The 144,179-nt window shown below is 44.5% G+C and overlaps 1 protein-coding gene across 5 annotated transcripts; it reads left to right on the forward strand.

The window, feature by feature from the left end:
- Positions 1-1,369: 1,369 nt before the first annotated feature.
- LOC116951827 (tetratricopeptide repeat protein 39B-like) lies at positions 1,370-114,684 on the forward strand. 5 transcript variants are annotated; one of them, XM_032970587.2, is made up of 19 exons: positions 1,370-2,357; positions 34,314-34,351; positions 53,678-53,782; positions 54,849-54,980; positions 55,521-55,597; positions 73,175-73,242; positions 73,333-73,397; positions 75,148-75,250; positions 76,919-76,984; positions 91,237-91,345; positions 91,547-91,614; positions 92,347-92,406; positions 93,163-93,324; positions 94,080-94,171; positions 94,871-94,991; positions 98,239-98,347; positions 98,547-98,664; positions 99,091-99,207; positions 111,973-114,684. In XM_032970587.2, exons 1-19 carry the CDS (start codon positions 2,304-2,306, stop codon positions 112,100-112,102), a joined length of 1,794 nt encoding a protein of 597 aa, XP_032826478.1. In that variant the 5' UTR covers positions 1,370-2,303; the 3' UTR covers positions 112,103-114,684. The 5 variants fall into 5 exon arrangements, with proteins under 5 accessions (XP_032826478.1, XP_032826481.1, XP_032826480.2 ...); XM_032970590.2 differs by lacking the exon at positions 34,314-34,351 and having other exon boundaries at positions 2,229-2,357; XM_032970589.2 differs by lacking the exons at positions 1,370-2,357; positions 34,314-34,351 and adding an exon at positions 51,508-51,789.
- The last annotated feature ends 29,495 nt before the right edge of the window (positions 114,685-144,179 follow it).

The raw sequence follows: 144,179 nt of genomic DNA on the forward strand, positions 1-144,179 counted from the left end.
GCTTCTGCACCCAACCCAATTTGTCGTCGTCGCTCTGCGCGTCCCTGCCATGGTTGTTTTCATCACTCGAGCGCTCTCCCTCCTATCAAACCGCACACCTCCTTGTTGGTGTGCGTGTTTACAGTATTTCGTCAATATTGTTTTTTTGTTATTACTTACACAATGTTTTCCTGTTACTCTGTACGATTCACTTAGATGTTTGTTTTGTGTGCTGGCGAATCAAAGTTATCGTGATTCCTTGCAAACTAGCTGGGTGACTGGATAAACTGGACTTTTCCTGCAACACATAACTATTGCGTGAATGATGACAGTGCAGGATAGTGGCTTTCAGGCCACGCCAGTCTCGCATGCACGACCTCCCCTGGGCTGATGTGGGTGCGTTGATGAGGTACCTGCTCATCCCATCTGCACTGTTTTATCTTGGGATGGGGTTTCTCGTCATTTCGAGGTTTGAATAATCCTTTCCGCCTGCCGGTCACATTGACGATTGTTTATTTTTTCTGCGATCTCATTTGTTTTTTTGTCCCCCTCTATCCCTTGGCCTGACCCTTCTGAACATTGCGCGACCTCTCCTACCGCGTCCAGGAACCTTCAACGCTGCCGCCACCTCCTGTCGCTGTCCTTGGGCCTCGCCTGCAGCTTGCTCTGCCCAGGAGCTCGTTGTTGGATGGCAGTGGGCGCCCTTCCACCCCTGAGATTCAACTCATTGATAGTAGTCATGGAATTACGTCTTATTTTCCTCTTCAAAAAGATCAGTTACCATTATGACTACCCTGTGTAGACGACAAAGGCATTTGAAATCGATGCAGTCATCCAAGCAGCTATCATCATTAGCCATGATCAGTCCACAGCTGGATGAACGCCTTCCAACTGTTGTGGGGCGGTGACGTTGGCCTCGCGGTAGCTCGCGTTGCAGAGGTTTGTGGTTCTAATCCGACGGCCGTCCTAATTAATACTGCGAGAGGTTGGGGGGGGGGCATCAACCTGACTGATGCTACTCGCCGCCTGCTTCACGGCGAACGTTAAATATCCCGTGACGTCTTTCTTTCTAAACGAGCAAGCCACTGTGTGTCGGGCGTAACGGGCCAGATATTTGAAAGAAAAAAAAACGTACATACAGAGACATCGCCTCCTACTGCGACAAATTGCAGATTGAAAAAGCCCTCCTGGGTGAACGAGCGTCGTGATCAGAGAGGAATGATCACGGGGTGTTTTCTTTATGCAAATTTATTGCAATTGGTTTGCGACAAAAAAACGTGTTTCGTGACGTCTCCCGCGTGTCTGCAAAATTGACGTAACCGCGGGCGTGCCCGTAGAATGACGTCACTCGCCAACCATCGACGACGAGGTCGCAGGTAAACATTTGCATGACTTCACCGGCCCCCGCCACCGCGTGGCTCGTGACGTCACCGCGGGTGGGCGCGCATCACGTGGCCGGCGCGGGGGAGCGCGCGCACGAGAGACGCAGAGAGAGGGAGCAGCGGTGAAGTAGCCAGCAAGCAGTACGACAGCAAGCAGTACTACAGCGAGACGACACAGCGAGCGGTACTACACAGCGAGCAGTACTACAGCGAGACGACACAGCGAGCGGTACTACAGCGAGCAGTACTACAGCGAGACGACACAGCGAGCGGTACTACAGCGAGCAGTACTACAGCGAGACGACAGCAAGCAGTACTACAGCGAGCAGTACTACAGCGAGACGACACAGCGAGCGGTACTACAGCGAGCAGTACTACAGCGAGACGACAGCAAGGAGTACTACAGCGAGACGACACAGCGAGCGGTACTACAGCGAGCAGTACTACAGCGAGACGACAGCAAGGAGTACTACAGCGAGACGATACAGCGAGACGACAGCAAGCAGTACTACAGCGAGACGACAGCAAGCAGTACTACAGCGAGACGACACAGCAAGCGGTACTACAGCGAGACGACACAGCAAGTGGTACTACAGCGAGACGACACAGCAGCAGTACTATAGCGAGTATACACAGCAAACAGTACTACAGCGAGACGACACAGCAAGCGGTACTACAGCGAGACGACACAGCAGCAGTACTATAGCGAGACGACACAGCAAGCGGTACTACAGCGAGACGACACAGCAGTAGTACTATAGCGAGTGTACACAGCAAACAGTACTATAGCGAGAGTACACAGCAGTGCGGTAGAATAGCGGCAGTTCACAGGAGTGCAACAGTGGTCGTACACCAGCATAGCATAGAAGTAGACGACTACGATCGTACAGCAGCGCTGTTGCGGGCGAAGCAGACGCGGCAGCAGGAAGCGGGCGCAGGGAGATGGCCGAGCCGCCGCCGTCCACGCGCGGAGTCAACGACAGCGGCCTCCCCGAGGTGACTGCTGCCGCCGCTACTGCTGCCGCCGCTACTGCCGCTACTGCTGCCGCTACTCCCGCTACTGCTGCTGCTGCGGCGGCGCTCGTGTGGCGCACTCTGCGACATCCTCCACGAGCGGCGCTTGCCGCCCGCGCGATTGCGGCTCAGCGCTCACGCCATTGCTTCGCGTGCACACGCGTTCATATACAGTTCATATACAGTTCATGTACACCGGAGGGGTGTTTCGGCCCATCACAGTCTCTCCGGGTCGATAGAATTAGTCTCCGCCACAGGAATGTGGAATTTCCGCTCCTGGCTATAACACATACACGTCACGCACTGACATACGCGCTACCACTAACCGGAACTTAACGCGTAAGTGGTGTTACAGGTGAATTGTGGAGTGCTACAGGTGAGTGATGAGTTTACACGCAAGTCGGGATTGCTACATGCGAGTGTTCATGCGAGTGGGGAGTATTACGGGTGAAAGGGAGTACACGAATCCTGGCAAGGCAACTTGTTTGTTCCGGCAACCCCCAGTTTAACACGTATTAGTAGGCTTTCGCGACCAATATCCGTAATAGAGGGGTTTTTTTGGGTTAGTGAAAATAGAAATGCGTTGTTAAACCCGCCGCCATCCGACACAGTCGGTTAGTAAGGTTTGTCACGTAAACAAAACGTGCCAATTAGTTACTACATTAGCACAGCCGTTGTCGCCTGCTGAGGCTCGTAATTACGTTGTGGGTTACTCTCCCAACATTGTAACAAATACATACATTCGAGTGTCGTTATTGTAGAACAACAAATATGAAAATACTTTTGATTTAAAAACAATGACTTTACCGAAAGACCCAAGAGAATGAAGTCATGTTTTGATGTGTCAGGCAGACCTCGCTTAGCGCTCAAGATGCGTTCCTGGAGAACTGAGCGCAAATCAAATTGGCGCTAAAAGGGGTCATTCTTTAATATATAAAAATCCAGAGCCTTGATGTCACGCTCACTCCGTAACGCTGTCATTAATAATCATGAGCGGTTGACGTCACCCCATATGGGGGGGGGGGGGGGGGCGCCACCCCACCGATAACTTAACCCTCATTAAAAAGCCAGAACCCTCATGCCACGCGAACCCTGTAACCCTATTGGGACGTAGAAGGAAAGAGGACATCATGATGAACATGGGATATTACAAATAGCACACCAATGGATGCACTGAATATGATTTTACTGTCTGTGTTTCGCTTGAATGTCAGATTTACTGCAATACACCCGTCCTTGGACGGGCTATAGGCTAGTTGTATATATGGGGATGCGTTCCCAACAGCGTAATTTCTTTCGTATGGGCAGTATATGAGGTGCTTCATTGGGGTATCAGTAATAGGACTGATAATACAGATGGTAAACATTTCACGAATAGAAAGAATACATTAAAATAACAGTGAGTGTTATCAACTGTAATCACGAGTACATTCTGCTGTGGTCCTACATGGCAGCGGTGGGAGACGAGGTTTGAGGGAGCACCCAATTGGGATCACTCAGAGAAGGGCTCCAGGACCTCCGTGTTCTTAGTGATGTACTCAGTATAAAGTTTTTTCGTGACGTTTATTTTAGCTACAGCATGATACGCAATCCTGGTCTATCGTGAATGTCACCTGGCTCAACAAATCTATTTTTTTTTTTACCAAATCGTGACCACAAAACATAATTGAATTGTGTTCTTGGTTCTTTCGGTAAAGTCACGTAGAAGGGAAATAATAAAATAATAAAAATAAACCATAATAAAATTATCAGCCGTCTTCAGGTGAAGAAACAACTGTCGGGAAGGCAGCGTTCCAATGGAAGCTTTAAATCAAAATTTAATTGAAATGTGGCCGGTGGGGTTCTGGCTGACTCAAGAGCATACGTCGCTTTTTGGCTGCGTGGGTACGTTTCCTTGGCTAACACTGGAACATGTTGTCACTCGTAAACACTTTGTAGATTCCTTTTGAATTTTATTTTTTGGAAACATTTTCTCCAGCATAAAGAGTGCAATAACGAATCGGCATTCTATGGGGTCGCGCGAAGCGAAGTCTACCTGTACTCACCAGGCCTAGTGAGACACATAGGCTTGTGACAGACAGCTCAAAATCTGGCCATGTAGTTGATATTGCACATTTGATCTCAGTTGTGATATCCAGTGAGACTTAATGCAAACAAGTGTACTGAAGGGTACCATTAGTTTCAAGGCATGTGTTAAGATTCCGGGGTAATCTTTACTCACAATGAACCAGAATTCTGGAAGAAGAGTTTGGGAACGTGTTCGGTGCAAAAGCCGTTAGCATGAAATTTCAATGAGCTGTTCGAATTCAACTGTGGGCAGATCCATTATTTCAGGCTTGCACTTTATCACGTCCACATCAGAAAAAAAGGTTAAGAATTGTGCATCCAGGTGGCTGAGGGGGTTCGTCATCACCCGAGTAGGGCACTGGTCAATATCGTTGTCAGACAAACTTTGAAAGTTGAGTGAAGAAACCGTACCCGAACTTCGACAGTTTCATCTTCCAGAGAGAAATCTTTCTCATAAATGCTGTTATTCGATAACTTATTTGAATGATATTTGTGTTGTTTCATTGCATACTCGCATTCAGTTAATTTAGTTCCACGATATCTCAGTGACATAAGCCAGGAGTCGCATCTTCTGCTGATCAGAGAAAATCAACAAATTCTGTTCTTTTGACATACATTGCAAATGCGAGCAGCTCATTCCACTATGAAAAAAACCCACTCTAACATCATTTCGCTCGACAGCCAGTGAGCCTCAGTGTGAAACAACAACACATGATCGGAACTCATGTCTTCACATGTGTTTGCAAGCAGATGTTCACAATTAACGTGAACTGCATTATCTCACTAAGTTCTGCACTCGGTTCTTTAGCTGTCGGTTGAATCATGCAGTCTATCCTAGCAGCACTCTTCACCAAGGTGGTGCAGTCCTGCTTTGTATCCTGCCATACAGTGAGGGAAAAAATATTTGATCCCCTGCTGATTTTGTACATTTGCCCACTGACAAATAAATGATCAGTCTATAATTTTAATGGTAGGTTTATTTGAAAAGTGAGAGACAGAATAACAAAAAAATCCAGAAAAACACATGTCAAAAATGTTATAAATTGATTTGCATTTTAATGAGGGAAATAAGTATTTGACCCCCTCTCAATCAGAAATATTTCTGGCTCCCAGGTATCTTTTATACAGGTAACGAGCTGAGATTAGGAGCACACTCTTAAAGGGAGTGCTCCTAATCTCAGCGTGTTACCTGTATAAAAGACACCTGTCCACAGAAACAATCAATCAATCAGATTCCAAACTCTCCACCATGGCCAAGACCAAAGAGCTCTCCAAGGATGTCAGGGACAAGATTGTAGACCTACACAAGGCTGGAATGGGCTACAAGACCATTGCCAAGCAGCTTGGTGAGAAGGTCACAACAGTTGGTGCGATTATTCGCAAATGGAAGAAACACAAAATAACTGTCAATCTCCCTCGGCCTGGGGCTCCATGCAAGATCTCACCTCGTGGAGTTGCAATGATCATGAGAACGGTGAGGAATCAGCCCAGAACTACACGGGAGGATCTTGTCAATGATCTCAAGGCAGCTGGGATCATAGTCATCAAGAAAACAATTGGTAACACACTATGCCGTGAAGGACTGAAATCCTGCAGCGCCCACAAGGTCCCCCTGCTCAAGAAAGCACATACATGCCCGTCTGAAGTTTGCCAATGAACATCTGAATGATTCAGAGGACAACTGGGTGAAAGTGTTGTGGTCAGATGAGACCAAAATGGAGCTCTTTGACATCAACTCAACTCGCCGTGTTTGGAGGAGGAGGAATGCTGCCTATGACCCCAAGAACACCATCCCCACCGTCAAACATGGAGGTGGAAACATGTTTTGGGGGTGTTTTTTTTGCTAAGGGGACAGGACAACTTCGCAAAGGGACGATGGACGGGGCCCATGTACCGTCAAATCTTGGGTGAGAACCTCCTTCCCTCAGCCAGGGCATTGAAAATGGGTCGTGGATGGGTATTCCAGCATGACAATGACCCAAAACACATGGCCAAGGCAACAAAGGAGTGGCTCAAGAAGAAGCACATTAAGGTCCTGGAGTGGCCTAGCCAGTCTCCAGACCTTAATCCCATAGAAAATCTGTGGAGGGAGCTGAAGGTTCGAGTTGCATACGTCAGCCTCGACACCTTAATGACTTGGAGAAGATCTGCAAAGAGGAGTGGGACAAAATCCCTCCTGAGATGTGTGCAAACCTGGTGGCTAACTACAAGAAACGTCTGATCTCTGTGATTGCCAAACGGGTTTTTGCCACCAAGTACTAAGTCATGTTTTGCAGAGGGGTCAAATACTTATTTCCCTCATTAAAATGCAAATCAATTTATAACATTTTTAACATGCGTTTTTCTGGATTTTTTTGTTGTTATTCTGTCTCTTACTGTTCAAATAAACCTACCATTAAAATAATAGACTGATCATTTCTTTGTCAGTGGGCAAACGTACAAACTCAGCAGGGGATCAAATACTTTTTTCCCTCACTGTAGATGGAACACCATATGTAGAGAAGACAACCATGATATCCCAAATAATGTTTTGCCCTCTATGTGGCCATGGGAAGTGGCAGACAAAACAGAATGCCCTAAAGTATAGCATCCTCTGAAATGTATCGCACAAAAGCCAATGAGTGTGCATCACTGCCCTCGGTGTTCACATTAATTTCAAGAGTTGAAGCAGCGGTGCATTTCAGGCATTCAACTCATGTTTGTTCCTGATCGTCTGCTATCGCCTCAATTCTTTGTTTCACAGTGTTATTGAACAGTGGTATAGATTTCAGTTTATTTGCCTATGCCTCCCCACACATTTTCACCATGTCAGTTGCAGCAGGTAAAACTAGACTTTCCACAATTTTATGCGGCATCTTAGCCTAAGCAATTCTGTAGCTCACCTCGAATTATACTATTTGACCTTTGTCAGAAACAGTCCCATTTTAAAACGCATCTGCTAATGCGACAGCTCTTTTCTGTGTTAAACAAGCAACTTGGGCTCTTCTGCGTATGCTCTGTGAACAGTGTCCAAGTGCTGTTTCCGTTTACAGTAGAACCTCGGAGATGGAACGCCCCAGAACTCGAACAATTCGGTGATCGAACAAAATTTTCGACCATTTTTTGCCCCTGACATAAAACAAAAATTCGGAAGTCGAACAACTGGAAAGAATCTGTTTGGGCTGAGACGCGTAGCCAGGGCGACCGAGACGAAGGCGGATGACCCAGTTTACGCGTAGCTCTCGTCCTTTTTCACTGTAAAATTCCTGCCTCCCAATACGACTCCTCTCATCCAGCCCATGGACCAACAGGTAATTTCCAACTTTAAAAGACTCTACACGAAAGCCCTTTTTCAAAGGTGGCAAAATGGGCTGAGTTACTCAATTTTGTAGAGAAATATCATACAGATAAGGCAGTAGCCAGCGGAGCAGGCGATTTTTATAATGATAATGCATTGAGTCATTTCAGAAACATCTTAAAACGGAGGCAGAAACAATCCTCTTTTGATCAGTTTTTAGTAAAAAGGCCCTCAAGTGAATCACAGTTAGTGCTAGAAAAAAGGCAAAGAAAAGAAAGAATCCCAGAAGGGCAGTTACCCAACATTTTTATGGAGGGGGACTCCCCTTCCAAGCAACACTGACACCTCCTCCCCTCACCACCTTCCACTCAAACTAGAATGAACACTCGCGAATACTTTTCTAATTCATATGGAACAAACTGCAATTCCCACAATGCTAAAATATCTCCACCAATCAGAAAACTGTATGAGCTGACTCAAATCAATATGCAGCTTTATGATTGGTGGAGATGTGTTGGGCTTACTCCCAACCGAAAACACAGTTTGAATGTTAGAAATGTTTGAGACGTCTCTCTATGCCTTCGTTTTGCTCTATATGACCAACACATAGTCATATTTCGATATACGAGGTAGATACGTTCATGGAGCTTTGTATGTTTTGAAACTTCGTACATTGAATTACGTGACAGTACGATGAGGATACGTTCCCCGCCTTCAGAACTTACCATTTCATACTATAAATACTTCATAACTTACCGTTCATATTGTAAACAAAGGCACTTTATTTTAGAAATAATGTTTTATCCTGTACAGTATTAAAATGAAAAACTGACAAATGAAAGAAACTGTGTAGAATCAATATTTTATATAGTACTGTAGATCAATACATGTATTATTTATACATTTCCATGTATGATCTTTTTCTTAGCTTCCTGTTTAAAATAATGGTAATAAATCCAAAGTTAATTATACTCAAACTTAATTTATCGAATATATGCATATTGAGGAATTATTGCATTTGTGGCCATGAGATTCGTGGGATTCACTGTTTCTCACGACCCCATACTCTGGTGAAATTATCTTATTGGGGTTCGCGACCCAAAGTTTTGTAACCGCTGCTTCAAGGCGTTCGAACACGACCCTTTTAGTTTAACACGTAGGCTTTCGCGACCAATATTTTTCATAAAAGGTTTTTGGGTTAGATCGCGTTATTTATAAATGTGTCGTAACCCTACACCACCCGACACAGCTAATCAGCAATAAAGTGTCACGTTGACAAAAGACAAATAGTTCACTACTTTAGCCCACTGGTGTGTTGAAGAGTGAATCCACAACATTTACATTTTGAGTACGACGTTTCGCTGGTAATTACATCCAGCATCATGGGGCAATTGTCCTCGCTTGCTCCCGGTCTTAAATAGAGCAGCAGGGTGATGTCATCATTTAACTAATTTCAGGTGCAGTGATTTGAGGCGGAGGGGGGGTATTCTAAATATATAATCGATTGGTAATCAGTCAATGGTTATGATTAGTAATGAGTTGTAGATTAGTAATTAGTTGTAATGTGTGTTATTGTGATTATATGCTATGTTAGTAATCTGTTAATTAGTATGTGTTTCCCCTATAAGGAATTGTAATATGTATTATTTAAATTTTGATTTAAAGCTTTCGTGACTGCAGTAATTCATATTCTTAGCTGACTTTACCGAAAGAGCTAAGATTATGTATTATTTAATAATACGCTTCCAAGCCGCACTAAGCCTGTAGCTGTCAGAGCAATTAAAGTTATTTCTATTCCTCTCAATTTCAATGTATTATCTAATTAGTCTTGCCAGTAATAATTAAAAATGATTCGTGGTCAAATGGCCATGGGTTATTTAAAAAAATATGCCTTTTTCCATCTTGAACCATTGACAGTCCTCAAGCTTGGAATTATTTCCTTACAACGCGCGCGTGCGTGTCACAACTCAGCATGAATACATTTTTAAGAAGAAAACAAAAATATTAAAAGGAGAGAGAAAAAAATTAAGGCAACACGTTACATCGGTTCTTATCAATTATTGTTACTTTGATTTTGTTTTTAGTTCCTGGAAAACGCTGGATAGCGGTTTCGAACACGGTGGCACTCTGTCTTTCTCATGTGACCTCTTTGCCACCTCTGTACCAAGTCATTGATAACCTCACTGACACTTTTAGTCAAGAGTGTATCATATCTCTCATGGCCAGGTATTTTAGAGTTACCTATGACCTTTCCATGCAACATCACATTATCATCCTGCCCTTTGGTTCTATTCGGTAAAGTCACGTGGGTAAAAAATAAAAAAATCACGACATTTCGGCCACAACACAAGTAGCCTTCTTCAGGTGAAGGAACAGAACTGTCGGGACGACAGAGCTTCAATGAACGCTGCTAAGATTCGTAGCGTCTTTTAAGCTGGGTGAGAGAAGTGAGGCACCTTGATAAAGGAGTTTACATATCAAAAAGGAGAATTTAGCATTGAAATAGCTGAGGAATTAGCTTGTGACTGGTCATAGAAATAGCTATGTTAAAGTCAAAGTTTACACATCCACAGAGGCACCTAGTACATGGACGCCAAAGGGGCTGCACTTCCCAACTATCATGCAGTAAACCGATGTGAAAAGACTAAGTCTAAATTACATCAATATAATAAATGTACTCAATATATTCTTCAATAAGCTGAGCTATTAACAGCAACTGGGTATACACTTCGATGGTGTGAAAAGGGAATTTTAAGAGCTGCGAAAGTTTGGGGTACCACTACTTGAAAAAATATACTGTATAATTGAAAATTAGTTTAATGTTTGGTTCGATTTAGAACATCTTTCCAATGATTGCTTAATTTGAAACCATCTTCACGGTTGAAATTGTGAACTCGCGAAATTAAAAGAGAGACATGATATAGTCATCCTCTCAGCCGACAAGGGCAATGCCACTGTAATTATGGATAAAAACTCATACAACAATAAAATTCAGGACCTACTCAATGATGGTTGTTACTCAAAAATTAAAAATGACCCTACTAATAGCCTGACTATAAAAACCAACAAGATCATCACAAGTTCGACCTCCCTAATCGAACCAACTTAACGTCCCTCCCTAAAAACTTCTGCTGCAAGACCCCCTAGATTCTATGGTCTTCCAAAGATTCATAAAGAAGGCACTCCACTACGACCCATCGTATCCACGATCAACTCCCCTACCTATAAGCTAGCACGTTTTCTGTCGGATACCTTGCTACCTTTCACTGGCAAGACCTCCTCAGCAGTACTTAACTCAGCCCAATTGGTTTATATGATCAAAGACGTTGTACTATCCCCTGACGATATCCTTGTCAGCTTCGATGTGGTCTCCTTGTTCACCAAGGTCCCGGTACCTGATACCATTGAAATAATTGAAAATTTGGTACAACATGGACTAAACCCCGAGGTACCTACGCTGGTCAGGCACTGCCTCACCAACACCTACTTTACTTGAAATGGTTCCTTCTACAAGCAAAATGAGGGTACTCCCATGGGTTCCCCCTTGTCACCAGTGATAGCCAATGTTTTCATGGAGAAATTTGAATCGGACGCCATCCAGACTTCCACCCTCAGACCTTCCCTATGGAAGAGATATGTGGATGACACTTTCGTCATTTGGCCACATGGCCTCCCACCTTTTCCTACACCACATCAATTCCAGACATCCCACCATCAAATTCACCATGGGAGTGGAGAAAGATGGCAAGCTACCATTCTTGGATGTTTTGTTTGAGAGGAGACCTGATGGCTCATTGGGGCATTCTGTCCACAGGAAACCCACCCACACAGATTCCTACTTGAAACCTGATTCCCACCACCACCCAGCTCAAAAGAAGTCTCTCATCAAAACTTTATACCATAGGGCTCATTGCGTTTCGGACCAACACCACCTGACCAGTGAATTAAAACATGTACACTTGGCCCTCAAAAGGAATGGATACTCTGACCGTATCATCCGCCAAGCTGTTTCTCCCTCCATACAGAAACAACCACTTGATACTCCGGTCAAAACCATCACACTACCATATATTGCAGGCGTTACTAAAAAGATATCCAAAATTCTAAACAAACACAAGATCCAGGTCCGGTTCAATACAGTACGCAAAATTCGTGATCTGATCCCATCTGTGAAGGATGTCATTCCTGACTTACAGTACCCCGGGGTTTACAAATTGAGTTGTACCTGCGGTGATTGCTATATCGGGGAGACGAAGCGACATGTCTCTGACCGAATTCGCGAGCACAAATCAGATTTGAAACACGGCAGAACGAATTCTTCTGCCGTAGCTGATCACTGTTGCAACGCTGTGGGTGATCACGATATAATTTTCTCTGATACCAAGGTTCATTGCAAACCCATGGGTTTTTATCAGAGATTTGTTCACGAGGCAATTCAGATTTACAAACACAGACACAATTTCAACCGAGAAGATGGTTTCAAATTAAGCAACCATTGTAAAGATGTTCTAAATTGAACCAAACATTAAACTCATTTTCAATGGTACAGTATATTTTTTCAAGTAGTGGTACCCCAAACTTTCGCAGCTCTTTAAATTCCCTTTTCACACCATCGAAGTGTATACCCAGTTGCTGTTAATAGCTCAGCTTATTGAAGAATATATTGAGTACATTTATTATATTGACGTAATTTAGACTTAGTTTTTTCACATCGGTTTACTGCATGATAGTTGGGAAGTGCAGCCCCTTTGGCGTCCATGTACTAGGTGCCTCTGTGGATGTGTAAACTTTGACTTTAACATAGCTATTTCTATGACCAGTCACAAGCTAATTCCTCAGCTATTTCAATGCTAAATTCTCCTTTTTGATATGTAAACTCCTTTATCAAGGTGCCTCACTTCTCTCACCCAGCTTAAAAGACACTACGAATCTTAGCAGCGTTCATTGAAGCTCTGTCGTCCCGACAGTTCTGTTCCTTCACCTGAAGAAGGCTACTTGTGTTGTGGCCAAAACGTCGTGATTTTTGTTGTTTTAATTTTTTACCTACGTGACTTTACCGAATAGAACCAAAGGGTATGGATCCTTGCAGTCACGAAAGCTTCAAATCTAGAATTATCATCCTGGTTCATCGTCGTCATGGCATTGGCCAAATGAGCACGGTTCCTGGTTCATATCCGTAACAAATTTGTTATCCTATCACTCTTTCCATGTGAGATTGTGTGGCGTGAAGTTATGCTGTGCGTAACCAGGATTAACATACACCACGAGTTTCCGTGCTCGATTGTAGGGGGCGATGTACGCATTCTCCACAGCTTTGTGCACCTCTACTCTTTGGTTCTATTGGGTAAAGTCACGTAGGTGAAAATAAAATAACAAAAAAATCACGACGTTTCGGCCACAACACAAGCGGCCTTCATCAGGTGAAGGGACGAGACTGTCTGGAGGACAGCGCTGGAGTGAGAGAAGCCACGCTTAGATCACGACCTTTAAGCTGTGTGAGAAGAAAACAAAGCGCCTTGACAAAGGAATTAGCATATAATTTAGCATTGAAATGGCTCATTGAAATAGCTAAGTTAAAGTATACACATCCACAGAGGTACCCCTTGACAAAGGAATTAGCATAGAATTGAAATAGCTGAGTGATTAGCTTGTAACTGGTCACAGAAATAGCTATGTTAAAGTCAGAGCATATACATTCACCGAGGCACCTAGTACTAATCAAACAGGAGAATTTAGCGAAACACAACCACGCTCAGACAGCGGACCTTTAAACTGTGTGCGAGCAAACAAGGTGTTCTGACAAAGAAATTAGCATAAAAATTAGCATTTGATTGGCCGATTTTAGGAAAGAGGTGGTGTACGTGCCGGTGGACTTGCCGTTTGGCGCGGGGGGGAGGGGGGGAGGGGGAGTTTACCTATTGATGGTGTGAAAAGGGAATTTATAAGAGCTGCGAAAGTTTGGGGTACCACTACTTGAAAAAATATACTGTACCATTGAAATTAGTTTAATGTTTAGTTCGATTTAGAACATCTTTCCAATGGTTGCTTAATTTGAAACCATCTTCTCGGTTGAAATTGTGTCTGTGTTTGTAGATCTGAATTGTTTCATGAACAAATCTCTGATTAAAGCCCGTGGGTTTGCAAAGAACCTTGGTATAGGAGAAAATTATATCGTGATCCCCCACAGCGTTGTAACAGTGATCAGCAACGGCAGAAGAATTCGTTTTGCCGTGTATCAAATCTGATTTGTGCTCGCGAATTCGGTCAGAGACATGTCGCTTTGTCTCCCCGATATAGCAATCACCGCAGGTACAACTCAATTTGTAAACCCCGGGGTACTGTAAGTCAGGAATGACATCCTTCACAGATGGGATCAGATCACGAATTTTGTGTACTGTATTGAACCGGACCTGGATCTTGTGTTTGTTTAGAATTTTGGAAATCTTTTTAGTAACGCCTGCTATATATGGAAGTGTGATGGTTTTGACCGGAGTATCAAGTGGTTTCTGTATGGAGGGAGAAACAGCTTGGTGGATGGTACGGTCAGAGTAACCATTCCTTTTGAGGGCCAGGTGTACATGTTTTAATTCACTGGTCAGGTGGTGTTGGTCCGAAATGCAATGAGCCCTATGGTATAAAGTTTTGATGAGATAATTATTTTGGGCTGGGTGGTGGTGGGAATCAGGTTTCAAGTAGGAATCTGTGTGGGTGGGTTTCCTGTAGACAGAATGCCCCAATGAGCCATCAGGTCTCCTCTCAAACAGAACATCTAAGAATGGTAGCTTGCCATCTTTCTCCACTTCCATGGTGCTATTTTATTTTCACCTACGTGTCTTTACCCAATAGAACCAAAGAGTATGGATCCTAGCAGTCACGAAAGCTTTAAATCTAGAATTGTGCACATCTGTTGAATGCGGAAGTCGATTCGATTCTGGGCCACGATTCTATTTCGTGCCACGATTCCCTTCCGTGCCACGATTCGATTCTGGACCACGATTCGATTCCGGGCCACAATTCGACTCTGGGCTTTTGAGTGTGCTGTGTTTCAACACAATTCCCGATCCGCCATGGATATTCATCTCCACTTCAACACTCTGATCTCCATCCCTCCTTAGTGTGCCAGAGCACAATTTTTCATCCAAAGGCTGATGTCTGCGTGGAATGTGTCTTTCTGGTGAGCTGTCTCTGTCATGTCGCTCGTCTCGCCCCAGCTCCGCCCTTTTTGGTACTATTCGTACTGAATATCCTGGTGACTTAGTGTTAATCTCTTGTCTCTCTATAACCTCGAGGTGGTCAGCCTCATGTTTTCCTGTTTTCATCTGTATCTCTCCCTCCCCTCTCTCGAGCCGCGAGGGGGAATCTCTGTCAAAACCGCTTTGATTGGTAGCCACACCTCCTGTGGGACCTGTCCCTGGGTTACGTCCACGTGGCTCGGAGTGTGGTAAACTGTTACTCCCGTATGTGTTGTGTATCAACGTCTGAGGGTTCTGCTGGTGCATTTAGCGCCGACTCTTTCTCTCTCACGAGGGCGTGCAGACGCTCTACCTCCTCTATTAGGGACAATTTCTCCTTTCCCTTTCCAATTTTTCCTCATTCCATAATCTCTGTCTGTCTGTCTGTGCGAGAAGATATGAGTCTGACCTTGCTATTTCTGCAATATTTACATCACGTTCGGCTTTGTTACATTTTATCACGTCCTTACGTAGTGTCTCCATGTCATCAATACGGCTCCCCTCCCATGTGTCTCCCTGATTTTATTGCTCTGTAGCAGATCGGCCTGCACGTTTTGACACAGGTTCCCAGTATCCCGCAATCCACTCAAAAATTCCTCTTAATACAAGCATCTCTGGTATTCCTTCAGAGTACATCTTTAAGCAGTTGTATCACAGAATGCATCAGTTCGACTTGTGTTACTCTGGTATTCCCTTCAGAGCACATATCAAAACATTTGTATCGCAGAATGCATCCGTTCGACTCGTGTTAATAATCTTACTCCAACTATCTTTGTTATACTCTGCTACTCTGGTATTTTCCTTCAGAGTGCGTTTTTTTGTTTGTTTTACACCCGTTTACAGTCACAGGGCAATGTTTGTTCACAATACATTGGTTAATACAACAGTGATTCGTTCCTTAATTTAAGCATAAACTATCTGCGAGAGATCCCGGACGAGAGCCCCCAATTTGTTGAAGTGCTACAGGTGAGTGGGGAGTGTTTCTGGGGAGGGGTAACTTTCAGGTGAGTGGTGAGTGCTTCACTTAAGTTGGGGGTGTATTACAAGCAAGTGGGGAGTGTTGTAGATGAGGGGTGGGTGTTAAATATGAGGGTGTGGTGTTATAGGCCCAAGAAGTTTGAACTTTGAAATATTTCCAAACATGTATTAAGATGATTATTGAAAGCGTAATGCAGCAAATACATTATGCATGGTGGAAACTGCTAAAATTACATAAGAAAAAAAACCATTTGAACTTTGAATTCAGCATGGAATTATTTAACATAGAGCCCAACTTTCTTGCCTGCCTAGTGTATTTTATACACCAACATATTCATCATTGCTCATGAAAACAGATAATGTGCAATAAACAGCCCTTTAACTATATTGTGGTCACATTGGTAAAGCAAAACATGACACAACCCCCATAATCCTTCTGTCACTGTTCATTCTAGTTATAGATACGTTCCATTTTCACTCCATGCAAAGAATTTCTAAAACTATATCTTGGCTGCCTTTCTCAGGACATGCTGTGGCCTCTGGTGGTCCCCACCTGCCTGTGTTGGTGCGGCACTGCCTCCGGCCTCATCTGCCCCACAGAAAGCCACGGGGCAGATGTGGCGGTGTTCCGTGGTGCCAGGCCGCCTGCTCTGGCCCTCGCTTAGATCCTCCGCAGCCGCCGTCGGCTTGCGCGTACATCTAGTGATGCTTTGCGGCCTGGGGCTGGTGACATCTTCCTCTCTGCCTCTCTGCCTAGCCTTCATGGCCTCAGGTTGCCTGTGCCTACCTGCCCCAGGGGGTACTTTACTTTTTTCGTCTGCCTGCATTAGCCTCGTCTGGGCTCTGGGTTATTCTGTGCTCTACCCTGTGGATTGTTGTCGCACCTGTTGGCCTGCAACCTTCACCGTTAGGTAGCTTCTGTAGGTGGACTGCTGCTACCCCTGGCAGCATGCCACAATCTCCAGTTGCTAGGGCTCATCAACCATGCCCCTTCATAATACAGGTTTTTTGGGTTAGATTGCTTAAATATATGAATGTGTCGTTAAACCCACCACCACCCGACACAGCGAATTAGTAAAGGTTTTTGATTTAAAGCTTTCGTGACTGCAGTAATTCATATTCTTAGCTCTTTCGGTAAAGTCACATTGAAGGGAAACAATAAAATAATAAAATATATAAAACAATAAAAATTCTCACGACGTTTCGACCATAACACAAACGGTCGTCATCAGGTGTGTCGGTTTGCATAAATTTATTTATTTTTAAACGGTGTATTTATTTATAAAAAACGTCAGCGCCACGCGCAGCGATTTGGCAGTTTATTTAGACGGACTAGTCCATCTATTTTTTTGATTTAAAGCTTTCGTGACTGCAGTAATTCATATTCTTAGTTTTTTCGGTAAAGTCACGTTGAAGAGAAACAACAAAATAACAAAATATATATAAAACAATAAAAAATTCTCACGACGTTTCGACCATAACTCAAACGGTCATCATCAGGTGTGTCGGTTTGCATAAATTTATAACTCAAACGGTCATCATCAGGTGTGTCGGTTTGCATAAATTTATGCAAACCGACACACCTGATGATGACCGTTTGAGTTATGGTCGAAACGTCGTGAGAATTTTTTATTGTTTTATATATATTTTGTTATTTTGTTGTTTCTCTTCAACGTGACTTTATAAATTTATTGCATAAATTTATGCAAACCGACACACCTGATGATGACCGTTTGAGTTATGGTCGAAACGTCGTGAGAATTTTTTATTGTTTTATATATATTTTGTTATTTTGTTGTTTCTCTTCAACGTGACTTTACCGAAAAAACTAAGAATATAGTCCATCTATGTTCTGAAAAGAGGAGGGGGGAGACGAAAAATTAATGTATGCTGTCTGAAAGCCACTGTAAGCGTGAACAATCAATTAAGACCTGAAATGGTTTATCAAATCTTTCCAATGAAGATGGATTCTGGCTTAGCAATCATTGGAAAGATTTGATAAACCATTTCAGGTCTTAATTGATTGTTCACGCTTACAGTGGCTTTCAGACAGCATACATTAATTTTTCGTCTCCCCCCTCCTCTTTTCAGAACGTAGATGGACTAGTCCTTCTAAATAAACTGCCAAATCGCTGCGCGTGGCGCTGGCGTTTTTTTTTTTATAAATAAATAAATAAATCGTTTAATGAATAAATAAATTTATGCGAACTAACACACCTGATGACGACCGTTTGTGTTATGGTCGAAACGTCGTGAGAATTTTTATTGTTTTATATATATATTATTTTATTGTTTCCCTTTAACGTGACTTTACCGAAAGAGCTAAGAATATGAATTACTGCAGTCACGAAAGCTTTAAATCAAAATTTAACCGCCTCTATGGGGAGGGTTTTCACATAACTTTAAGATCCTTCAACAAACTCCGGGATAAGAAGGCTCAGCTGATCGAGTCTCTCACCTTTCTGAAGAGATGCCGCGACTCTGGGGTAATACCAATCGCATTTACACTGACCTCTGCTGCTGTAACTTCTTCTAATGCGAAACGAATTCTTTTCAAAACTAGCTTAGCTCTTATCTCATAAAAAATCAGACTTATACGCACCGAACTAGATCAGTTAGACAAGACACTCTACAAATCACACTTATCATTGACGGCAACAATGTCCACATCGGATTGGGAACATGTAGACAATATGACTGCCTCTTCAGCTGCTACTATGTCGACCAAATGTAAGGACAACCTGATTTCCATATTTAACCTTCTCTTCAACAAAAGACCGAACCCACACCAAAAAGTTAGACGTTAACAAAGTCGTAATTAATCGCAGTAACAGTTCTATTTTCGATGGTCTGAAATCTGTTTTAGCTAAAGGTTTAAACTTTGCAGTCACACCTAAACACATACCAGTTAATGATATAATTGCCCAAGTAGACGTTGCTCTCAGGGGCCTGGGTCACATCGCTGCAGACGTAGCAAGATCTGAAATCGCTGCAACCCTCAAAAACGCTAAGATGCCAGCTAGCAACCTCAGCAAAGATGAGCGTTTTGAATTATATAAATTAAAAAAGAGGGATGATATTGTAGTCCTCTCAGCTGACAAGGGCAATGCTACTGTCATCATGGATAAAATAGAATACAACAACAAAATTAAAGAATTACTCGATGATGGTAGTTATACAAAAATAAAAAGAGATCCCACCAACAGCCTCGTCACACAAACTAACAAAATAATTTCTGATTCAACCGCATTAATTGATCAATCTAAACAGTTTTCGTTGAAACCTTCTGCTGCCAGGCCACCAAGATTATACGGCTTACCAAAAATACATAATGTATATACACCCCTTCGTCCCATCGTCTCTTCTATCAACTCCCCCACCTACAAACTGGCTCGTTTTTGTCTGAAATCCTGCGTCCTTTCACTGGACAAACCACCTCTGCGGTACAAATTTCTACTCACCTGGTATCGACAATCAAGGGTATTTCCCTGTCCCCAGACGACCTGCTTGTCAGTTTTGATGTAGTTTCCTTATTCACCAAGGTTCCTGTACCTGACACCATCACAATCATTGAAGACTTGGTTCATCAAGGACTAAACACTGAGGTACCCCCCCTGGTGAGACACTTTTTAACCAATACATACTTCACTTGGAATGGAACTTTCTACAAACAAACTGAGGGCTCCCCCCTATCTCCGGTTATAGCTAACATTTTCATGGAGAAATTTGAGACTGACGCCATCCAGACTGCCACTCTGCGCCCAACCTTATGGAAGAGGTACGTGGATGACACTTTTGTCATCTGGCCACATGGCCGGCCTGCTCTAGACCAATTCTTCGACCACATCAATTCCATACACCCAGCCATCAGATTTACCATGGAAGTCGAAAAAGATGGCAAGCTACCTTTTTTGGATGTCCTAATTAAAAAGAGACCTGATGGTTCAATGAGCCACTCTATCTACAGGAAAGCTACCCATACGGATGCTTATCTGAAATCGGATTCCCACCACCATCCATCACAGAAGAATTCTCTCATCAAGACTCTGTATCATAGAGCCCAATGCATATCCGACTAGGAACACATAGGCAGTGAATTCAAGCACGTACACCAAGCTCTTAAGGCTAATGGTTACTCCGACTATACAATCCGCAAAGCTATCACTCAAACCATGAAGAAGGACCCTCTTGAGGAGCCTTTCAAAACCATCTCTTTACCCTACATTGCGGGGATCACAAAAAATATCTCCAAAATCTTGAATAAACACAAGATCCAGGTCCGTTTCAACACATTACATAAAATCCGTGATCTGGTTCCGTCTGTAAAAGATGTGATTCCGGACATACAGTACCCTGGTGTCTACAAACTAAGTTGCCTCTGTGGTAGTAGTTACATTGGAGAAACCAAACGCCATGTCTCGGACCGCATTCGTGAACACAAAGCAGACCTTAAACATGGTAGGACCAACACCTCTGCCATGGCAGATCATTGTTATAATTCAGTAGGCTCACATGACATTGACTTTTCCAAGACAGAGGTTCTTTGTAAGCCATCTGGCTACCATGAGAGATTCGTTCACGAGGCTATCCACATATACAAGCACAGAGACAATTTCAACCGAGAAGATGAATTCTGGCTTAGCAATCATTGGAAAGATTTGATGAACCATTTCAGGTCTTAATTGATTGTTCACGCTTACAGTGGCTTTCAGACAGCATACATTAATTTTTCGTCTCCCCCCTCCTCTTTTCAGAACATAGATGGACTAGTCTTTCTAAATAAACTGCCAAATCGCTGCGTGTGGCGCTGACGTTTTTTTAATAAATAAATAAATACACCGTTTAAAAATAAATACATTTATGCAAACCGACACACCTGATGACGACCGTTTGTGTTATGGTCGAAACGTCGTGAGAATTTTTATTGTTTTATATATATTTTATTATTTTATTGTTTCCCTTCAACGTGACTTTGCCGAAAGAGCTAAGTATATAGTAAAGGTTTGTCACGTAAACGGAACGTGCCAATTCGTTACTAGTACAGCACACCGCTGTGTTCCGAGAGCAAAGCCACAACTTTAAAATCTGAGTACGACATTTTGCCAGTAATTACAACTAGGTTCATCGGGCAACAGCCAGATTTGTGGAGAAATTATCCTATTTCGTTCCTTAAATAGAGGGGTAGATGTGATGACACCACTTGAGCTCTTCTTGAGTGAAGTGGAGGTGCGAGTTGGTGCTTTGTGTTCTCAGGCTGCTGGTGCCTCCTCTGCTCGGGCTTCCGTGGCTTTAGCTTGTGTTTGCGCTCAGCAGTGCTCCTCGGGTTCTTTGTTCCAATGACTACCCCTGCTTTGCTAGCTTTTGTACCTGGCTTCTTTCCATCACCTATATGGCCCTCTATTGCCCTCACTAGTTGTAAGCAGCTGCCCATAATCCTTGGGAAGTATCCCGGAATTTTCAGCCTGGTGCTTTTTCCCCGCTTTGTTGGTCCTTGCTTTCAATGACATTTTGTGGCCACAGTTGCCTTTGGTCACTCACGCTGGCACCGAATGGCAACCCATTGTCTTCAGTGCCCGGGCATGGTTTTATCATCCTGCGTGCTCCAGGTGCATCTGGCTCCCTTGGCGGTGCCTTGGCCATAATTCACAATGTACGTCTTACCATGAAGTGTCATCAACTCGCTTAGGCCCACCTCTTGAATACCAATCTGCTCGTCAAGTCTCCAGTTGCAATTGTCTCTCACTACTGATTATGTACCATCCAGCAGACAGTAACATGAATAATATTTAGATTGAGCTTTCATACTTTTTAAACCTCCTCCTCTGCAGTGATTGTGGCTTCATCATCGCCGGTGATTCTAATTGCGCTCCCTCCTTGGGAGCTGTGGTTGAGCATTGCTTAGTGACATCCTTTCCTCATGGTCTAACTCGCTTGGCAAGCATGGGTATTGTTAACACATTGGACCAAATCGTTGTACTCAAATCTAAATGTAAACTTGAATCACTCAAATTATTCCCAGTTTCTAATTATGATCAGTACCTCGTAATTGTCCAGTCACCATCTGTCTACCATCCACCTTGGAAAACCATCCATCCCTCTTGCAACTTTATCTGCATGAACTACACCATGTGATGCATTGACTACTTTCCACCACCTCCAAGTTCTTCACCATGATCTCACGCCATAATCTGCGCCATTCGTATTGACCTCAACTTTATACATTGAATCGACACGTAAGAACCTGTTAAACGCTTAACCAGCCATTTCCCTTTGCATGAAAACCGGCTGCTCTCAGCAGCAACTTTTGCATCAAAGCACAGCATACTCCCTCTAGAAGCCATCTACTTGTGCTCCGGACTTGAAACTGACCGCATCACATATTGTCTTAGCTGTGTAGTGGGTACCAGTGGAGAACGAGGCTTTTCTGGAGGCAACACGTTTATTATAACAATACTCACTAACACAAAGGGGTAGCTGCCCCTTCCATCAGGTAACCTGGGGATGTAGTCCCTCCCGGCTAACTAGCCCTAACACAACTGGGGGAGGCCGTCAAGCCCGGACCCCGACTCGAGTCCTGGTCCTGACTTCGGGGCTTCTCCTCCTCCCCCCTCCTCCCTCCTCCTCCCCCCCTCTCCCCCCCCCTCCTCCTCCCTCCTCCTCCCTCCTTCTCCCTCCTCCCTCCTCCTCCCTCCTCCCTTCTCCTTCTTGAGGAAGGCTTCATATCTTCAGATGAACAACCGCAGCCGGACTCGTTCAGGGGTCCGGCTTATATTTCCAGCCCCTGGGCTTCCTCCGCCCCTAGGCACGCCTACCTTCTCGGCCCTTCCAGAGGCCCCTGGAACCGGTCCCGGGGTCCCCCAGCCCCCCTCTTTGGGGGCCCCACCCCGGTACCTCCGGCCACCAGCCCTCCGGGTTCATCCAGAGTTCCATAGTCCCCTGTCACCCCTGCGCCGCTCCAGGCGCTCTCGCCCCCTAGCCTTCAGAGGCTGACACTGCACACCGAGTGCAATGTCGCACAACTGCTGTGCTGTAGGTGGTGTGAGCAGTGTGTCTCCTGCTCCACACACAGGCCGGCCTTACGTGGCATGCAGTGGCATCCCCCGATACCACTACACCTGTAAAGCCACCAGCAAGCACACCACAATCATGAGACACTCTCTTTTTAATCATGAGACAATTTGGCGTGATCACATGGCAGAGTCAAACTTACTAGCATTGCCTCCACCATCAGTAAATATCTTGTGAAATGCTATGATAAACCCTTGGCTATTCCTCAATCTGCACTTTCCACCCTCCCATCAAGTTGCACCCCAAGAGGTTATCAATCTAATCCTAAATTCCACAATAAAACCCCTCTCTCCTGGGTCTCCTAACAGACAATGCCTTCAAGAATTGCACATATGAATTGGCAAAAATGGTTAGGCATGTTGCTAATGCCTATTTTCTGTCCGGTCTTTTACCAGTGTATGTATATTGAACTTCTTTCGCACTCTATGTAGCCAACCGTGGTAATCGGAGGTGTGGGGAAGGACAACAAACTAAACACAAAAAAAAATGTTCTAAAGAAATTAGTTTTCAATCTCGATTTAAAAGTGCATAGCTCCAGTAGCTTCCTAATATCAGAAGCAAGAGCATACCAGATGGCCGCAGAAGCCTATTGGAAAGCACGCAATGCAGTGATAGTCTTCGTTTGATGGTTAGCTAAAAGCCGCTGCGAGGATGATTGGAGTTTGCGTGATGATTTATGCTCGGCGATATCAGCAAAGTATCATGGTTCATTTGTGACAAGCACTTTGTGTGTAACTGTCACTTGAATCATGGCAAGTGACACCTCTGAGATAAACCTACAAACTACTGTCTAATCACTAACATATCAACCATCTCCTAACGCCTGGAGAACCTTGCCCTTGCCAGAATCAATAATCACTTAACATCATCTGCCTACCACCCATCCTACTCGACCGAGACTTCATATGTAAAGATTATTGACGATATCCTAGCCTCTGTTTACTCCGGTTCTATCGTTGCTCTAGTTGGCCTCGACATGTTTGTCACCTTTGACACTTTAAACCACAACAATTTGATTGAGTTTTACATCAGTGATATAGCTCTACTCTGGCTCACATCATACCTCTCTGACAGAAGATCCTATGTTAAACATGGAAAGTATTTAACCCCAATCAACAAATGCGTTGCAGGTGTCCCTCAGGGATCCGTACTGGGTCCTGTACGTTTTTCAATCTACATCTACCCAATTGGTGACCTCATTGATAACACTATGTAACACAATTTTTGTTCCTGGGTAGTAAGTGTTATTTCATAATTGCTTATGCCTAAAAAGTAGAGAAAATGACTTATTCCCCACAAACTTTGCTTTTGTGACCAGGACATTGATATTTTTACATTTACTTATTTTCAATGAGAAAATGGGCAAAAGTCAGAAAAAAACAACATATGAATCAAAATTAACGTTTATTTATACTAAAGTAATACAAAAATTACTACAAAAGATTTATAAGTGAGTAGTTTTTCGAGATTTACGATTATACTGTAAATCACTTTCACGAATCAGCCACCAAATGTAGTCTCCCATCGTGTTCTCATTATACTGTCCTTGGTAGCGACATTCAAAGTCCAGTATATGCTGGTGGAAGCGCTTGCCTTGCTCCTCCGAGTACGCTCCCATGTTCTTGAATTTATCAAGATGAGCATCAAGGATATGGAGTTTGAGGGACATCCTACAGCCCATTGTGCCATAGTTCTTCACCAGAGTCTCAACCAGCTCCACATAGTTTTAGACCATGTGATTGCCCAGGAAGCCACGAACCACTGCGATAAAGCTGTTCCATGCCACTTTCTCCTTACCAGTCAGCTTCTTGGAATTAATTGCACTCCAGGATCTTCTTTATCTGTGGTCAGACGAAGACACCGGCTTTGACCTTTGCCTCAGCTTAGGGAAGAAGTCTTGAAGGTACTTGAAGGCTGCCGACTCCTTATCTACAGCTCTGACAAATTGTTTCATAAGGCCCAATTTGATGTGCAGTGGTGGCATCAGCACCTTCCGGGGGTCCACCAGTGGCTCCCACTTGACGTTGTTCCTCCCCACAGAGAACTCGGTCCGCTGTGGCCAGTCCAGCCTGTGGTAGTGCGCCTTGGTGTCCCTGCTGTCCCACAGGCAAAGATAGCAGGAGAACTTGGAGAAACCGCCTTGGAGACCCATCAGGAATGCCACCCTTTTGAAGTCTCCGATGACCCCCAGCCATACTCATCATACTTCAAGGCGTCCAGCAAGGTCTTGATGCTGTTGTAATCCTCTTTGAGGTGCACTGAGTGAGCCAGGGGAAGAGGCGGGTACTTATTACCATTATAGAGCAGCACGGCTTTAAGCCTCCTGGATGAGCTGTCAATGAAGAGGCGCCACTCATTCTGGTTACAGACTGGTCACATTGTGGCAGAAGCAGAGCCCATCTTGACGGGTGAAGAAGCTGCAAAAAGGTTGGTGACGCTTCCTCTGATTTGCGACTTGCACACTTTCATCCAACAAGTTCCACTGCTTGAGCCTAGACGTCAAAAACTTGGCATTGGACTTGGTGAGTTCTAATCAGGTCGTTGAGGTCTTTTTGGTTGGGGTAGTATGGGTTTCTCTCCTCAGCTCCACCTCTGAAATTGCCATCTGGATTTACAACATCTTCCTCGCTCTCTGACTTGTTGCTCTCTTCTAAAGACGGCTGCTCTCTCTTCAGATGAGTGGGTACGGGGAGCTCATGGCAGTGTGGCACCGGGGCGATGGATGAAGGATGGTCCGGATACGTGGTAGCAGGTGCATTCTTTCCAGTCCAAAATTTGGAAGGGTCCACCATGCAGAAGTAGCAGTTGCTTGAGTGGTCAATGAATTCCTGCCAAATTCTTGGGATAACGAACTTCATGGCTCTCTTTTCCCCTCTGTACCATCCTACAAAAATACATTTATTTCACCCATGACTAATGTGTAAGAGATTCTCGCAACATTTTTCATATGATATATTTTTTTCAATAACATTGAAAATTGTAAAACATTTTAAAATTAAAAACTTTTACAATTTAAAAAATGTGAACAAATTTTATAACATAAAATTCCGAGCAACAATTGGACATCTTACCTTCCAGAGGTTTTTTTGCATTGCTCGCAGGTGAAATGAGGTTCCCAGGGCTTGTCTTGATCCCCGACAGGCAGGCCGAAATATGCCTTGTAGGCCTCACACATCTTAACAGATGCTTCCTCAGAGTACTTTTTCACTCTTGTCTTGATAAATTGGCTGCAGACATAGCAAAATGCATCTGCCGGATGCTTGCAGCCTCTTGATGCCATCACAGAAAAATGCAGTTATGTATCCACTTCGGCAGTTTGAACGAAACTGAACTGGTGGGCTTAAGGCCCTTGTATTTATACTATTTATATTACTGGAAAGTTATAGAATGTTATAGAAATTACTCAGCACTAAATCTATTGGGAATGTTCTGGAAAATAGGTAAATTTCTAAATGTTAATGTCCTGGTCATAAAAGCAAAGTTTGTGGGGAATAATAGGCATTTTCTGTATTTTTGAGGCATAAGCAATTAGGAAATAACACTACGCAGGAACAAAACAATGTTTTGTTACACAGTGTAATCACAGTATTAACTATCACACCTATGCCAATAACACTCAATTATACTCCGCTCTAACCTGCGATGAAGACCCAGTCAATCTCGCAAATTGTAACTCGGCACTGGTTTTAGTCAAATCACATATTAAACCCCGAAAAATCTATAGCCCTTAGGAATTATGTTATCTTTCCCACACATCCGATTAGCACTTTGGCTATGAATGGGGGCGAAGAAGTTCAACAGACATACATAGGCACAAGGCAATGGCTCACTGCAGTGTTGCTTCAAAATGTTATCGATGGTTCCACCATGAGCCTCTCAAATAATTTTAAAACCATCGGTATTAACTTGGACACTACATTATTTATTACTCGTCAGCCATGTCCTCAATGTTGTAATAAACACAATCACTATCTCAGAGCCTTGTGGCACATCTGCCCAATGTCGAATGTAGCCACAGTAAACAGTCTGGCTTGTAGGAGTGTCAGCATTCACCTTGATTGTTGCAACGGCATCCTTACTAGGACATAAAAATACCTCAGAAAACTGCAGTGTCATTTAAAAATCTATCATTTGGCACGTCCATATTAGGCACATCCATATCATTTTCATGGATTCGCTAATAACTTTACACGGGCTTCCTGTCAAATAAAGAATTTGGTACACAACCGGTGTTCTGTGCCACCATGCTCTCTCTCAACGTCCCCTGACGTACCTCTCCCCCTTCTCACTTCACTGACCACAGCAAACCTCCGCATCCTATGTCTAACAATTTGCTCATTGTACCCAGAACAAAGACTGTCTTGCCTGTGCAGCGTTTCTCCATGGCTACACAAGCCATCTAGAACTCTACCACTGCACATTCGCAGCGTACAATGACCATCCACCTTCAAGCAACAGCTCAAGGCTCACTTATTAGGGCTCTCACCTGTGCAAGCTGGCTTACGAGAGACATTGAGCTCTGCTTTGCCTCCCAGGTTCTTGATCTAACATTGTGACCTTTTTGTGAAAAATGCGCGCTATAAATTGTGTTAATGATTTTTTACTAGCAGGAAGTACCCGGCTTTGCCCGGGGGAAAATATATGTTTAAAAAGTTGTCTTTTAAAAAACATAACATATACATACACAAATACTTAGCTATTATGAAAGCCCGGCGTTCCGTTTGTCCAATTTTCCATCAACAAAATTCTAAGCACTTTTCAGAAGTCCTCAATCAAAAAGTTCCAGAAAGTGGGGGTATAGTAGTGTAGTGTGGGTTTTACGAGAGTGGAGACGGAGGGTTAGAGGCAACACGTTTATTAACAATGGCTACAATACAGCACGTAGCGAACCCTAACACTTGAAGGGGTAACGGCCCCTTCACCCTAAGGAGGTACCGCTTCCGGACTGACGTGCCCTACTACTGGGGCTACGGTCTCTGGGTCCTCCGGCTAAGGGTGACCTAGTGGAGGCTATTCTGAGTTGACCCAGCCAAGGTACAGGTCTCGACCACTGGGCCGCTCGATCCCGGCCCTTACAAGGACGTCGGGCCCCGAGGGTTCCAGGGTTGCACCACTGGCCCACTCAGACCCGGCCCTTACAAGGACGGTGGGTCAGGGGAGTCCCAGGGTTCTGGCTAGCTGGTCTTCAGTCTTCAACTGGCTCCTCGAGCAGTCCAGAGGTCCGGTTTTTATACAGCTCTAGAGGCGTGCCCGCCCTCGGCCACGCCTCCCAGAGTTCCAAGGGGGGTCCCAGGGTATCCCAGCACACCCCGCAGCCCCCCCTTGCCGAGGTATTGCCCCTGGTGGACCCCGTCTGCAACTGAAGGTAAGTAGCGCGACCGATTAAGTATATATATCCCTATTTACAGCGCTACAGTAGTAACTACTGACTATGGTAGTATCTACTGACTATATTATTAACTACTGACTCTATCGTAGTAATCTGACTGTAGTATTTACTGACTCTGCAGCAGTAACTGCACACATGGGGGGAGGAGAAGAGGACATCACACTGTTCAGGATTTTCCTCAGCCTGTGCATCTACTGCAGCAATTGTGCAGTCTCTGGCTTGTCTTGATGCAGGCTGCTCTGTAGTTTTCTTAGCCCGTGCTGCTGTGGTGCCTTAGTTGTTTATTTGCTGTTGAAACAGCTTATGCACCTCCACTGTTTTGTGTGCCACAGCGCCGCTACTCTTTGTGTTTGTTTTTTTGTCTTGGAGAGACTTGGTTTTTCGTGACATTTTTTTCTTGTCAACAAAATGACCACCAAATCTTGAACACGAGAAAACCTCCCATCCCGTCGCCCCTCAGCAAGCTTGTTTGTGAGTCGGCGTTTCCGCGCATCTGCGGATGCGTGCGGTCAAAGTGATCATTACACTCAGCGTACATTGTTAGAAAGTGTGATTTTCTTAGTTTACTTTGGACCAAGGGCAAAAACAAATAGTGAGTTTTCGTCTGGGGGCTTAGTGTGTTGTATCTGTGTACTTTGTTAAAACGTAAACCCAATAGTTTCAGTTAAAAGCATTAGATGGATTGGCGTCCCCACACACACAGACAGACATAAAATTACTTTTCTAGGTAAGACTATTATAAATGCACAATATACTTAAAAAAAGAAGCCGAAGGATCAAATTGATTGGAAGACATCATGTGAAGCAGTTGCTCCTAATATTTCTGGTCATGCGGAGCACTGCCAATCATCAACACATCTTAGTGGACCACCATACAGTATAATATCGGGTGTGTTGTGTGGCATATATTATCTTGACCTCTAATAACATAACATCTGAGCCTTTTCAATTGGGATTTAGAGCCATTCACAGCACCCAGACCACTGTAATGAGAGTGACCAACGCTGTATTTCTGTTAGTGGATAAGGGGCAAGGCCAGTGCTCTCATCCTGCTTGACCTCAGTGCCGTGTTTGACCCCATTGACCACAAGGTCATCGAGCGATTCCAACTCTGAGGATTTCTGGTGCTACTCTTGCAGTGGTTTTGCTATTATTTAGATAAATGCATGCACTACAGCACAATGGATACCTTTAAATATCAAATCAGACCAGTTCAATGCGGTGTTCCACAGGGATCTGTACTTGGTCTCTCAATGATCAATGCCTACATGGCACCTTTGTGCACTTTGATACTTCATTTGGGCTTCTCTTATCACTGTTATGCAGATGACACCCAAATGTATGGCTGGTTAGGCTCTGGCTGTGATGACAGTTTCTGCATAGTCTTGACTCATTAAAATTAGTCTTGGTTGCAGCAAAATTTTCCGACTAGCACACAGTTAACGCATAGCCTGGTTGATTAAGTTCTTCCAAAGATTGCTAAATTAGAAATTAAGTGTGAAACAAACTTTACCGAAAGAACCAAAGAGTAATTCCTGCAGTCACGAAAGCTTAGAATCTAGTTTGAACCACCTCTACAGGGAAGGTTTGCCATGCTTGTTTGTTTCACACTTAACTTCTAATTTAGCAATCTTTGGAAGAACTTAATCAACCAGGCTATGCGTTAACTGTGTGCTAACCGACTCTCTGTGTTGCATTGCACTACACTTCCTAATTTTACTAAATTTGCTTTCGACCGTGCTTGTTTATAAGTCCATTCTCTCCTCCGGCCGCTATGGGCAGTAATTCCACACAATGCTCTGTGCTTGTTTGTTTCGCAGTCCAGTGTCCAGGTCGTCCGTCCCCTTTGGGCAGGAATTCCACACAACTCCCCCTCTGCCCCCCCCCTCTCTATATTTAAGGCCTCGACACAGACGTTGTCTTTCTGTGTGCCTATGTGTGTCTTCATAATAAAGGTTTTTGGGTTAAATCGCGTTTATTTATAAATGTGTCATAACCCTCCACCACCCGACACGGCCAATCAGCAAAAAAAGTGTCACGTTGACAAAAGACAAATAATTCACTACTTTAGCCCACCGGTGTGTTGAAGAGTGAATCCACATTTACAGTTTGAGTACGACGTTTCGCTGGTAAATACATCCAGCATCATCGGGCAGCATCATCGGGCGAATTGCCCGATGATGCTGGATGTATTTACCAGCGAAACGTCGTACTCAAACTGTAAATGTGGATTCACTCTTCAACACACCGGTGGGCTAAAGTAGTGAATTATTTGTCTTTTGTCAACGTGACACTTTTTTTGCTGATTGGCCGTGTCGGGTGGTGGAGGGTTACGACACATTTATAAATAAACGCGATCTAACCCAAAAACCTTTATTATGAATAATATTGGTCGCGAAAGCCTACGTGTTAAACTATGTGTGTCTCTTACTCTGTCTCTGTGTAAGTCTCTCTCTGCTTGTGTGTCTGTGTGTCTCCATGTCTATGTTTTGTCTCTCAAATTTAGCAATCTTTGGAAGAACGTAATAAACCAGGTGGGGTGTTGACTGTTTTGTTGGCCGACTCTCTGTGTTGTATTGCATTATATTTCCAAGTTTACTATGTTTGTTTTCTCATTCATTTGTACCTGATGATGGTTGCTTGTGTTGCAATTGAAACGTCGTATTTAATTATTATTTAATTAAATTTCTTTCTACGTGACTTTACTGAAAGAACCAAAGAGTAATTCCTGCAGTCACGAAAGCTTCCAATCTAGTTTGAGATCTTTATTATTGTGTTATTTATATTATTCACAACTACGCTCATTGGTATTTAGAGTTCTTGCTTTCTGATTGGTATGTTGTGTCTTTATTCAGTCTCACTGAAGCTGGTTCATCAGTCTACATGGGTACACAGTATGAGGTGGCTTATGCCAGTTTGGACGACTGCTTCTGTTTAATAAGTAATATTTAAAAATACTTTTTAAAAACACGCTTTAATGAAATGTACCGTACTCGTAATGGCAAAACTCCACGACTCCAGGAAGTGGCCCTGAAGCTTGCCATAACGTAAGGGACCGTGGTGATTTACAGCCAACGTTAGTTGAGCGTGGACAATTAGACCCAAGCCGAAACATAACATATAAAAAAGATGGTTTAATTTTTATTTATTTTGTTTTTAATGATAGAAAATTGTATTGCCATCAGTATGACATAAGTATACCAAGTTTGCAGTCGATACCACATTGGGAAGTGGGTTAAAATATAGAGTTACAAGATTTGAAGATATGACAACAGACAAAGTGAGTTAATAGAAAGCGTGTAAAAAATATTTTTAAAAATATATATTTTTAATTTTAATGATAGAATATAGTGTATGATAGAATACAGTGTTGTCAATCAGTAAGACATAAGTATACGAAGTTTGCAGTCGATACCAAATTGGGAAGTGGGTTAAAATTGAGTTACAAGATTTGAGAATACGACAAGAGTGAGTTAAATAAAAGCGTGTAAAATAGAACCACATGCATTTTCATAGTCGACAAAAGCTATGTGTAATGGTCGAAAAATAATAACTTTTATTCCCTATAATCTGGTCGTATATATGTGGTCAATGGTATAGAAGCCTTTTTTTCCAAAAAACAGCTTTCCATCATGCTTGATTTGCCTCTAAATTTATCTTTATGCGATTCTTGAATTGCCATGAGCTCCAAGTAAGTTTGTGTTGCACGTGAGGGCATGCGTGTAAATGTAGGGTAGTAAAGTGCGCCTTAACGAATGCATTCTATACTCTCGCAGTACTTTGTGTTGGCAGCTTTGCCACACTGTGCCATTGCCTTGAAGAAAGAATGTTGTAGCGCTATGATATTCCCTTTCACTGTCTCTTGTCATTGAGTCCTGATTGTGTAATACGGCTGTCTTTGTTTTCTGAATGCACAGTCTTTGACCAAATGACCAGAGTTTATTTTTAGACCAGTGTTGGGAAGGGTTAATGTTTAAAATATATCCTTCTGGTTACTGATTTGCTCAACTTTTCAGAGATAATGCAACATGTTTGTATTTGTTTAATGTGTGTGATTTTTTATAAATTATCTTACGTTTCTGAATTTGCATGTAATTTTGAGGCTTTATATTCAGTTTGTTGCACTTCACTTTGTTGTTGTGCTGCTGCTGCTACATTTCATTCTTGCATTCATCTCTGCAACCCCAGGATGCTGAGGGGAGATCCTTTAGCGCTTATTTTTGTATCACCATATTTTGGACATCCCTTTGATACATTTGGGCATTCTTCAGAGGATAAGACCCTAATGACAACACGACATCAATTTAAACTTGGGCTCATATTGAATTATTTTTGGAGAGTTATCGCCTGTTGGCTGCGATGCGACAATGGGGCACGGATCGCGGCTCTGCCCGAGAGGGAGTGGTTCAGTTAGTCAGGGCCAGGATGCCGTGGGGGGGGGGGGGCGCATTGTTTTCGTGTTGATTTTTTTTGTCCCTCAAGTTTTTGGCAACCTTTTTTTATCAATTAGGCCAGTTTTCTGTAGGGTAAGTCTCGAATAGCAACAACTTTACACAAAAGTTGAGTTCATATTGAATAATCTTTACGAGGGTTATTGTATCCCCCTGTTATAGATTCCCGGACGAACAGAACCTACACATCACATAATTGAATTCTAAATTAAACCATAAAATATAAAATAAAATATGGAATAAACTACTAAATACGAAACTTTTTTAATTTCATGAGGTAAGGCCCACTTAGCTATGTAGCTCTTTTTTCAGAAGTTACCTGGCTATCACAAATGATAGCACTTCAAAGTGGCTTATTACGTGGAAATGTTTATAGCAACCAAATACTCTAAAGGCGCATTTCTAAATGTGGAGGGAAAAACCGGAGGAACCGGAGAAAAATCCACGCGACCATGGGGAGAACGTGCAATCTCCAAATATATATCAGGCGTAAAGGGTCTGGATCGAACCCATGGCTGTATACCAGGCGAGGTAGTTAACATCTCGCCCCCATTGCAAATCATGTAGCCACATTAGAACTGCGCGAGCTGCTTCTTGTCTCACAATTATTACAATCGTGATGAAGACCAGAGTCCGTGAAACAGTGCATTTTAGCATGGACCAAAGCACAGAAGAATCTTTGGTTTAAGAAGGGATTACAGTCAAAAGCAGGTGACATCAACATTAAAATTTTAATTGTTTCAGGGTGTGGTCCACTCTCCACACCTCAAGCAGTAAGAAGAGGTACAGCATTGCGAAGCCTTAGGGTGTAGCCTTTGACGTGCTTGTGGTTTGCTAAACGTCGCTAACTATAGGGAGAAGTGGGTCGTGCCGTGTTGATCTTTTGTGACCAGTGGGTTTTCAGGAGTAAAGGATGTTTTGTGAAGACTAGCTCTGTTAGTCTGCAGATTGTCCATTCAATTGGTTTTCGGAAAAGAGTTGTGATTAAGGGTAACTTATGACTGTCAGTCAACCATATATTCCTGACCAGAAGTACTGTACATTTGCTTTTTTTCAATGGGCTTTAACAGATGACAAATCTGAAAATTAGTGGAACATGTCAAGTTTGTTTGGCACTGTCCATTTTAGTATAATATATACAATAATGTTTTTGAGCAGTTGGATAGTGATTAAGTTAACTTTTCAATGAACCACGGCCTCCCTTTCACGAACCCACACTGGCCAACGTGGGGAAGTACGGTCAAACCTCATATTGGTCATAGTTTGGAGACGTATGATCAAACTCCATATTTAACTGTACCAACATAGGGAGACCTTCATCCAGCAATGGATTAACAAAGGGCTGCAAATTATTATTGTGTATTCCTGGATACTGTGCTGTGCATACAAAATATTGCTGTTTGTGCTTTGCGCTTTGCAGTTGTGGTAGTTAGATTTTACTCGACTAACGATGGCTGTGTGTCTGTGTGTTCCCAGCACGACGAATTTGAAGATGCCTTTGAGCACGTTCCTGTGTAAGTTTCCCATTGTGAATTACAAACAGAAGGTGTGAAAGTTCATAGTATATAAATCACATAATTGCAATGAGTGTCACCTGCATAACTGAAAGAACTGAACATCACAGGGGAGTGGCTCTAGTTTGGCCAAGAAGCCATCGCGGCTGGTGCCAGCGCGTCTCCTTCTGTCTGCTAGATACTGGAATCATAGCAGTGTTGACGTCCGACTTTCCTGGGTTGCTCGTGCAGTCGGCCATCATGCGGCCATAGGCGACAACTTAATGCCTGTCTCTTTACTGCACATGCGCCTGCCCCTTGTCTGTACGTTGCTTACGCTATCTACTCCTGTCACAGAGGTCGTATCATCTTACACACAGTAAATCATCTAATTATGGGGGATGTCTGGCATACTGTATATAATTAATATTACCACATATTTTTTTGTTACATCTTATTCCAACCTAAGACATTTAAGCAACACTCAATAACTGAATATTGACAATTTAATGTAATCTAAGTCACTAACGGTTACCTTGAAACGTACATGGAAAGCTGAGGTTTGTTGATTGTGGTAGGTATCAGAGATATTATAACGTGGGTGAAGCAGTTATTTTGTTTATTTGTAAGATAAACGTAAAATAGATGTGAAGAGAGTGAACTAACAGAGCATGAGGATGGGTGTAACATTTACAAGCAATTCTGCACGCAGTCCAATGCGCACGCAGTGTTCAACTCAGTTTGGTTATTATGTTCTATCTGTCCATTACAGCCTGAAGCACTGGCCCTTGCATTTTTTGTTGAAGCTAGTTGTGCCCGATATGAAGACTCGTTCTTAGAAGCGGTTTTGAACCAAACAGCATCAATTTAGCTGAAACGTGATGCACAAAATACAAAACATTGTAATAATTATAGTCTTACGTTATAAGGAGTAAGTAACAATTATGGCAGCAAATAAACTAATGTGTAAAATGTATGGCAATGTGTTCATTTAGCAGACAGCACATGTTGCAGAGGGTGGGGGATTGAAAGTGAGGGATTGTGTAAGCTGTTGTTTTTACTTTAATGGAAAAAATAACCTGAGCCCCCTGAAACTCGCTTGTTTTTTATGAGTGTCGAACAGCTAAAGGATGTGACCGGTCACCACGTGGATGAGACGCCACAAGGGTTCCCGTGTTCTGCCGTAGCAGATTGCTCGGAGCTATATTTCCGTGGGATTCATTATTCTGAGAACCAGTCGTATAATGAGGGTTTATTTTTGGACTTTATGCTGCCTAAGATAATTTGTTTTCAATTAAATCTATATGTACTGGTATCCCTGTGGCTGCATCTGTGGCATAACACTTTTGCCACCTGCTGCACTTATTTGATCAACAGGAAAGTTCATAGTTGAAACACTTCGATATGCAGAATATTTTTTTTTGTTAAGTCTCTGTAATTTTTTGGAGATTTGCAGGTTTCTATTTTTTTTGGGGCCTGGTTTAATTGAAGGTCACTTAGTTGGGTTTCTTCAGGCTTTGCCCCTTGTCTCTTTTTAGGCTCCCACCTCTTCCTGATCAGGCCCCACCCCTTCCTCCGGACACAGTGTTGGGCTGGTTGAGGTGGTGGTGAGGGTTGCGGAAGAGGTGGGAGTGCATCTCCATATACCATGGTTCATCACCTCTGATAATGGGATTAATTACTTCTTGTTTAATTTCATAGGTTCATTATTCCCACCATTCGGCATTTCCCTTCTCTGCTTATTTTGCGCAAGCTATTCTAGGATTTTCGATAACTCTACAACATTTTCTCCATACTTATTCAAGTTTGAGCATAAGTCACAATCCAAGGTGTATAAAGTTGCATTTATTTATTTCAGTTCAGAAGCTTGTGCGTGATACGTGCGTCAGTTTGTTCCTCGGAGAATCAATTATGTTTGATTCATGTGTGGCATATATGTGGCGAGTTCACGTGAGCTCTGCAGTCACTGGAGGTGCTGCCCCTATCACAAAGTAGAATCATTAATTTGTTAGGAGTCTCATTGTAATGGTGCATTAAATCTCTGATTTGTGATGGGTCAACAAATGCCTTCGTCTTCTTTACAACTTGCGCTTAATCTCATAACGCTCTGCCACCCTACTTGTATAAGCTGGGCCTGGGGCTGTTAAAATGAGCATCGGAATCTGTTATTGTATTATTTTAGCATTCATGAACGACGGCATTGAGAACTTCAAAGGAAAGCTTAACACTAAGCAACTGTGTTATACGGTGTGGGTATAGACAGCGGTGTTGTAGTCGCCAGTGCATTGTGTTTGGAGGCACAGAGGCTCACTGCTCGCAATTGCTGCGTTCAATCCTTCATCCAGCATTGCTGAGCTCCTGGGTTAAAATCCGATTGCATCATATTTTCTTCTGGGAGGAATGTTAATAATGTCCGGCTGACCACTGACATCAGAAGAGAGCACCATTTTTTTACATAACTGAGTTTTGCCTAATCTTCATGGCTAATGTTTGTAAACATGTAAAAATGGGAGATGTTAGTTTTCATTCTGAAACATGTTTACCCAGTAAAGTTTCACTGAGTGAAGGGTCCTGCCAAGTTTTCACAGGAGGGTAAGATGCTGCGGTGTGTAATCCCAATTGAGTAAGTAGCAGATAGTGTTTCAGAATTGGGATATTCTGGCAATACCAAGTAATATTTAATCTTGTTTTTAGCTACAGAAGGAAATTAGAGAACCCGGACAAAACCCATGCACATTATGGGGATAAAATACAAATTCCACAGAGAGAAGGGTCTGGGTTAGGAATCCACCCATGTGGTTCTTGTTGTGCCGCACCCTGCCGCCCATGAGGTGTATATTCATGCGGGGCATGAAACGAAGATCCTGGAGCCTGTCAGTAAAAAGAAGCAGACATGACTAAGCATTCAATTTGGTGTTTTTTTGTAATCATGAAAAAAAAGGCATTGATTCTTGTTTCGAATCACGAGACTAAGGACCGCAAGAATCATATCACAGAGCAGAGAGACACAGTTTGACTAATTCTGAATCTGACTTTTTGCACAGGAGTCGTTCACCTCCGTTGATCAGCACGAACCACACGCAGCTGCTTTCTTGTATCAAATGCAAGCATTATCTGGTTCCCATTGCACACGGCTCCTTTGTGTGGTTGGCTCTCGAGCTTCCACGTCATCTCTGTTGGATTCATCGTCCTCAGCTCACCAACCAGTTGATACTACCGTGGTTCATGTTCCCCTGAGCTTTACTAGTTGATTATTCAAGATGCTGACTGTTTCGTCTCATCCACGTTGTGTTCAACCACCAACACTGTAGGTTACAAAAACACACTCGCTAATGCATCCACTCACCCATTCACTCGGACCATACTGAAGTTCAAAACACTTCTTTTTGCTTCTTCCTTCGCACTGCTTCACTTTGAAATTCCTTCCAATCGTCTCTTTTTCCCAAGCTCTTACAATAATAACCTTGCTTAATTCAAGAAACACGTTATGTATTCCATCTTTAATAGTACTCTTTGTTTCATCTTCTTTGGTTCTTTCGGTAAAGTCACGTAGAATGATTATAAAATAATAAATTGATAAAATAAAATAACACAATAATATTCTCACGACGTTTCGGCCACAACACAAGCGGCCTTCATCAGGTGAAGGGGGCGAGACTCGAAGGGGGCGAGACTCGCCCCCTTCACCTGATGAAGGCCGCTTGTGTTGTGGCCGAAACGTCGTGAGAATATTATTGTGTTATTTTATTTTCTCAATTTATTATTTTATTATCATTCTACGTGACTTTACCGAAAGAACCAAAGAAGATGAATCATTGCAGTCACGAAAGCTTTAAATCGAAAAGTACTCTTTGTTGTTGACAGCTTGACATTTTGAACCTTTGGGCCTGTGATCTTAGATATCAGAGGTTCTTTCCTGTAACTGCCTTGTGTACCAGCCAGGTATTAGTGCCTGTCACTAGTACCTGCCACTCATTTAATGTGTCGGTGTGTTGTCGATTTAACTCTGTTGGCCAAAAAGTACTTGGTGTATACACTGTTGTCAGTCACTTTACAATGTAGATACTCCTATGCCTCGGGCATTGGCAGCTGCCATACGTAGAATACATGGATGGGCCATTGCAAGTGTGAAGTGTGCAGTCTGGCCAGGCATGTGTCTCTACGCCACGTGGCACTATTTTGGTTTATTGTTTCCTTCAGGTGCAATAGCTCCGACCTCATGTGCAGAGAGACAAGAAGTAAACTGTGACAAAAGGAAGAAATGTCATAATTGCAGGATAACGACAATGACTAGTTAAAATTGAGTTTTGCACCTAGTCATACACTAATGATGAAACATACATTCAAAGGGAATAATTAAATCTAGGCTGGGTGAATATAATGCCATAACTGGGTGGTGGTCGTTATGCATGTGACCTGTAATCCAGCACTATGGAGGCAGCGAGACTTGGAAGATCACACGAACGTAAAACTCTCTTCCCATGGGCATTGAGGAGCCATACCATTGGATTGCCAGGAGAAGGCAGTACAGCAAAGTGTGAACTAGTATACGGGCAGTCCTCGACTTACAAATGAGTTTAGTTCCCGAGACCTGTTCGCAAGTCGAACGGGTCGTAAGTCAGTACACAATACAAGCAGTCCCCGGATTACAGAAGACCCGACTTGCGGAAATCTGATTTTACGGAATGCTCTCATAAATCATGTAAAAAAAATCAATATGCGGAAATGTTTGCGTTGGTTACATGAGCACAAATAGTGCAGTGTGGTGAGGTTGCAGATGAATACCGTGGAGCGAGCGCTAAGCTCCACCTTATGCCTTGCTCCACCAAAGCTTCACTAGGATGAAGGTAAATGGAATGTTTTGTAGGATTATGTATTTGTTTGTTTTCTATGCTTAGAACTATCTTTTATTCCCATGTTTCTATTGCTAGTTTTCTTCATTTTAAGTGTATTTCATAAGTTATTTACTCTATGTACTATGTGTGTATCTGTTTGTGTATGTGTGCTTGTGTGTGCGAGTGTTTTTGTCTTAAAGCTTTCGTGACTCTAGGAATTCATATTCTTGGGCCTTTCTGTAAAGTCACATAGATAGGGTCAAAGAAAATAACTAAAAACTACGATGTTTCGATCGCAACACAAGCAGTCATCATCAGGATACGATTGCTTATGACCAGCTCTACTTTGAGAGCAGAGGTCTCACTCCGAATCAGTCGGGCGGCATTATCTTTTCATCGGCTGCGTAATGCTGTGTGGAAGCTACCTGGTCTGTCGCTCCGCACGAAGCTTTGTGTCTTCTCGGCCACAGTCATCCGCTCCATTCTCTATGCTTGTGAAACGTGAACCCCTCTAATGGAAGATCTGCACCGGTTAGAAACATTCAGGCTGGCCTGCTTACAATCCATTCTGGGTTTAACTTGGCTGAGCAGCTCACAAATCCCATCAGTTAGCTCCTCCAGCAGGCAAGGCTGCGCTGGCTGGGTCAATCGGATGCAGCACAGGCTAGAGAAGAGATGGAGTAATGTGGTACAGGAGGACGTGGAGCTGAGTGGACTTGCCGATGACTTGTATCAGCGGTGTCAAGATCGGTCACTATCGAGGAGGCACGTGAAGGACGCTCCTGGTCAGTTGGAGGCAGTCGCCATCCAGCAACAACGGAGGGCAGAGGAGCGATGCTCATAACGAGTGGAACGCCAGGTAGCTAAAACACAAGTTGGCACAGTAGGGGGCACAGGTGGTGCATCAGCCAGTCATCTCACTCAGTCGACCCATAGCACCTGGGTCTTCCCCTTGACCTGCCAGTAGGCGTTCGACACTTCACGTGGCCTTAACATGCACATAGCCTGGCACAAGCGCCGTGGTGATGTCACCTCCACTTAGTGGCGAATGGCGGTTGTTGTGTATATGAAGTCTAGGCCTAGCCTAATTCACGGTAAACAAATATTCGGATGCGACTGCTTTCTGTTAACAATTAATATAAAAACTTGTCGTGGTATTCATAAACAATTTGATACGGTATATGTTCCATTAGTTTATGAATGGGTAGTGTTAGGGTGGATATTCGATTAAATGAAAGAATCGTAGGAAGTGCAGAGCGTATGTACAGCGATACGATACAGGTAGCGATAGAAAACGGATGACAACGTGATGAAGTACTGAGAGAAAACGGTAGGGGAGGCACAACTATTTCCAGCTATGGATTTTATCTTGATTTTGGGGGAAAATTGTGCAGTTTCCGACATACGAAAATTCGGGTTATGGATCGTTCTCGGGAACATAACTCTTCCGTAACCCGGGGACTGCCTGTAATGTACTGTTTTTAAATCCCAGTATGGTCCGTGTTATAAAATATGTTACGGTTCAACAAAAAGGGGAAGCTTTGTTAAACTCACAATTAAGAAGAAATATTGTATATTCGCACGTAATACTGTAAAGAACATTGTAAATCAAAATATTGTAAGTAATAATGAAGTAAATTAAAGATAAACTCAAGTAACAGAAAATATAAAACAAACATTTTGTTTTCACTTACCTTGAGTACTACTACTGGCTTGCTTGTCAGAAGGGGCGTATTGAGACCCCACAATTACACACACACATACACATCGGGGCACGCTTGCGTACATGCACACACCACAACACCCGCCATTATCCAGGAAGTGGCGGTGACGTCACCATGGCGCCTGTGCCAGGCCCTGTGCACTGAGACGACGTGATGTGTCAAAGGCTCGCTAAAAGGTCAGAGGACAGACGCAGGTGCCATGGGTTGACTCACTGAGTTGACTGGCATATGCACCAGCTGTTCCCCCTAATGGCACGCACACAAAGACACATACACAGAGACACACCAATGACAACTGTCCCCCGTATAGCCTTAACATGCTGTTGGGGCAAGTGCTGTTAGTGAGCAGCGCCTATGAAGGCCAGCATGGCACACAAGGGGGTAGGTGAGGTAGCACCATGTCCAGCCGGCTTTGACTCCCCAGTGACAATGTTTACACACCGCATCAGGTACTCCTTTGAGGCTGAGTCAATCTAGTGGAGGCCCAGGACCAGTTCAGATAATCGTCACTCGTGTTGGCCTCGAGCGGGAATTGAACTCAGGTGGCCGGGTTCATCAGAATCAGAATCAGAAAGGGTTTTATTCGCCATGTAAGTTCACACCGACACGGAATTTACTTTGGCAGGATGGTGCATACATTCAACATATAGGAATCTAAAATCTTAAATAAGTTTTAAACAAGTCTTACTATAATAAGGGTTAAAAGTCTAACACTAAGGGGCTGAAGTATATAAAATTAAATAAATATCGAATATAAAATAGCTTTAAGATATAATTTAAAAATACAAATAGGGAAACATAGTTAATATCAGCAACGTGTCGTTATGTAGATCAAATGTTAAAAACAGTGTTAGCCCTTGGCCTTGTTTAACAGGCCAGCAGCAGATGGGAAGAAACTGTTTTTATGGCGTGAGGTTTTGGTCCTGATGGACCGAAGCCTTCTGCCGGAGGGGAGTAGCTGAAACAGAGAGTGTCCAGGGTGGGAGAAATCGGCCATAATCTTCCTCGCTCGCCTCATAGACCTTGTCGTGTGCAGGTCCTCGAGGGTCGGTAGATTGCAGGCAATTACCTTCTCAGCAGTGTGGATGATACGCTGCAGTCTGCTCTTGTCCTTGCCAGTGGCAGCAGCGTACCAGACGGTTATGGAGGAGGTGAGGATGGATTCAATGATCGCTGTATAGAATTGCACCAACATTGTCTTTGGCAGGTTGAATTTCTTCAGCTGCCGTAGAAAGTACATCCTCTGTTGAGCTTTCTTGGTGAGGGAGCTGATGTTCAATTCCCACTTGAGGTCCCGGGAGAGAATAATGCCCAGGAAGCGGAAGGACTCTACAATTTTGACTGGGGAGTCTAACAGGGTGATGGGGGTGAGTGGTGCTGTATTCTTCCTGAAGTCCACAACCATCTCAACTGTCTTTAGAGCATTTAGCTCTAAGTTGTTCTGGATACACCAGGTCACCAGATTGTCAGCTTCCCACCTATAGTCAGACTCATCCCCACCAGAGATCAGCCCAATGAGGGTGGTGTCATCCGCAAACTTCAATAGTTTGATGGACAGATGATTGGAGGTGCAGCTGTTGGTATACAGGGAGAAGAGCAGAGGGGAAAGGACGCAGCCCTGAGGAGTTCCGGTGCTGATGGACCTGGAGCCAGAGACTTGTGTTCCCAGCTTAACGCACTGCTTCCTGTCAGACAGGAAGTCTGTGATCCATTTACAGGTGGTGTATGGCACGTTCAGCTGGAAGAGCTTGTCCTGAAGCAGGGCAGGGATGATGGTGTTGAAGGCAGAGCTGAAGTCCACAAACAGGATCCTGGCGTAGGATGCTGGGGCGTCCAGATGCTGTAGGGTGAAGTGGAGGGCCATGTTAACTGCATCGTCCACAGACCTATTGGCTCTGTAGGCAAACTGAAGGGGGTCCAGGAGAGGGTCTGTGATGGCTTTGAGGTGTGCCAGGACCAGGCGCTCAAAAGACTTCATTACCACAGATGTAAGGGCGACCGGTCTGTAATCATTTAGTCCTGTTGGCCTTAGCTTTTTGGGCACAGGGATGATGGTGGAGGACTTGAGACAGGCTGGTACATGGCATGTCTCTATAGAGGTGTTAAAGATGTTGGTGAACACCGGAGACAGCTGGTCAGCGCAGTGCCTGAGGGTGGCTGGAGAGACAGAGTCCGGCCCGGCTGCTTTGCGTGGATTCTGCCTCTTGAAAAGTCTATTAACTTCTCCCTCCTGAAAGGAGATAGTCGTCTCTGTAGTATAGCGCACCATGCTAACCGTTACACTACTGCTCCCCACCCACACACTCACTTTCACACACAAACTTTCACACATTCGTGCGCGCACGCACGCACACACCCAACACTCACTCCCAATGCGAGGCTGACTCATTACATCACACGGAGGATCGCTTCGCTGAACAAAATAGTTCCGTGATTCAGTTTGCGAGTGCGAGTTTGCGTTTTAAGTCGATGTTAAATATAAATATATTTCATGGATGCGGGTGTTCGTATGTCGGGTATGCATAAGTCGAGGACTGCCTGTAATTTATTCCATTCGTATGAGATTGAGTGTTGTACCTTGCATATGTGGATTTTCTCCGAGTGCTCCGATTTTCTCTCAAATCTAAACACTCATTGATTGGCTGAAAACATCTTTATATATTAAAGACTGCAGAGCTTTGGGAATTGTTGGAAGTGCCAGCTCACCACCTGGCTAACATTCAGCTCGTCTCTGGTTCTCACAATGATTGTGAGATATAATTTGTTGAATTACCCGGTATACAGATTTGGTTGTGCCACCTGCCCAGATTTATTTGGCCTCAGGCCCAACTTGCCTATCACCCACAAAGCAAGGATGCAGCTTGCAGCGATGCACAGCAGTAAGACACATTTGTTATTGTATGTTGAACTTCTTTTGCACCGTATGTAGCCCACCCTGCTAATCGAGGGTGCGGTGGAAGGACAGCAAACTAAACACAAAAAGCACTTCTAAAGAAGTTAGTTTTTAATCTAGATTTCAAAGGGCATAGCTCCAGTGGCTTCCTCATTGGAAGGGAGAGCAATCCAGGTGGTTACAGAAGTGCATCTGAAAGCGCACGATGCAGTGATCGTCTCTGTTCGATGGTTAGCCAAAAGCCGCTGAGAGGATCGGAGTTTGCATGATCGTTTATGCTCCTTGACAAGATCAGCAAGGCATTGTGGTTAATTTGTGGAAATAACTTTGTATATAATGACTGCGGCCTTATAATGCAGCAACCGGAAGCCAATGCAGCTCAGTGAGCGCTGGACATGTGTTGTGCTTAGCACGTTATAATATTGGTGAGCGTTTGAGTAACATTAATTGAGAGTGGTGGCACGGTGGTTCACACACTGCACTATGAACCCAGTGATTTGATGTTCGATTCTTGGCCGCAACGAACATCAGTGGTGAATGGTATCAGTCCTGGGCCTTCCCTAGGTTGAGCAAACCTTAAGTTAATGAAGTTTATTTGTTTTAACCGGCTGAGAATTCAAGAGAGCCAGGCAATCTCATTTGCAATAATGACTTTAAAATAGGACAGTAAAGGCTCAGCTTGCCAAACGAATATGGGAGAGCCCTTGATCCAGCTGGCTGAAGAGCCCTGCAAGCTGCTCATTGGTGAAAACCCATTAAGCAAAGCCCCGTGCTAGTGTATATGTAGTAAATGTGTCGGTGTGAGCAGCGCTTGTCGATTTTACTCGATAAACCAAAAAATACTTTGTGTATGCACTATTGTCAATCTCTCTACGATGTAGGTCCTCCCATGCCCCAGGTAGTGTGGCACTTGCCATATATATGATTATACATGCAGGGGCCAAAGCAAGTGTGAAGTGTGCGGTCTGGTCAGGCATGTGTGGCACTGTCTCTGGTTTGTTGTTGCCTTCAGGTACAATTTAGTTTGGCACATACTCATACGCTAATATTAAGACATTTGAAGGGAATAACCTTTAATGGGTGAAAATAATGCCTTCGCCGGGTGGAGTTGGCGATGCAAGTGACCTGTAATCCAGCACTGGAAGCAGCGGGGGTTGGTGGATCACTGAAACGTAAAACTCTCTTCCCGGCGGTGTCGAGGAGGAGCCGCCATACCCTGGCTTGCCAGAAGAAAGAAGTACAGCAAAGTGTTTATAATGTGTTCCATCTTTATGGAATAAAGTCATTGCCCCATCGCCCACGTGGGTTTTCACCGAGTGCTGTAATATTCTCCCACATGTAAACTCTCATTAATCGTCTGAAAACATCATAATATATAGAGGACTACAGAGCATGGGTAATTGTTAGTAGTTCCAGCTCACCATCTGGCTGATATTCAGCTCGTCTTTGGTTCTGCGGTGACACGACATCCTCCGTTGATGGCTGCAATGCATTCCCACCCAACACACCAGACCCACAGTACATTTTTTGGTTCGGTGTATTGCGAAGGTTGAGAGCTCAATTCAGCATGGTGCCATGGAGTGAGAAAGTTTGAGAAGCACTGCTGCACGGCGACGGCTAAATGCGAAATCTGGCTCGTCAGCATTTTCTTTACTGCACCTGGTGTGGTGTATGATCACCAGCATTGGAGAAAACAAAGTAAGTTGACCATGGTTCTGGCCACACCACCCCTGCATCCACTGTGTACTGGCCTTAATAGGTGCTCGCTTAACAGCACTTGCTCCAACAGTCTTCATGGCTCTGCAGGATCTTTGGAGTGGTGGTGTGTGCACTGTGATCATATCATTCGGGTGCAGTGTGAGTGAATACAAGTGTGAGTGTTCATTTTGATCCTCCACGAAGCTCATTGTCCACCCTAGACCACATCCGCACAAACCATGGCAGATACGGATACCTGATGCACAAATAGAACATTAAAAACTCTCCAGTGTGTGACTGTGTTCATCCAGAACAGACCGTACAACATATAACAACGCAATGCCTCCATCCACAAATACGAAGGAGACATCACAGCGAAACAGTCCGCTGCTCCTGACACGGTTGTCTGGCTTGACCACCTGAATGTGAAGTTGTAATTGTTGCTCTCCATCTGCATCAGCCATACGGAAGAAGTGTTCATTGTAGTGGTGAATTCAAGTGTTAATTTGATTTGAGAGTTAGTGTGATTTGTCACGTATTAAGATGGCCCAGAGTCATATTGGTGAGAGTGATGGTAAGTGTTAGCATGTGCAATGCCAATCAGCCCCAGATCAATTTCAGTGTCGCCCTCATCATCTTCAAGGTCTTCTGCGGAGCGACGCCTTCCTACCCCTCTCCTCTCTCATCTCAACTCCCTCTGTGCACTTCCTGTTGATGCCTTCAGTCAACCTCCACTCAGTGGGACACCGCTCATTCTCTAGGCTCAATAATGTTTTTGATGTATTGCCTCTTGAAAATAAATATGCCCACTGTTGTTGTACAGCGTCTAAGATGCGGTCACAGTATAATACCCATATAAATCCCAATTGGTATATTTGATGTAATGTATTAGTGATAAGTGTTTGTGTACTTGATGAGTGAGTGTTATTGTGAATTTTTGCATGGTAAGTGGTGAGTATTAATATGATTGTGTAGTGAGTCCATCTGAGTCGCGGACGTTATCTTGGGGGCAACACTATTTATTCACATAACAGTACGTAACATAACACAACCTACGTTCGGGTCTCGAATGCCCATCTATCCACGCTACGGCAGAACTAGACACGGTACGCTATCCTGGTCTAGACGACAAGCTGTGTCCCGGACCGAGTGGCTAGAGGCTTCTTTTCCCCGACGTGGATCTTCGAACACCAACACTTTAAAAACCCCGAGCTCCTCAGAGCTCTCATTATATGCTCCCGGGCTGGGGCTGGCTCCGCCCTCAGCCCCCCCACCTTTCCAGGCTTCTCGAGCTCCTTCTCAAATGTTCCCGAGAACCCCTCGGAACCACGTGACCGCCCCTCGGCCCTCGTCCACCGTGGACCCCCTCCAGTATCGTCCGGTCACGTAACAACAGGTCAGCCAGAGTGTCATGCCCCAGAGTAACCCTGGCTGGCTTACGCTCCCTCTCGCTCCCTCACTGGGAGCCGGCACCGCACACTGCTCGCAGTGCCTTCGCGCGAACCGGTGCTCACCCAACCACCGCTAGAGTTGGTACTGCAGCCATAACCCGGGCTGCCCGTAATTGCACCGTTACCGGCCGTGACTTCGCAAGCCCGGCACCATACAGTGACAAGTAGTCACTACATCACCCCCCCCCCCCCTACGTAGCTTCCAGCCGTCATGGCTGCTAACTCCCCCCAAAGCAAGCAACCGACATAACTAACAGAATAACCAACAAGTGTGCTCCAACAACATAACAAGGAAACAATAAATAACCCAACCCAACTGTACAATATACAGTGGTCCCTCGTTTATCGCGGGGGATACGTTCTAAAAATAACCCGCAATAGACGAAATCCGCGAAGTAATCAGCTTTATTTTTTACAATTATTATACATGTTTTAAGGCCGTAAAACCCCTAACCACACACTTTTATACAATTTTTTCTGACAGGCATTAACATTTTCTCACATTTCTCTCTTATTTAAACACTCTCAAAGTTCAAACTTTCGCAGATTTAAAAAAATAAGTACAATATTAGTAAATGAAACAAAAGATCAAAACCTGTTTTCAAGCCCAAACATTTTTGTAAATCTGGCTAGCCGAACGCATCCTGTACTCCCTTAGCTAATCAGGACGCAGAACACATGTGCGGTTCTCCCTTAGCCAATCATGACGCCGAACACAATGCGCGTTCATACTATACGCAGGAAAAAAAAGCATGCAAAATTACACAAAAAAATCCGCGAAACAGCGAGGCCGCGAAAGGTGAACCGCGTTATAGTGAGAGACAACTGTATACACATGACAAGACAAAAAAAATAAACGGTCAAACCGACAACCGCGGCGCACGAAATCCCCACAATCAACATCTCCCACCCTCAACGTGTAACAACGCTCATGAGCACCATTGGAACCTCCTTTGCCAGTAGCAAAATATGATAATTGGTTTTTCACCCTTTTATCTGGCAACAAAATTGACACCTTTTTTAGTGCACTTTTTGGCGTCATCTGGTCCAACACCATGTGAGGCTAGGCTCTAAGGAAAGCTGTCTCGGGTGTGGACCAATCAATTTCAAGGACAGTGCATACATTATCAGAGTTATGTTTTTTGTTTGCATTCCGACCGCAGGTATTGTGGTGAATGCAAACATGACTCCTTGTAAAAAAAGGTGTCAGTTTTGTTGCCAGATAAAAGGGTAAAAAACCAATTATCATTAACGCTTATGAGCTCGATGGTGAGCAGGATCAGCCAAATACTGGCCATGACTCAAGCGAGCGAGACAGCCCATGATGGTGTGGGAGTGTGCAATGTGCGGGATCGTGCAAATCGAGTCTTTGAACGAGTCCGTGACGCCGATCCTCCAGAAGGGTTGGGCTCGACCGCCTTGGGAGCGCCGGAGGTAGCAAAAAATCGACCCGACGAAGCCGGCTCCTCACACAGAGCAGTAGGCTGGGTCGTCTGGTCCTTGGCCTTCCGAGCACGCGAGGTCGACATGAGCGGCCGCTTGCGAGGCATCAGTCGCACTTTGTTAAGTTTCCTGAAATCGATGCAAAACCGCATACTGCTCTCGTGTTTCTGAACAAGGATCATCGGAGCCCCCCATGGACTGGTGGATGGCGAAATTATATCCGTGGCCAACATTTCATCCACCGCCACACGGACATGGTCCTTCTCAGTCGGACTCATGCGATAAGGATTCTGGCGAATAGGGGCAGCATTACATGTGTCAATATGGTGGCTCAATAGAGATGTCCGACCGATGTCAAATTTCGACTTACTAAAAATGTCGTAAAATTCCCGCAGGAGCACCCTTAGCTTCGGCGTTCATCTCTCTCCGTGAGAGCTAATGCCGACCCTGACGTTTCCCACAACATCCGCTTTCGGACACGCCGGGGACGCGTGAACGATCACGGAACCCTATTGAATAATCGTAGTGTTAGACCTGGTGTTTAGGACCTGTATAAACGGCGGCTGGTCCTGGGAGACCAGCATCTGCGCTGCAATCGGCGACATCCCTCGACTAGCATTTGCGCGCAAGGGGGGATCCGCACCGTGCGGCATGCAAGTGCCTGCACCATAGCATTAGCAACATTCATGCGAGTCGGGGACAGAAGAAAAGCCATACGCCGTTCCGACGGCAACTCCAAACATCCCTAATCGATACGAACTTTCAAGGGCATCTTGCCAAGAAAATCAGTCCCCAGTAGGCACGGGACAGCCAGGGCCGTGGACACCAACACGTGGCCCGACAATTGGACATCGGCAATGCGCAACGTAACAAAGATCCAGCCTATTATCCCCAACGAACCACCATTAGTGGCGAAACACGGAGCATCTACCGGCTCCAAAACGTGACATCGGCGTGGCAAAATGGTATAAATCAACTCGGATATAATGGTCGAGGACGTGGCAGTATCCACAAGCATGCGCACCTCAACCCCCTCAACAAACCCGAGCACCGCCGACAACTCCGCGGTTGCCACGACCACGCGACCTGCCAGCTCCGACCACTGATCAGGTCGGAGCAGCCACGCGTTGCGAACACGACCCGCCCCCCCCCCCCCCCCCCCCGAACACGCGCGCGACCCCAACACACCGGACCCCCCGATGAATGGAGGGAACCCCGGGGCCGAGTGTGAGGTGCACCACGACTCGCCTTAGAGGGTATGGAGTCGTATGAAGGCGGACGTCCCAAGGCCCGCTGTCGAGGAACCCGGCAGCCCGACTGGACATGCCCCGGCAGGCGGCAGTTGTAGCAGGTGACCTGTCCGTCGCTGGAACGTCAATCAGTGCCCCGCTGATGCAGCGAACATGCGGACGCAGCCTGTCTTTTCCGTGTGACCCTGGAGCCCCGCAGAAGACGCAGAGCACGCCACCAACACCCTGTCACGCTGCAGGGTCTCCTGCGCCAGGATACACCTGCCAATCTTGAGTGAAGAAACCTCCCCGCCGTCGGCGGGAAGCAGTGCGGAGATCTTTGGCGAGCTCCAAGATCTTCTCAAGGACAAGCGCGTCATGGCCATCGTGATCCATGCGCGGATACGCGGCCTTCGCCAGTGCTAAGAGCGCACTCCTGTACGGGTGGGTCGATTCATCGTCACCTCTCCGCCTCACTGCGAACTTCTGGCGGGTGTTCAGCGGAGGCTCAAAAGTGGCACCCATCTGGTCAAACGCCTGCGTGAGGAGGGACCTCTCGGACGGCGGGATGAAGAGGAATGCCACCAAAGCATCGCCATCGAGGGCAGTGGGAAGCGCCTCCAGTGCGTCCGCCTCTGACCACCCCATCACGTCAGCATTCGTAAGAAATCTTTTAAACGCTATCCAATCTCCGCTAGCGGCAACAAATTATTTAATGAAGGGCAGCCGACGGCGGGGCGACTGGACGTCAAATGACGAGGACGTCCCCGCTTCAAGCTTGGCGGGCACCGCGCTCCCCGTCAGCGGCAAAATGACGGTGGCGTTCCCGCCCTTTACGAAATGGCGGCCAAGTCGCCTCGCCCGGACAGCTCCACCGCCCCTTCTCGACGAGGATGGAGGATGCTGCTTGGAGGAGGTCAGTGAGACGGCCATGCGCATCCCTGACGAGCTCCTCAACAGAAGGTGAGGAGCCCCGCGCCCCGGTTGCGCCCTGCTCCGCGGCCAGTGTCTCCGCTCCGTCCTCGGCGGCAGTGGGAGGAATCAGCTCCTCGTCGTCTTCAGCGTCCGACGCACGTACACGAATTCTGCGACATGTAAACATACTCATCTACTGCTAGCTACAGCTTAGCAAGTTGGCCACTTCCGACACCAGTTGTAGTGAGTCCCAACTGAGTCGCAGACATTATCTTGGGAGCAACACTATCCATTCACAAAACAGTACGTAACATAACACAACCTACGCTCGGGTCTCGAATGCCCATCTATCCACGCTACGGCAGATCCAGACACTGTTCGCTATCCCGGTCCAGACCACAAGCTGGGTCCCGGACTGCGTGGCTAGAGGCTTCTCCCCGACGTGGATCTTCGAACACCAACACTTAAAGAACCCCGAGCTCCTCACAGAGCTCTCATTATATGCTCGTGGGCTGGGGCTGGCTACGCCCTCAGCCCCGCCCACCTTCCAGGCTTCTCGAGCTCCTTCTCGAATGTTCCCGAGAGCCCCTCGGAACCACGTGACCGGCCCCTGTTCACAGGTGACCCTCCTCCAGTATTGGCCGGTCACGTGACAACAGGTCAGCCAAAGTGTCATGCCCCAGAGTAACCCTGGCTGGCTGACGCTCCCTCTCGCTCCCTCACTGGGAGCCGGCACCGCACACTGCTCGCGGTGCCTCCGCGCTAACCAGCGCTCACCCAACCACCGCTAGAGCTGGTACTGCAGCCCATAACCCGGGCTGCCCGTAATCACAACGTTACCGGCCGTGACTTCGCAAGCCCGGCACCATACAGTGAAGCGTACAGTCACTACAATTGTATAAGTGGGAATGGTGATTATTGAGTGAGTGAGGTGAATATATGAGTGAGATGAGTGTGAGTGGTGAGTTGTAATTTTGTTTGCTCTGTGTAGGGGCAGCCATCCAGCGGCGTAGGCCTTTCAGGGGTTAAGAATACGGGCAGTCCACATGTGACAAAGCAGCAATTCTTCACCAATGGGGTGGCCTGACTCATTTCCGCAGTGGCATCACATCCTTTTGTTAATTTTTAAAATGTATTCGGTGACAGAGAAGAGACTCTTCCTCTTCAACGGTGTGGAGTATTTCTGCATTTTGGTTAAAGACCTCATTGTTATTTTGCATGTGCATTTTTATATTACAACATCAGCACATTTTCATGGACAATATTCAAAGGTTTGTGTTAACATAGATATTTAAGGGGCCTCTGGAGATGTGTAGAGAGAGATGAATGGTGAACATGAGACAGAGGGAAAGAGTAACGATGTCAAAGAGTGGCAAGAGGGAGAGCTTATTGCAGAGACAGGACAAAAGCCATGGTGAGAGACGAGAGGGTGTGTCGGCTGAAGGTGAGAGGGGGATGCGCAAACCTTGCTGAGCGAGTGCTGCCTTATCATGGCGTCACTGCGCCAATTTTTTTTTATTTTACTCATCGGAGTAATGTCTGGGGCATTATTTTTTTGCCTTCTGTAACGACAATCAATTAAATAAAAATGTTAAGCTCATTTCCTGCGGTGAATGATGTGTGGTAATAATATAACGCTGACAATTTTCGCAAATCATAAACGCAGACTTTACTAACGGGACGATGTTTATGGCACGGAGAGATCATATGGCACAGTAAATACAAGTTATATTTCTATTTTTTAAATGACGTTTGCTGAGCACACCTACAGTGACCCAAAATGCCAAGTGGCTAGCAGCAAACAGCACTGTTAAAGTCGTAATTGATATGACCTAATATGATTAATTGTTTGTGTCGTTTAGGTTAGCTCATGTAGGTATAATGCCAGTTTTTGTACTTAACCCTTCAGCACCCGACAGACAACTCAAGTTGTCACGTGTACCAGCCAATTCGTTTTTTCACCAAAACCAAAATATTTTAACCGCGAGCAGATTTTTTAAATTAACTTTTGCTGGAAATTACATCCAGCATCGCCGAGCGCTAACAAGAGCTCAGCTCTCCTCTCGTGAAAGAGATTCCTGATGTGGGTACTTAAGTAGGTGCCATGACGTCATCAGCACAGTCACGTACTAATCCAGTTTAATAGCGGATAATAGGAGTTGTGGGTACTAGGGCCATGGATAAGAAGATTTCTCCTTGGTTATCCATTCCGGATTCCTCCAGTCCAAATAAATGATTCTGATTCATGACATGTCAGGTGAGATTGTTGTGCAAAGCATATGAATACTTTTACCTTAGATAAGAAGATCATTGTTCATATGATGGGCAGAACTGGAATTGCCAGCCTTTTACATATTACCAGCGAATGGGTTTGTCCAGTTGAACGTGACCAGGTTTTGATGGTTAAAGCCATTGCGTGATATGTACTGTCATCTGCAAAGGAGGGGACCGTATTGTCAAGATAATAAGACAGTGCAGATGAGATGGTAAAGACATCATGAGATGGGCAATATAACTAAGGCACAGAATAAACGCACGTTATGATAGAGTAGACCATACATATGAGAGGTTACAGAACGAGATTATCTACTAGACATACAAAAACATTGTTTATCAAATTTAATAGCAATCACCCATTACTTATGTCCATCATCAGAGAACATAGCTGGGACACCTATAATTCCTCATGCCACCAAAGAGAAAAGCAAAAAATGCCTTGTGCTGTGCACTGGAAAGTGAGATATTGGATCAGAGTGCTTTGGGCTGGGTGAGTCGTTACATAGTTATTACTGTATCCAGCTGTCAACCTCTGCTTTTGTTCTCTCTTTGCTTTGCCAAATGCCAGCCTGTGATTAGGAGTCACTGCTAGTAATTATAAAAGTATTATATAGCGCCATTCAAATAAGTCTCACAGCGCTTTTCAACACAATCCCAGTAAAAAGCCTTAACATTAAATATAAGAGTAAAACAACCCTACACAAACGGATATGCAAGAAAAAATAAATGTGTTTTCAGACTAGCCTTAAAAACCTCGACAGACGGAGCATCCCTAACGAACTGAGGTATGACATTCCACAATCAAGGCGCCTGACTACTGAAAGCTCTATCACCCATTGCTGTTGATGAATGTGATGAGTTTGTCTATGTTTGTGCCTCCAGCCCATCCCACATGGATCTGGAGACCGGGATTGCAGAGTGCACACTCGTCCTCAACCTCTTTCTCAACAACAAGTTCTCGGAGGCCCTGGAGAAGCTGCAGCCTTGGTATTTGCTCCCACGCATGCTTGACCACGGGGGGGGGGGGAACCCTTGTGTTCCTGAGTCGTGCTCACCAATGCACGAAACGCCTACCACCATTGGTTGATTAATTTTCCGCATACTCGCTCACCCACAAATCGCGCTCTCTCACCGATGATTCACTCCGTCACTCTCCTATAAAATCGTGTTCACTCGTTCACAAGTCTTCCATATACGCTCACTCTCCTGTGAATTATGCTTACGCAGCTGGTGTACACACTCATCCACGTATATCCCTTTATCTCGGATTTGAAAAGAGCAGGCTATTTTGTGCCTGCTTCATGATCCAAATTTGCCAAATTAGAAAATTACATTGTTAATTACTCAATTGCGATTGCACATAATGGTCATCACCACCTACTGGCAGACTATTGCTGACTTGCAGGGAAATTTTGAGTCGCCTCGTGCCACACCCGAACAGCTGTCATGAGAGGTCCCCTTCGAATGTGTGAGATGTAATGTAAGGCGCTTTTGATTTGCTGATGGTTTAAGCCATGCTATACAAATGCAAGGGTGATTACCGTTATTACCGTAGTCTTCCAGCAGTCACACACACACTGCCTATCTTGAGTGCATAATATGCATTCATAGAATTAGTATTTTTTATAAATGCATTTGTTTTTAATTTGGAGCTGCATTTGTATATTGATATTTTGCACACATATAAATTGTATTGTGTTGGTTGTGTTGAAGATGGTTTGAACAGGAATGATGATGATGGTGATGAATGATGGTGGGAGTGGTGGTGATGTGTACACGATAGGGGATGGCTGGTTGCCGAAACAGACAGAGTGGTCTAAGTGATTCCAGCGACCGAGGGGAAGAGAAGACCGAAGGCTTAGTACATGGATACTGTCAGGGCGGATGTTGGAAGTCATGTGTCGGCTGCGGGATCTGGCAGAGGGTAAAAAGCGTTGGTGAGGTGCAGTAGTGGCATCACCAGCTTGAGCAAAGAGTGACATCTCGATCTTGAACGGGGGGAGGGTGATGGGGGTGGTGGTGTTGAAGGCTTTCCTTGTAATCGTGCGCGTAGGTCCCAGGACAGCATATACCATGCCCTGGGATACTGCACCATTCTTGGCCTACAGGCAAACATGACCTTCGACCCTCAGGACATCGCGAACGCCATCGGCTCCACCAAAGCATCTCTGGACGCTTGTCACAAGTAGGTCGGTCTGGTCACAAAGTTACTCGATGTTGAAGGTTTTTGCGCTCATCCTCTTTACATTGGCCCGTGCTTTTAAGGACAGAGTACCAATATGTAGAAGACGTTTTGTGTTAATGAGCTATTTGGTTGAAAGGCATTGGAGATGTTATTTTGTGATTTTATTGTTTAAAATAAAAGGCTTATTTGTGTTGAGTGAAGTAGTTGATTAAATCATAACTCCCACGTATGGCACGTTGTCATATCGGGGAATAATCTTTGAATAAACACCAGGTTATCGTTGGAGACTGCTGAATTTCAATTGCCATTATGTGCCTGGCTTGTAGACCATGATATATTATTTTTTATTTTATTTTTCTACCTACGTGACTTTACCGAAAGAACCAAAGAGTCTGAAAAAGCATTTGACTTGGTAAAAATTGAAGCGCTCACAAACTTGGCACAAAATAAAACATTTAGAAATAATACTGTCTATTTATAAAATGCAAGTCGCACTAAGGTTACATTTAGATAGTACCAACATGCATTTTTGTGTACTAGGTTTCGGAGAAAAGTGAGCATTGCGGAGTCTCTAAGCAGCTTTCTGAACCGACCAACGGCAGACCGCTGTACAGAGGGTGAGCATTACACGTGCGAACACGTAATGGTTTACTCTCTCACCACTTGCATCTCCTCGGTTGCACTTAACTCTCCTGCCTGAGTCCATGTCACGTGGATTACTGCTCTATTTGTCCCTTGGTAACATCTCGCCACGGTGGCCATGGTGGCGAGATGTTATCTCCATCACTTGGTATGCAACAGGTTTTGGTTTCGGTTCCGACCATCACGCCTATGTATTTGGAGTTTTCACATTCTTCCCATGGTCACGTCGATTTTTCTCTAGTTCCTACGGTTTTTGACTTCACATTTCGAAACATGCGTTTAGATTATTTGGCTGTAACTATAAAACTCCACACGATAAGCGACTTGATTGGCTTATGTGGAAAAAGAGAATAGATTAGTGGGCTTTGGCTGGTAAAAAAATTGTTTTTAGTTTAGTTTAAAAAATAATATATCTTTCAGTATCTACAAATAACAGCATCCTTAGTTCTCTCCATTGCTGAGGCACTTCCAGTTGTGTTTAACTATGATGTGTCTGTAGAATAATAGTATTACTACTATAATGAGCCAAGAATGTGTGTAACGCATGTGACGTCGCTCCACATGCCGCACCCCCCCCCATCATTAATATTCATGAGTAGGTGAGCAGGTGGATTTTTACACTCACGTAGAAGAAGGTCGAGCGGAAAGATTATTTTTCGCAAATTCGCTTTAAGTTTCACGTTTCTTTATTGAAAGTGAATCTAATAAATAATTATTCGCAGAAACAAAGTGGATTTGGTGTTATTATTTTTTTCTTCAGTACTTGAGACAAAAGGTAAGTCTAATTTATGCTTCTACATTATGGTAAAATAGACATTTCTCGGTGATTTTCCAGATATTGTATCGATTTCCAATTTATTTCAACCCCAGCGACTGAAAGCAGAAGAGAATAAAGTATCAGTGCAGTGAATTTGAACAAATTGAAGGTCAGTTATATACAGTGCTACAGTGACATGAAGTGAGGTGTTTTATGACATAGTTTTGTGCCAGATTCACTGCCATTAATACAGTGCTACAGTGAAATGCAGTCAGGTATTTTATGACATTTAGTGCAAGATTCACTGCCATTAATTCAGTGCTACAGTGAAATGCAGAGGTGTTTTATGACATTCTTTTGTGCAAGATTCACTGCCATTAAATTTACACAAGATACTATTATACTCTGCTCAATTTTTTCATAAATATTACAGCTACCGTCCTAGGACGGGAAAAAGGCTAGTATTAATATATTTTTTTGTAAATACTTTTTTCAGGAAATTAAATGTTGAAATTATTTATGACAAATAAAAAGAGCCGTGATAATCAGCGACAGTTATGATTCCAGACTTATTCAAAATGACGATATGAGCGCTGTTGGTCTTACACCCTGCGGTGTTTTGCCGGATTACCAAACCACGGCAATCCGAGGGGAGTTTCCCGGTTAGGTTCTGAGTTGCACTGTAATGATCGATTTAGCTGAGATTATTCAGAAGGTAGGAGATAATATATGTAAGAAATTGAAGAGTGGTGATATAGCAGAGAAAATTCTAGAAAAAAGACAAATTCGAAATAGGAGAGAGAGAGAGATATAATCATAAACATAAAATTTGGGAATAATGTACTGGGTTAGAGATGTGTATTTAGGAGAGGTAGAATGCACAGCTGTGATCGAAAACATGTTGAGTAGAAAAGAGATTCATCTTCTTGGTTCTTTCGGTAAAGTCACTTAGAATGGAAATCGAATAATAAAGATAAAACATATTTTTATGAAACAAATTTCATTATGTTTTATTTTTATTATTTTATTTCCATTCTACGTGACTTTACCAAAAGAACCAAGAAGATGAATCCCTGCAGTCACAAAAGCTTTAAATCGAAATTTAGAAAAGAGATCTAAGAGAGATATATACATACTGTGATCTTAGCTGTCTGAAGTGAGGGCCCCACACCCTCCCTATGCCACGAGCCACCTCTGGCTTTCAACTCCCACACCCCCACGTATGTGTGTATGTTGAACTTCTTTCGCACCGTACGTAACCAACCGTGCTAATCGCCCATGCAGAAAGTCACTGCAATGACTTCATCTTGAGCTAGATAAGCAACTTAATTATTTCACAGATTCATGGGATTTGATTACTTTCTGAAAGTTTATTTTAAGACAATGATGAAACTATCCCTGGATCTGAATTATGAGCAAATATTCGGTGCACCCCTGATCCCTACCTCTTTCACCAACTATCTCCCTCCATACTCTTTGGTTCTCTTCGGTAAAGTCATGTAGGTAAAAAAAAAAATTCACAACGTTTCGGCCACAACACAAGTGGCCTTTCATCAGGTGAAGGGACCAAACTGTCCAGAGGACAGCGTTGGAGTGAAGAAAGCCAAGCGCAGGTTGCCTCCTTTTAAGCTGTGAGGGGGTATACAGAAAATGCCTTGACAAAGGAAATTAGCATAAAATGTACTACTGTGAAAGCTTGGAATTAGCATAAAATTATATTACACCACCTTGGAAGTTTGGAATGCCACTACTTGAATAAATATACTGTACCATTGAAAATTAGTTTAATGTTTGGTTCGATTTAGAACATCTTTCCAATGGTTGCTTAATTTGAAACCATCTTCTCGGTTGAAATTGTGTCTGTGTTTGTAAATCTGAATTACCTCGTGAACAAATCTCTGATAAAAACCCGTGGGTTTGCAAAGAACCTTGGTATCGGAGAAAATTATATCGTGATCACCCACAGCGTTAACAGTGATCAGCTACGGCAGAATAATTCGTTCTGCCGTATTTCAAATCTGATTTGTGCTCGCGAATTCGGTCAGAGACATGTCGTTTCATTTCCCCGATATAGCAGTCACCACAGGTGCAGATCAATTTGTAAACCCCGGGGTACTGTAAGTCAGGAATGACATCCTTCACGGAAGGGATCAGGTCACGGATTTTGTGTACTGTATTGAACCGGACCAGGATCTTATGTTTGTTTAGAATTTTGGAGATCTTTTTAGTAATGCTTGCTATATATGGTAGTGTGATGGTTTTGATCGGAGTATCAAGTGGTTGTTTCTGTATGGAGGGAGAAACATGTCTCTGACCGAATTCGTGAGCACAAATCAGATTTGAAACACGGCAGAACTAATTATTCTGCTGTAGCTGATCACTGTTACAACGCAGTGGGTGATGACAATATAATTTTCTCCGATACCAAGGTTCTTTGCAAACCCACGGGTTTTTATCAGAGATTTGTTCACGAGGCAATTCAGATTTACAAACACAGACACAATTTCAACCGAGAAGATGGTTTCAAATTAAGCAACCATTGGAAAGATGTTCTAAATCGAACCAAACATTAAACTAATTTTCAATGGTACAGTATATTTATTCAAGTAGTGGCATTCCAAACTTCCAAGGTGGTGTAATATCGTTTTATGCTAATTCCAAGCTTTCACAGTAGTACATTTTATGCTAATTTCCTTTGTCAAGGCATTTTCTGTTTACCCCCTCACAGCTTAAAAGGAGGCGACCTGCGCTTGGCTTTCTTCACTCCAACGCTGTCCTCTGGACAGTTTGGTCCCTTCACCAGATGAAGGCCACTTGTGTTGTGGCCGAAACGTCGTGAATTTGTTTGTTTTATTTTTTTATTTTTTACCTACGTGACTTTACCGAATAGAACCAAAGAGTATGGATCCTTGCAGTCACGAAAGCTTCAAATCTACTATCTCCCTCCATCTAACATCATCGCTGTTCATCTGTCTCATGGCTTACTCACCCACTCTGCCCCCATCTCACATCACATCTGTCTGTGCGTGTCTCTAGCTTTCCAAATTGCTCTCGGGGTGGTGGCCACATGACTGTAAGCCAGCTCTTTGGTTTTAGGATTGTTGTATCACACAGACCTGTACTGGCAATCAGGTGCTTATAAGAGGCAGTACAGCAAATCTGATGCTGAGAGCTGATTTTGAGCATCGTCCCCAATGCTGTATGTCTCATTGTAGACCCTCATAAAAGACCTCATACTTGGCAAGGTTTTCCAAGTAAACTGAGTAAGTTTGACATGTAGGCTCTCGCGACCAATATTGTTCGTAATAAAGTTTTTTTGGGGTTTGATCGTTTAAGTATAAATGTGTCATTAACCCACCACCACCCGACAGCCAACTAGTAAGGTTTGTCACATAAACAAAACATGCCAATTAGTTACTACTTCAGCCCACTGGTGTGTTGGAGAGTAAATCCACAACATTTACAATTTGAGTACAACGTTTCGCTGCTAATTACATCCAGCATCGGACTATTTTGCCAGAATTGTGAAGAGATCTACCTGATTTCGGTCTTAAATATAGCCAGATGACATCATCACTGTGAACCAAAGATGTGCAGAGAGCAGAGGGAGGTTTATTGTAATTATATTGCAATACATTGTTCATCACTGTTAATTAGCTGCATCAAGCCTGTAGCTGTCAAAAGGGTGAAAGTTATTTGTATTTCTCTGAATTTCAATAGATTCACGAATTAGTCTTGGCCAGTAAAAATTTGTTTTACACCACACTTCAATGTTATAAAAAATTAATTGAATGTCCTTGTTAGCAAGCATGTTCTGCAACTGCCGACAATTGTGTTTGAGTATTTCATATTTCTTTTGAGTTATTTTATTCTTAACGCTAATTTTTCATCCCCTTTGTCCAACATACCATTTACCAGAAAAACTATATATCCGATACACACCTGATAATTTCGGCAATGCATCTTTATTACAGGATACTCGTTTTATATGTTGTGTAACATGCCAAATCTCATTCAGATTTTTTGTTTTTCCAAGACTCTAGTTTGTCAATGTACGGTATTTTAATTAAATCTTGACTTAAAGCTTTCGTGACTGCAGGAATTCATATTCTTGGGTCTTTCGGTAAAGCCACGTAGATAGATCAAATAATAAAAATAATAACAATATCACGACGTTTCGATCGCAACACAAGCATTCGTCATCAGGTGAGACATATCACAGGAGAACTGCTGAGAATATATAGTGGGAGCACTGTTAAGGTAAGGAGTTATCAAGGTTTGGGATGGGTGTAGCCCAAGGGTCAGTGGGAGGGGCTAGAGATGAAATTTGCTTGTAAATGTGGCCATTGTATTGTGAGAGATTAGCATGTCAGTGTAAGAAATTTGCATGTAAATGTAAGCTCGGAGAGAGCTCGGAAAGATCTATCGCCACATGGAGGTGGCAGAGGATGGCAAGCCGCCGTTTTATTGTTTTAATAACATGATCACTTTCAGCATTATTGCTGTTCGATTTGGGTTTAGCATTCAATGCTCTGTTAATTTGAGCATTATTGTAACCGTTTAATTGTAGAGCTTTAACATGTTTAATCTCGCTCAGACTTTCATAATCTGACACTTTTTTAGCCCGATGTATGAGCGCTTTGATGGGAGAGGATTTCTGTGCGGGGTGATGTGTGTTGTTTTACCATTTGGGCTGCGTCAGAGCAAAATATCCAGGAATGGGAGAGTTATCCACCTCCACTTCCATGGTGAACTTGGTGGCTGGGTTTTGCGAATTGAAATTATTTAGAAATTCATGAACTGTAGCTTTACTATGTGGCCAGACAACCAAAGTGTCATCCACATCGATGGTTCAAGTGTACGTCAAGCTAGTGCTCTTGCTTCAAAGTTTTTCAAGTACAGATTTGCAATCGCAGGAGACAAAGGAGAGCCCATTGCTGTTCCTTTTGTTTATAGAAATCACCTCTCCATAATAAATTGGTGTTATTTAGACAATGCTCAGCTAATTATGGAATCTTTCGGTAAACCTGTCGTATCGAGTAATTTAATTGACTCGTTAACCGGAACCCTCGTGAACAGAGAGATGACAGCTTTCCAGAATATCATTAGGGTTAAGTTTAATATCTTTAATCACATTCACGAGATGTTCTGAGTGTCTTATGAATGAAGAGAGCCTATCGATGTAGGGCTGTATTTGTTTAGTTACATATTGTGCTAATTTATATGTGGCAGAGCCTATTGTACTATGGGTCTTAATGGGACACACATTTTGTGAATCTTTGGTAACCCGTAAAGTCTAGGTGGTTTTGAGGCCCTTGGTTTAATTTGGTATTGCTCGGCCTTTGGAATTAACTCACAACTCTTGGCATTTGCAGAACATGCTTGCTCACAAAAGACATTCATAGGAGTTTTTTTTGGGTTAGATCGCTTGAATATAAATGTGTCGTTAACCCGCCACCACCCAAAGCAGCCATTTAGTAAGGTTTGTCACGTAAACAAAACATGCCAATTTGTGACCGGTTCAGCACACCAGTGTATTGGAGAGTAAACCCACACCATTTACACAGCGAGTACGATGTTTTGCGACTAATAACTAAATCTTGACTTAAAGCTTTCGTGACGGCAGGAATTTATGTTCTTTAGGTCTTCCGGTAAGGTCATGTAGGTAAAAAAATTTTTTTTACAAAAAAATATGACGTTTCGATTGCAACACAAGCGGTCATCAGATGGAGAGAAAAAGGGGTTAGCCTCTAAAGGCAAACTGTTTATAAAGGTTTCAAATGGGCATAGCCCAAGTGTCAGCAGCATAGGAGGAGGAGCTTATGTTAATGTGAGGGATGAAAAAACTGTAGGACACCACATGTAGGGCGGAGAAGGTTATGTTAATGTAAGGGGTTACAAAACTGGTGAGTAACGGACAGTGCTAAAATGGAAAAATTACAGCCAGTTATGACTTAAATTGGTTGATAACATCCTTCCAGTGATTTCTGAGTTTGTATCCATCCTCTCGGTTGAAATTGTGTCTGTCCATGTAATGAGCAACTTCCGCGACACGTCGTGTAGAGGGTACTTATTATTTTATTCTTACATGGGCACAACACAGACCAACCTTATCTTTCTCACTCTTGAGTACAACACTTAGATATTAGCGTCTCTACTGGCTACACACACACGGCCGATCACTCAGCGCGGTTCCACCATCCACACTTGGCTATTCCGCTGGCTGGTGGCATGCCGAGGAGGGTGATGGAAGCCCGCAGGAGATCTTTCACGTGGCTGGACGACGGAGAGAGATGATGGCGAGCAGCGACGCAGTCCGGACCCAAGACTCCACACACGAACCCGGAGCCCTGGTCTGCCCCCGCGTATATCTCCCCAGGTGCGGCTAGGCTCCGCCTCTTGCCACGCCCTATCGTGGAACCTTCGAGCAGGTTCCCGGAGCATCTCGGCCAACCCCGCCTATTACCTTTGCCCCATATACCTCTCCCTTTCAGATTGGATGTTGTGTTAGTGGTGCCCGTACCCGTGTTTCCCTTTTCCAGCCAGCAGGTGTCATGTCATTACATAACCCCCCCCCCATAAGAAAAAAATAGATAACAAGTAAGTGCACCCATGCACAGGTTAAGTATGGCAATAAGGAATTATGAAGGCAAAACTCCGGTTATTTTTCATAAAAAGGCGGAACAAATAAAGACCTAATTAGGAGGGAACAAGGAGAAAATGAGCTGTGCAAAGTAACAAGATGGAGAGAACACAACGCAAGAACCAATTACAACCCCTCCGCCGTTTCCAAGCAATGCGCAGAACAATGAGATCAACGAAATCGCAAGCTTTTAGACCGAGTTCGTGACACCGGTCCATCGACGGGGACGGTCTTCCTCTCCTGTTCGAGCGGTGTGCACACCGCCAGAACCCCCGGAGAAGTGGGTCGCAACAGGCGGCACAGGTGCAGTAGGCTCGGAGGCAGCAGGCACCTCCCCGCTTTCAGTGAGGCTTCAAAGTCCGTCCATTGTCACAGGCTCGGATGCTGTGAGTGGCACGACACAATCCTTCTGACGCATGCCCTCCGACCGCACTATCCCCGGCTCATCGGACACACCAGACACCGGCAGACCAATTGTTGGAGATGGAGAGGCAATCCGCGGAGGAACAAACGGCTTCAACCGAGATGGATGGACAAACCAACGGCGACAGCCCACCGGTATATGCACACACTGCGGCTGTTTGACCTCGACCACTTCCACGGGACCTTGCCAGGGCTTATGCAGCTTAGGGGATGTACCAACCGGCACCTGTGGGCAATCCAACCATGTCCTGTCACCAATGGACCATGGTAGCACGTGATCCCGTTTCCCTGCATTGCGTTCATTGTTCTTCAGTGCTTTGGCGGCGTTAACTCTGGCCGTCTCTCGAGCCATCGAAATGTGTTCCAGGGTAATTTCACATGCTCAGGCAACTTGGATTTCCCCTTATTCAGTGACGAACCCAATTGGGCATCCACAGGGGGTACATTTTCCCTCCCATACATGAGAAAAACCAGTGAAAATCCTGTGGAAGTATGAGGGGCCATCCTATATGCGGCTAGTACACTCGGAACATGCAAATCCCAATCCGTTTGTGCCGCGTCAACCGCCTGACAAAGCATGAAGGTCAGAGTTCTATTCAGGCGCTCCACCATCCCATCTGTCTGGGGGTGGTATGGTGATGTTCTAATTTTCTTAGTGCCCAAAGCGTCGCAAACCTCGCGCAGCAATTTCGATGAGAAATTGCACTCCTGGTCAGTGAGCAACTGCTCAGGGGTTACCTTGTCCATTACGTAACCGTACAAAAATTCCTCGGCAATGGAAGCCGCCGACTGGTCAGGCAGCGGCCATCTGGAGAATTATGCAACCCCCACTAAGAGAAATGTATTTGCTCGGAGTGGCAGGGAAGGGCGCAAGGATATCGAGCGCTACCAATTCGTTGATCTGTGAAACCGAAATAGATTGCAGCGGAGGATGGGACTTTCGCTGCGGCGGTTTCCTGCGCACACATTTTGTGCACCCTTGGACCACTTTGTACACATCAGCGGTCATCCCCGGCCAGTAATAATCACGCTGCAGTGTCAGCAAGGTCTTCCGAACACCGATATGTAACAATTTATTCTCGTGCACCACACGAATCAATTCACCTCGAAGAACAGTGGGGACTCCAACACGACAACAGTCCAACATGTCCTCTCTCCACATCAATAGGTTCTCATGAAGAACCAATCGCGACCCATCAACAGGCACGGGAGTTTTTTTTGTTATTCAATTTCCGCGCGACGCCACAAGACCCGTAGGGAACCATCATCCGACTGTTCGCAAACCCATGCAGAGTGTGTAAGGTGCAAAATGCTATCGGCAGGTGCAACCGCCCCCAGCGGGCTCCGTGTCATTGAACGCAGCCATGGCGGTAGCCGATTTCGCCGTCAAGGGTCTACAACGGCCCGCACCTGACGAACATGCACAACAAGACAATTGAGACAAACGGGACAAGGCGTCCGCGTTGCAGTGTCGAACACTTTTCCAATATATCACGCGGAATGAGAATTCCTGTAGAATTTCAAGCGAACGCGGAAGTTGGCCAGAAGGTTGTTCAACCTTTAAGGAGTACTGGAGGGCCCCGTGATCTGTGCGAACAATCAATTCCCTACCATAGAGGTAAGGCCTGTATTGTTGAATGAAATAGACCATGGCCAATGGTTCTCTACGAGTGACACAATAACGACGTTCTGCGGGGAACAGGACGCGGTTGCCGTACACGACCACATTCTCAATCCCGTTCTTAACTTGGGACAGGACGGCGCCTATGCCCATGTCACTAGCGTCTGGTGTCAAGGATAAATGGCAGGGAGAAATCGGGATACTCGAGGGTTGGCGTGTCGGACAACTGCTCGCGAAGGGCTGGGAATGCAGCCTCTTCCTCCGTTCCCCATCAAAATCTCTGTTTTTTAGCCGTCAAGGCATGCAAGGGCTTGGCGACCGAGGCAAATTGCGGTACAAACCTGCGTTAGTACGACGCAAACCCGACTAAACTGCGCATATCACCCACGGATTTGGGGGTCGGCCAATCGCGAACACAAGCCGTTTTCTCTGGATCCGTGACCCAAATAGCACACAGAATTCTGTAGCAAATGACATGTTTGTCAAAAGTGCGGCTGAACACAATGACATCGTCCAAATAAATGAGACGAGTCCCACTGCAGGCCAGTCAAGACGAGTTCCATGAGTCACTGAAAGGTGGCCAGCGCCGAATTTAAGCCCATCGGAATGCAATTAAACTGGAAGAGTCCCTGGGGTGTGCGGAACGCGGTTTTTAGTTTTGACGATTCGTCAATGGAAAGCTGCCAAAACCCCGATGACAAGTTTAGAGTAGAGTAAAACGCGCACCGGACAAGGCATCCACAGAGTCGTCCATGCGCAGGAGCGGGTACGCGTTGGCCACAGAAACTTTGTTCAACTTACGGAAGTCTACACAAAACCTAAGACTGCCGTCCTTTTTCTTAACAAGCACGACGGGCGCTCCCCAAGGACTATTAGATGGAGAAATAATATCGGCGGCCAATATGTCGTCGACCGCCTGTTGCACACGTTCCTTTTCTACTGGGCTCAAACGGTATGAGTTCTGATGAATAGGCCCGGCCTCCTCTGTGTCGATACGATGTTGCAACAGAGGGGTACGACCAATATCAAATTCACTTTTGTTGAACACGTCGGAGAACTTGCACAGGAGCGAACGCAAATCACTTCGTTGCTCCGAAGACAACTACGAATTCTCCCGACACAGCGCTTCCGCCCACATCCCGTTCAAAAATCCAGTTTGCTGTATTGCACCAACCACACCTTCCGACGCAACGGTATCATTCTCATAAAATGCGGTCGTGGCGTGAGCCAACACCATACCTGGCTGAACCACAACCGTACCCGGACCAGCGTTAAGCACTTGCAAGAACGGAGCTTGGTCGGAGCGAAGGACTGTTTGTGCGCCAACTAGCGCCAATCCTCGATTCGCCGTATTCGACTTGGTCAGAAGGACTCCAGCTGTCGGATCAACAATTCTCAATTTTTTGCAATAGCGTAACGGTACAAGCATCTGTGACCCCAGCGGGATCTCCACTGAGTCCTTAGCAAGAGCTTGGAACGTGACGGCCGTGGCCATAACATACATGCGAAGACGGCAAAAAAAACAATTTGCGACCCGACGGCATTTCCACACAACCTTGATCAACCAGGATTTTAATAGGCATCCTTTTTAGAAAATTGGTACCCAAAGGCAGGGTTCAGCCAACGTCTTTGAGATCAGTACGGGCCCAGCCACAGCGACCTTGCCAATTTCGATGCGGGCAGCCACCTGAACAATGATGCCCATGCTTCCACTGTTCGCTGCGACACAAGCATTAATGGCAGATCGCTCTTGTCGAGCAGAGATCGACAACAATTGAAAAATAACATCAGAAATAATGGTAGCCGAGGCTCCTGTGTCTACCAAGATACATACCTCAATACCCTAACTAGAACCGGATACCGCCGTGGGACCCGCAGCCGCCACAATCACGCGACGCGCCAATTTCCTGCACTGCGTCCACGAGCTCGGCCAACCATGCGCAACCAGATTACCTTGCTCAGGTCAATGTGTGTGTTATGCTGAGTGCAGATGAACCCTGCGTCATTAGATGTTTGAGATTTAAAAATGGGCCAGGTGTCTGATGTGTCTCGACTCGCCTGTTGGGGTTGAGGTGGAGCCGTCGGAGGAGCAGTGGGCGCCAGAGCCGTGGTCGGTGTCCGAGGACGATTTCGGCTGACCGCAGCGAAAGCAGACAAGAGATGGCCTCCGCACCACCCAGTCCTCCTGCTCACGCGGTCCCCAGTTCCACTGATTGCACGCAGTGTCCCTTCTTCTCCGGTTCCACGACGGGAGCGCAGCAGTGACATCTCCTCCGAAGTTGTGTCGTCAGGCGGAATCACTACGACCTTCCGTGGTGACCATCCCTTCGGTTCCCTGTCTCGGCTGGGGTCCCTTGTCCACGCCGCCATTTGAGCCCATCGCTACAGATTCTCGTGGGCCTGAAGACACCTCGTAGCCCACCGAGATGTTTGTATGTTTTCATCACACGCAGGTAAGACCACACCAATTTCTCTAGCCAGTCCCAACATTCTTTCCATGACGAGCGAGTCGAGGTCCTCCGGATTCACCCCCGGATAAGCTGCTCCCGCGAACGCCAAAAGCGTGCTGCGCTAGACGAGTTGCATCTCGGCTTACCCTCGCCTATGCTGAAGAAATTTCCTGGGCGTGTCGGAAGGCGGCTTGTACACGTCCGCCATCTCAGCATCAGCACCTTGAAGTATAGCCTTTTTAGCAACATGAATAGCTCTGAAGACAGCAAGAGTTTCTTGTCCAAAACAGTCATCCAGAGCGATCAGCGCCTCCTCTTTCTTATTAAACAGTTTGCCTTGTGAGGCTAACCCTTCCTTTTTTTCTCCACCTGATGACGACCGCTCGTGTTGCGATCGAAACATCGTAGTTTTTTGTAAAAGAATTTGAACCTATCTACGTGACTTTACCAAAAGATCCAAAGAATAATTACAATTAGCATCATCAGGCGGACAGCCAGAGTTGTGGAGAAATCCTCCTGTCTTAAATAGAGGGATACATCGGATGCCGTCACATGTGAGCCAATCAGGTGTGACGGCCAGAGGGTGGGGGGGGGAGGTTAAAGTATCTTCACCTATAAATGTCATTTTTTGTCTGTCTGTGTGTGTATGCGCACGCTTGCGAGGGATTTGGCTCTTAAACGGTGGGGTTTACGTAAAAAATATAATGGCCAGGTACCACGCCATGAGCCCCATGGTGAGCAAGCGCTATTCGTTTTTCACATCCGTCAACTTTTAAGTACTTTATTTGGCGATTTTGTGCAGTTTCCGTTTATTTATTTAAAACGCCACTCGGCTGACCGGGGTTGCCCCTGGCAACGCACACGCGTCATCGGTGGAGGGGGGGGATTTCTCTTTCGCCTTCAAAATGCAAATCAACGCTGAGGTAAATTCTTCAAAGTTTCATGTCCCCCCCACGCACCCTGATGCATGCAGTTACTACTGTACAGTCGGTAGATATTAATATTATCGCGCTTACATATTATTATTGTAGCGCGGGTAGGGGGATGGTGGGGGCGGGGGTAGCAGCCCAGCCCCCAACCTGCCAAGGTGCCACCTCGGCCGGCTGGGCAATCTAGGCGAGGCCGGGGGCTCTGCATGGGACTAGACCTCACCACGGCAATGTTAGGTAGTTTTTTCTTGCTTTTTTCGCTAAACTCGCGTACATAGAAAACTATTATTTAAAAAATACGTTTGGAAATATTCTAATATTAATGTTTGTGTGTAGACAACTAATATTTCAAAATTAAATTGCAAAATATTACCATATGAGTGTGTACTCTTGGGTTCTTTCGGTAAAGTCACGTAGGTGAAAAAATAAATTAGAAATAATCAAATTAAATCACGACGTTTCGGAAGCAATACAAGCTTCCGTCATCAGGTGGGACAACCACAGCAAAGAACAAAAAAATTACTGTAGTGGGCAAAGAGAGCTGTTTGTGACAAGCTATTATATGAGATAAAAGGGGGAGAGGAGCCAGGGAGGAGAGATGCAGGGGGCGGGGGGTTTGGAATAGGGGGGGGGGGAGAGTGAAGCTCCTGTTGAGACACGGCTGGTGAGAACACAATGCTTGAGTTGGGCAATGAGCGGGCCGGGGTGGCGGGGAGTAGAGTTCTGCAGAAACTGGGAATGCGGGTATGGAAGCAAGCTATAAAAGCAATTTAGATTTTACCTAGTTAACAACATCCTTCCAATGGTTGCTCAATTTGAATCCATGCTACTCTTTTCTTTATTCGGTAAAGTCCCGTAGGTAAAATAAAACAAAATACAAGAATTATTTTACCTACGTGACTTTACCGAATAAAACCAAAGAGTATGAATCCTTGCAGTCATGAAAGCTTCAAATCTAGAATGAATCATCCTCTCAGTTGACATTATGTCTGTGTTTGTATATCTAGATGGCTTCATGAACAAACCTTTGATAGTGTTTTATGAAGCTGCACCAGTCTACTGGCAATCTGTCATGTGGCCTGTTGCATGCTTATTAATTTAAGTCAGTGCACTGGCAGTCTATTATCTACACTGTAAACATTGCTACTGGTCAGGGTGAGTGTATGCCAGTCTATAATCTGTTGCCTGCTTCTTTACCTCGCTCAGTGTACTGCCAGTCTTTCATGTAGACCATATCCTGAATTTTAAGCTGCTGACCGTATTGGCAGCTTATTATGTCGACTGTAGCAATGCTTAGGTCATTGAGTCAGCGTACTGCCAGTCTATAATCTAGACTGTAGCCTGCTTATTAACTTAAGTGTGCATACTGCTGCTCTATAATGTAGACTTATTCGAGCTTCTTCAATGCATTTCTATTGTTTGGTTTGCTCACGTCACGCTATTTACTGATATGTAGTACTGCGATGCTGATTTCTATATTATACTGCTAAATACATTGTACTTTCTTAGCTACAGCCGACTTCTTTTCGTCTATCATTTTGTTACATTTGTGGGAAAATCAACCATTTTACATTGGCGTACTGCACCTTTTCTTTCGACCCAAGCAGGGAGCACGCAGGGAGGTTCAATGCCCCAACTTTTGTTGAGCTTGCTGTTCTTATGGTGGGTGAGGAGCATGGAAAGAGAGACATTGTGCTTCGATACCAAGACAACACCATCAAACTATTTCCTGACACAAACAGAGCATATGATGCCCTACAATACCCAATTTTACTGTGGCAAGGCCAAGATGGCTACCACATCCAGATTCCTAAAATTATAATTATCAAAGCTACAGGACAAAGACATCCTCACATAACTGTCTCCTCTAAAAACCTCAATTCCTTCATGACCATGGGCAGAGGAGGAAACCACATTAAGGTGTGCCAACCTCTTTCACCAGTATGTTGTCGATGAGTATGCCAAAATTGAGAGTTAGCGTCTTTACGTTTTGAACAGTACGCTCATCTCTGGGATGCAATCAATGCCGATGGAGATGCAAATACTCAGAATGTGGGCAGATTCCTTTTTTTGCCTTAATCCTTCACAGCTGGACCAAGATACGTGCATGAGAAGACTCAGGATGCCATGACGTACAACAGCCAATATGGCAGGCCCGATCTCTTTATCACCTTCAATTGCAATCCGAAATGGAAGGAGATTCAGGTTTAGCTTTATCCAAACCAAAAGCCAACAGACACACATTACATCTTAGCAAGGGTCTTTAAACTCAAAGTTGATGAGCTCATGATGCTTATTACGACTAACGAAGGCGGCGTCTTTGGAAAGACCAGCAGTAACTTGCACACCATTGAGTGCCAAAAATGTCGTCTTCCTCATGCTTACATTTTGCTATGGATGAGGGAAAAAATTCACGCAAGTGACGTTTACACATTTATCAGTGCCGAGCTACCTGACCCCCATCAAGACCCTGCCCTCTTTATGTGGTCTGCAAGCAAATGGTCCATGACCCATGTGGGCAGTTCAATCCAAATTCGCCATGTATGCAAGACCGCAGGTGTACCAATAAGTATCCAAGAAACTTCTTGAAGGACACCCAGTCGGGCCATGATGGCTATCCTCTATATCGTTGTAGAAACCCTGAGCATGGTGGATTTGAAACAACGCTCAGGCCTGCCACTAACTCTCAAATGAAGGTTGACAACCGGTGGATTGTTCCCTACTGCCTTCTGTGCAAGATTTTCGAAGCACACTTTAATGTGGAATTCTGCAATTCTGTGAAAGCCATCAAATATGTTTGCCAATACAACAACAAAGGCTCTGACATGGCTGTCTTTGCCTTACAAAACAGAGGGGCAAATTATGGATGAGGTTAAACATGTTGTCTAAGGAAGATACATCAGCAGCAATGATGCCATTTGATGAATTATTGGCTTCCCCATCCATGAGCGTTCCCCCACAGTCATCCATTTGGCAGTTCACCTCGAAAATGGCCAATGCATCTACTTCACCAAAGGAACTGCCAAACAACAGGCCCTTGCTCCACAAGATACCACCCTGATGGCGTTCTTTGTTTTGTGCCAAAGTGACCCATTTGCTGCCAACCTGCTCCACCATTAAGGTCCTCGCTGGTTGACCTGCCGACACGTGACCGGATGATATTGGAGGGGGGCTACCGGTGGACGGGGGCCGCTGGGTGGTCACGTGGAAGAGCTCTCAGGAGCCTTCGGGAAAGGGCCAGAGAGATCGAGAAGGTGGTCGGGGTGAGAGGCAGAACCAGCCCCAGCCCGGGCCGATATAACGGGGGCCCCATGTGGGGCTCGGGGTTCTTAACTGTTAGTGAGTGAAGATCCACGTCGGGTTTAAGAAGCCTCTAACCATGCTGTCCAGGACCCAGCTCGTGGTCCGGACCGGGATAGCGGGACCGTGTCTAGTTCTGCCGTAGCATGGTTAGATGGGCGTTCAACACCCGAGTGTAGGTTACGTGATGTTGTATTGAGTTGATGTAATAAATAGTGTTGCTCCCAAGACAACGTCTGTGACTCAGTTGGACTCACTACAGTAGTACAAGTAGAAGAAGGTAAACAAATCACCCAAACATCTATATATAAAAGTTAATAGTTTCGTGTGTGTGCGTGTTTTTGCCAGCAAGTGCCTGTTGTATGCACCGTTTTTTTTTGGAGTCCAGCGATTTATTCAACATGTCTCCATTTTATCATGTACTGTATCTGTATCATGTTGTGAGAAAGGGCATATGAGTGCGCAATGTTGATACACAGGTGCTTTTGTTGCACAACATTAATGGTTGACACCTCATCAATGTGGTTTTTATTTCCCGATATACGATTTATCACCTATGTGACTTTTCTTTGACGACATACACTTTTTATTGTTTTCTCAAAATAACATCACCATTTACTGTATACAGCTCAGCTATAGTACATGGTGAGGGTATGTAACAACACCACACACTCGTGTACTATATCTGAGCTGTATACAGTAGATAGTATGATGTGTAATGTTCGGAACAACCTCATCCCTTGGGTCTGGGTAACGCCCCCCCCCCCAGTTAGTGCATATAAATGACAATGGTTATCCATTACCAGTTGGTCGCGAAAGCTTGCGTGTTAAAAATACATTCTATTGATTGTTAACTGTTATGTAAAACGAATTATTACTGGCCAAGACTAATTCGTGAATATATTGAAATTAGAAAAATAAATAACTTTTACCATGTTGACAGCTGCAGGCTTTTAGTGCTGCTTGTAAGCATGTTAAGTAATACACTTTACAATTATATGCCTTGTAAAGGCATCACGTACGAATTAACTGTGATGAACAATGTATCGTAATATATTTACAAAAAAAACCCCTATGCTCTCTGCACATCTTTGGTTCACAGTGATGATGTCATCTGACTATATTTAAGACCGAAATCAGGTAGATCTCTTCACAATTCTGGCAAAATCGCCCGATGATGTTGGATGTAATTAGCAGCGAAACATCATACTCAAATTGTAAATGTTGTGGATTTACCCTCCAACACACCGGTGGGCTGAAGTAGTAACTAATTGGCATGTTTTGTTTACGTGACAAACCTTACTGGTCTTGTGGGTGGCGTGTTAACAACACATATTTACGCGATCTAACCCACAAAAATCCTTTATAATGAATAAACTGTAAGTGATGAATAATCCGTGTCTCTGCATCTTTGTCTCTCAACCTTCAGAGGAGATGCATGCGGAGTTGTGTTATGCTGAGTGTTTACTCCAGAGAGCCGCACTCACTTTCATACAGGTAATGCACACACGCTCGCACGCACATACACAATTACTCAGGCACAGGTGAGCATTGGTACAGGTGCACATTTGCGTTTGTGCATTTCAGGATGAAAATCTCATTAGCTTCATACGTGGCGGTATGAAAATTCGGAACAGCTATCAGATCTACAGGTATGTGCAGCTACACGTGTGTAATGCATTAGCCTATTTACCATACTGTCATCTTACACAGCGCTTTAAATGATATACTATTCAGTTAATTAATTATTGACTTTTTTTCATAACGAAGTTAATGTCTGTTGCAATAAAACATTTCATCTGCATATTCCTAGCCCTTCCATAGATTAGCCAGTCCCCATTCCCCCTCCTCTTGCACCCCCCGCCACCCCTCGCATGTTCATTTTGTAAAAAAAAGTTCAGTGAACCTTTTAAAATCCCAACGGCAAGCTATATAAATAAGGACGTGGACCACCTATAACACCGGACCACATGTTTATTGTTGGAATGTACACATGAAAGCAGGGATGCAAAAAATATAGGTGCATTTGGATCTTTACAGACAGACAAATAAATGCTGACGGAATTCCCATGGCGAGCCAGTGACTGCATGTCCACGCGTTTTCGTCATCATGCGTGGGCAGGGATGTGCATCTATACCGTGAGCAATAGGCACGTAGCAATGCGAGAAAACACTTTTAAGACGCAGCTTCTGATGGAGAGATTGATCCTGTCAGAAAAGGGGAAGAGTCATTTTACCTTATTTTCTCACCTCCAGCCAGAGTTTCCCACTGTGTAAAGGTGTTTTTCAGTGCTACCGTCTTCACGTAGACTCGAATCGGTTGGGGGGCAAGTTCAAGGTTTCAAGTTTATTGTGTTTAACCAGGTGAGAACTAAAGAGACCAGTATCATCTCATTGACAATAATTGACTGGGTCGCAATAATGACAAAGCCAAATAATTAAGGACAGCGGCTTCACGTTTTACACGCATTTACTTAACGCGATTTTGAACTAGCTTGTTAAATGTACACTTATCTTCGTGATGCGTGCACTATCATTGAAATAACGTACTCCAACGCATTGGCCACAGTGTACGTAATGCGTTGCGAGCTAATTGTTAGTCAGGCAGCAAAGTTCAGTAGCGATGCCTCAGGTGCAGTACGACAACCACAAGGGCAGGCAGCATCAGCTTCTCCTTCTCGAGCACTAATTTGAAGATCTTTTCCACGTGAGCCACCGCTCCCTACACCAAAAATCCACTAAAGCGCTTGCCGTTACATTTAGGCAAATGGACAGACCAAAACTCTGCAAAGGGGGACAGAAATAACGCTAAACAACACAAAGAAGATTGTAACAACTATGTAATGTATTTATCGAATCGTGATCCCGAATTGTGATAGTTCTCGCATAATCTCTAAGGAGGGGTTGTAACTCATGAACACGTCTCTCATTTTGAATGCGCTACTTTACCTGACCGAGCGTCTCGGAGTGCCGCACGACTGGAAAGGACCGTATACTGGGCGCTGAGCAGTGGAAGGGAACAGTTCTTCCCCAATCATCTTTATCATCACCATTGATGCCATCATCATCATTGCAGGGAGCAGCATCAGCGTTTAACACACTCTTCTGTAATCCCAGTGCTTGAGTTTGTTTCCTGAAAACCATGATGCGCAACGCCAGTTGTGTGAATGTGGCCTTCGCCTCTTATATCAGCTCGGCTTAACTCTGTGTGCTATCTTGACATCAGCATGGGAGATGAGGTGGCAGCTGCCATTTGTGATGCTGGCCAAACCATCTCTTCACTTGTCACATACCGGCTTGAACAGATGCTCGCTAACTTCTCTTGCACCCAAGTCTGTATGGCCAATTGGGTGTTTTCTGTTAAGGTTGCGTACTCATGTGTTTCTTTGGATGCGTGTGCAGGGCTTGCCAGCAGATACTCGATCAGAACAACAGAGCTCATCACAGTGTTAACTTTCCACACTTCCAAGGAGGAGTCAAACTGGGCATCGGGGCATTTAACCTGGTGATGATATTCCTTACCACATCCCTTGTTTATGGTTCACCCTTTCTCTAGCATTCTCTTGGAAACAAACAACAGCAGGCAGAATTCACTACTGAATGTTAGTATTAGTACTTTAGTGCCTGGGCCAGGCAAGGTGCACTTTAAGGTTAAAGGTTTGCTGGTAGGTCACAATATAGACACAAGTGTTAAAGGTTAACATCATGAATGACAGATAACCTGCAATTCCTACTGAGTCAGCTCACTGTTTTAGCCATAAGATGTTCTGCACATTGAGTGCTCCTGTTTTGAACCTCCACTGCTGGTGTTTGCCAGCAGCAAGTCCTCTTAGCTGCAGGCCCGCTTATAAAATTCAATCAGCCATCTATTCCATCATGCGCTGTGCACCTTTAGCTGTGCCTCGTTGGTCAAGCAATGCCATGCATGCTGGCAGAGAGCACGCAGACTGCGCCTGATCATGGGTGTTTCGCACAGGTTGCATCTTTGCATCATCCATCAACTGAGCCCTTAATTCGCCAAAGTACATTACACATGCCCAATTCTTGTCAAGAGCTGTAAAATCTCTTTATTAGGATATTGTGGAATTAATTTCCCGAATCTTTAATCCCAGCAGATATGCAGGACATTTATGAATATACGCTTGTAGAGCACATTCTTGCAAATGAAGAAAATACTCTGTTTCTTTCAGTAAAGTCACGTAGTTAGAAATAAAATAAAACAAAAATAAAATATTTTATTTTATTTTATTTCTAACTACGTGACTTTACCGAATGAGCCAAAGAGTATGGATTCCTGATGTCACGAAAGCTTCAAATCAAGAATTTAGAAAATGTTATTTAAATGTCATATCCTCTGTTGAACTAGAGGAAAGCCCAATGAGGTTATTCCTTTTGCCAGTTGGTGTGGTTATATCCATGGTTATGTAGCAATGGTGCACACACACTATTTTTCACGAGTAATTTTCACACTGGAACTCTTGAGTCACGAGCATGGCACCCACTGTAGTTCATATCTACAAATACATCCTACAGCAACACACTTGTAATCAATGTGATGTGCAATCCATTTAAAATCCTGCATACAGCCATTAAAATAAGCATTGACACTGCAAGCCCCAATAACAGCAACAGTCCTCCATTAAGTGACAGTGACGTCATCATAACACCTTTGCCAGGCAGATACAATTTGCCGTCACCTGGAGCGGCATTTACACAGAAGAGACAGACCCACATGTTACGAACTAAATGAATAATCTCTGCTATCAGATATACTTGCTTTGTTTTCTAACTTTTATGTGTATATTTTTGTATGTTTAAGAGTAAAATGGAGTGAAATTTCGATTTAAAGCTTTCGTGACTGCAAGGATTCATCTTCTTTGGTTCTTTCGGTAAAGTCACATAGAATGAGAAAAAAATAATATTATTTTATTCTCATTCTACGTGACTTTACCGAAAGAACCAAAGAAGATAAATTGGAGTGCTTAGAAAATACAAGTGTGTACTGACGCTCAACCTGTGCGTCTCGGCTGACAACTTGTGTTCCTGCAAAAGCGGAGCTGGAGCTCAAAGTGCTCATGCACTTTTATTCACGGTCATTCCACACACACATACAGCTGATGCACGGTATATTTTGCTTGTGTATGTGACTCAATTGGCCAATGTATCTGTCCAGATGCTGTCCATGCTACCAAGTCGTGTATTGCGTCTCCTTGAGTTCATCGGATTCTCTGCCAACAAGGTGCAGTCTTTATCTTGTTAGCCATCGCTTATCTGGCACAGCTGCTGTGTCCTTGTAGTTATGTAATTGTGTGTTAATGTATGGTTATATACAGTCTGCAGACCAAGGGGAAGACAGGACCCAAGGCCAGGGTGGAGGGATACTGTCAGGGCACATCTCGTTGGTCATGTGTTTTACTGTGCAGCAGCTGCGGAATCTGTCAGAGGCCAGAAAGCATTGTTAAGGTGTCATGGCATCAATGGCTTTGCTTGTGGTGACGTCTTCATATGATAGGGGTAGGACCTGTCATCCTCTCGCAAATACATTGTTGCATTCAGGGTCAGGTTTGACTCCGTACTTTTATTTTACATTTCAGTGAATGGTAGCTCATTTAGTAGCCGCAGGGATGATCTGAACAAATTGCATTGCCTGCAATATGAAAAACATTCTTGCACATATGCAAGTTTCCTGAGCTTGAGGGTGGATACGAATTGTTGAACCGGTGAGTCGTTCCACGCCAAGCCCCTGTGTGTGTGCGTGGGGCGTAATGGGGGGGCCCCGAGTACCACAACCAGGAAAACGGCAATAACACGGACACGCTTAACATAATTTCAGACCACCTCAATCACATTACATAAACTAATCCAAAATGTTTTTTTTTTTGCGTTGGATTGCGTACATATATATGTGTCGTTAAAGTCGCCGACAGTCAATTAGTGAGGTTTGTCAAAAAAACATGCCAATTTGTTTAGTTCAGTGCATCGGTGTGTTGGAGAGTAAACCCACAACATTTACAATTAAAGTACGATGTTTCACCGGTATTTATAACCAGCTTCATCAGGCGACAGCCAGAGTTGTGGAGAAATCCTCCGGTTTCATTGTCGTCATTGTGGAGCATATAAGTACTAAAACAGAAGCAAATAAGAAGCATATATGACTACTTGGTTAAATATCTGTGAGGTGGCCCAGCCACAGGAGGGATCCCCGCTACCTCCGGTGGCTGGGACCGTCTCACATCGACAATGCCAATCTCTCACATCGACATGCCAAGCTCTCACATCGACATGCCAATCTCTCACATCGACATGCCAATCTCTCACATCGACATGCCAATCTCTCACATCGACATGCCAATCTCTCACATCGACATGCCAATCTCTCACATCGACATGCCAATCTCTCACATCGACATGCTCATCTCTCACATTGACATGCCAATCTCTCACATTGACATGCTCATCTCTCACATTGACATGCTCATCTCTCACATTGACATGCTCATCTCTCACATTGACATGCTCATCTCTCACCCTGACATGCTCATCTCTCACATCGACATGCCAATCTCTCACATCGACATGCCAATCTCTCACATCGACATGCCAATCTCTCACATCGACATGCCAATCTCTCACATCGACATGCTCATCTCTCACATTGACATGCCAATCTCTCACATTGACATGCTCATCTCTCACATTGACATGCTCATCTCTCACATTGACATGCTCATCTCTCACATCGACATGCTCATCTCTCACATTGACATGCTTATCTCTCACATCGACATGCCAATCTCTCACATTGACATGCTCATCTCTCACATTGACATGCTCATCTCTCACATTGACATGCTCATCTCTCACATTGACATGCTCATCTCTCACATTGACATGCTCATCTCTCACATTGACATGCTCATCTCTCACATTGACATGCTCATCTCTCACATTGACATGCTCATCTCTTACATTGACATGCTAATCTCTCACATTGACATGCTCATCTCCTCACATTGACATGCTCATCTCTAACATTGACATGCTCATCTCTCACATTGACATGCCAATCTCTCACATTGACATGCTCATCTCTCACATTGACATGCTCATCTCTCACATTGACATGCTCATCTCTCAAATTGACATGCTCATCTCTCACATTGACATGCTCATCTCTCACATTGACATGCTCATCTCTCACATTGACATGCTCATCTCTCACATTGACATGCTCATCTCTCACCCTGACATGCTCATCTCTCACATCGACATGCCAATCTCTCACATCGACATGCCAATCTCTCACATCGACATGCCAATCTCTCACATCGACATGCCAATCTCTCACATCGACATGCTCATCTCTCACATTGACATGCCAATCTCTCACATTGACATGCTCATCTCTCACATTGACATGCTCATCTCTCACATTGACATGCTCATCTCTCACATCGACATGCTCATCTCTCACATTGACATGCTTATCTCTCACATCGACATGCCAATCTCTCACATTGACATGCTCATCTCTCACATTGACATGCTCATCTCTCACATTGACATGCTCATCTCTCACATTGACATGCTCATCTCTCACATTGACATGCTCATCTCTCACATTGACATGCTCATCTCTCACATTGACATGCTCATCTCTCACATTGACATGCTCATCTCTTACATTGACATGCTAATCTCTCACATTGACATGCTCATCTCCTCACATTGACATGCTCATCTCTAACATTGACATGCTCATCTCTCACATTGACATGCCAATCTCTCACATTGACATGCTCATCTCTCACATTGACATGCTCATCTCTCACATTGACATGCTCATCTCTCAAATTGACATGCTCATCTCTCACATTGACATGCTCATCTCTCACATTGACATGCTCATCTCTCACATTGACATTTTTGTGCAAATTCCTTCTCTAGCTCCGCCCACTTACCTTTGGGTTGAGCCCACCAAAATCCTATATAAACCCTTGTTGCAGCAGCTCTTTCTCCTATGTCATGCAGTTCTCCTGCTGTATCTGTTCCACCTGATGATGGTCGCTTGTGTTGCGATCGAAACGTCGCAATTTATTTTATTTTATACCTACGTGACTTTACCGAAAGAACCAAAGAGTATAAAAATAATAGTTTTTTTAAAACATCCCATCAGCGACACGGCTATTATTCAGCGTATTACAGGACAACCGTTATTCTGCATATTCGCTTAAGAATGGGGTCAGGGGTCACAGCACAGGCTTGAGCTCTGCCCACCCAGGAGCAGTGGCCATAAAGAGCTGCCTGTGCCACATTTGATTGATGCTTGATTAAAACTTCGATTTAACCCAACTACATACAGTGTACAAGTCTCAAAATGCAAATGTGTACGTTTAAAATGTGTGCATACGTGTCACTACCAGTTTGCGATGCATATGTCATTTGACATACTGGTGGACATGGTTAAAAATTTGATTTTCCATCTCAGAATCAAAAGTGTATTTCCCGAGTAAAGCCTATTGAGCAAAGAAGTTATTTATCAAGCGGGGCGACTTGTCTGGCAGACAACATGACAGCATTCCACAATTACAGATTTGCTTGGACATGGCATAAACAGTAAAATAACACAGCGTTTACAGAAAGCAAACGCACACTGATGCCTATCTGAATGCAGATTCGCATCATCATCCAGCTCAGAAATCCTCTCTTATCAAGACGCTCATACATCGGGCTAAAACAGTGTCAGATGATGAAAGTCTAGTGAGAGAGATCAAACACGTTAAAGACGCACTACGACAGAATGGCTACAATAATGCTCAAATTAACAGCACTGAATGCCAAATCACGATCGCAAAGCAATACTGCTGAAAGCGATCAGATTCTTAAAACAATTAAAATTCCATATATCTCAGGAGTAACTGACAAATTAGCCCGTGTTTTGCAAAAGCAAAACATTACAGTAAGATTTGGTACAGTACACAAAATTCCAAAACTAGTATCTTGCACGAAAGACGAAGTACCTAAATTATCAACAGAAGGTGTATATCGGATTGATTGTTTATGTGCCAGATGCTATATTGGACAGACGGGACGTAACAGCATAAGACTAAAAGAACACCAAAGAAATATTAAATTATCTCAAACAAAACTGTCAGCAGTGGCAGAACATGCTTGTCAACAAAGACTCTCAATTGATTTTGATAACGTTGAAGTGTTGTGTAAAACTAATTATTACTGGCAAAGACTAATTAGAGAATCCATTGAAATTGAGAGAAACAGAAATAACTTTAATCGTTCTGATAGCTATAGGCTTAGTGCGGCTTGAAAGCATATTATTGAATAATAAATATTACAATTCCTTATAGGGGAAACACATTAATTAACGGATTACTAATGTAGCATATAATCACAATAACATATTACAACTAATTACTAATCTACAACTCATTACTAATCATAACCATTGACTGATTACCAATCGATTATATAATTACAATACCCCTCCTCCGCCTCAAATCACTGCACCTGAAATGAGTTAAATGATGACATCACCCTACTGCTCTATTTCAGACCGAGAGCAAGTGAGGGCTTTACCATTCTGGCGAATTGCCTGATGATGCTGGATGTAATTACCAGCGAAACGTCGTATTCAAACTGTAAATGTTGTGGATTCACTCTTCAACACACCGGTGGGCTAAAGTAGTGAACTAATTGTCTTTGTCAACGTGACACTTTATTTTGCTGATTGGCCGTGTCGGGTGGTGGAGGGTTACGACACATTTATAAATAACGCGATCTAACCCAAAAACCTTTATTATGAAAACAAAACAAACTTAACAATATCAATTATGTTGCAGAATTACATTAGCACTTAAACTTTAGTCATTTTAATAGTCAGTTTAATTGAGGACAGGGATGCCAGAATAGAGATGCCAAGAGACAAAACTGGGTGCTTCCGAACACTTTGGGACAGCTACATTAAATGCTTTTGATTCAAATTGTGTGCAAAATCTGGGTATTAATAGACAAGCAGACTTGCGTCACAGAATTAGAATTGTCCAATGGTAATAACAGGTCAGACAAAGAAAGGGCAGATCTACTGACAATAGGCGTGTAAATGAAAGTAGCCCTGCACTGAAAAACGTCTTCTCACGTCCAAGATCATTAGCCAAGCAATGGCATCGTGACCACAGTGATGCGTCCGATATGGAGCATTCTCTGCGAACCGTAATGTAGCACTGTAAACTGAGTTAAGTTGGTTTGCGTGTACCGAAGAAGCAACGCAATATGTCACATCATAGTCAAATAACGGAATGACTGTAGCTTCACTAATCTGTTCTACAAAATGGAATTCGAAGACCTGGCAGGTTTCTGTACAAAAAGCCAACCTTACATTTAACTTTTTTTATTACCTGATCAATATACATATTGAAGGATTATGCAGCATCAATAATAAACCTAAGGTATTTATATTGATTAGTCTATTCAGTAATTAGACCATTCAGTTTTGCAATCGAGAGTGGAAAGGAAGTGTCACAAATATGTTTTTGTTTTACTACTGTTAAGTACAAATTTTATAGCCAACAGCGTCGTTTTGTAAATTAGTTTTCATATCCTTAGGTGAGCAACCCTTAGCTCAGCGGTCCCTAACCTTTTTTACACCAGGGACTGGTTTTGTGGAAGAGACTTTTTTCACGGACCGGGGGGGGGGAGGGGGGGGGTTCATCATTGGGTCTTTCCCCCTTTTCAAAGAAACTCTCCAGCGACGTTTATTTTTTACTCATTTTGGCTACTAGGGTTATTAGCTTGTGGGCTTACCAAAACTGTGACTGAGACAAGTGCGCAGTGCGGGAAAGAGGCACGGACGGAAGTGGTAAATAAAATAATGGGTGGGCCACGAGCAGACTAAAATAAGTGACGGATTATGACTTCTCATAAGGAGCGCGCAACCTAGATCCCTCGGATGCGCAGTTTACAATAGGGTTCGCGCTCCTAAGAGAATATAATGCTGATCTGCCAGGAGGCGGAGCTCAGACAGTAATGTGAGTGATGGGGAGTGGCTGTAAATACAGATGAAGCTTCGCTCGTTCACCCACCGCTCGCCTCCTGCTGTGCGGCTTTGTTCCTAACAGGCCACGGACCGGTAGCGGTCCGTGGCCCGAGGGTTGGGGACCCCTTCGTTAGATAACAAAACGATATCATGTGCAAAAACATTTCTTGCAGAACAATTTAAACCACTACCTAAATTATTGAAATAATAATAGAAAAGAAATGCTCTGGAAAGACAAGCCAACGTAACGTCCACATTTGACACTTGGGATCATGCCTGCCTTGGCTCCGAGCAAAAGTGTTAAGCTCGCACTGTAAAGACCATCACCAAACAGAATAAGCCAGCTGTAGGAAGACATAAATTAAATCCAATAATACAATAATATAGCACAGGCACGTCTCAGCTTAACGAGTGTTCTTTCTACAAGAATTTTCTATAACGAGCAATTTTCATTTGGACCCATTTGTTTGCATAACGAGCAAAATGTTTGCTTATCGAGCAGAGACTGATTGATAGATATGCATCGTTGGCGGCAGGAGGCGTACTGTGGCCCGCAGCTGTTTGTTTACCAGATGTGCTGAGTGCGCGTGTTTGGTCATGTGGGAGAAGGGTGCCTCGTGGGTGGCGGAAGTGGTGGTGTAACTCAGTTTAACACGTAGGCTTTCGCGACCAATATTATTCATAATAAAGGTTTTTGGGTTATATCGCGTTGTTTATAAATGTGTCGTGACCCTCCACCACCCGACACGGCCAATCAGTAAAAAAGTGTCACGTTGACGAGACAAATAGTTCACTACTTTAGCCCACCGGTGTGTTGAAGAGTGAATCCACAACATTTACAGTTTGAATACGACTTTTCGCTGGTAATTACATCCAGCGTCATCGGGCAATTCGCCAGAATGGTAAAGCCCTCGCTTGCTCCCGGTCTTAAATAGAGCAGCAGAGTGACGTAATAATTTAACTCATTCAGGTGCAGTAATTTGAGGTGGAGGGGGGGGGGTATTGTAATTATATAATCGATTGGTAATCAGTCAATGGTTATGATTAGTAATGAGTTGTAAATTAGTAATTAGTTGTAATGTGTGTTATTGTGATTATATGCTACGTTAGTGATCCGTTAATTAGTATGTGTTTCCCCTATACGGAATTTTAATGTGTATTATTTAATAATACGCTTCCAAGCCGCACTAAGCCTGTAGCTGTCAGAGCTACGTAATATGGATTCTCGAATTAGTCTTTGCCAGTAATAATTAGTTTTACACAACACTTCAACGTTATCAAAATCAATTGAGTGTCCTTGTTGACAAGCATGTTCTGCCACTGCCGACAGTTGTGTTTGAGATAATTTAATATTTCTTTGGTGTTCTTTTAGTCTTATGCTGATGTTACGTCCCGTCTGTCCAATGTAGCACCTGCCACATAAACAATTAATCCGATATACACCTTCTGTTGATAATTTAGGTAATTCGTCTTTAATGCAAGATACTAGTTTTTTTTATTTTGTGTACTGTACCAAATCTTACTGTAATGTTTTGCAAAACATGGGCTAATTTGTCAGTTACTCCTGAGATATATGGAATTTTAATTGTTTTGACAATTTGATCGCTTTCAGCAGTGTTGCTTTGCGATCGTGATTTGGCATTTAGTGCTCTGTTAATTTGAGCATTATTGTAGCCATTCTGTCGTAGTGCTTCTTTAACATGTTTAATCTCTCTCACTAGACTTTCACCATCTGACGCTGTTTTAACCTGATGTATGGGCGTCTTGATAAGAGAGGATTTCTGAGCTGGGTGATGATGCGAATCTGCATTCAGATAGGCATCAGTGTGCGTTTGCTTTCTGTAAACGCCGTGTGTTATTTTACCGTTCAGGCCATGTCCAAGCAAAATATCTAGGAAAGGGAGTGTGTTAGTCACCTCCATTTCCATGGTGAACTGGATGGCTGGGTTTTGTGCATTGAGGTGATTTCGAAAATCATTAAGTGTATCTTTACCATGTGGCCAGACAACCAAAGTGTCATCCACATATCTAAACCAAAAAGATAGTTTTAATGTGCTCGAGGCAAGTGCTCTTATTTCAAAGTTTTCCATGTACAGATTTGCTATAGCAGGAGATAAAAGAGAGCCCATTGCTTCTCCTTCCATAAGAAGTAAGTGTTATTTAAACAATGGTCAGCAAGTTTTGTAATATCTTTTGGTAAACCTGTATTCTTTACTAGTGTATCAAGTAATTTAAGCAATTCGTTCACTGGAACCTTAGTGAATAGATAAATCACATCAAAACTTACCAGAATATCATTAGGGTTAAGTTTAATATCTTTAATCACATTCACAAGATGTTCTGAATTTCTTATGAATGAAGATGTCCTACCGATGTAGGGCTGTATTTTTTTTTCTTCTTTGGTTCTTTCGGTAAAGTCACGTAGAATGAGAATAAAATAATAAAATAAAATAAGACAATAAAATTCTCACGACGTTTTGGCCACAACACAAGTAGCCTTCATCAGGTGAAAGAACAGATCTGTCGGGACGACAGTGCTCCAATGAACGTTGTTAAGATTCGTAGCGTCTTTTTAAGCTCGGTGAGATGCGTGAAACCTCTTGACAAAGGAGTTTAAGTATCAAAGCAGGAGAATTTAGCATTGAAATAGCTGAGGGATTGGCTTGTGACACAAATAGCTATATTCTTAGTTTTTTCGGTAAAGTCACGTTGAAGAGAAACAACAAAAGAACAAAATATATATAAAACAATAAAAAATTCTCACGACGTTTCGACCATAACTCAAACGGTCATCATCAGGTGTGTCGGTTTGCATAAATTTATTTTGAAAACGGCATATTTATTTGTTTATATAAAAATAACGTTTGCGTCACGCGCAACGATTGGCTGTTTGCCAGGACTAGTCCATCTATTTTTTGAAAAGAGGAGGGGGGAGACGAAATTGCTGTCTGAAAGCCACTGTAAGCGTGAACAATCAATCAAGAACTGAAATGATTTATCAAATCTTTCCAATGATTGCTAAGATATAATCCATCTTCTCGGTTGAAATTGTCTCTGTGTTTGTATATGTGGATAGCCTCATGAACGAATCTCTCATGGAAGCCAGATGGCTTACAAAGAACCTCCGTCTTGGAAAAGTCAATGGCATGTGAGCCTACTGAATTAGAACAATGATCTGCTACGGCCGAGGTGTTGGTCCTACCGTGTTTAAGGTCTGCTTTATGTTCACGAATGCGGTCCGAGATATGGCGTTTGGTTTCTCCAATGTAACTACTACCACAGAGGCAACTTAGTTTGTAGACACCAGGGTATTGTATGTCCGGAATCACATCTTTTACAGACGGAACCAGATCACGGATTTTATGTAATGTGTTGAAACGGACCTGGATCTTGTGTTTATTCAAGATTTTGGAGATCTTTTTTGTGATCCCAGCAATGTAGGGTAAAGTGATGGTTTTGAAAGGTTCCTCAAGAGGGTTCTTCTTCATGGTTTGAGTGATAGCTTTGCGGATTGTATAGTCGGAGTAACCATTAGCCCTAAGAGCTTGGTGTACGTGCTTGAGTTCACTGCTTATGTGTTCCTGGTCGGATATGCATTGGGCTCTATGATACAGAGTCTTGATGAGAGAATTCTTCTGTGATGGATGGTGGTGGGAATCCGGTTTCAGATAAGCATCCGTATGGGTAGCTTTCCTGTAGACAGAGTGGCTCATTGAACCATCAGGTCTCTTTTTAATTAGGACATCCAAAAAAGGTATCTTGCCATCTATTTCGACTTCCATGGTAAATCTGATGGCTGGGTGTATGGAATTGATGTGGTCGAAGAATTGGTCTAGAGCAGGCCGGCCATGTGGCCAGATGACAAAAGTGTCATTCACGTACCTCTTCCATAAGGTTGGGCGCAGAGTGGCAGTCTGGATGGCGTCAGTCTCAAATTTCTCCATGAAAATGTTAGCTATAACTGGAGAAAGGGGGGAGCCCATTGGGGTGCCCTCAGTTTGTTTGTAGAAAGTTCCATTCCAAGTGAAGTATGTATTGGTTAAACAGTGTCTCACCAGGGGGGGTACCTCAGTGTTTAGTCCTTGATGAACCAAGTCTTCAATGATTGCAATGGTGTCAGGTACAGGAACCTTGGTGAATAAGGAAACTACATCAAAACTGACAAGCAGGTCGTCTGGGGACAGGGAAATACCCTTGATTGTTGATACCAGGTGAGTAGAATTTTGTACCGCAGAGGTGGTCTTTCCAGTGAAAGGACGCAGGATTTCAGACAAAAAACGAGCTAGTTTGTAGGTGGGGGAGCTGATAGTAGAGACTATGGGACGAAGAGGTGTATCAACTTTATGTATTTTTGGTAAGCCGTATAATCTTGGTGGCCTGGCAGCAGAAGGTTTCAACGAAAACTGTTTAGATTGATCAATTAATGCGGTTGAATCAGAAATTATTTTGTTGGTTTGTGTGACGAGGCTGTTGGTGGGATCTCTTTTTATTTTTGTATAACTACCATCGTCGAGTAATTCTTTAATTTTGTTGTTGTATTCTATTTTATCCATGATAACAGTAGCATTGCCTGCTCTAGACCAATTCTTCGACCACATCAATTCCATACACCCAGCCATCAGATTTACCATGGAAGTCGAAATAGATGGCAAGATACCTTTTTTGGATGTCCTAATTAAAAAGAGACCTGATGGTTCAATGAGCCACTCTGTCTACAGGAAAGCTACCCATACGGATGCTTATCTGAAACCGGATTCCCACCACCATCCATCACAGAAGAATTCTCTCATCAAGACTCTGTATCATAGAGCCCAATGCATATCCGACCAGGAACACATAAGCAGTGAACTCAAGCACGTACACCAAGCTCTTAGGGCTAATGGTTACTCCGACTATACAATCCGCAAAGCTATCACTCAAACCATGAAGAAGAACCCTCTTGAGGAGCCTTTCAAAACCATCACTTTACCCTACATTGCTGGGATCACAAAAAAGATCTCCAAAATCTTGAATAAACACAAGATCCAGGTCCGTTTCAACACATTACATAAAATCCGTGATCTGGTTCCGTCTGTAAAAGATGTGATTCCGGACATACAATACCCTGGTGTCTACAAACTAAGTTGCCTCTGTGGTAGTAGTTACATTGGAGAAACCAAACGCCATATCTCGGACCGCATTCGTGAACATAAAGCAGACCTTAAACACGGTAGGACCAACACCTCGGCCGTAGCAGATCATTGTTCTAATTCAGTAGGCTCACATGCCATTGACTTTTCCAAGACGGAGGTTCTTTGTAAGCCATCTGGCTTCCATGAGAGATTCGTTCATGAGGCTATCCACATATACAAACACAGAGACAATTTCAACCGAGAAGATGGATTCTATCTTAGCAATCATTGGAAAGATTTGATAAATCATTTCAGTTCTTGATTGATTGTTCACGCTTACAGTGGCTTTCAGACAGCATACATAAAAACAAATTTCGTCTCCCCCCTCCTCTTTTCAAAAAATAGATGGACTAGTCCTGGCAAACAGCCAATCGTTGCGCGTGACGCAAACGTTATTTTTATATAAACAAATAAATATGCCGTTTTCAAAATAAATTTATGCAAACCGACACACCTGATGATGACCGTTTGAGTTATGGTCGAAACGTCGTGAGAATTTTTTATTGTTTTATATATATTTTGTTCTTTTGTTGTTTCTCTTCAACGTGACTTTACCGAAAAAAACTAAGAATATGAATTACTGCAGTCACGAAAGCTTTAAAACAAATAGCTATGTTAAAGTCAAAGTTTACCTATCAACAGAGGCATTTAGTATATGGACGCTAAAGGCCTCCAACTACCCAACTATCATACAGTAAACCGATGTGAAACAAACTGTCTATATTACATCAATATAATAAATGTACTTAATATATTTAATAACCTGGGCTATTAATTACAAAGCAACTGGGTATACACTAAACTATATGAGTGTCTTTTAAGCTCGGTGAGAGGCATGAAACGTCTTGACAAAGGAGTTTACGTATCAAAGCAGGAGAATTTATCATTGAAATAGTTGAGGGATTAGCTTGTGACAGAAATAGCTATGTTAGAGTCAAAGTTTACCTATCAACCGAGGCATTTAGTATATGGACGCTAAAGGCCTCCAACTACCCAACTTTCATACAGTAAACCGATGTGAAAAAACTGGGTCTGTATTACATCAATATAATAAATGTACTTAATATATTCTTCAATAAGCTGAGCTATTAATCACAAAGCAACTGGGTAAGGTAATGCCAGCGAAAGAGCTGCGGTCTGACGGTCACCGTAAAATACAATTAAGAACCAAAATGGTTTAAAACATCTTTCCAATGTTCTTAGCTCTTTCAGTAAAGTCACGTTGAAGGGAAACAATAAACTAATGGTTACTAAGCCAGAATCCATCTATTTCTGTCACAAGCCAATCCCTCAGCTATTTCAATGCTAAATTCTCCTGCTTTGATACTTAAACTCTTTTGTCAAGAGGTTTCACACCTCTCACCGAGCTTAAAAAGACGCTACGAATCTTAACAACGCTCATTGGAGCACTGTCGTCCCGACAGTTCTGTTCTTTCACCTGATGAAGGCTACTTGTGTTGTGGCCGAAACGTCGTGAGAATTTTATTGTCTTATTTTATTTTAAAAAGATGAATAATTGCAGTCACGAAAGCTTTAAATCGAAATTTAGGGCTGTATTTGTTTAGTTATATATTTTGCTAATTTATATGTGGCAGAGCCAATTGTACTTACTATGGGTCGTAATGGGATGCCGATTTTATGAATCTTTGGTAGCCCATACGGCCGAGGTGGTTTTGAGGCCCTTGGCTTAATTTGGTATTGCTCATTCTTTGGGATTAATGAATTTGCAATGATTGCAGTAGTCTTACGTTCTAAAGTATTAGTTGGATCTCGTTTAATTTTAATGTAGGTACTTTCCTCTAGTAAATTTCTAATTTTATCATATTTTAAAAAGATGAATCCTCTCATTCTACGTGACTTTACCGAAAGAACCAAAGAAGATGAATCCTTGCAGTCACGAAAGCTTTAAATCGAAATTTATTATCATAATCGGCTCGTGACATCACTACAGTAGTGCGGCCTTTATCAGCTGCCAGGATTTGGATATCTTTATTTAAACGGAGCTCTCTTAAGGCTTTTGCTTTGTTCAAGCTAATATTTACTTTTGGAACTTTGCTATTCTCAATTATTTTGGCAACCTCGTGTCTAGTCATCTCTGCCTCATTATGTGGAAGTAGTCTTACTGCTGATTCTACCTCAGCAATTATCTCATCCACTGGAATTGTGCGTGGGGTAACGGCAAAGTTAAGGCCTTTAGAAAGGACAGATCATGTCACTGGTTAAAACAGTTAGTCAAGTTCATTACGGTTTTGTTTTTACATTGTTCGTTTTTAGTAGGGATTTGTTTATTATGAAGTTTAGAAAATGTATTCATTTGGCTAGTTTTTGTTAGATTAAACACATTATCAGCCGATTGTTGTGTTATGGTTTCGATTATATTCCAATAATGCATGGATACACTATTGCTTATATCTAAGTGTAACTGCTTTAGCGATTCCGAAATGTAAGATAATTCACTCCTGGTGTGCTGTATTCTCTCTATTAATAATAATTCGCTAGCTTTGTGTTGTATTTGGTTGGCTTTAGAAGACTTTATGTGATAGTGTAACTGTTGGCGCGCGACGCTACAAACCCGGCGACCCGAGTTCGATTCCCGCTCATGGCCAACACTAGAGACAATTATCTGAACCAGTCCTGGGCCTCCCATAAGTCGACTTCGCCTCAAATTAGTTCCTGGTGCAGTGTATAAACATCACCAACTGGGGGGAAACAAAGGCGGCCAGGTGTGCTGGCCACCCACCCCTTGTGTGCCGTAACGACCTTCATAAATGTTCACCCTAATAGTCTGTTAAGGCTATACGGGGAATCTTGCACTGTGGTTCTTCGTGTGTTACATTTGATGTTTTATTAAAAAATTATCATTTGTATTTCCCACATGAAAAAAGTTGTTCAAGAGTGGAACATTTTTGGGCTGAAAAACGTATCTCAGCTTTTAACATGGGAGTCAGTGTGAACACGATGATCATTTAACGAGTTTTTGCTTAACGAGCAATTTCCGCGGAACGTACCTCTCTCATTAAGCGAGACACACCTGTAAGCATATTCAATAATAAGCTCACTGTGTCAACTGACAGCCTGAAAGTTACATAGATCCGAATGTCTCACTCGTGTGTCTAATATGTCTTGTGTCCCCAGGAATCGGTGTCTATCACCATTCATTGTATGATCCTCTCTGTGCATCCTCATCTATAACTGTCTGCACACGTTGGCCTATCCCTGGTATATCTTTTAAAATTCCCGTACGTCCTTTGTGCGTCCCCATGCGTGCAGGAGTTTGGGCTGACCCAACTGCGGGAGGGCGCCGCTCTGCCCGGGATCCGCGCTGTGCTCTGTGTATTCGTCCTCCTCTTCTACCAGACATTCATCTGCATCATCCTTGGCAAGACACGACTCATACACACCAATGACTTTACTTCTTGTGTTACCTTTCATGGGCAATTGCAATGCTAACCTGTTTTACAATTACAGCTTTGTGTTAATGCTAGACGTAAATTAGACTGCAGGGCACTCTGAGAGGTCACACGCAACACAGGCTGTGTTGTGCATGGTCTAAATGCTGTGACTCGTGTTACACTGGCAGGCAATGGCGACTGTAACCTCGAAGAGGCAGAGTCTCTGCTCCAGCCCTATCTCAAGAAGTACCCCAATGTGAGTACCTCGCTGTAACCTCACATCACGTAATAATGCATATATTGCAACATAGGTTTGAAACAAAGCATTAATTAATTCAGTGATTGTGATTATCTAGACTCTCGATATGCTTAATTGAGTGTGGAAGACATTTTGTCGGACAATAATACTTAGTTTTACATCAGGGATGCGGTCCTGAAAGTCATGATGAAGATCAAAACGACGTAAATTGAACCAAACGTAGTTTGCACGCCACGAGAGCGAAACCAAAACAATGGTGGGTACGGTGAAGCTGTGTCGTAATGTGCGTCTTCATCGTAGGCGTACCCACGTTACATTAAATGACTGAAAATACTGTACTCAACACGAGTGTAGAGAGTAAACTTTAACACAGATTATATAGAATATCCAATAAGGTACAGTACACTATAATAACATCACAAAAAAACTGTACATATATAATATATTGTATTCTGCAGTACATTTATTTATGCGCGATGCAAAGTAGTTAGTGTACAGGGTAGGGGAGGTGAAGGCTGAGGCGACGGATACGATAAAGGATGGATGATGATGCTGTCAGCAACGCAAGTGTGGGTTGAGGCGACGCAAATCAGATTGCGGCATTATTCAAGTGACGACGTATTTGTGAAATTACACAAAAGGAGGACACGTAAATCGGGGTATGACAGTACAAGTAATGCCTCCATTAATTACAGGCTATGACATTCACCATGGTGTTCTGGTGTGCAGGGTGCACTCTTCCTCATGTATGCTGGGCGAATTGAGGAAGTGAAGGGAAACGTTGAGGAGGTATAATTCACCCCTGCAAGCTCATACACAGAAGGCTTACACAGACATTGAAGTCAGGAAATTTAAGAGATCCAAATACTGAATTGGCATGATCTAGCATCTACCCATTTCTGTCCACTCTCCACCTGGCCTCTATCAGTCTCCCTGCATCTCTTAGAGTCTCTACTTTGCTTTTGTCCCGCTATATCAGCCTGTTGCTAACCTGTTGGTGTTGTGATTCATCGAGTACTTTACCGAAAGAACCAAAGAGTATGGTTTCCTGCAGTTATGAAAGCTTAAAATTAAGATTAAAAATGTAAATAGATTCTGACATGCATTGTATATACATTCAATCAAGTATGTAAGAATTGTATTTAATTAATTTGTGTTGTATACAATTGGATGCACTTCATCCACCAGTGTTAAGTATATATTCTAAAACTGAATCATGACAATTTTATAAAATCGCAATCGCAGAGCAGTCTCTAAAGGATTACTACTATCTATCAGAGGATGTTTGCATGTTTTTTCCACAAGTACGTGTGCTTAATGCACACTTGATGCTTTGAAATAGGTATCTTTAATGTTTGAACATCTTAACACCTGTTTCATTGCCAGAAAAGGGTAAAGCCTATTCTTCTTTTATCATCATTTTGATACTGGCCAAAAGGGCGCATCGGTATTATCTATGACAGTGTCTGCCTCACTCTCTCTTGCGTATTCTGGGTCTTGTGTATGTACGTCTCTCTGACCCTGTCTGTGGCCTGTGCGTCATAGGCAATCTCAGTGTTCGAGACGTGCATTGGCTGTCAGCAGGAGCTTAAGCAGCTCCACCACATCTGCTTCTGGGAGATGATGTGGTGCCATGCCTTCCAGCAGAACTGGTTGGCAGCTAGCGCACTCGCCAACAAGCTTAGCCAGGAGAGCCGCTGGTCTAAGGCACGCACGCGCACACATTCACCATTGCAGAATGGGCAATCAGTAAGCAGGGTTGAGCCTAGCTACTATTAGGATGGGTCACTACCGGCACTTTTCAGGTGTTAGAGGCACGGAGCTGCAGGCTGGCCTTAAGAAAGCAGTGCCAAGCATTGCACCATCGTACGTGTGGGTTTTCTACTACGCTCTGTTATCCTCTTGTGTCAAACACTCATGAATGCAATTAGCCAAACATCTAGATTAAGTAGGATCTTCCTGAAAACGTCTTAAGACTCGTGAGGGTTGGGTGCACAGCAGGGTGGTGTATTAAACTGTACATTTGTCGAGCTGTGTTTATATCTGTACAGCTGATATTAACAAGGAGTTTATTAAAAGCTCAATTTAAGTAGAATTGTATCTTATTACACCGACCACCACACCACTGCTAGGCACACACACATATTCCTATGCCTAGATATACAGAGCAAGTACTGATTTTTGGATGATGGTTCCTTACCCAGAGTTACCCTAAGCAATGATTGTGGGATCATGGAAATTCAGTTTTTTAGCGCAGACATTTTAAGTCTGAGGAAACTTTGAGTTAGGCATACAGTGTTGTTTTATGTCACTCTCGCATTAACGGCACAATTCTGCTCATACCGACTGATACTCGAAGCGCTCAAAGAGTAATTGTTCAGATTCAAGTTCCAACAGTAACACGCATGGCCAGGGGTGAGTCTTTGGCCCCTGCTGAGGGAGCGATGTGTGTGGCGGTGCAGGCGATTTATATCTACCAGAAGGCGGCGTTCCTCTCCATGCTTGGGGATGAAGAGCTCCGAGCTACAGGAGAGGATCCGCAACTGCTATTTCAGTACAGACACCACCAACTCCACAGATATCACGAAACTACTCGCATATATCACGAGACTACTGACAGCTTGCATAACACCTGAATGTATTAGCACATTCATAATAACCAAAGGGTCCTTTATGACCATATAAACTCTGCTAATAAATCTATATCTCTTACTATGTATAAAGACAACTATATATTCATGTAATTTCCCAAATATATAAAATGTTTTCATAAAGAATGCATTATTCTCTAGGTTTTTATTGTCTTTATCTATGAAGAGGAATTTATATCTTGAATAACATATATAACAGTATTTTAACTAAGCAAAATACATTTACTGTACAATTTTACAGAACAAACTAAAGGTCATCGCAGCACAATTACTGTGACCTTCCAACAACGAATTTGATGTAAATCGACCACACAAATTTACCACAAATTTTCCAGTGACCCACCCCTCCAGAAATAATGACAACAGATTGTAGGTTGTAAGCTTGTTAAAAACACCGTGTCATGCCATAATTTGCAGGATGTGACTATTTGCTGGCATTCCAGCTCAAATCCAGGATGTATAATATTTCCACAATTAAACTGTTAGCTTCTAATAACATTATTGATATACCTGGGTCTCACTTGTAATCTTGTACATTAATAGACTTCACAAATGGCATTGACTTTGGTTGCATACTGCTTTTAACTTTGTGTTCAATGCAGGCAGGTGCCAAAGCTGATGCAAAAGATTGCTGGGAAATCGATCGCCATTGAGAAGTTTGCCGTGCGCAAGTCTCGGCGCTATCTGAGCTCCAAGCCGATAAAGTTGATCCTGCCTGCGTTTGTGAGTGTCTGGCACATGAATGACGTCGCTCATTATTAATGAACTCATCCGAGCAGGGATTTTTATGCTAAGCTACATTTGACCAATTCTATCCCTGTCATCTTAACGTTGCATTCTGATTTACTCGTAAGTATAAGAATTTACATTTTATTGTGAGGCCAACATTGAAACCCAAACCGTAAACATATTTCAATTTTCAGGTATACCCTTGCAACTACATTTATTTTGCACTTTGTGAAATTAAATTATAAATGTTATCCAACATCCTACTATGTGAGACCTTTGCCAGTAACAAGATATAGTAATAGGGTTTTACCCTTTTTAGCTGGCACAAAAACTGACACCTTTTATACAAGGGATCATGTTTGCAATAACTACAACACAAACAGTCAAAAATGCAAACAAAAAGAAACAACTCTGATAATGATATGCACTGTCCTTCAATTTGATTGGTCCACACCCGAGACGGCTTTTCTTAGAGTCTAGTCTCCACTGGTGTTGGACCAGATGACACCATAAGGCGTACAACTCAGCTAAAAGGGTTAAAACCTATTACTATATCTTGTTACTGGCAAAGGAGGTCTCATAATGTAAAGGCTTACCCCGAGCTCTCAATACTCTGATAGTGCGCTGTTTTTGAGTTGTACGCCTTATGGTGTCATCTGGTCCAACACCAGTGGAGACTAGGCTCAAAGAAAAGCCGTCTCAGGTGTGGACCAATCAAATTCAAGAACAGTGCATATCATTATCAGAGTTGTTTCTTTTTGTTTGCATTTTTTACTGCTTGTGTTGTGGTTATTGCAAACATGATCCCTTGTATAAAGGTGTCAGTTTTTGTGCCAGCTAAAAGGGTAAAAACCTATTACTATATCCTAATTTGTATCAAGAGATTGAAATTGTGCACCACTTATATGATAGTTTAGAGGTTGGAAACCTGTGGCTGCTCCAACCGCATGCAGCTCTTTGGCTGCCCTCTTGTGGGCAGCCGTATTTTTTACTTACATCTTAAACGTAATTTAACGTAAAGATAATTGATTAATTATGGTAGGGAATGGATCACTATGGAATGTCTTGGCGACAACAAAATATACAACAGTCAACTGCATTGTTAAAGAGTAACTAAAGGGGGGAAAACTAAATAGATGCATATTCTTGGTTATTTCGGTAAAGTCACGTAGAAGGGAAACAAAATAATAAAAAAAAAAATATCTAAAACAATAAAATTATCACGACGTTTCGACTGCAACACAAGCAATCATCATCAGGTGTGAAAACCACAACAAGAAAATTGGAAAAAAGTGGCGGTTATTTTTAACGTTAGCACCACGGAGAGAGATTTGACAGTTTGTTCAGATGGACGAGTCCATCTATGTTCGGAAAAGAGGAGGGGGGAGACGAAAAATAATAGATGCGGTCTGAAAGCCACCTTAAGCGTGATCAATCAATTAAGACCTGAAATGGTTTATCAAATCCTTCCAATGATTGCTAAGCCAGAATCCATCTTCTCAGTTGAAATTGTCTCTGTGTTTGTATATGTGGATAGCCTCATGAACGAATCTCTCATGGTAGCCAGATGGCTTGCAAAGAACCTCTGTCTTGGAGAAGTCAATGTCATGTGAACCTACTGAATGATAACAGTGATCTGCCACAGCCGAGGTGTTGGTCCTACCGTGTTTCAGGTCTGCTTTGTGTTCACGAGTGCGGTCCGAGACATGTCGTTTGGTTTCTCCAATGTAACTACGACCACAAGAGGCAACTTAGTTTGTAGACGCCAGGGTACTGTATGTCCGGAATCACATCTTTTACAGACGGAACCAGATCACGGATTTTATGTAATGTGTTGAATCGGACCTGGATCTTGTGTTTATTCGAGATTTTGGAGATCTTTTTTGTGATCGCCGCAATGTAGGGTAAAGTGATGGTTTTGAAAGGCTCCTCAAGAGGGTCCTTCTTCATGGTTGGAGTGATAGCTTTGCGGATTGTGTAGTCGGAATTACCATTAGCCTTAAGAGCTTGGTGTACGTGCTTGAGTTCACTGGCTATATGTTCCTGGTCGGATATGCATTGGGCTCTATGGTGCAGACAGAGTCTTGATGAGGGAATTCTTCTAGGATGGATGGTGGTGGGAATCCGGTTTCAGGTAAGCATCCGTATGGGTAGCTTTCCTGTAGACAGAGTGGCTCATTGAACCATCAGGTCTCTTTTTTATTAGGACATCCAAAAAAGGTAGATTGCCATCTTTTTCGACTTCCATGGTAAATCTGATGGTTGGGTGTATGGAATTTATGTGGTCGAAGAATTGGTCTAGAGCAGGCCGGCCATGTGGCCAGATGACAAAAGTGTCATCCACGTACCTCTTCCAGAAGGTTGGGCGCAGAATGGCAGTCTGGATGGCGTCAGTCTCAAATTTCTCCATGAAAATGTTGGCTACAACCGGAGATAGAGGGGAGCCCTTTGGGGTGCCCTCAGTTTCTTTGTAGAAAATTCCATTCCAAGTGAAGTATGTATTGGTTAAGCAGTGTCTTACCAGGGGGGGGGGGGTACCTCAGTGTTCAGTCCTTGATGAACCAAGTCTTCAATGATTGCGATGGTGTCAGGTACAGGAACCTTGGTGAATAAGGAAACTACATCAAAACTGACAAGCAGGTCGTCAGGGGACAGGGAAATACCCTTGATTGTCGATACCAAGTGAGTAGAATTTTGTACCGTAGAGGTGGTTTTTCCAGTGAAAGGCCGCAGAATTTCAGACAGAAAATGAGCCAGTTTGTTTCCCTTCTACGTGACTTTACCGAAAGACCCAAGACTATGAATCCCTGCAGTCACGAAAGCTTTAAATCAAAATTTAAATGGATGCAGTTTGTTCCATCAACTGTTTTGCTTCACTCATAATTTGTTTGCAATTTGCCAGATACCTGCCACTGTGTTTGTGTATGTGTACAAGTAACTCTGTGTGTCATGTGGCTTGTAAACTATTTTAGTGAAAGACAAAAACAAAAACATTGATTTTCTTTCAAAGGTTTGCGACCCCTGGTTTCCAATCCCTGTGATCGTTGATTTTTTTATTTACATGCAGATCGGTATGGGACATTTAATTTCTTCAAATAATTCTCAATAGTAGAATTGTTAAAATTCTCTAATTTCCTCAATTTGGCTATGGCAGCTTGTGGTGATACATGTTTATTAAAAGGTTTTGATGACGAAGAACCTTCATTAATCATCAGTGCTCTCATGCTGTCGCTATGGCTAGGAGATGATGTACGTTTGGAATGGGTTCAGCATCGTCGGCAAGCGCAAGGATCTCACAGACAAGATCCTCGTTACCATTGAGGCAGCTGAAGCAGCGCTGAAAGTTGCAAGTATGAGAGCTTCACAAGCCACATCCTGTCATTCCATTCATGAGCATTTACCTTCCACCAATAACACTTGGGTCTATCCACCCTTTTTGTCCTCCATGTAAGTCGTCCTATGCACACTTACAAGCGTGCGTCAGCATTTCAAATAACCAATGATGAACAGGTCGTGGTTAATAATACACAATTGCTTGTTTACCTGCAGAAGACAACGAGTTTTTGGCAGATGACCAATCACTCGTGCAACTGCTCAAGGGAGCCTGCCTCACGCAACTGGGCCGATATCTGCAGGCAGAGTTGTGCTTCAACGAAGTGTGGCAGAGGTTCAGACAAACAAACACATTCATCCCAAAACTTAGCATTAAAAGCTGTTATTTTATTCGAGTAGAAATGTGTGTTATTTACAATGAGTGGTTCACAAACTCTTTGAGAAAAAATGAAAGGTAACATTTACTTGAATTGTAGTTAAATTTAAATTAAAACAATTTAATCATGTCCACACTGAATTCAAAACTTTTTAAATGTTGATGCTACATCATCACATCTTCCCTTCATCACTAGCTTAATTTTCCATTTTCACGCAACTTAATTGCCTTCTCATAAGCGGATATCTCTAGTTGCAGAGGCGTCCACTCATTATTAGCGACTTGGTTGCAAGCGACAGGTGTGGACGTGCCTTCACGAATGACGTAACACTGTTACGTCACTTGTGAGTGTTGACACATAGTCTTTGTCTTGGTCCTCGACAGCGAGAAGCGAATCAAGTATGATCACTTCTTGGTGCCGAACGCCCTGTATGAGCTGGGACAGCTACACCTCAAGCAGGGTCACCCGGAGGATGCGCTCCACTACCTACACCTCGCCAGGTAAGGAACCCCTGACCCCACACGCCACCCAAAACCACCCAGATATTTACGTTTAAAGAGGTACGAACACGCATCTATTCATGCATTACACATATATTGAAGAATTTTTTACATGAGAATTGATTAGTTTATAATTATCTGTTGTATGTGATGAGTTCAAATGAGTCCAGTTATCAACTTTTATTAAACCTAATTTGATCTTTGTTAATTAGCCCTAGTCCCTCACCCTTTTGCAGAAAAGGATTAGAGTTTCAGCATAACTGTCGTAGTTCATAATCAGAATCTAAATATTAATTTATACTGGAGGAATACGATGAGCTATACAGCTCTTTTTCACAGATGTCCAGTCGGGGCGGCTCATTGGGATCAAGTTATAACTTGCATGTCTCTGAGGTCTATAAAATATTATTCTGGCATTGATGAGGTAGCACACCCACAGCCATCAGGTTGTCTAATGTGGGTGCTAAAATATGGATTAAGGTGGCAGTTTTGGGCTCAGTTTAATTCTTGTGCTGGGCTCGGCACGTTGCCGAGAGGGGAACGTACTGGCGCAATCAGCAGCTCCGCGGCTGTCAGTGGGCTGCACGACTCTGTAAATAATTCCAGAGGTCCTGTGAAGGTTCTCCCCTGGATTGTAACGCCTCATAAAAATGACTGGATCTGAGTTTCTGTTGATTTTAAATGAAATCTTGCACCTCCTAGATACATCATAGATAACAGCCAAATCATTCAACATGTTCACGTTCATACTCTTTGGTTTTTTCGGTAAAGTCACGTAGATAAAACAAAATCTAAATAAAAGAAAACAACTAAATCAAATCACGACGTTTCGGAGGCAACACAAGCTTCCGTCTTCAGGTGGAACAGTCACAGCAAGATAGCTGCATCAAGTGGTAAGCTCCGAGACCCTCGAGCTTATATACAGGTTAAAGTGGGGGGGAGGACCCAAGCAGGGAACGACGACAAGGCCAAGTTAATCCATCTTTTGTTATATTGAGGGTTCGGGGGAAGCGGTGGTTCACTGCACGGGGGCAATGAAAAATGGTAAAAAAAGGCTGTGCGCTTGTAAGGTAGCTGAAGTTTTACTTGGTTTATGACATCTTTCCAGTGGTTGCTTAATTTAAAACCATCCTCTCGGTTGAAGTTGTGTCTATGTTTGTAAATCTGGATGGCTTCATGGACAAATCTTTGGTAATAACCGAGAGGTTTGCAGAGTACTTTGGTATCGGAGAAAACGATGTCATGAGAACCCGCTGTGTTGAGACAATGATCAGCCACGGCCCAAGAATTTATTCTGCCGTGTTTCAAATCTGATTTGTGCTTGCGAATTCGGTAAGAAATATGTCGTTTCGTCTCCCCGATGTAGCAATCACCGCAGATACAACTCAAATTGTAAACACCGGGGTACTGTAAGTCAGGAATGACATCCTTTATGGATGGGATTAGATCACGGATTTTGTGTACTGTATTGAACCGAACGTGGATGTTGTGTTTGTTTAAAAGTTTGGAAATCCTTTTGGTGACGCCTGCTATGTATTGCAGTGTGATGAGTTTGATCGGAGTGTCAAGTGGTTGCTTCTGTATGGTAGGAGAAACAGCTTGACGGATGATACGGTCAGAGTAACCGTTCATCTTGAGGGCTAGATGTACATGTTTCAATTCACTGGTCAGGTGGTGTTAGTCAGAAATGCAATGAGCTCTATGGTATAATGTTTTGATGAGATCATTCTTTTAAGCCGGGTGGTGGTGGGAATCAGGCTTCAAGTAGGAATCTGTGTGGGTGGACTTCCTGTAAACAGAATGTCCCAAAGAGCCATCAGTCCTCTCAAATAGAACATCCAAGAATGGCAGCTTGCCATCTTTCTCCACTTCCATGGTGAATTTGATGGATGGGTGTCTGGAATTGATGTGGTCTAGGAAATGGTTCAAAGCTGGGAGGCCATGTGGCCAAATGACGAAAGTGTCATCCACAAATCTCTTCCACAGGGAAGGACGAAGGGTGGATGTCTGGATGGCGTCTGATTCAAATTTCTCCATGAAAACATTGGCTATCACTGGTGACAAGAGGAAGCCCATAGGGGTACCCTCATTTTGTTTGTCGAAAGTGCCATTCCAGGTAAAGTAAGTGTTGGTGAGGCAGTGCCTAACCAGCGCAGGTACATTAGGGTTCAGTCCATGTTGGATCAAATCCTCAATTATTGTTATGGTATCAGGTACTGGGACCTTGGTGAACAGAGAAACAACATCAAAGCTGACGAGGATATCGTCAGGAGATAGAACAATGTCTTTGACCATAGGACACAATTGGGTTGAGTTAAGTACTGCTAAGGTGGTCTTGCCAGTGAAAGGGAGCAGAGTATCCGACTGAAAACGGGCTAGCTTGTAGGTAGGGGAGTTGATCATGGACACGATGGGTTGTAGTGGGGTACTTTCTTTATGGATCTTGGGAAGACCATAGAATCTGGGAGGTCTTGCAGCAGAGGGTTTTAGGGAGGGACGTTTGGTTGGTTCGATTAGGGAAGTCGAACTAGTGATGATCTTGTTGGTTTTTATCGTTAGGCTGTTAGTAGGATCACTTTTAATTTTTGAGTAACTCCCATCATTGAGTAGGTCCTGGATTTTGTTGTTGTACGAGTTTATATCCATAATGACAGTGGCATTGCCCTTGTCGGCCGAGAGGATGACTATATCATCCCTCTTTTTTAAATTCGCGAGTTCAGAGCGTTCGTTTTTGCTAATATTGCCGATGGGTTTCTTAGCATTCTTGAGAATAGTGGCTATTTCAGCTCTTGTAACGTCAGCTTGGATGTGTCCTATGCCTTTGAGGGCTACATCGACCTGAGAGATGATATCCTCTACTGGCATATGTTTAGGAGAAATTTGAATCAGACGCCATCCAGACATCCATCCTTCGTCCTTCCCTGTGGAAGAGATATGTGGATGACACTTTTGTCATTTGGCCACATGGCCTCCCAGCTTTGAACCATTTCCTAGACCACATAAATTCCAGACACCCATCTGTCAAATTCACCATGGAAGTGGAGAAAGATGGCAAGCTGCCATTCTTGGATGTTCTGTTTGAGAGGAGGACTGATGGCTCTTTGGGACATTCTGTTTACATGAAGTCCACCCACACAAATTCCTACTTGAAGCCTGATTCCCACCACCACCCGGCTCAAAAGAATTCTCTCATCAAAACATTATAACAGAGCTCATTGCATTTCTGACCAACACCACCTGACCAGTGAATTGAAACATGTACATCTAGCCCTCAAGATGAACGGTTACTCTGACCGTATCATCCACCAAGCTGCTTCTCCTACCATACAGAAGCAATCACTTGACACTCCGATCAAATTCATCACACTGCCATACATAGCAGGCATCACCAAAAGAATTTCCAAAATTCTAAACAAACACAAGATCCAGGTTCGGTTCAATACAGTACACAAAATCCGTGAGCTGATCCCATCCGTAAAGGATGTCATTCCTGACTTACAGTACCCCGGTGTTTACAAATTGAGTTGTATCTGCGGTGATTGCTATATCGGGGAGACGAAATGACATTTCTGACCGAATTCGTGAGCACAAATCAGATTTGAAACACGGCAGAACGAATTCTTGGGCCGTTGACTGATCATTGTCTCAACACAGCGGGTTCTCATGACATCGTTTTCTCCAATACCAAAGTACAATGCAAACCTCCCGGTTATTACCAAAGATTTGTCCATGAAGCCATCTAGATTTACAAACATAGACACAACTTCAACCGAGAGGATGGTTTTAAATTAAGCAACCACTGGAAAGATGTCATAAACCAAGTAAAAACTTCAGCTACCTTATAAGCGCACAGCCTTTTTTTACCATTTTTCATTACCCCCACCGCTTCCCCCGAACCCTCAAAATAACAAAAGACGGATTAACTTGGCCTCATCGTCGTTCCCTGCTTGGCTCCTCCCCCCCACCTTAACCTGTATATAAGCTCGAGGGTCTCAGAGCTCACCACTTGATGCAGCTATCTTGCTGTGACTCTTCCACCTGAAGACGGAAGCTTGTGTTGCCTCCGAAACATCGTGATTTGATTTCGTTTTTTTCTTTTATTTTGATTTTGTTTTATCTACGTGACTTTACCGAAAAAAAACAAAGAGTATGAATCCTTGCAGTCACGAAAGCTTCAAATCTAGAATTAATATTCACGTTCAATAGATATTTTGGGACCTGGAGCTAGTGTTGCTTAGAAATGTAACAGAAATAAGGGTGTGGTGATGAGTGAAGACCCGATTCAGTTGATCAGAAATTATCCGGCACACAATTATCCGGCTTCCAACATTATCTGGCGGTCCCAGGCCGATCCGGTGAAACCGGCATGTAATCCGACGATCGCCGGAAAACCGCTCCAAGCTGTAATAGTCTGGCGATCAGCATCTTGTGCGTGACAAAAAAAGTATCTATTCTTGATTTGTGTCAAATATTATATACGGTGCAATATAAACTACATACAACAACTTAAACAAAGAAAATACTGCACGTATATACATTTTTCATGACTGAGAACTACAGTAATACAAACAGGAAATTTTCAGTGCGATTCTTCGAAAAGTGTGTAATTCTGAGTTCGTTGGAGCGCCGTACTAAAGGCTGCATCAATCCAGCGATCGTCAAACACATGGTTGTTGAAACAAGAGCGTAGTGTTATGTACATCACCCTATGCAGAGTCTTTGAGATTGGAGTGGTAAGTATGGTACAGTAAATACAGTACATTTTTACAGTACGATGCTTATGTTTGTCTATTTGTATGTTTATTTTTGCCAATTTCACATAGTAAACAAATTTAAAACACAAAAAACATACACAACACCTAGAACATCGTGTTATACAAGAATGTGCAAAAATAAGATATATTTTTTTTTATAAAATACGTGATTATCAGACATTTTTTTTTAATCTGGCGCCCCCTTCCCCCCTACTCCACTGGATATGTAAGAATTAAGAATATTTTCCATTGGATTCTTCGATATAAAATAAGTGAATCCCAGAGACTGTCCCGTGCATCCTACAGGTGTAAGTGTAATATCTGTCCTCAGTTACTGGCACCTATAGAGGTGCTGCAAGACAGTTGTAGTCGTAATATGTTTGTGGATACGCTCAGGGCTGAAGTAAGGTAGACTAATGGAAAAGGAATCTATCCAACATATGCATAAAAGCTACAGAAAAATAAAAACTGATAACAGAAGACAAAGATCATTAGAGCAGGAAAAGTTTAGAAAATACAAGGAGATGAGATGACATGGGATTAAATAAGGGATTGGCCCGGAGACTGGGAGGGACACCACTCTCAGCATTGTTACATGGCTGGAAGTCACAATAGAGATACTTTTTTGAAGACAAGATTTAATAGTTTTGCTCTTCCCAGAACCAGGTTTTTCCTCACTTGCATCTTTAGCAGCAAACCCCAATGTGTCCATTAGAAGCTGACCGAAACTGAATTGACTTTCGGCCGAAACCGAAGCCGAAACCGAAAGTTTATCTACACTTTTGACTGAGACCGAAACAGAAAGGTACATAACCGAAGTTACCGAACACAAGATTTATGATATGTCATGATGCAATGCTACTTTAATTAAAAATGAATCTAGAACTAATCATTCAGAGCCTGCAGTAAGAGTCGCTAAATATCAAATCTTTAGGTGTTACTTAGTACAGGTAGTCCCCGACTTACGATGAGATGCATTACGACGACCCCATCGTAAGTCGAAAATATTCGAAAGTCGAAAATGGCCTAGCCTACCCAGGAGTCTTAAAGAATGGTGATAATTTAGCAAAACAGAGCAATTTACAGTACCGTACTGTTTAAACTATATACTGTATGTATTTATTAATTACAATACTGTATATGAATCTATAACCTATATGAACTGCAATTTCACAGGAAGTTTTTTCAGGAAACAATCCTATCTGCTATAAAAACTTTTAACATGCATTGAACGTATGTATCATATCGTGGTAACCCTAAAATTATATCGCTAAAGCTATGTATCATACATGCATTGAACATATCGTAACGTATCATATTCTACTGTACTCACCAAGATTCTGTCCGTTGTCTACATACTTGAACGATGTTAGGTTGTTTATGGCTACATTAACTTAGTTGTCGGAAGAAGAGGATGGCGATGATAAAGTACAGTATTGTACCTCGTACGCTGCTGCATTTGCCTGCCGCGCGAAATTAAAAACATTTTACAATTTTGTCATATCGCTATCGCCATCGTAAGATCGAAATATCGTAAGTTGGACCATTGTAAGTCGGGGACTACCTGTAATTATATCCAAACAAACGAATGTTGTAGTTAAGAAACAACAGTTTTTCCGCATTCAACCAGAAAGGCTGCCGTCTGTTGACCGGTCATATATACATTGGGGGCCGTCCATAAATGACGCCACGCGATTTTGGACGATTTTTGACCGCCCCCCCCCCCCTTCATCACACGACGTCACAAAAAGTCAGACCCCCCCTCTCAAATATGACATCACAAAGCTCTGTCCTCCCCCCCCAAAAAAAAATTAAACATGCTTCAAAATCGCTTTAAACTATTGTCATTGTAGTGCGTATTTAATGTGGCGCTGCATTCTGATGTAGGAGAACACGTTTATCAAAAAGTCTATTTAATTAAGTAGAAGGTGTTGTCTATATTTATTTAAAGTTGCGCATTTTGATGTGACGTCACATTTCTAACCCCCCCCCCCCTCGTCACACATCATCACAAATGTCTGACACCCCCCCCCCCCAGGTGCGTGACGTAATTTATGGATGGCCCCTTAGCAGACCATGGCTGCGGCTGTAACCTCGCTCCTAAGCTGCTGCTGTTGCTGACGTGTGTGTGTGTGTTTGCAGCCTATCGCATAGGCTTGCCTAGCGCCGACTGACCGGCCGATAGGCAGAGTGATAGATGTAGCACTAGCATTATATTCTAAAAATAGATCTTCGGTTGACGAATGACCGAAAGTCAATCAGTTTCGGCCGAAACCGAAAGTAAACCGAAAGAGGCCATTTGCCAACTTTTGGCGCCGAAACCGAATTTCGGTCGGCCTCTAGTGTCCATATGGCTATACTTTGCCCATTCGGTGTTGTGATCCGCCTCCTCCATCAGACTTTATCTCCCCTGCTGCAAGAACCCAAACTCTGGGCTTTTCCTCACGATGCAAACCAACACAAAGAATTACTTGTTTATAAAAGCTTAAATTTATGTATTATTACTTGATTTGAAGCTTTCGTGACTGCAGGAATGACTCTGGTTCTTTCGGTAAAGTCACGTAGAAATAAAATAAATAATAATAGAATACGACGTTTCGATTGCAACACAAGCAACCGTCATCAGGTGTGAATGAATGCAAGCTCGGAGAGAGACACATATTCAGAGAGAGACAACACGGACACGGAGAGAGACGCATACACAGAGAGAGACACACACAGAGAGAGACACACACATGGGGGAGAGACACATAGAAAGACATGCAGAGAGAGACACACACAGAGACAGAGAAACAACGCCTCTGTGACGAGGAATTTGTATAGAGGGGTGGGGGGGAGCAGAGAAATTAGCATGTCAATGAGAGCGACAGGGGGAGAGAAATTGGAAGTTTGAGAAAACACACCTAGTAAATCATATTCTTAGCTCTTTCGGTAAAGTCACGTTGAAGGGAAACAATAAAATAATAAAATATATATAAAACAATACAAATTATCACAACGTTTCGACCATAACACAAACGGTCGTCATCAGGTGTGTCGGTTTGCATTAATTTATTTATTTTTAAACGGTGTACTTATAAAAAAACGTCAGCGCCACGCGCAGCGATTTGGCAGTTTATTTAGAAGGACTTGTCCATCTATGTTCTGAAAAGAGGAGGGGGAGATGAAAAATTTATGTATGCTGTCTGAAAGCCACTGTAAGCGTGAACAATCAATTAAGACCTGAAATGGTTTATCAAATCTTTCCAATGATTGCTAAGCCAGAATCCATCTTCTCGGTTGAAATTGTCTCTGTGCTTGTATATGTGGATAGCCTCATGAACGAATCTCTCATGGTAGCCAGATGGCTTACAAAGAACCTCTGTCTTGGAAAAGTCAATGTCATGTGAGCCTACTGAATTATAACAATGATCTGCCACGGCCCAGGTGTTGGTCCTACCGTGTTTTGTAAACACCAGGGTACTGTATGTCCGGAATCACATCTTTTACAGACGGAACCAGATCACGGATTTTATGTAATGTGTTGAAACGGACCTGGATCTTGTGTTTATTCAAGATTTTGGAGATCTTTTTTGTGATCCCCGCAATGTAGGGTAAAGTGATGGTTTTGAAAGGCTCCTCAAGAGGGTCCTTCTTCATGGTTTGAGTGATAGCTTTGCGGATTGTATAGTCGGAGTAACCATTAGCCTTAAGAGCTTGGTGTACGTGCTTGAGTTCACTGCCTATGTGTTCCTGGTCAGATATGCATTGGGCTCTATGATACAGAGTCTTGATGAGAGAATTCTTCTGTGATGGATGGTGGTGGGAATCCGGTTTCAGATAAGCATCCGTATGGGTAGCTTTCCTGTATACAGAGTGGCTCATTGAACCATCTACTCACCTGGTATCGACAATCAAGGGTATTTCCCTGTCCCCAGACGACCTGCTTGTCAGTTTTGATGTAGTTTCCATATTCACCAAGGTTCCTGTACCTGACACCATCGCAGTCATTGAAGGACTAAACACTGAGGTACCCCCCCTGGTGAGACACTGTTTAACCAATACATACTTCATAATAACGGCTTTTGGGTTAGATCGCGTTTATTTATAAATGTGTCGTAACCCTCCACCACCCGACACGGCCAATCAGCAAAAAAAAAGTGTCACGTTGACAAAAGACAAATAATTCACTACTTTAGCCCACCGGTGTGTTGAAGAGTGAATCCACATTTACAGTTTGAGTACCTTCAACACACCGGTGGGCTAAAGTAGTGAATTATTTGTCTTTTGTCAACGTGACACTTTTTTTTTGCTAACCCAAAAACCGTTATGAATAATATTGGTCGCGAAAGCCTACGTGTTAAACAATACATACTTCACTTGGAATGGAACTTTCTACAAACAAACTGAGGGCACCCCAATGGGCTCCCCCCTATCTCCGGTTATAGCTAACATTTTCATGGAGAAATTTGAAACTGATGCCATCCAGACTGCCACTCTGCGCCCAACCTTATGGAAGAGGTACGTGGATGACACTTTTGTCATCTGGCCACATGGCCGGCCTGCTCTAGACCAATTCTTCGACCACATCAATTCCATACACCCAGCCATCAGATTTACCATGGAAGTAAAAAAAGATGGCAAGCTACCTTTTTTGGATGTCCTAATTAAAAAGAGACCTGATGGTTCAATGAGCCACTCTGTATACAGGAAAGCTACCCATACGGATGCTTATCTGAAACCGGATTCCCACCACCATCCATCACAGAAGAATTCTCTCATCAAGACTCTGTATCATAGAGCCCAATGCATATCTGACCAGGAACACATAGGCAGTGAACTCAAGCACGTACACTAAGCTCTTAAGGCTAATGGTTACTCCGACTATACAATCTGCAAAGCTATCACTCAAACCATGAAGAAGGACCCTCTTGAGGAGCCTTTCAAAACCATCACTTTACCCTACATTGTGGGGATCACAAAAAAGATCTCCAAAATCTTGAATAAACACAAGATCCAGGTCCGTTTCAACACATTACATAAAATCCGTGATCTGGTTCCGTCTGTAAAAGATGTGATTCCAGACATACAGTACCCTGGTGTCTGCAAACTAAGTTGCCTCTGTGGTAGTAGTTACATTGGCGAAACCATACGCCATGTCTCGGACCGCATTCGTGAACACAAAGCAGACCTTAAACACGGTAGGACCAACACCTGGGCCATGGCAGATCATTGTTATAATTCAGTAGGCTCACATGACATTGACTTTTCCAAGACAGAGGTTCTTTGTAAGCCATCTGGCTACCATGAGAGATTCGTTCATGAGGCTATCCACATATACAAGCACAGAGACAATTTCAACCGAGAAGATGGATTCTGGCTTAGCAATCATTGGAAAGATTTGATAAACCATTTCAGGTCTTAATTGATTGTTCACGCTTACAGTGGCTTTCAGACAGCATACATTAATTTTTCGTCTCCCCCCTCCTCTTTTCAGAACATAGATGGACTACTCCTTCTAAATAAACTGCCAAATCGCTGCGCGTGGTGCTGACGTTTTTTTAGAAGTACACCGTTTAAAAATAAATAAATTAATGCGAACCGACACACCTGATGACGACCGTTTGTGTTATGGTCAACGTCGTGAGAATTTGTATTGTTTTATATATTTCATTATTTTATTGTTTCCCTTCAACGTGACTTTACCGAAAGAGCTAATCATATGAATTACTGCAGTCACGAAAGCTTTAAATCAAAACCTAGTAAACTTAGAAATGTAATGCAATGCAACACAGAGAGTCGGCTAACACAACAGTTAACACTTTACCTGGTTGATTATGTTCTTCCAAAGATTGCTAAATTTGAAGTTAAGTGTGAGTCGATGTGGAAATCCTCCTCGTAGAGGTGGTTCAAACTTTATTTGAAGCTTTCGTGACTGCAGGCATTACTCTTTGGTTCTTTCGGTCAAGTCACGTAGAAATAAATAAATTAAATAATAGAATACGACGTTTCGATTGCAACACAAGCAACCGTCATCAGGTGTGAATGAATGCAAGCTCTTCCCCATGTGTGTCTATCTGTGTGTTTGTCTCTCTCTGTATATGTCTCTCTCTGTATATGTGTCTCTCTCCGAGCTTGCATTTATTCACACCTGATGACGGTTGCTTGTGTTGCAATCAAAACGTCGTATTATATTATTTATTTTATTTTCTTTCTACGTGACTTTACCGAAAGAACCAAAGAGTTATGTATTATTGTTAAATTATTTGCTTTATGAAGTATCCACTTAATCCAAGTAAATGCACAAACCTAACATTTTGTGTCTATGAACATATATTTCTTACATTTGTATTACCTCATGTTTAAGATGATAAATTCTGATATATGTTAATACTGCTTAATAGAGGGTTAAATCCACATGTTACATTCGAATATACTTGAAAAAGGCGTGGAGTATGCTACAGCATAGAAACATGGCTCACTTGTCAGAGTGCAGTACAAAGCTGTAGATGACCATAGCCACCTTTGGACTACCATGAAAATATCAGTTAAATGTGGGGCAAGGAGACCTAATTCAGACTTGAGGCCATGGTGGTCTCCTTCACAAGTTAGCACTGAGGTTGAATAAAGGCTAAACACACCCATGTCTTGTATGCTGTGGATGTATGTATGTTGAACTTCTTCAGCACTGTACGTAGCAAACCATCCTAATTGGAGGTGCGGGAGATGGACAACAAACGAAACACAAAAAATCAGTTCTAAAGAAATTAGTTTTCAATCTAGATTTAAAAGTGCATAGCTCCATTAGCTTCCTAATATCGGAAAGAAGAGCATTCCAGACAGCTGCATAAGCACATCTGAAAGCAGCGATTCAGTGACCATCTTTGTTTGATGGTTAGCCAAAAGCCGCTATAAGGATACCGGTGTTTGCGTGATGATTTATGCTCCTTGACAAGATAAAAAATGGTGAATTTTTGCAAGAACTTTGTGTGTAGTGAGTGCGACCTCATGTATTCGTGAGCCAATGTAGCTCAGCGAGAACAGGACGGACATGGTCGGATCTTGTAGTACCCATCACGACAAGTGCGAAAAGAATTTTACACGCTGCAGGTTGGTAATATTTTTGCCAGACGTCCCATAGCATAGTGAGTTTAAATAATCTAGCCTTATTGAACACGATGCTACTACATGCCACCGTGTTGGCTATGTCCCAACGCAATAGTGGTTGAATGTGTCGTAGAGCCCTGATATGAAACTTTACTATATTTTACACGTGGTGATCAAAAGATAATATTCTGGCCAAGTATGATGCCGAGGTTATTTAGACATCTATTGAAAATAAGAAGGGCCGAGGATTTGTCCCTATGGTACACCAACTCGGTACGGCATTGGTGATGACTGTTCGTCACCCAGCATGACGAACTGTTATTGACCATGTAGGTATGACTCAATCCACCCCATTGCCATACCTGATACACCGTACCTTGACCTTAGCCGCCCAATGAGTATCTTGTGGTTGATGGTGTCGAAGGCGGCTGAAAGATCGAGGCCACCAACACTGCTGCGCACCTATCATCCATGATCTTGCAGAGGTCATCAGTGATCTTTAGTAGAGCCGTCTCAGTGCTGTGGAACTTCCAGTATGCCGACTGCAACGGGTTGAATCTGCCCGTCACAGCGACGTGGGGAAATAATCACTTCAGACAAAATCGATAGTTTGAAATATTTTCAGATTTGAGATCAGGGGATAATTTGCGGGGTCACTGGCTCAGGCCAACTTTTTTTAAAGAGGGGTGTTACCTGCGCCATTTTGAACCAGTCTGGAAAGAGCCCACGCTGAACGAAACATTTGTCAGGTGGACAACCAGCGGCGCAAGCACGTCCAAGCATGATTTGGACTGTATAATGGTTGTAAAGTACATACGTGTGAGGTCTCGTACATGTTGCCGAGGTGGTTGTAAGCTGAGTGATGGCACACTACTCCGTGTGTGTGGCGCGTGTAAGCCATGTGTGCTTGTGCATATTTCCGTAGAAACAACTACAAGAACTACTCAATGGAATCACGCCTGCACTTCCGCCTGCACGCGATGCTCTGTGACCTCCAGGGCAGCTCCCAGGCCGACCTGAGAGGGGCGGCTGGGGCAGCGAGGCCCTCCCTGTGAACCTCGGCCTCTTCCTCTTCACCCTCCGCTATCCTATGATTTTTTTCCAAAATAGCCCAATTTTCTATAGCAGGAGGGGCAAGAGGGTCCTGCTGTATACGGATTTTGGCCAATTGCTATTCACAATATTTTATCAGAGGAAATTACACTATGGATAAGACAACACACAAACTTTGTCCACATACAATTTGCCAGCGTTATTTGTTGCGCTGCTCCTTACAGGTCAGAAGATGGCGGTCCTGAGCGCACCATTTTGCTTTCACCACCGCTTGGCCATCTATGTCCCGGTGTAGCTGAGTGATGGGCAACCTAGACTAGTTAGTGAGCCACATGAGCGGCCCCTCCTTCAGCTCAGTGGGCCGTAAGCTTTACATCTTGCTCGTGTATTAATCATGACCCCACGCATTACCCTAGACACACTTAGACCAGGCCACCACAAGGGGCTCCACAGGCCGCATGTGGCTTACGGGCCACAGGTTGACCACCACGAGTACTGTAGCTGGATCGCGCGCGGACAGGCATTGTCACATTATCTGGCGAAACAAAGACCATCGTCTCCCATTTTGCCCATGTCTCTACGTTGCTATGTTATCCTCACACAAGGTAATCATTGTAAACCAAGTGAACCTTCAGTGGATCCAGGCTTCTGTCAAATCATTGCAATTACATGCATGGGTTACTGGGATAGTGTGCAGTGTGATAACTGCTGTGCTAACATCGTATAGTGTCCATTTTAACTTAAATCTTGTGTAATCAGGTTGATGTATCATACAATTGTTTGTGACTATCATGTGTTTTATAGAAACAGCAATACCTGTGCCATTTTAGGGTGAATAGGAGTTGAAGCTATCTAATTTCATTCTCATCTCTGCTTAGCTCTTAAATGGGACCAAATATTTAAATGTTGTTTCGTCTTTAAATGAGCACTTGCGTTAAAAAAGTGTTTATTATTTTGCATATCTTTAAACTACGGTTGTGGTGTCGTGTGTGCATGCTTTGGGGTTTATGTACGTCCAGTTCAGTAAAAATTCTGAATCATTTAAACGGTTGAGCTCAGTTATCTAAATATTGGGTATGTAGTGCTTACCATGCTGTGATTAACCAGCAATCAGGCAACAGATTATCGCTTTTGGAATGGAGACCTGTTATTAATGGAGACCTGTTATTCAGACAGTTATTCATATTTATGACCATAGTTCAAATATTGCAATTTGTGCAAAGTGAATGCATTGTGGACATCTGAAGAATAGTGATGTTACAGGGTATTTAACATCTGCTTTCCAACTGCTTGGGTATATCCCTGGAAGCAAAATTATACCGTGTATGTTGCAATGCAATGATATTTTATTTGAAGGTTAAGGCTATGAGTGAGAGCTCATTGACTTAGACGTCAGAAGAAGCCATGAGAGTCGCTTCAGAGCTCTTCCCTTCGTATGTGCAGCAGAGGGGCTCTTGTGATGGCAAAGCTTGGCTCTGATTATTGATCTGTAGAAAATACAAATACACCAAAGCAAATGAATACTATTTATTGACATATAATAAATTTATATATAAAAAGTATTCTCTTTAGTCTAGATTTGAAGTTTTCGTGACTGCAGGGATCCATACTCTTTGGTTCTTTCGGTAAAGTCACGTAGGTATAAACTAAATTGAATCAGGACGTTTCGGGCGCAACACGAACGTCCGTCATCAGGTGGGACAACCACAGCAAGAAACAATTACTGCCCACTTCAATTGCTGCCCACTTCAGCAATTGTTTCTTGCTGTGGTTGTCCCACGTGATGACGGACGCTTGTGTTGCGCCCGAAACGTGATTTATACATACGTGACTTTACCGAAAGAACCAAAGAGTATTTTCTTTAGCTTTTAAAAAATCTGAATTATGCAGAGTGAAGAAGATTAATTTGTATGGTGGTAATTTTTTTAATATACCCTGCTGTCAGTAAAAATATACAGTACACTATCTTCATGTATATACGGTATGGATATAGTAAAAAATACATGCGTGTGTGCTTTGGCCATTTAGCTTCGATAGTGCTTATTTAAGTTGGTGTTTTTAGATTTAAGTCACTTCCTATGACAAGCGCCACAGAATAACGACTGGAGACTTTCTAGCCTCGACAGAAGACGTTCACTGGGGCCCAGGGGGAGTTGTAGTCGTGGCAGCAGCAGCAATGACGATCGGACGAAAGGAGCCAAGCTGACCAAGGCTGGAACTTGCGCTCCCACATTTGGCAGCTCTGTTGATGTACCCGGCCACGGCAACTATAGTAGCAAATCTTGACTTAAAGCGTTCGTGACTGCAGGAATTCATACTCTTTGGGTCTTTCGGTAAAGGCATGCACGTATGTTATCCAAATGTTGCAGTTGCAAAAAGCGATTTCAAATGTAGCAATACTTTCAGTCATACACGTTGCCTTTGCAGTATGTTACCACAGAAGTAATACAGATGCAGTAAAAAAGCTTACGTAAGTGTTGGTCACCAACAACATGTTGATCACGGGCATTTGTCGGTGTGTGTGCTTTGGAATTAGTTATGGTAATACATTTTGAGAACTTGGTATTAAAAGCAGTCTGAGGAATTTTTTTTCTCCAGATTAGTGCACTCTTTCCATGAATCCACCTATCTCCCTTATCGCCTTTGTTTCACTGGATGAGGATGTTGAGATGCATGGTCTATTTGAGATGGATTGACCCATATGTGTGAAGTCATAATATTCCCTGCAGAAATGCAAATTTAGAAAAGCACTTTGTTTCCGAATCCGTGTGACAATGTGTAAGCTACAAGCATATGTAACTGGTTAAAAGGTCACGCAACGCAAAGTCTACACGAGCAGGGTGGGGGAATTGGTGGGCCGGCGCCATCCGAGGCCTTGCTGGTGTGGAGAGTGCCGGCCTGGGGTAGCTCTCGCCTCAGCCCAGGCTCTTGTGCGCCTACATCATGAGCAACTCCTCCAGGGGGCGCATCGTGCCGCCCTATACCACGCCGCCGCGTCGAGCTACGAACTCGACTTACCCACCCCAGGCAGGTCTCCATCTCCGCCTTAGTGTCGTCGTCGTCGCCACCTGTTGAGTAGAACAGTGAGGCCCTCCTATGGGGGGTACCCCCCCCCCCTTCCCGCCACGGGTTCGCCATCGCACACCTCGGCTGGGCAACCGCTCCATACTTCACGACCTCACACGACTTAATATTATACTCCCTGCTTCATTGAGTCGGAGGTGCCCGTGCGATCATCGGTTTATATAAGTGTCTCTATGTAGATGGATATCTCGACATGTATATGGGTGTGTTTTGTGCGTGTATGTACTTATATGTAACTAGAAACTTGCAGACGAGCATTCGACACTTCATGTGGCCTCAAAGTGCACCCAGCCTGGCACAAGTGTCGAGGCACTGTCGCCGCCCCCTAGTGATGAACGGCCGCTGGAGTCGCTAAATATGTAACACAATTTTTGCTCCTGGGTAGTAAGATTTATTTCGTAATTGCTTATGTCTAAAATGTATAGAAAATGGATACTATTCCTTGACTTAAAGCTTTCGTTACTGCAGGTATTAATCTTCTTTGGGTCTTTCGGGAAAGTCACAGAACAATTTTTTTTTACAAAAAACTACGACGTTTCGATCACAACACAAGCAATCGTCATCCGGAGGAGAAAAGATGACTTTACCGAAAGACCAAAAGAAGATGGATATTTATTCCCCACAAACTTAAAACATTTTGACCAGGACGGTGATATTTAGAAATTTACCTATTTTCAATGAGAAAACGGGCGAATTTGTGTGTTTTCGTTCACATAAAGTTAGAAAAAACAACATGAATCAAAATAAACATGTACAGTGAGGGAAAAAAGTATGTGATCCCGTGCTAATTTTGTACGTTTGCCGACTGACAAAGAAATTATCAGTCTATACTTTTAATGGTAGGTTTATTTGAACAGTGAGAGACAGAATAACAACAACAAAAATCCAGAAAAACGCATGTAAAAAATGTTATAATTTGATTTGCATTTTAATGAGGGAAATAAATATTTGACCCCCTCTCAATCCGAAAGATTGCTGGCTCCCAGGTGTCTTTTATACAGGTAACGAGCTGAGATTAGGAGCACACTCTTAACGGGAGTGCTCCTAATCTCAGCTTGTTACCTGTATAAAAGACACCTGTCCACAGAAACAATCAATCAATCAGATTCCAAACTCTCCACCATGGCCAAGACCAAAGAACTCTCCAAGGATGTCAGGGACAAAATTGTAGACCTACACAAGGCTAGAATGGGCTACAAGACCATTGCCAAGCAGCTTGGTGAGAAGGTGACAACAGTTGGTGCGATTATTCGCAAATGGAAGAAACACAAAAGAACTGTCAATCTCCCTCGGCCTGGGGCTCCATGCAAGATCTCACCTCGTGAAGTTGCAATGATCATGAGAACGGTGAGGAATCAGCCCAGAACTACACGGGAGGATCTTGTCAATGATCTCAAGGCAGCTGGGACCATAGTCACCAAGAAAACAATTGGTAACACACTACGCTGTGAAGGACTGAAATCCTGCAGCGCCCGCAAGGTCCCCCTGCTCAAGAAAGCACATATACATGCCCGTCTGAAGTTTGCCAATGAACATCTGAATGATTCAGAGGACAACTGGGTGAAAGTGTTATGGTCAGATGAGACCAAAATGGAGCTCTTTGGCATCAACTCAACTCGCCGTGTTTGGAGGAGGAGGAATGCTGCCTATGACCCCAAGAACACCATCCCCACCGTCAAACACGGAGGTGGAAACATTATGCTTTGGGGGTGTTTTTCTGCTAAGGGGACAGGACAACTTCACCGCATCAAAGGGACGATGGATGGGGCCATGTACCGTCAAATCTTGGGTGAGAACCTCCTTCCCTCAGCCAGGGCATTGAAAATGGGTCGTGGATGTGTATTCCAGCATGACAATGACCCAAAACACACGGCCAAGTCAACAAAGGAGTGGCTCAAGAAGAAGCACATTAAGGTTCTGGAGTGGCCTAGACAGTCTCCAGACCGTAATCCCATAGAAAATCTGTGGAGCGAGCTGAAGGTTCGAGTTGGCAAACGTCAGCCTCGAAACCTTAATGATTTGGAGAAAATCTGCAAAAAGGAGTGGGCCAAAATCCCTCCTGAGATGTGTGCAAACCTTGTGGCCAACTACAAGAAACATCTGTCCTCTGTGATTGCCAAAAAGGGTTTTGCCACCAAGTACTAAGTCATGTTTTGCAGAGGGGTCAAATACTTATTTCCCTCATTAAAATGCAAATCAATGTATAACATTTTTGACATGCGTTTTTCTGGATTTTGTTGTTATTCTGTCTCTCACTGTTCAAATAAACCTACCATTAAAATTATAGACTGATCATTTCTTCGTCAGTTGGCAAATGTACAAAATCAGCAGGGGATCAAATACTTTTTTCCCTCACTGTATTTATACTAAAGTAAAACAAAAATGACTACAAAAGATTTAGAAGTCAGTAGTTTTTTTAGATTTACGGTTATACTGTATATCACTTTCATGAATCAGCCCCCAAATGTAGTATCCCATCATGTTCTTGTTATACTGTCCTTGGTAACAGCGTTCAAAGTCTGATATATCCTGGTGGAAGCGCTCGCCTTGCTCCTCCGAGTATGCTCACATTCTTAAAATTGATCAAGATGAGCATCAAGGAAATGGACTTTGAGGGACATCCTACAGCCCATTGTGCCATAGATCTTCACCAGAGTCTCAAACAGCTCCACATAGTTTTCGACCTTGTGATTGCCCAGGAAGCCACGAACCACTGCGACAAAGCTGTTCCATTTTGATTTAAAGCTTTCGTGACTGCAGGGATTCATATTCTTGGTTCTTTCGGTAACGTCACGTAGAAGGGAAACAATAAAATAATAAAAATATAAAACAATAACATTTTCACGAAGTTTCGACTGCAACACAAGCAATCATCATCAGGTGTGAAAACCACAGCAGGAAAATTTGAAAAAAGTGGAGTTTTTTTTAACGTTAGCACCACGGAGAGCGATTTGGCAGTTATTCAGATGGACGAGTCCATCTATGTTCGGAAAAGAGCAGGGGGGAGACGAAAATAATGGATGCGGTCTGAAAACCACCATAAGCGTGAACAATCAATTAAGAGCCAAAATGGTTTATCGAATCCTTCCAATGATTGCTAAGCCAGAATCCATCTTCTCGGTTGAAATTGTCTCTGTGTTTGTATATGTGGATAGCCCCATGAACGAATCTCTCATGGTAGCCAGATGGCTTGCAAAGAATCTCTGTCTTGGAGAAGTCAATGTCATGTGAGCCTACTGAAATAATAACAGTGATCTGTCACGGCCGAGGTGTTGGTCCTACCGTGTTTTAGGTCTGCTTTGTGTTCACGAATGCGGTCCAAGACATGTCGTTTGGTTTCTCTAATGTAACTACTACCACAGAGGCAACTTAGTTTGTAGACGCCAGGGTACTGTATGTCCGGAATCACATCTTTTACAGACGGAACCAGATTATGAATTTTATGTAATGTGTTGAATCGGACCTGGATCTTGTGTTTATTCAAGATTTTGGAGATCTTTTTTGTGATCCCTGCAATGTAGGGTAAAGTGATGGTTTTGAAAGGCTCCTCAAGAGGGTCCTTCTTCATGGTTCCTGTACCTGACACCATCACAATCATTGAAGACTTGGTTCATCACGGACTAAACACTGAGGTACCCCCCCTGGTGAGACACTGCTTAACCAATGCATGCTTCACATGGAATGGAACTTTCTACAAACAAACTGAGGGCACCCCAATGGGCTCCCCCCTATCTCTGGTTGTAGCCAACATTTTCATGGAGAAATTTGAGACTGACGCCATCCAGACTGCCACTCTGCGCCCAACCTTATGGAAGAGGTACGTGGATGACACTTTTGTCATCTGGCCACATGGCCGGCCTGCTCTAGACCAATTCCTCGACCATATCAATTCCATACACCCAGTTTAACATGTAGGCTTTCGCGACCAATATTATTATGAATCCATACACCCAGCCATCAGATTTACCATGGAAGTCGAAAAAGATGGCAAGCTACCTTTTTTGGATGTCCTAATAAAAAAGAGACCTGATGGTTCAATGAGCCACTCTGTCTACAGGAAAGCTACCCATACAGATGCTTACCTGAAACCGGATTCCCACCACCATCCATCCCAGAATTCCCTCATCAAGACTCTGCACCATAGAGCCCAATACATATCCGACCAGGAACACATAGCCAGTGAACTCAAATCTTGAATAAACACAAGATCCAGGTCCGATTCAACACATTACATAAAATCCGTGATCTGGTTCCATCTGTAAAAGATGTGATTCCGGACATACAGTACCCTGGTGTCTGCAAACTAAGTTGCCTCTGTGGTAGTAGTTACATTGGAGAAACCATACGCCATGTCTCGGACCGCATTCGTGAACACAAAGCAGACCTTAAACACGGTAGGACCAACACCTGGGCCATGGCAGATCATTGTTATAATTCAGTAGGCTCACATGACATTGACTTTTCCAAGACAGAGGTTCTTTGCAAGCCATCTGGCTACCATGAAAGATTCGTTCATGAGGCTATCCACATATACAAACAGAGACAATTTCAATCGAGAAGATGGATTCTGGCTTAGCAATCATTGGAAGGATTTGATCAACTATTTGGGGTCTTAATTGATTGTTCACTCTTACGGTGGTTTTCAGACCGCATCCATTATTTTCGTCTCCCCCCTCCTCTTTTCTGAACATAGATGGACTCGTCCATCTGAATAACTGCCAAATCGCTCTCGGTGGTGCTAACGTTTAAAAAACCTCCACTTTTTTCAAATTTTCTTGCTGTGGTTTTTACACCTGATGATGATTGCTTGTGTTGCAGTCGAAACGTCGTGAGAATTGTATTTTATATTTTTATTATTTTATTGTTTCCCTTCTACATAACTTTACTGAAAGAACCAAGAATATAAAGCTGTTCCAAGCCGCTTTCTCCTAACTAGTAAGCTTCTTGCGGAATTCATTGCACTCCAGGATCTTCTTTATCTTTGGTCCGACGAAGACACCGTCTTTGACCTTTGCCTCAGACATCTTAGGGAAGAAGTCTTGAAGGTACTTGAAGGCTGCCGACTCCTTATCTGCAGCTCTGACAAAATGTTTCATAAGGGCCAATTTGATGTGCAATGGTGGCATCAGCACCTTCCGGGGGTCCACCAGTGGCTCCCACTTGACGTTGTTCCTCCCCACAGAAAACTCGGTCCGCTGTGGCCAGTCCTGCCTGTGGAAGTGCGCCTTGGTGTCCCTGCTGTCCCAAAGGCAAAGATAGCAGGGAAACTTGGTAAAACCGCCTTGGAGACCCATCAGGAATGTCACCATTTTGAAGTCTCCCATGACTTCCCAGCCCTACTCATCATACTTAAAGGCTTCCAGCACGGTCTTGATGCTGTTGTAATCCTCTTTGAGGTGCAAAGAGTGAGCCAGAGGAAGAGACAGATGCTTGTTACCATTATGGAGCAGCACAGCTTTGAGGCTCCTGGATGAGCTGTCAATGAAGAGACGCCACTCATTCTGGTTACAGGCGATTCCGATTGCCTTGAACAGACTGGTCACATTGTGGCAGAAGCAGAGCCCATCTTGACAGGTAACGAAGCTGCATAAAGGTAGGTGATGCGTCCTCTGATCTGCGACTTGCACATTTCCATCCAACAAGTTCCACTGCTTGATCCTAGACATCAAACGCTCAGCATTGGACTTGGTGAGACCAAGATCTCTGATCAAGTCGTTGAGGTCTTTTTGGTTGGGGTAGTATGGGTTTCTCTCTTCAGCTCCACCTCTAAATTGTCATCTGGATCTAGAATGTCTTCCTCGCTCTCTGACTTGCTGCTCTCTTCTAAAGACGGCTGCTTTCTCTCCAGAGGAGTGGGTACGGGGATCTCATGGCCGTGTGGCACCAGGGCGATGGATGAAGGAAGGTCCGGATACGTGATAGCAGGTGCATTCTTGCCAGTACGACGTTTGGATGGGTCCACCATGCAGAAGTAGTTGCTTGAGTGGTCAGTGGGTTCCCGCCAAGTTCTTGGGATAGCAAATTTAATGGCTCTCTTTTCCTCTCTGTACCATCCTACAAAAATACATTTATTTCACCCATGACTAATGTGTAAGAGATTCTCGCAACATTATTCATACATGATCTATTTTTTTCAAAAATATTGAAAATTGTTAAACATTTTAAAATTAAAAACTTTCACAGTTTTTTTTTACAAATTTAATATTAGTAGTTACATTGGGGAAACTAAGCGAAATGTCTCGGCCCATGTTCGTGAACATAAGCCAGATCTGAAATATGGTAGGACAAATAGCTCGGCCGTGGCTGATCGTTGGTTTAATGTGGTGGGCTCACGAAATTGATTTATCTAAGACGAAGGTACTTTGCAAGCCTACTGGCTATCAACAAAGATTCGTTCATGAAGCCATCCATATATATATACACAGACACAATTTAAACCGAGAAGATGGGTACAAACTGAGCAATCATGGGAAGGACGTTATCAACCAGTTTAAGTCATAATTGGCTATGATGTTCCCATCCTACCACTTGTGCTTTCACAGGGTTCACACTAGCACAGCCACTTCGTGCGCCGACCTTTTGGTTGCTGCTCTGCGATCTCCCATTAACATGCTAATTTCTCATTAACATGCTAATTTTCAAACTAGATTCGAAGCTTTCGTGACTGAAGGAATAACTCTTTGGTTCTTTCGGTAAAGTCACGTAGAAAGAAAATAAATTAAATAATAATAGAATACGATGTTTTGATTGCAACACAAGCAGCCATCATCAGGTAAGAATGAATGAGAAAACATAGTTAACTTCGAAATATAATGCAATTGTAGTCAGTCCAACTGAGTCGCAGACGTTGTCTGGGGAACAACACTTTATTACATCAACTCAACACAACAACGTAACATACACTTGGGTGTTGAATGCCCATCTAACCACGCTACGGCAGAACAAGACACGGTCCCGCTATCCCGGTCCGGACCACGAGCTGGATCCTGGACCGCGTGGCTAGAGGCTTCTTCAACCCGACGTGGATCTTCTTCACCAACAATCCGAAGAACCCCGAGCCCCTCGTGAGGCCCCCGTTATATCGGCCTGGGCTGGGGCTGGCTTCGCCCCTCGCCCCGCCCACCTTCTAGATCTCTCGAGCTCTTTCCCGAAGGCTCCCAAGAGTTCCGCTATACCACGTGACCGCCCAGTGGCCCCCCTCCAATATCATCTGGTCGCGTGTCGGCAGGTCAACTAGTGTATCATGCCCCAATGTGACCCTGGCTGGCTGACACTCTCGCTCCCTCACCAGGAGCCCGCACCGCACACTATCCGTGGTGCTTCTGTGCTAACCAGTGCTCACCCAAGCCCCACTAGGGCTAGTACTACGCCCAGTAACTGGGCTGCACATAATGACAACATCCGCTGTGGCCTCGCAAGCCCTGCACCACACAGTGACATTCACAGTCACTACCCCCCCCACCTCCCTAGCATCCAGCCGTCCCGGCTACCAACTCCCCCACAAGTAAGCCACCGACGTACATATATACAGAACAACGAACAAGTGTGCTCCAACAATAACAAAACAGCACAATAAATTACCCAAACCAAACTGTACAATATACAGTGAGGGAAAAAAGTATTTAATCCCCTGCTGATTTTGTACGTTTGCCCACTGACAAAGAAATGATCAGTCTATAATTTTAATGGTAGGTTTATTTGAACAGTGAGAGACAGAATAACAACAAAAACATCCAGAAAAACGCATGTCAAAAATGTTATAAATTGATTTGCATTTTAATGAGGGAAATAAGTATTTGACCCCGCTGCAAAACATGACTTAGTACTTGGTGGCAAAACCCTTGTTGGCAATCACAGAGGTCAGACGTTTCTTGTAGTTGGCCACCAGGTTTCGACACATCTCAGGAGGGATTTTGTCCCACTCCTCTGCAGATCTTCTCCAAGTCATTAAGGTTTCGAGGCTGACGTTTGGCAACTGGAACCTTCAGCTCCCTCCACAGATTTTATATGGGATTAAGGTCTGGAGACTGGCTAGGCCACTTAATGTGCTTCTTCTTGAGCCACTCCTTTGTTGCCTTGGCCGTGTGTTTTGGGTTATTGTCATGCTGGAATACCCATCCACGACCCATTTTCAATGCCCTGGCTGAGGGAAGGAGGTTCTCACCCAAGATTTGACGGTACATAGCCCCCTCCATCGTCCCTTTGATGCAGTGAAGTTGTCCTGTCCCCTTAGCAGAAAAACACCCCCAAAGCATAATGTTTCCACCTCCATGTTTGACGGTGGGGATGGTGTTCTTGGGGTCATAGGCAGCATTCCTCCTCCTCCAAACACGGCGAGTTGAGTTGATGCCAAAAAGCTCCATTTTGGTCTCATCTGACCACAACACTTTCACCCAGTTGTGCTCTGAATCATTCAGATGTTCATTGGCAAACTTCAGACGGGCATGTATATGTGCTTTCTTGAGCAGGGGGACCTTGCGGGCGCTGCAGGATTTCAGTCCTTCACGGCGTAGTGTTACCAATTGTTTTCTTGGGGACTATGGTCCCAGCTGCTTTGAGATCATTGACAAGATCCTCCCGTGTAGTTCTGGGCGGATTCCTCACCGTTCTCATGATCATTGCAACTCCACGAGGTGAAATCTTGCATGGAGCCCCAGGTCGAGGGAGATTTACAGTTCTTTTGTGTTTCTTCTATTTGCGAATAATCGCACCAACTGTTGTCAACTTTTTGATTTAAAGCTTTCGTGACTGCAGTAATTCATATTCATAGTTCTTTCGGTAAAGTCACGTTGAAGGGAAACAACAAAATAATAAAGTAAAATAAATTAAATAAATATATAGAATAGAGCAAAATATTTATTAATATATATTTTATTATTTTGTTGTTTCCCTTCAACGTGACTTTACCGAAAGAACTAAGAATATAACATATTCTTAGTTCTTTCGGTAAAGTCACGTTGAAGAGAAACAACAAAATATATATAAAACAATAAAAAATTCTCACGACGTTTCGACCATAACTCAAACGGTCATCATCAGGTGTGTTGGTTTGCATAAATTTATTTTTAAACGGCACATTTATTTATTTATAATAAAAAAAACGTTGGCGTCACGCGCAGCGATTGGCAGTTTGCCCAGGACTAGTCCATCTATTTTTTTGAAAAGAGGAGGGGGGAGACGAAATTTTTTATAATGTATGCTGTCTGAAAGCCACTGTAAGCGTGAACAATCAATCAAGAACTGAAATGATTTATCAAATCTTTCCAATGATTGCTAAGCACACCTTAAACACGGTAGGACCAACACCTCGGCCGTAGCAGATCATTGTTCTAATTCCGTAGGCTAGCATGCCATTGAATTTTCCAAGACGGAGGTTCTTTGTAAGCCATCTGGCTTCCATGAGAGATTCGTTCATGAGGCTATCCACATATACAAGCACAGAGACAATTTCAACCGAGAAGATGGATTCTATCTTAGCAATCATTGGAAAGATTTGATAAATCATTTCAGTTCTTGATTGATTGTTCACGCTTACAGTGGCTTTCAGACAGCATACATTATAAAAAAATTTCGTCTCCCCCCTCCTCTTTTCAAAAAAAATAGATGGACTAGTCCTGGGCAAACTGCCAATCGCTGCGCGTGACGCCAACGTTTTTTTATTATAAATAAATAAATGTGCCGTTTAAAAATAAATTTATGCAAACCAACACACCTGATGATGACCGTTTGAGTTATGGTCGAAACGTCGTGGGAATTTTTTTATTGTTTTATATATATTTTGTTATTTTGTTGTTTCTCTTCAACGTGACTTTACCGAAAAAACTAAGAATATGAATTACTGCAGTCACGAAAGCTTTAAATCAAAATTTAAAAATTTAAGAATATGTTGTCAACTTCTCACCAAGCTGCTTGGCAATGGTCTTGTAACCCATTCCAGCCTTATGTAGGTCTACAATCTTGTCCCTGACATCCTTGGAGAGCTCTTTGGTCTTGGCCATGGTTGAGAGTTTGGAATCTGATTGATTGATTGCTTCTGTGGACAGGTGTCTTTTATACAGGTAGCAAGCTGAGATTAGGAGCACTTCATTTAAGAGTATGCTCCTAATCTCAGCTCGTTACCTGTATAAAAGACACCTGGGAGCCAGAAATCTTTCTGATTGAGAGGGGTTAAATACTTATTTCCCTCATTAAAATGCAAATCAATTTATAAAAAATTTTACATGCGTTTTTCTGGATGTTTTTGTTGTTATTCTGTCTCTCACTGTTCAAATAAACCTACCATTAAAATTATAGACTGATCATTTCTTTGTCAGTGGGCAAACATACAAAATCAGCAGGGTATCAAATATTTTTTTCCCTCACTGTATACACCGAGAGAGAAAAAAATACACAACAGCGAAAAAATTAACAACCCAACAATCGCGTCGTACAAGAGCCCCACAATCAACATCTTTCACCCACAACGCGTAAAAACGCCCGTGAGCTCGATAGCGAGCAGGATCAGCCAAATTCTCGCTATGATTCACGCGAGCGCGACAACCCATGACGGTGTGGGAGTATGCAATGCGCGGGGATCATGCGAATCAAGTCTTTGAGCGAGTCCATGACACCGGGCCTCTAGGCAGCTCGTCTGCCCTGGAAGGGGAACAAGAAATCGACTTGACGAAGCCGGCTCTTTATGAAGAGCAGCAGGCCGGGCCGTCGGGTCCTTCACGTCCAGGGCACGCGAGGCATCAATCGTGCTGCGCCTGGGGGCGGAACAGAAACACTCTCCTGAGTGGAACAGAAACAATCTCCTGAGGACCCGCGTCGGCAGACACACGCCCCAGCTCATTGGGCACACCCGACACTCGGCCCCTGTGATATGGAGATGAAACAAACTCACATGGCACGATAAACGGCTTAAGACGAGAGGTGTGCAAACCAATTCCGCTTACCAAACCGAATTTGAACACATTGCGGCCGCACGACCCGAACCACATCAACCGGCCCTCTCCATGGTAGCAGCAATTTTGGAGATGTGCCCACCGGCACCTGCGGACAATGCAATCAGGCCCTGTCCCCCGGCGACCAATCACACAAGGAGACACGGGCTCCGTTGAGCCACTCATTGGCCCACTGTCTGGCCCGGGAGTTAACACTGGCGGCTTCCCGCGCCTCGGAAAGTTTGGCAAGAGTGAAACGAACTGAATCAGAAATTTTTTGACACTTTCGCGACAGGTGCAGCTTGTAACTGCACATCGATGGGAGGATCATACTCCCTCAGATACATCAAAAAGAAGGGAGAGTAGCCGATGGACGTGTGAGGGGTTATCCTAAAAGCGGCAAGAACCACAGGAATATGCAAGTCCCAATCGACCTGTGACTCGCTGACCAAGTGACTCAACATGAAGGTCAGAGTCTGGTGTAGGCGTTCGACCATGCCATCTGTTTGCGGGTGGTATGGTGACGTGCATACCTTTTTTGTCCCCAGCAAATCGCAAACCTCACGCGGCAGCTTGAACGAATTTTTTTTACCTTCATCCGTCAAGAGGCACTCTGGGGCACCCTTATTCAGACCATAGCCATTGAGGAACGCCTCGGTAATAGTCACAGCCGATTGGTTCGGGAGCGGCCAGGCCATAGGCCACCGTGAGAAATACTCAATGCCCACGAGGAAGTACCTATTTCCACACGCGGAAGTAGGAAACAGCCCGAGAATATCGAGAGCAACAATTTCGTTAATACGCGACACCTGGATGAATTGTAGTGGAGGGCAACAGGATCTCGCTGGTGGCTTCCGCCGGGCACATTGCACACAGCCCTTAAGCAGATCCTCGACGTCGGAGGCCATGGCCGGCCAATAAAAATCCAATTTAAGAGTGGCCAGCGTCTTTTGCACTCCGCGATGCGACAATTGTATATGCCCCGTCCATACAACCTCGCCACGCACGGCGGTAGGGACAACAATAGCATAACACCGCAATCCCCCATCCCAATACATGAGTAGCCCGCCCCGCAGGACAAACAAGGCGACACTCCGCGAAGCCGTGCCACCGGCGGTCTCCCTGACATGCCAGCGCAACTTAAGGAGAGACGTGTCCTCCGCCTGCAGGTGTCCCTGCACCTCGTAGTCCAACCCAATAACCGCATCCCGTGCGGCAGGGACGTTGCCCATCCTGCCCATTGTGTCCGCGGCGGACGCAACGAGAGGGGAGGGGGAGGTCAATTTGGCCGGTCGACAACGACCGGAACCCGAAAAACAAGCACAAGCACACTCCTCGCCCGCGTTTGCGTAACTTGGAACGAAAAATCCTACAGGATTTCCACACGCAGCGCGTACTGGATTGCCGCGTGATCGGAGCGCACCTCAAAATGTCTCCCGTACAAGTAGGGCCGATATTGTTGCACAAAAACCACTATGGCCAACAGTTCCCGGCGCGTTACGCATTACCGCTGCTGGGCAGGAGACAGTACCCTGCTACCATACTTGACCACGTGCTCCACGCCATTGACAACCTGGGATAACACCACACCAATGCCGGTATTACTGGCATCCATGTCCAATACGAATGGCAACGAAAAGTCGGGATAACGGAGGGGAGGGGCGTTAAACAGCCCATCACGAATGGAGTGGAACGCAGCTTCCTCCTCCTCCCCCCAATTAAATTTTTGGCCCTTATCTGTCAATGCGTGGAGAAGTTTCGCAATAGATGCGAAACCCGCGACAAATCGGCGATAGTAAGAGGCAAAGCCGATAAAACTGCGCACCTTGCTGGACAAGGTGGGGGTCGGCCACGTCCGAATGCAAGCAGTTTTCTCCGGGTCTGTCGCCATGCCCGATTCGCTAACTATAAAGCCCAAGTATCGAACCGATTTTTGGAGTAGGTGACATTTCTGGGGCTTGAATTTCAGGTCGGCCGCACGCATATTAATGATAATAGCCCACAGGTGATCCAAACGCTTATCAAACGTGCGACTGAAAACAATGACGTCCAAATATGTTAGGCACGAATCCCACTGGAGGCCCGCTAAAACCAACTCCATCAGACACTGAAAGGTCTGATGGAGTTGAACTCAAACAACCATTGTGGTGTTTAAAAGCCGTCTTGGGCCTTGAAGCCTCGTCAAGCGGCAGCTGCCAAAAGCTGACAGAAGGTCAAGGGTGGAAAAAAACCGCGTGCCCGCCAAAGTGTGCAACGAATCGTTCATATGAGGCAAGGGGTATGCATCCGCAACAGAAACCTTGTTAAGCTTGCGGAAATCAACACAAAACGGCAAACCGCCGTCGTGCTTTCGGAGCACCCCATGGACTTGTGGATGGTGAGATAATATCTGCGGCCAACATCTCATCAACCACCGCCTGAACATGTTCCTTTTCGGCCGGGCTCAGGCGGTAAGGATCCTGCCGAATGGGGGCGGCATTTCCCATGTCAATATGGTAGCTCAAAAGGGACGTGCGACTGATATCAAATTTACTCTTACTAAAAATGTCAGTAAACTCCTGCAGGCGCGCTCTCAGCTTCACCATTTGTCCCATGGATAAATAGCTGTATTCAGAGCACAGTCCATCCATGCAGCCCTCATCCACATCCCAAGGTCCGTGAGCCCGAATGCCGACCGACATTTCCCACGACATTCTTCTCCGGACACGCCGGAGACGCATGCGCAATCACGGATCCCTCCTGAATGACCGTCATGTCCGCACAGTCGCCGACCCTGCGGCTGCCGCAACCACTGGATGTGCCAGCTGATCACTGGTCCGGTCAGAGCGACCGCGCATCGCGAACATGCACCAACTTCCCCCAAACCCGTGCGCGACCCTGACGCAAATCAGACCCCCCCGATTGGTGAAGTCAACCCCAGGTGCGCCGCGACTCGCCTTGGTAGCAGGGAGTCAAAGGAAGGCTGACATCCTGGAGGCCGCTGTCGAGGAACCCGGCAGCCCGATTGGACGTGCCCCGGCAGGCCGCAGTTGTAGCAGGCGACCCGTCCACTGCTGGACTGACATGATGCAGACCTCGCCCGCCGCCGGTCGTCCCACCGCCGATCGCCGTCACCCCGATGAACGCCACTTTGCTGGTGCAGCGAGCATGCAGGAGCAGGCTCCTCGTCTGTGTGGACCCTGGGCTCGGCGGAAGACGTAGCGCACGCCACTAACACCCTGTCATGTTGCAGAGTCTGCTGTGCCTGTATACACCTGGCGATCTTGAGTGAAGACACCTCACCGTCCTCAGTGGGGAGCACAGTATGGAGGTCTTTCGCGACTCCCAACATCTTCTCGGAGACCAAGGCGTCAAGGCCGTCATGGTCCATTTTTGGGAAAACGGCCTTCGCCAGGCAAGAGCCGACTCACCATCCTCTTTGCATCTTACGGCAAACTTCTGGCGGGTATTCAGTGGAAGCTCGAAAACACTGGCCATCTGGTCAAATGCCTGCGTGAGGGTGGACCTCTCGGACGGCAGGATGGCAAGGAACGCCACCAAGGCATCATCGTCGAGGGCGGCGGGCAGAGCTTTCAGCGTGTCCTCCTCCGTCCATCCCGCCAAGTCGGCATTGGTGAGAAATCTTTAATGAAGGACAGTCAACGGCGGAGCGACTGCATGTCAATTGACGAGGACGTCCCCGCTTCAAGCTTTGCGGGCTCAGCGCTCCGCACTGGCGGCAAAATGGCGCCCTCGAGTGCGGGTAGCGGCGATGGTTCTCTCCTTCGCCGTCGAGAGCAGGGACCGAATCTCAACAAGGATCGAGGACGCCGCTTGAAGGAGGTTAGCAAGACGACTGTGCGTGTCCCTGACAAGCGCCTCCAACGAAGGCGAGGCGCCGCGCGCCCTGACTGTGCTCTGCTTAGCCTGCAGCGCCTCCGCTCCTTCTTCGAAAGCCATGGGCGGAATCAGCTCCTCGTCGTCTTCATCGTCCGACGCAAGTTCACGAACTCTGCGACGTGTAGACATGACTTGTCTACTGCTAGCTACAGCTTCGTAAGTTGGCCACTTCTGACATCAGTTGTCGTGAGTCCAACTGAGTCGCAGACGTTGCCTGGGGAGCAAAACTATTTATTACATCAACACAACATAACATAACCTACTACTTGGGTGTTGAACGCCCATCTAACCACGCTACAGCAGAACTAGACACGGTTCCGCTATTTCGGTCCGGACCACGAGCTGGGTCCCGGACTGCGTAGTTAGAGGCTTCTTCAACCCGACGTGGATCTTCTTCACTAACAACCCGAAGAACCCCGAGCCCCTCACGGGGTCCACGTTATATCGGCCTGGGTTGGGGCTGGCTCCGCCCCTCGCCCCACCCACCTTCTAGATCTCTCGAGCTCTTTCCCGAAGGCTCCCGAGAGCTCCTCTATACCACATGATTGCCCAGCGGCCCCCGTCTACCAGTAGCCCCCCTCCAATATCATCCGGTCACGTGTCGGCAGGTCAACCAGCGTATCAAGCCCCAACGTGACCCTGGCTGGCTGACACCGTCTCTCACTCCCTCACCGGGAGCCCGCACCGCACACTCTTCGTGGTGCTCCTGTGCTCACCGGCGCTCATCCAAGCCCCGCTAGGGCTGGTACTACGCTCAGTAACCGAGCTGCACATAATGACAACATATTATCCGCCGTGGCATTGCAAGCCTAGCACCACACAGTGACATTCATAGTCACTACACAATACAACACAGAGAGTCGGCTAACACAACAGTCAACACCCTACCTGGTTGATTACGTTCTTCCAAAGATTGCTACATATGAGGGAAAGAAAAAACACAGACTCGGAGACACATAGACAGACACACAAGCAGAGAGAGACACACACAGAGACACACAGAGAGACACACACACATAGACAAACAGAAAGACAACACCTCATTGTTGAGGCCTTATATAGAGAGGGGGAAGGGGGTTGGGGCAGAGAGAAAGGGGGGGGATTCGGATAGAGAACAATGAGAGAGTTATGTGTGAAATTCCTGCCCATAGCGGCCGGAGAAGAGACAATTGACTTATAAACAAACAAGCACGGAACAAGGAGAGAGTTGTCTGGAATTCCTGCCCATAGCGGCCGGAGGAGAGACAATTGACTTATAAACAAACAAGCACGGCAAAATTTTTAGAGAGAAATAGGAAGTTTGAGAATTTTTTTTGTCAAATTAGGAAGTGTAATGAAATGCAACACAGAGAGTCGGTTAACACACAGTTAACGCATAGCCTGGTTGATAACGTTCATCCAAAGATCGCTAAATTAGAAGTTAAGTGTGAAACAGACAAGCACGGCAACATTTAGAGAGAGAAATAGGAAGTTTGAGAAAACTAATTTATTAAAATTAGGAAGTGTAATGCAATGCAACACAGAGAGTTGGCTAACACAACAGTTAACACTTTTCTTGGTTGATTACGTTCTTCCAAAGATTGCTCAATTTGAAGTTAAGTGTGAGTCGATGTGGAAATCCTCCCCATAGAGGTGGTTCAAACTTGATTTGAAGCTTTCATGACTGCAGAAATTACTCTTTGGTTCTTTCGGCAAAGTCACGTAGAAATAAAATAAATTAAATAATAATAGACGCTTCGATTGCAACACAAGCAACCGTCATCAGGTGTGAATGAATGCAAGCTCTTCCCCATGTGTGTCTCTCTCTCTGTCTCTGTGTGTGTTTGTCTCTCTCTGTATATGTGTCTCTCTCCGTGTCTGTGTTGTCTCTCTGTATATGTGTCTCTCTCCGAGCTTGCATTTATTCACACCTGATGACGGTTGCTTGTGTTGCAATCGAAACGTCGTATTATATTATTTATTTTATTTTCTTTCTACGTGACTTTATCGAAAGAACCAAAGAGTTACGTGTTATTGTTAAATTATTTGCATCATGAAAATACATTAAATAATAGAATACGACGTTTCGATTGCAACACAAGCAACCATAATCAGGTAAGATTTAATGAGAAAACAAACTACACTTAGAAATATATGTTGTAATGCAATACAACAGAAAATCGGCTAAAACAACAGTCAACACCCTACCTGGTTGATTACGTTCTTCCAAAGATTGCTAAATTTGAGAGAGAGACAAAACACAGACATGGAGACAAAGACAGACACACAAGCAGAGAGAGACACACACATAGACAAATAGAAAGACAACGCCTCTGTGTCGAGGCCTTAAATATAGAGAGATGGGGGGGGGGGGGGGCAGAGAGAGAGGGGGGGAGGGATTGGGGTAGAGAACAATGAGAGAGTTGCGTGGAATTCCTACCCTAGCTGGCCGGAGGAGAGACATTCGACTTATAAAAAAACAAACACGGCAAAATTTAGAGAGAGAAATAGGAAGATTGAGAAAACAAATTTAGTAAAATTAGGAAGTGTAATGCAATGCAACACATTGCATTGAGGGCCGGGGCTCTGCACCGGACTAGGCCTCATCACTACACTCTGTGAAGTTAGTCCTATTTTAGATTTTGACTTAAAACTTTCGTGACCGCAGGAATTCATATTCTTTGGTTCGGTAAAGTCACGTAAATGGAAAAATAATAATAAAAATTAAATTAATAAAAAATCAATAACAATATTAAATAACACCACTAATGGAGACTGTTGCCTGGTTCTGATTCGGAGTGAGTGTACTAGCAGTCTATAATGTAGACTGTAGCCTGGTTATTAAGTTTTGTGAGTGTACTGTCAGTCTTTAATGTAGACTGTAACAATGGTTATTAAGCTGGGTGTGTGTACTGGCAGTCTATAATGTAGACTGTAGCCTGGTTATTAACCTCGGTGAGTGTACTGGCAGTCAATAATGTAGACTGTAGCCTGGTTTTTAACCTCGGTGAGTGTACTGGCAGTCTATAATGCAGACTGTAGCCTGGTTATTAAGTTTGGTGAGTGTACTGCCTGTCATTAATGTAGACTGTAACAATGGTTATTAATCTGGGTGAGTGTGCTGGCAGTCTATCATGTAGACTGTAGCCTGGGTTTTAAGCTTGGTGAGCGTATTGGCAGTCTATAATGTAGACTGTAGCCTGATTATTAACCTCGGTGAGTGATCTGGCAGTCTATAATGTAGACTGTAGCCTGGTTATTAACCTCGGTGAATGTACTGGAAGTCTATAATGTAAACTGTAGAAATCGTTAAGCTGGGTGAGTGTGCTTCCAGTCTAGAATGTAGACTGTTGCCTGGTTCTTCACCTCGGTGAGTGTACTGGCAGTCTATAATGTAGACTAACAATGGTTATTAAGCTGGGTGAGTGTACTGGCAGTCTATTATGTAGACTGTAGCAATGGTTATTAAGCTGGGTGTGTGTACTGGCAGTCTATAATGTAGACTGTAGCCTGGTTATTAACCTCCGTAAGTGTACTGGCAGTCTATAATGTAGACTGTAGCCTGGTTTTTAACCTTGGTGAGTGTACTGGCAGTCTGTAATGTAGACTGTAGCCTGGTTATTAAGTTTGGTGAGTGTATTGCCGGTCATTAATGTAGACTGTAACAATGGTTATTAAGCTGGGTGAGTGTACTGGCAGTCTATCATGTAGACTGTAGCCTGGTTTTTAACCTCGGTGAGTGTACTGGCAGTCTATCATGTAGACTGTAGCCTGGTTCTTAACCTCGGTGAGTGTACCGGCAGTCTATAATGTAGACTGTAGCCTGGGTTTTAAGCTTGGTGAGCGTATTGGCAGTCTATAATGTAGACTGTAGCCTGGTTATTAACCTCGGTGAGTGTACTGGCAGTCTATAATGTAGATTGTAGCCTGGGGTTAAGCTTGGTGAGCGTATTGGAAGTCTCTAATGTAGACTGTAGCAATCGTTAAGCTGGGTGAGTGTGCTTCCAGTCTATAATGTAGACTGTTACCTGGTTCTTCACCTCGGTGAGTGTACTGGCAGTCTATAATGTAGACTAGCAATGGTTATTAAGCTGGGTGAGTGTGCTTTCAGTCTATAATGTAGACTCTACATTATAGAGTCTACATTATGTAGACTCTACATTATAGACTGAAAGCACACTCATCCAGCTTAATAACCATTGCGAGTCTACATTATAGACTGCCAATACACTCACCGAGGTGAAGAACCAGGCTACAGTCTACAATGTAGTCTACAATGTAGACTGTAGCCTGGTTCTTCACCTCGGTGAGCATATTGGCAGTCTATAATGTAGATGTTGGGGCTGCTGCCCCTCGACTCCCCGTTCTCCTGTGCCCCCCCGCTCTCCTCTTCTCCCCCTCTCGCTACTGCTCCTCGTGGCATGATTTAAAAAGCTGTACTAATCACCTCGCAAATACACCGCGGTGCCCTTCTCATACACGCCAACCGCGAGCTGCGCAGCGGCGAGAGTACCCACGCGGGCAGAATACGCAGGACACCACAACGCACAGGCTCACAACACCAGGCACCCCCCCCCCACCGTACTCACATGTACAGCACGACAAAGTTTAATGTCTACTGGCAATTTATTCCTCGATTAATGAAGCCAACCTATCTGTGTCAGTGTGGACCAGCAGGGCAGATCTAACCTATCTGCGGTCTAAGACTCAATTAGCCTGACCTCTCCCTACTCACTCTCTCTATTAGATATTCCCCTTTGCCTTATCTCTCCTCTTCGTACTTACGATCTGACCTCGTGGTGTTGGAAGTCGCGGAAAAATGAGGCTGCACGCGGCTTTTGTTGGGAACTGGATCTGGCTACTCTGCGACCCGTCCCACGGACGTTCGAGTAGCAAGCGACGATCACTCCTCGGTCCCTCACTCCAAAAGACTCAGGCAAAAGAGGCTCTGCTCCTGATTTTTGTCCCTTTTTATCTTTTTACATCATAGCTAAAACTCTTGGCCAATCGGGTCAGTCCCCTTTCCAACGCCCGACCCCTATTGTTTAACCACGTGCACGGCACACTGGATGTCCTCTCACTGGATGTCCTCCTGTACCGCCCCATTCCCAACCTGCCTATTGATCCGCATGTGCCCTGGGTGTTTCCTATCTGCAGTGGCTTAACAGCCCCCGTCGTGACCATGCAATTTACTACTCAGGTCACGGCGCCGCGGTGCATGCCAGCCTCGGGGGAGGTCGCTCAATTCCCTGGTCGCAGGAAACCGTAAAGCTTTCGTCCCATAAGGGGCTTCTGGGTGAAAACCTGCTGACCAGGTGACCTCCCCTCGGGGCTCTACGTGGGGGGTATGCGTGTGTTCAGGTGGGGGGGGTGGTAAGGGACGAGCAGCGTCGGCCCCGTCGCTCGAAGGTGGCGGCGTCGCGGCCACTGGGTAAGCAGAACGGTTTTGCTGCTGCGGCATCACAGTGGTGGGCCCGGCCTCGGCGGAGCGGCTTCGCTGCCGTGGCACCACATAGACTGTTGCCTGGTTCTTAACCTTCGGTGAGTGTACTGCCAGTCTATAATGTCAACTGTTGCCTGATTCTTAGCCTCGGTGAGTGTACTGGCAGGCTATAATGTAGATTGTAGCCTGGTTTTTAAGCTTGGTGAGCGTATTGGCAGTCTATAATGCACACACTGCTATAGAGTTAGTATAGCTAATACTACAGCCATTACACACTGCTATAGAGTTAGTATAGCTACTACTACAGGCAGCACATACTGCTGTAGTGATAGTAGATACTACTACAGCCAGTACATACTACTGTAGTGATAGTAGATACTACTACAGCCAGTTCATACTACTGTAGTGATAGTAGATATTACTACAGCCAGTACATACTTCTTTAGTGATTGTATATACTACTATAGCCAGTACATACTACTGTAGTGATAGTAGCTACTACTACAGCCAGTGCATACTACTTTAGTGATAGTAGATACTACTACAGCCAGTTCATACTACTGTAGTGATAGTAGATACTTCTACAGCCAGTACATACTACTGTAGTGATAGCTACTACTACTATATTCAGTACATACTACTGTAGTGATAGTAGCTACTACTACTACAGGCATTGAATACTACTGTAGTGTGAGTAGCTACTACTACAGTCAGTGCATATGTGGGGGCTAATGCCCCCCTCCCCACTCCCCATTAGGTGGCGGCTGATTTCCCTCTCTTTTTTTACGATCAGGGGAAACAAGAAGATGCTCGGTGCAGTCGGCACTTTGCTTCGTTCATCTTTTCGTTTTTTTAATGCTTTGCTTTATGTAACCCCCCCCCCCCCTTTTTAAATGAAAGATTTAACAAAATATTAATCGCACTGCTCTCCTTACCCCTTCCCCCTCTCTCTACCCCCCTCTCTGCCCCCCTCTCTCTCTACCCCCTCTCTTCCTACTCCATGTCGCTCTCGCTCTCTCTCGCTCACTCTCTCGCTCTCTTTTTTTATATATAACTACGACAAGTGCTGCATCTGCACGCAGCCCTTCCCACAGTCAAACGGCCTCCGACGGTAACTCATATCTGCATGCAGAGCTCTCCGTCATCTGCGACTGAGCACACGGCCTCCTCCAGCGCCCACTGCTCCTTGAAGGCCGGCACGGCGTGGGCCAGCCGCGCATGGCGGAACTCCAGCCACACCCTGGCTCCGACCAGAGCACGCCCATGAGTGGGGGGGGGGGCGCCACGTCTAATTGGTGAGGGCTAATGCCCCCCTCACCCTCCACGCGCGGGGAGGGTGCGACGTTTGCCTCCCCCACCCCCATCCCCTCCGCGTTCGGGGTCCCCCGCGCCCCCGAGCGGGTGACCGGCCGCCCCCCCCCCCCCCCCGTACCAGGGTCCTCTCTGACCGACATAGCTAGCGGCTGGCCGACACCGCCTAGGGGTTAATTACGCGCGTGACCTCACCCCCACTCGCATGTCCTAACCACGCGGATTACGTAATATGGTGTGACTCGCCGCTCGCCACGGTTTGGAGTTAATTAATTATTTCCACTAAACCATTGTGTCAACAAGGCGAACGGCCACGGGGGTTACTGATTAACTCGCTGGCAGCCACCAACGCTCCGGAGCGGTCCGGATATTAATGAATTAATCGGCGCTCGCACGGTACCCACCCACTGATTTTCTCTGCGCGATACCTGCGTGTGTCTCGCCGTTATTACTGCGGTTCTCGCATGTACACGCGCTGGCATGGGCAACCGTTTATATTTTAATATGCGCGCGCGTCATACACACACACTGATTTATAGTCACCCACACACCGTCGTGCGCCGATCGCTGTCCCACCACTCTTCACACACATGCATGTACCACGCGTCAAACCCTGTGCTAAGGGTTTATTCCCGGAGTAAATAGTGAACCCCTGTTTATGGCCCCCTCCAGCCAGCACGCTTCTGACAGTGCCTAACCTCCTATCACTTAGCCGTCACAGAGTGCGTCTATCCTCCAAGCTCGAGTTGACTGCGAGCTGGGCTGAATTGCCCCCCCGTACTTACTCACTTTCCAGCTGCACGATGGGGGTTGGGCAAGATGCCTGCCTCGGAGACTTTGCCTGGCCCCACCCCACTGTTTACACGACCACAGGGTGCTTGCCTTGGGGTACCATCCCCCGTGCTGTGTATGCTTCATCGCGGCCGGCCTGTAAAGCTCTATGCCGCCTTTTAGGGGGGGGTCGCCATATAATTCGGTCTGAGGGGCTCAACTAATTTCCTGGTCCGGGGAAACCGTGGAACGTCCCTGTTAATGGGGTCCTCGGGTGAAAACCCATCGTACCAGGTGATCCCTCCTCGAGACCCTACGGGGGTGCATGTGAGTGTTTAGTGGGGTGTGCATGCGTTCGTGGGGGGAGGGGGGGGTGTAAGGAGAGGGTAGCGCCGGCCGAGCTGCTCTGCTGCGGTGGCACCACATAGCCCCCTGAGGTGTCCGTCCTCGTCCCGGGTTGACTGGAGCACCTCGCTTGGGCCGCCCCCACGAGGTAGCGCCGCGGAATCCGCGAGACTCGCCCGGCCCTTGTTGCCGGTCTCGGGGATGGCAGCTCCGTTCCTTGGGGCTCCCGCGGCGGTCTCCTTCTCCACTCCAGAGACTCCTCCTGTCCCTCGGCATCTGTGGGCTGGGGAACAAACTCAGGGGCAGAGGGGTTTAGGGGCCGCCGTCCCAGCCGCCTCCTGGCCGGGCTGGGGCCTCCCGGGGGTTGGGGTCCCTCGGGGCCCATGGACAGTGCGAAACCCCCGAGTATGGGGGGCGCGGGGATCCCGGGGTTTCGAGGTACTCGACTGGCGGGAGCCTCTCCCGCCGGGGCTGCTCTCCATGGTTTTAATCGGCGGATGTTAACCACCGTCTCTCGGCCCCTCTCCCCGCCCTGGATCAGAACCATCCAGGGGGAGATCTGCCGCACCACGGTCCAGGGTCCATGCCAGTAGGTGGTCAGTTTCCCCATCTGTCCAGCCCCTACGCGTGGGGTGTGCAGCCACACCTTAGAGCCCGCTGAGTAGAGGGGGGGTTCCATGCGGGGCCAGGTGCCCTGCTCTTGCCGCTGATGTGCGGCCTCCCCCTGTTGGTAGGCCCGGCCGCGGGCTCCTCGCAGGATTCCCATCAGGTGCTCTACGGGCTGGCTCCCTTCCTCTGGTTGCGGCGGGGGAACGCCGAACAACAGATCTGCTGGGAGGCGAGACTCACGACCAAACATCATTAGGAACGGGGTCTGTCCCGTAGATGTGTGTACCGTGGTGGCGTAGGCGAACAGGGCATAGGGGAGGTGTTCATCCCAATCCTGTTGATTGGCAGCCACCATACGTTTTAGCTTCCCAGCTAGGGTCTGGTTCATATGCTCCACCATCCCATTTGCCTGGGGATGATGCGCCGTAGTTTGGTTCTTCTGGATTCCGAGCTCCTGGCACAGCGCCTGAAATAGCTCTGCCTCGAACTCACTACCCTGGTCAGTAATGACTCGTTCGGGGATCCCATGTTTAAGCACGTAATGTTCCACAAATGCCCAGGCGACCACAAGGGCCGTTTTTTCTGGGATGGCCACCGCTACGGGGTAGCGCGTGATATACTCCACCGCCATGAGGATGTACTGGTTGCCTCGGTGGGATCGTCTGAATGGTCCTTGTAAGTCGATCCCAACTAGCTGGTTCGCCCGGCTGACGCGGAACGGCCTCAGGGGCACCTGGTACTGCGCCGGTTTTTGCCCACACTGCTGACAAGCACGGCAGCCCTGTACCCAGGTGGCCACATCTTGTGCCAATTTGGGCCAGAGATAGTGGCGATGCAAGGTCTCCCGAGTGCGCCGTTCCCCATCATGGCCCCCGAGCGGGTGGTCGTGCACCAGCCGTAGCAGCTGGGGCCGCACCTGGGTGAGAACACAGATGCACCCGCACCACTCCGTTCTCTACACACAACCGGGCATACAAACCACTCCAGGGTCCCGGTAGGGTGACCTTTTCCTCCCATAGGACCGCCTCCACCGCCACCACGTCCAGATCCTGCTGCTGGGTCTGTCTCAGCTGCTCGTCATCAAGGCCCAGGAATGCACAGCCAACATCCTTTTGGATCCGACCGGCCAGGGTTGAGCGGCCCGTCGGGCCCCGGGATGTGGGCTCCATGACCGCCGGGTGGTCCACTGGGTCCCTGCCTCCTTCTGCAGGGTCTCCGTGGCACATACTGCACTTTCTCTCACCGGAGGGGGGTTAGTCTCAGCGTCCCCCCGTGAAGCACGGGCAGGCCTCCTCCACCCTCGTCTCGGCGCACACCGCGGGCCGCCTTGACAAGGCATCCACGTTCGCGTGCATCTGCCCAGCTCGGTACTCAATCTGCAGGTTGTATCCCTGCAGCTGCGCCAGCCATCGGGCCATCTGCCCCCACAGTTCCTTGAATGTAAGGAGGAACTGCAGAGCATAATGGTCAGTGCACACCCGACATTTTCGGCCGTACAAATACGGCCGGAACTGCTTACACGCGAAGATCACGGCGTACAGTTCTTGACGGGTCACGAAATAGTTCAGCTCGGCCCCGTTCAGGGTCCGACTGGCGTATGCGATGACCCGCTCTGTCCCATCCTGCACCTGTGACAACATCGCGTCCCCCCCCTCTTCTTTTCTGAACATAGATGGACTCGTCCATCGGAATATCTGCCAAATCGCTCTCCGTGGTGCTAGCGTTTAAAAAAAAAGCCACTTTTTTCAAAATTTCTTGCTGTGGTTTTCACACCTGATGATGATTGCTTGTGTTGCAGTCGAAACGTTGTGAGAATTTTATTGTTTTATATTTATTTTATTTTATTGTTTCCCTGCTACGTGACTTTACCAAAAGAACCAAGAATATATATCAAAACTGACAAGCAAGTCGTCTGGGGACAGGGAAATACCCGTGATTGTCGATACCAGGTGAGTAGAATTTTGTACCGCAGAGTTGGTTTTTCCAGTGAAAGGCCGCAGGATTTCAGACAGAAAACGAGCCAGTTTGTAGGTCGGGGAGTTGATAGTAGAGACGATGGAACGAAGGGGTGTATCTACTTTATGTATTTTTGGTTAGCCGTGTAATCTTGGTGGCCTGGCAGCAGAAGGTTTCAACGAGAACTGTTTGGTTTGATCAATTAAGGCGGTTGAGTCAGAAATTATTTTGTTGGTTTGTGTGATGAGGCTGTTGGTGGGATCTCTTTTAATTTTTCTATAGCTGCCATCGTTGAGTAATTCTTTAATTTTGTTGTTATATTCGATTTTATCCATGATGACACTGGCATTGCCCTTGTCGGCTGAGATGATGACAATGTCATCCCTCTTTTTTAATTTATATAATTCAAAACGCTCATCTTTGCTGAGGTTGCTAGCTGGCATCTTAGCGTTTTTGAGGGTTGCAGCGATTTCAGATTTTGCTACGTCTGCAGCAATGTGACCCAGGCCCTTGAGAGCCACGTCTACTTGGGCAATGATATCATTAACTGGTATGTGTTTAGGTGTGACTGCAAAGTTTAGCCCTTTAGCTAAAACGGATTTCAGACCATTGGAAACAGAACTGTTACTGCTATTAATTACGACTTTGTTAACGTCTAGCTTTTTGGTGTGTGGGTCTGGTCTTTTGTTGGAGAGGAGGTTAAATTTGGAAATCAGGTTGTCCTTACATTTGGTCGACATAGTGGCAGCTGAAGAGGCAGTCATATTGTCTACATGTTATGGTTACTCCGACTACACAATCCGCAAAGCTATCACTCCAACCATGAAGAAGGACCCTCTTGAGGAGCCTTTCAAAACCATCACTTTACCCTACATTGCGGGGATCACAAAAGAGATCTCCAAAATCTTGAATAAACACAAGATCCAGGTCCGATTCAACACATTACATAAAATCCGTGATCTGGTTCCATCTGTAAAAGATGTGATTCCGGACATACAGTACCCTGGTGTCTACAAACTAAGTTGCCTCTGTGGTAGTAGTTACATTGGAGAAACCAAACGACATGTCTTGGACCGCATTTCATGAACACAAAGCAGACCTAAAACACGGTAGGACCAACACCTTGGCCATGGCAGATCACTGTTATAATTCAGTAGGCTCACTGACATTGACTTCTCCAAGACAGAGGTGCTTTGCAAGCCATCTGGCTACCATGAGAGATTCGTTCATGAGGCTATCCACATATACCTACACAGAAACAATTTCAACTGAGAAGATGGATTCTGGCTTAGCAATCATTGGAAGGATTTGATAAACCATTTCGGGTCTTAATTGATTGTTCACGCTTACGGTGGCTTTCAGACTGCATACATTAATTTTGTCTCCCCCCTCCTCTTTTCCGAACATAGATGGTCTCGTCCATCTGAATGAACTGCCAAATCGCTTTCCGTGGTGCTAACTTTGAAAAAACGCCATTTTTTTCAAATTTTATTGCTGTGTTTTCACACCTGATGATGATTGCTTGTGTTGCAGTCGAAACGTCGTGATAATTTTATTGTTTTATATTTTTATTATTTCATTGTTTCCCTTCTACGTGACTTTATCGAAAGAACCAAGAATATGAATCCCTGCAGACATGAAAGCTTTAAATCGAAATGATGTCGCTTTGTATCTATATTCATGGGAATTTCTGCTCCTTGTTTAATGATTCAGCGAGTTAAATTGATCATCCTAAGACTCCTGACACTGTTACTCCGGTTCATTTTCACATTGACAATCTGGATCGCTGTTTTTTAAGATGGGTTCCACTTGAAATCCTGGGGCTCACTGCCCTGAGTGAGAGCCGTGCTCCGTCCACTGCTGCCCTGAGGGAAAGCCGCGCTCTCTCGGCTGCTGCCCTGAGGGAGAGCCGTGCTCTATCCACTGCTGCCTTGAGGGAGAGACGCGCTCTCTCCACTGCTGCCCTGGGGCAGAGCCGTGCTCTGTCCACTGCTGCCCTGGGGTGGGGTCGTGCTCTCTCCGCTGCTGCCCTGAGGGAGAGCCGTGCTCTCTCCGCTGCTGCCCTGAGTCAGGGTCGTGCCCCGTCCACTGCTGCCCGGAGGGAGCCCCGTGTTCTCCACTACTGGCTTGAGGGAGAGCCGCGCTATCTCCACCGCTGCCGTGAAGGAGCCAGACTCTCTCTCTCCTCTGCTGCCCTGAGGCAGGGTTGTGCTCCGTCCACTGCTGCCCTGAGGGAGTGCCGTGCTACGTTCACTGCTGCCCCGAGATGTCGCGGGCGCAGCCCCAGAGCAAGGAGGCGCTGATGCAGTCGTTCAACAAGCGGCTCAAGTCGACGTGCGCTCCATCCTGGACAACTTCACGGAGATCGTTCGAGACGGCCAAGGGTTGTGAATGAAGAGTCCCCCGTGTGGGCTTCACTGGGGCCGTCTGGACGGGCAGCAGAGACACGAGAGGCCAAGAAACGACATTCCAGTCGTGGACTGAGCTCAAGGAGGGCTAACTCGAGCACCATCCTGCGGCGGGGAAAGGAGGCGGTGCAAGCGTTTTTCAGCCGAGCCCACAACAGCCAAGAATCTGCTGTCTGGGAGAGGGGGGTGGGCGCTGTTAAACCCTAGCACATGGGCGAGAAGCCGTGCATGTGTGACGAGTGCGGCAAGACGTTTTTCTCACGCTCGGCCTACAAGTATATATATTTTTCTATTCCACTTGTGTGTAAATCTGTGTATACCCCGGATATTTTAGAGATGGCAGTTCTCCTGCTGTGTATCCTACTGCTATCCCTCCCGGCCATATCTAGTGCCACACTCAACTCTACTAACGGCTACCCTCGTCATTTTGCGTCAATACTTGTTGCTCGATTTGCCACTACACCTGCAAATGAAACAGCTCATAGACACTTCTACACTCCATCATTGTATCCTTTTAAACCCTATCTTTGTCCCATTACTTCACCAGCACTCCTTCCAAACTTCATTCTGCTCTTAATAATAACACCATCTGCGAGCTGCTGCTATTCGTCCAAGGTTCGCCGCTCTTCATCCTTTCACAGAAAATACTTATGCAAACTGTTAATTCTACTTTTCTTATTTCTGGGTGGTATTGACCTTCATCCTGGCCCAAATGAAAAGAGCTCGTATAATTCTGTAGATTTTTCTGGCAGGAAAGGTGTTGGTGTTCTACATGTCAACATCAGAGGGCTTGTGATTAAATTAAGTCAACTAAAACTAGAAGTGGCAAATCTTGACCCGGACATTTTTTGCCTAACTGAAACTTTTCTCACTCCTGCCGTCAATGACTTGCAGATTACGATTGAAAACTACAACCTTTTTAGGCTTGACCGAGGATCTAAAGGAGGTGGAATTGCCATCTATGTTCGTAACACTATTGCATGTCACCAGCTCACTCCTTGTTTAAAAAATGTTGCTTTGAAGGTCTGGCTCTCAGAATAACTCTCCCAAATAATCAACAGATATTGGTAGTGTGCTGCTATAGACCGGCTTGTGGGAAGGATGTTGAAGCTGCATCGGCACTGAGAGAGCTTTTTTGGGGCCTCCCTAAAGGTGAAATAATTTTAGTGGGTGATCTAAATTGGAATTGGCTAAACCCGCCGGCCGTGGCCACAAATTTTACAGATGAATTTAACATGTTTCAATTAATAAATGTCCCCACAAGACCCAACCTAAAAAATCCGGGACAGTCAACTCTGCTTGACGTCCTATTGACAAATGCCCCTCACAATTTCGCACTGACTGGTGTTCTGGGTAATAACCTTAGTGA

This window comes from Petromyzon marinus, chromosome 44 (genome assembly GCF_048934315.1).
Source record: "Petromyzon marinus isolate PM22_M1 ecotype Great Lakes invasive population chromosome 44, UKy_Petmar_22M1.pri1.0, whole genome shotgun sequence".
Lineage (NCBI taxonomy): Eukaryota > Metazoa > Chordata > Hyperoartia > Petromyzontiformes > Petromyzontidae > Petromyzon > Petromyzon marinus.

Bases quoted from the DNA above. Each gene is read 5' to 3' on its own strand.
- LOC116951827 (XM_032970587.2), top strand. From the start codon at position 2,304: ATGGCCGAGCCGCCGCCGTCCACGCGCGGAGTCAACGACAGCGGCCTC. The intron at 73,243-73,332 runs GTAATGCACACA...TGTGCATTTCAG, and splicing joins CCGCACTCACTTTCATACAG to GATGAAAATCTCATTAGCTT. The intron at 76,985-91,236 runs GTGCAGTCTTTA...CCATGCGTGCAG, and splicing joins TCGGATTCTCTGCCAACAAG to GAGTTTGGGCTGACCCAACT.